Source organism: Vulpes lagopus, chromosome 2 (assembly GCF_018345385.1).
Source record: "Vulpes lagopus strain Blue_001 chromosome 2, ASM1834538v1, whole genome shotgun sequence".
Taxonomy (NCBI): domain Eukaryota; kingdom Metazoa; phylum Chordata; class Mammalia; order Carnivora; family Canidae; genus Vulpes; species Vulpes lagopus.
In genome coordinates, this window is record NC_054825.1 from 74,074,965 (window position 1) to 74,196,998 (window position 122,034).

General features: G+C 39.5%; 3 protein-coding genes and 1 non-coding gene across 9 annotated transcripts; 2 read left to right on the forward strand and 2 right to left on the reverse strand.

The window, feature by feature from the left end:
* Window positions 1–17,531: 17,531 nt before the first annotated feature.
* Window positions 17,532–83,793, reverse strand: KNL1 (kinetochore scaffold 1). Of its 3 annotated transcripts, none has more exons than XM_041735399.1 (26): window positions 83,691–83,793; window positions 76,523–76,576; window positions 74,793–74,832; window positions 73,808–73,867; window positions 67,097–67,158; window positions 59,948–60,000; window positions 59,668–59,701; window positions 57,422–57,456; window positions 53,932–53,984; window positions 48,197–53,122; window positions 45,797–45,920; window positions 45,311–45,378; window positions 44,834–44,932; window positions 34,471–34,586; window positions 32,952–33,042; window positions 32,233–32,349; window positions 31,275–31,362; window positions 28,709–28,783; window positions 28,514–28,553; window positions 27,128–27,229; window positions 26,619–26,719; window positions 22,109–22,177; window positions 21,353–21,462; window positions 20,832–20,950; window positions 20,004–20,126; window positions 17,532–19,240 (listed from the first exon to the last, which is right to left on the reverse strand). In XM_041735399.1, exons 2-26 carry the CDS (start codon window positions 76,555–76,557, stop codon window positions 19,126–19,128), a joined length of 6,855 nt encoding a protein of 2,284 aa, XP_041591333.1. In that variant the 5' UTR covers window positions 76,558–76,576; window positions 83,691–83,793; the 3' UTR covers window positions 17,532–19,125. The 3 variants fall into 3 exon arrangements, with proteins under 3 accessions (XP_041591333.1, XP_041591340.1, XP_041591347.1); XM_041735406.1 differs by having other exon boundaries at window positions 83,687–83,694; XM_041735413.1 differs by lacking the exons at window positions 17,532–19,240; window positions 20,004–20,126; window positions 20,832–20,950; ... (8 more) ...; window positions 32,952–33,042; window positions 34,471–34,586 and adding an exon at window positions 38,439–38,495.
* A 361-nt stretch (window positions 83,794–84,154) lies between these two features.
* TRNAS-GCU lies at window positions 84,155–84,236 on the forward strand. The gene has a single exon. It is a non-coding gene; the product is annotated as a tRNA-Ser (tRNA).
* A 14,018-nt stretch (window positions 84,237–98,254) lies between these two features.
* On the reverse strand, window positions 98,255–102,809 carry RPUSD2 (RNA pseudouridine synthase domain containing 2). Its single transcript, XM_041731329.1, is given in 4 exon segments — window positions 98,255–98,784; window positions 98,786–99,193; window positions 100,310–100,606; window positions 102,159–102,809. Coding segments are annotated over 4 exon segments (1,659 nt in total). The 5' UTR covers window positions 102,786–102,809; the 3' UTR covers window positions 98,255–98,457.
* Window positions 102,810–108,131: 5,322 nt separating this feature from the next.
* On the forward strand, window positions 108,132–119,271 carry CCDC32 (coiled-coil domain containing 32). 4 transcript variants are annotated; one of them, XM_041745301.1, is made up of 4 exons: window positions 108,132–108,215; window positions 110,041–110,296; window positions 115,365–115,521; window positions 118,278–119,271. In XM_041745301.1, the coding sequence occupies exons 2-4, from the start codon at window positions 110,053–110,055 to the stop codon at window positions 118,414–118,416; spliced, it is 540 nt and encodes a 179-aa protein (XP_041601235.1). In that variant the 5' UTR covers window positions 108,132–108,215; window positions 110,041–110,052; the 3' UTR covers window positions 118,417–119,271. The 4 variants fall into 4 exon arrangements, with proteins under 4 accessions (XP_041601235.1, XP_041601236.1, XP_041601237.1 ...); XM_041745302.1 differs by having other exon boundaries at window positions 108,143–108,219; XM_041745303.1 differs by having other exon boundaries at window positions 108,166–108,215; window positions 110,046–110,296.
* The last annotated feature ends 2,763 nt before the right edge of the window (window positions 119,272–122,034 follow it).

Below are 122,034 nucleotides of genomic sequence, written 5' to 3' on the forward strand. Positions count from 1 at the left end.
GGATCCTGTGTCTGGGGATCGAACCTCACATCAGGCTCCCTGCAAGGAGTCTGCTTCTTCCTCTGCCTGTGTCTCTACCTCTCTCTCTGTGTCTCTCATGAATAAATAAATAAATCTTAAAAAAAGAAAAAAGGAGGGAAAAGGTAAAAAAAGAATTAGATGTTTCCTTAGCATGATCAAGAAAAAAACATAGATACCAAACAAGCTGCCATTATCTACTTACTGGCGAAATGTTAGAAATACTTCTGTTACAACCAGGAGCTGGAGCTCCTGGATAGTTCAGTAGGAGGAGCACGTGACGTGATCTTGGGGCCATGAATCTGAGCCCCATGTTGGGTGTAGAGATTAAATAAAAAAGAAACAGGGATCCCTGGGTGGCGCAGTGGTTTGGCGCTTGCCTTTGGCCCAGGGCGCGATCCTGGAGACCTGGGATCGAATCCCACATCAGGCTCCCGGTGCATGGAGCCTGCTTCTCCCTCTGCCTATGTCTCTGCCTCTCTCTCTCTCTCTCTCTGTGACTATCATAAATAAAAAAAAAAAAAAAAAAAAAAATTAAAAAAAAAAAAGAAACAAAATTGTATACTGCCACTATTATTTACTATTGTCCAGGAAGTGTCACTGGGCATAATAAAGATAATAATAAATAATAAAAGATGTAAATGTTGGGAAAGATTTACAGATATGATTATATATTTGGATAGTTTAATATAAACTAAGTACATTAGTGTAACCATTATAAAATATAAAAATATCACTTTATTACATCTTAATAACTAATTAAACAATGTAATAGAAAAAAGATTCCATTCACAATAGCAACAAAAATGGTAAGTGTCTAGAAATATACTTTTAGAAATGTTCAGGACCTCTATGGAAAAATCTCTGAAAGTATCTTTCCAGAGGAGAAGGCTCAAAACTATCAAGTAGAAAACTCTTCAGCATCAGCGAATTCCCAGTAGAAATCCTAATGTGATTCGTGGCAGTCACCAGTGGTTGACTACCCAATAGCCATTGCTCTTTATGGTTTTTTTTTTTAATTTTTTAATTTTATTTTATTATTTATTTATGATAGGCACACAGTGTGAGAGAGAGAGAGAGAGAGAGAGGCAGAGACACAGGCAGAAGGAGAAGCAGGCTCCATGCACCGGGAGCCCGACGTGGGATTCGATCCCGGGTCTCCAGGATCGCGCCCTGGGCCAAAGGCAGGCGCTAAACCGCTGCGCCACCCAGGGATCTCTCTTTATGGTTAAGAGAATTTAGTATGTGGAAAGATGCTCATTAGTGAGATTTTGGATTACTCTGCTTTCATCTGTATTCTTTATATATTATTTGAATTTTTCATTTGAATTTATTTTGTGTTTATCATGATAATTTAAAAATTGTAACAGGTCAGCCCAGGTGGCTGCGCAGTTTAGCGCCGCCTTCAGGCCAGGGCCTGATCCTGGAGACCTGGGATCGAGTCCCACGTTGGGCTCCCTGCATGGAGCTTGCTTCTCCCTCTGTGTCTCTGTCTCTCTCTCTCTCTCCTCTCTCTCTTTGTGTGTGTGTGTGTGTGTCTCATGAATAAATAAATAAAATGTTAAAAAAAAATAAAAATAAAAATTGTAACAAAAATGGGCAGCCCCAGTGGCTCAGCAGTTTAGCGCCGCCTTCAGCCCAGGGCGTGATCCTGGAGGCCCGGAATCAAGTCCCACGTCAAGCTCCCTACATGGAGCCTGCTTCTCCCTCTGCCTGTGTCTGTGCCTCTCTCTCTCTCTCTCTGTCTCTAATAAATAAATAAATAAATAAATAAATAAATAAATAAATAGACAAACAAATAAATAATCTTTTAAAAAATTGCAACAAAAATATAAAATGCCTTGGAATAAGTCTAACAGGAAAAGTACACATCCTATATAAAGGAAATTTTAAGATATTAACGAAGGACACAAAACAGAAAAGCATACTATTGGAAGACTCAATATCTTAAAGATACCAATTGTCCATGAGTTGTTCTTTAAATTTAATATAACATGATCTTAGTAAAAACTACATTAAGAGTTTTTGGGGAGGAATGCCTGGGTGGCTCAGTGGTTGAGCCTCTGCTTTCGGCTCAGAGTATGATCCCAGTTTGGGAATCGAATCTCACATCCGGCTCCCTGTGGGGAGCCTGCTTCTCCCTCTGTCTATGTCTCTGCTTCTCTCTGTGTATCTCATGAATAAATAAAATCTTAAAAAAAGAGAGAGAGAGAGAGAGAGAGTTTTGGGGGGAACACAAACAAGCTAGTTCCTACCTTTATATGACAAAATTAAAAAACAAGAGCTAGGAAAACCCTGAAATAAGAGGGCCTGAACTGACCAGATATTAAAACATCTTATGAAACTATAATTACAGGGGCTCCTGGGTGACTCAGTTGGTTATGCGTCTGACTCTTGATCTTTGATCAGGTCATGATCTCAGGGTCATGAGATGGAGCCCTGCTCCAGCTCCAAGCTGAAGGTGGAGCCTACTTAAGATTTTCTTTCTCCCTCTCCCTCATACCCTCTCCCGCTCTCTATGTCTTTTTTTTTTTTTTTTTAGGATTTTATTTATTTATTCATCAGAGACACAGAGAGAGAGAGAGAGGCAGAGACACAGGCAGAGGGAGAAGCAGGCTCCATGCACCGGGAGCCTGACGTGGGACTCGATCCCCGGTCTCCAGGATCGCACCCTGGGCCAAAGGCAGGCGCCAAACCACTGCGCCACCCAGGGATCCCCGGCTCTCTATGTCTCAAAAAAACAAACAAACAAACAAACAAAAAAAACCCACACCTGGGATGCCTGGATGGCTCAGTGGTTTGGCGTCTGCCTTCGGCTCAGGGCATGATCCCAGGGTGCTAGGATCAAGTCCCGCATCGGGCTCTCCTCAAGGAGCCTGCTTCTCCCTCTGCCTATGTCTCTGCCTCTCTCTGTGTGTTTCATGAATAAATAAAATCTTAAAAAAAAAAACCCACAACTATAACAATTACAAAGGACTTGTACAATAAGATAGGTCACTGGAACAGAATAGTTGTATCAGTGTCTTAGTTTCCTATTGCTGTTGTAACAAATTACCAACAAATGTAGTGGTTTAAAACAACAAAAATATATTATCTTACAATTCTGGAGGTCAGAATTCATAATAGGTTTCACTGGGGTAAAAGCAAAGTTTTGGCAGAATTGTGCCCCTTCTGGAGGTCCTAGGAGAAAATCTGTCCCCATGCCAGTCTCTAGCGTCATCTGCATTCTTTGGCTTAAGGTTCCTTCCTCCCTCTTCAGAGTCAACAATCTCCTTCTCTGACTCTGACATCCTTACTTCCTCTTATAAAAACCCTTGTTATTACATTGGGCCTACCCAGCTAATCCATGATAGTCTCCCCATGTCAAAATCCTTCAAAGGTTCTGCAGAGTCCCTTCTGCACGTAAGGTGACATTCACAGGTTTCAGGATGTGGACATCTTTGTGTTTGGGGGGTGGGGTGGCTACTACTGTGCTTACTGCACTCAGATATGAATACGTAGAGAAATTTAGTATATGATTAAAAAAAAAGGCATGCCAAATCAGTGGGGGAAATAGGCTGTTTAGTAAGTAGTGCTGGGATGGCTGCATAGCCACGTAGAAAAAAATTAATTTAGATCCTTATAGTTTATGTTAGGGTAAATTTCCAATTGGTTCAAAGATATAAATGCAAAGTATTAGATCATGAAAGGTTTTTTTTTTTTTTTAAGATTTTAATTATTTATTCATGAGAGACAGAGAGGCAGATACATAGGCAGAGGGAGAAGCAGGCTCCTCACAGGGAGCCTGATGTGGGACTTGATCCCCCAACTGAGATCACGCCCTGAGCCAAAGGCTGAGGCTCAACTGCTGAGCCACCCACACGTCCCTGAAAGTTCTTTTTTTAAAAAAAGATTTTATTTATTTGAGAGAGAAAGAACGTGTGCATGAAGGGGAGTTAGGGACAGGGGGAGAGGGAGAAGCAGGCTCCTCACCAAGCAGGGAGCTTGACCCCAGGACCCTGAGATCATGACCTGAGGGGAAGGCAGACACTTAACCTACTTAGCCACCCAGGCACCCCTAAACCATGAAAGTCCTAAGAGAAATGATAGATTTGAGGAAAATCTAAGTAGAACACAAACTCAGGGATCCCTGGGTGGCGCAGCGGTTTGGCGCCTGCCTTTGGCCCGGGGCGCGATCCTGGAGACCCGGGATCGAATCCCACGTCGGGCTCCCGGTGCATGGAGCCTGCTTCTCCCTCTGCCTGTGTCTCTGCCTCTCTGTCTCTCTCTGTGTGACTATCATAAATTAAAAAAAAAAAAAAAAAAACAAACTCAAAAGCTATAAAAATTTTTGATACATTTGATTACATATTTTTAAAATTCTTTTTTTAATTTTTTAAAATTTATTTATGATAGTCACACACACACAGAGGCAGAGACATAGGCAGAGGGAGAAGCAGGCTCCATGCACCCGGATGCCCAAAGTGGGATTCGATCCAGGGTCTCCAGGATCACGCCCCGGGCCAAAGGCAGGCGCTAAACCGCTGCGCCACCCAGGGATCCCGCTAGTAGAATTTTTTTTTAAAGGTTTTTTAAAGATCCGTTTATTCACAAGAGACACAGGCAGAGACACAGGCAAAGGGAGAAGCAGGCTGCATGCAGGGAGCCCGATGTGGGACCTGATCCCGGACTTCAAGATCATGCACGCCCTGGGCCAAAGGGAGGCACTCAACCACTGAGCCACCCAGGCGTCCCTGCTGGTAGGATTAATACAACTACAATATTTATGAAAGCAATTAGGCGGTATCTGTGAAAGTAATAGATGCAACTGGGCTTTGTATCAACAGCTCCTTTTCTATATGGTTGTCCTATGGATAAACTTACAAATACGTGACATGTTGGCATGGTTTACAGTAGCAAAGGTTGATAAATGTCCTACATGCTTATCAATAGAGCTATGATACATTCATCCAGTGGATTACTATATAATTAAAAGGAAAAAATATATGTCGGAAGTTCTTTATGTACTGATCCCAACCTATCAAGATACTTAGTTAAGTGAAAAAGGCAAAATGGAGGACTGTGCGTATTAACAAGCTATTATCTGTGTAAAAAAGAGGGAGAGAAGAAATATATACTTACACACTCATACCTACTCGCACACATGGTCTCTTTTGTACATAGGATAGCTTTGGAAACATAGACAAGAAACTGGTAACAATTGGTTGTCTCCAAGAAGGGAAACGGGGTGTCTGGGAGACTGAATAAAAGGGAAAATTTTCCTTTTTTTTCTGTACTATTTGAACTTAGGTCATGTGAATGTGTACCCAGTCAGAAACTAAAAATAATAGACTTAGATTCAATTATTTAAAAAGAATACTTAATAAAACTTTTTGGAAAAATTTTAAAGGATGGGGGAACATTAAGAGCAAGAATTTGCCATAGTCTGGGAAGAAAGAAATCATATTTGATATTAAAGATAGTTGAAGAAAGGGGTGCCTGGCTGGCTGTGTTGGTAGAGCATGCCACTCTTGATCTTGAGGTTGTAAGGTTGAGCCTTATACTGGGGCTAGAGTTTCCTTAAAAAAAAAAAAAAAAAAAAAAAAAAAAGTCATAGGAAGATACCTCCCTTATGGAACAAAAGTAATTCATCAGACTTTTCTACAGCCTAGATGAAATCACTCTCAGAACTATACTACCTTTAGTTACCTGGTCTCCAAGCCAACCTTTTTTTTTTTTTTAATTTTATTTATTTATTTATGAGAGACACAGAGAGAGAGAGAGGCAGAGGGAGAAATAGGCTCCATGCAGGGAGCCCGATGCGGGACTCGATCCTGGGACTCCAGGTCCTGGGACTCCAGGTTCACACCCTGGATCAAAGGCAGGTGCCAAACCGCTGAGCTACCCAGGGATCCCCAAGCCAACCTCTTTTTATTTCCAGTTTTTTGTTTTGAAAAAAATTAAGCCTACAGAAATGTTGAAAGAACAGTGCAATTAAACACCTATGTACCTATTACCTAAATTCATTGATTATTAATATTGTGCTATATTTGTTTTCTTTCTCTTGTTTTTTTGCTCTCTCACACATATATTTATACACATAAACATGTACACTTTTATTATCATTTTTAAGTGTGGATCTTGAGCTTTTGACCCCAAGATCGAGAGTTGCATGCTTTATCAATTGAGCCAGCCAGGCACCCCACACATAAAGACTTTTAAAAAGCCATTTGAGGGGTGCCCGGGTGGCTCAGTTGATTAAGCATCTGCCTTCCCCTGAGGTCATGATCTCAAGAGTCCTGGGATTGAGCCCCACATCAGGCTCCCTGCTCATAAGGGAGTCTTCTCCCTCTCCTTCTGCCCCTCCCTCCCACTTGTGCTCTTTCCCTCTCACTCTGCTCTCTCTCTTTCTCAAATAAATAAAATAAAAAATTTAAAAGCCATTTGAAAGTAAGTTGCAGACATGTATTTTCTAATAAGGACATTCTCCTCTATAATACCATTATCACACCCAAGAAATTTAACATTGACACAAAAATATTATCTAATATATATAGTTTATATTCAGATTTCCAAGTGTCACCAAAATACATTTAATAGTTGTTAAAAAGGAAGCAACAGATTCAAAATAGTTATTTGTGCTAAGCCCCATGTCAGCAAACCAAGACTTAATACCTACCCATTCCCTGGAATGTAACCTTTAGTCAACATGGAAAACCTGGTCAACACTAGTCAGATAATCCACCAGATGGATCCCTTCCATTCCCCTCAGAAGGGCAACTTGCCTGAAAGAACGCATTCTTTACTACTAAGTTCCTTTCCCTGCCCTCTTTTGGCCTTCGAAACAACCTTCAATTCTGTGCAGTCCTCAGAGTTCCTTTCTATTGCTAGATGGGATGCTGCCTGATTTTTGAATTGTTGAATAAATTACTTCAAGTGTAAATTTAAATTTTAAGATTGAATTTTTGTTGTTTAATATGGGTTATGTTTTTATTTTTCTTTAAGATTTATTTATTTATGAGAGACACGGAAAGAGAGGCAGAGACACAGGAAGAGGAAGAAGCAGGCTCTGTGAGGGGAGCCCGAGGTGGGACTCGATTCCGGGTCCCCAGGATCACGCCCTGGGTTGAAGGCAGGCGCCAAACCGCTGGGCCACCCAGGGATCCCCTGGGTTGTGTTTTTTAAATACAGGATTCAACCAAGGATCAAGTGTTGCCTTTTGAAAGTCTCTAGTTTCCTGTAATCTAGGAGTGTTCCCCTACCTGTTTGTGTTATTTGATTTCATGACATTGACTTATTTGTTTGTTTGTTTGTTTTTAAAGATTTTATTTATTTATTCATAAGAGACACAGAGTGAGGCAGAGACATGGGCAGAGGGAGAAGCAGGCTCCATGCAAGGAGCCTGACATGAGACTTGATCCCAGGTCTCAGGGATCACGCCCTGAGCCAAAGGCAGATGCTCAACCACTGAGCCACCCAGGCGTCCCAACATTGACTTTTTTAAAAACGATTTTATTTAGGGGATCCCTGGGTGGGTCAGTGGTTTAGCGCTGCTTTCTGCACGGGGTGTGATCCTGGCATCCCGGGATCAAGTCCCATGTCGGGCTTCCTGTGTGTGAGCCTGCTTCTCTCTCTGCCTCTCTCTTTTTCTCTGTAACTCTCATGAATAAATATAATCTTAAAAAAAATTAAAGCTAAAAATTTTTTAAAAAATATTTTATTTGTTTATTTATGAGAAATACAGAGAGAGAGGCAGAGACATAGGTAGAGGGAGAAGCAGGCTCCCTGCTGGGAGCCCGATGCCAGACTTGATGTGGGACTTGATCCCAAGACCCCAGGATCCTGACCTGAGCCAAAGGCAGGCACTCAACCACTGAGCCACCCAGGTGCAGGGCATCGACATTTTTGAAGAGTCCAACCAGTGTCTAGAAAATGTCCCACAATCTGGATTTGCTTACTTATTTCCTCATGATTAGATTCAGGTTAAACTTTTATTTTATTTTTTTAAGATTTATTTATTTATTCATGAGAGACACAGAGAGAGGCAGTACATTGGCAGAGGCTCCTCACAGGGAGCCTGATGTGGGACTCGATCCCCCAACTGGGATCACGCCCTGAACCAAAGGCAGACACTCAACTGCTGAGCCACCCAGGCGTTCCCAGGTTAAACTTTTAAAAAATAAGAATACTAATATGTATCAAACAATCTAATCTCCTTACCAATCCAGTTTTCCAAGTACTCTGAAAAAATGGAAAGAGTGCTTGGGAAGCATACATGCATGATAAATAATTGAAATACATTTCTATAAGTATTTTTTCCAGTTTAAGCTAAATAGTTTTTTATGATTTTTAAAAAGATTTTATTCATTTATTTGACAGAGAGAGAGAGAGTGCACAGCAGGAGTTGCAGAGGGAGAGGGAGAAGCAGGTTTCCCGCTGAGCAAGAAGCGGTATGCAGGGCTTGATCCAGGACCCTGGGATCATTACCTGAGACAAAGGCAGATGCTTAACTGACTGAGCCACCCAGGTGCCCCTCTAATGATTCTTTAATATTCAATCAGATGTGAATTTCAGCCAATTTCACATCCAAAAATCTTCTAAGCATCCAATTTTCCCATTAAAACTAATCCCAGCTGAACCTTGGGAAACACCTATGTATTAAAAATACGTTATGTTTATATGTTCACCATTTGTTGAGTACTTACTTTGTGTAGCATTTTACTTTTTTATTTTTTTATTTTTAAAGATTTTATTTATTTATTCATGAGACAGAGAGAGAGGCAGAGATATAGGCAGAGGGAGAAGAACCTCTGCAGAGAGCCTGATGCAGAACTTGATCCCAGGACTGAGCCAAAGGCAGAAGCTAAACCACTGAGACACCCAGGTGCCTCAATGCAGCATTTTATATACATGAACTTATTTAATACTAATAGATGAGATTTGTACCACTATTATTTTACAAATGAAGAAAATAAAATTCAAAGAGGTTAGTTGCTGCCAGCAATTGCCATAGAGAAGACACTATCCAGGATGTTTATAGCAGAAACTTGTGACAGACTTAGCCACATTGGTTCATATCAGTCTTAGAAAAGGCCTCCAGAGATGAGAAAGAAAAGGAGAGAGCGTACACCTTCCTCAGAGCAGAGACATTGCAGAGGCAATAGAGTCTAAGTTCTATCAGAGGATGGTAAAAAATCTTCATTCCTATCTCAGCAAGGCCTAGCCTTGGACACACTCCCAAAACAATTTTATCCAAATACAGGAGAAATTCAGAGGAAAAGCTGAAAAACTTGATTGGATTCAGTAAACCATTTGAACCAGACAAGCTGGCACACAATCAGCTCAGACTAATTTTCTGGACACATTATCACCAGATACACTGACCAGTTGGACACTCCAATCATCCCTGATAATGAATATCCCCAAGTAACCATCTTGGGTTAGAAAGATGGGTTTGTCCTACCTCGAGAATGCTGGGAGCTCTTTACTCATTCTGCCCATTTGCAGGGTATGGGAATGGGAATGTTAGAACCCAAGTCCCTAGCAAGCAGTCTTCTCTTTAAACCAAATGTTGATTTCCCTTGCTCCCACTTGTGTGGTGGCTGGCACCAGGTAGGTCCTGCAGCCAAGTGCTAGCTCCACAGGGCTCCCTTCTGCCATATGCCAGGTGCACCCTCCATGCGCAGAACAAGTCCAGCCAGTTTGTGGACCTGTATGTACTGCATAAATGCTCAGCCAGCACCATGTCATCAGTGCCAAGGACCACACATCTCTGCAGATGAATAGGGCTGAGATGGTCAAGCAACAGGTAGGTTGAACAGTCAGTTTAAAACCTTCACAGGATGAGTGAGTCAGATGACTCCATTTTCTAGCTACCCAAGGCCATGTCTCAACAAACTTCTGACCGGGGAGAATCATGTATGTAGAGTATTTGTCATTAGTAAATAGTAAAAAACCCAACATAAATAAAATATTGATGAGTGTTTCCTTGGGAATTCAACTGGATGTAGTTACCTCATGATCGCTCTATCAGCATCCTTGGATAACATGAAAACCATACTAGTTATATAAATACTGATATAGACAGTTAACAAGTTGACAGTAACTGTTTCTGACAATTTGTGCTTTGTAACTTTCTTATTAAATCTGACATTTTAATTTTAGAATTAATTTAATTTTAGAATTTCTAGGTGTAATGCTTAAAATGACAGCCTTTTGAGCTTTCAGTTGCATAAAAGAGAATTGCATGTGCTTCTTAGTTTTACATTCTCGCTAGCAATCACAAGGTTCTGAATTCTCCATATCCCCTCCAACACTTATTTCCCATTTTATTTTATTTTTATTATTATTTTTTAATAATGTGTAAGTTTTTTTTTTTTAATTTATTTATTTATGATAGTCACAGAGAGAGAGAGAGAGAGAGGCAGAGACACAGGCAGAGGGAGAAGCAGGCTCCATGCACCGGGAGCCCGACGTGGGATTCGATCCTGTGTCTCCAGGATCGCGCCCTGGGCCAAAGGCAGGCGCTAAACCGCTGCGCCACCCAGGGATCCCTATTTTATTTTTTTAAAGTAAATCTATGCCCAACAGAAGGCTCAAATTCACAACACCAGGATCAAGAGTTGCAGGCTCCACTGAGCCAGCCAGGGGCTTCTTATTTTCCATTTTAGAAATTACCCATTCTGTGCCTGGGTGGCTTAGTTGGTTAAGTGTCTGCCTTTGACTCAGGTCATGATCCCAGGGCCTTGGGATTGAGCCCCACATTGGGCTCCCTGTCCAGTCGGGAGCCTGCTTCTCCCTCTCTCTACTCATTCTTTCTCTCAAATAAGTAAATAAGATCTTTTAAAAAAAATTCCCCATTCTATTAAGTTTAAGGTGGTATCTCATGGTGGCTTGAATTTGCATTTTCTTAATGACTAATGATACAGCATTTTTTTTTTTCACGTTCTTGTTGGCCATTTGTATATTTTCTTTGGGAAAATGTCTATTCAAGTCTTGGTTTCATTTAAAAAATTGGATTGTCGGGATCCCTGGGTGGCGCAGCGGTTTGGCACCTACCTTTGGCCCAGGGCGCGATCCTGGAGACCCGGGATCGAATCCCACATCGGGCTCCCGGTACATGGAGCCTGCTTCTCCCTCTGCCTGTGTCTCTGCGCCTCTCTCTCTCTCTCTCTGTGACTATCATAAATAAATTTAAAAAATTAAAAAAAAAATTGGATTGTCTGTTGTTAAGTTGCAGGAATTTCTTATATAATCTGGATGCTAGATCCTTATCAGATATATGATTTGCAAATAATTTCTCCCATTCTTTAGGTTGTCTTTTCACTTTTTAATTTTTTTTGAAGATTTTATTTATTTATTCATGACAGACACACACAGAGGGAGAGAGAGAGGCAGAGACACAGGCAGAGGGACAAGCAGGGTCCACGCAGGGAGCCGGATGCGGGACTCGATCCTGGGACTCCAGGTTCATGCCCTGAGCCAAAGGCAGACACCCAACCGCTGAGCCACCCAGGTGTCCCTCTTCACTGAAAAAAAAAAAAAAAAGATTTTATTTATTCATGAGACACAGAGAGAGGTAGAGACACAGGCAGAGGGAGAAGCAGGCTCCCTGCAAGGAGACTGATGTGGAACTTGATCCCGGATCCCGGGATCACGCCCTGAGCTGAAGGCATACACTCAACTGCTGAGCCACCCAGGCGTCCCCGTCTTTTCACTTTCTTAATAATATCCTTTGATGCACAAATATGTTTAATTTTGATGAAATTTGTCTATTTTTGTTGTTGTGTTTTGGCTGTCATCTCTAAAATTCCATTGCCACAAATCTGGTATCATGAAGATTTATCCTTATGCTTTCTTCTGAAAGTTTTAGCTCTTACATTTTAAGTTCTTGATCTATTTTGAGTTAATTTTTGCAGGTGGTAAAGGTAAGGGTCCAACTTCATTCTTTTGTATGTGGATATACAGTTTTCCCAGCACCATTTATTGAGGACTGTCCTTTCCCCATTGAATAGCCTTGGCACCCTTGTAGAATCATTTGGCCATATATGTGAGGGTTTATTTTTGGGCTATTCCATTATATTGGTCTTTATGACAGTACCATATTGTTCTGATTACTGTAAATTTGTATTGTTTTGAAACCAGGAGATGCGAATCCTCCCACTTGGTTATTATTTTTCAAGATTTTTTTTTTCACTATTCAGTGTCCTTTGCAATTCCATATAAAATTTAGGACCAAGTTTCCATTTTGCATCCTGCAAAAATGGTTGATGGGATTTTGATAGAGGTTGCCTGCTAGCTGTACATACTTTACATAGTATAGCCATCTTAACAACTTGTCTTTCAACCCATGCATATGGGATGTCTTTTCATTTATTTAGGTTTTTAATTTCTTCCAGCAGTGCTTTGCTGTTTCCAAGGTACAAGCATTGCACTTCTTTGGTTAAATTTATGACTAAAGGGGGATCCCTGGGTGGCTCAGCAGTTTAGCACCTGCCTTTGGTACAGGGTGTGATCCTGGAGTCCTGGGATCAGTCCCACGTTGGGTTCCCTGCATGGAGCCTGCCTCTCTCTCGGTCTTTCATGAATAAATAAATAAAATCTTCAAAAAAATTTATGACTAAATATATTTTCTTTCTTCTTGGGGGGCGGGGCAGAGAGAGAGAGAGAGAGAGAGAGAGAGAGGAAAGAGAGAGAGTAGTGGCAGATGGAGAGGGAGGGAAAGAGAGAATCTCATGCAGCCTACATTCCCAGCATGGAGCCCAACAAGGGGCTCTATCCCACCACCCTGTGATCATGACCTGAGCCAAAATCAAGAATTGGACACTTAACCCACTGAGCTATCCAGGCACCTCATAAATATATTATTCTTTTTTTGATGCTATCATAAATGGAATGTTTTTCTTAATTTCATTTGTGGGTTGTTCATTGCCAAGTATATAGAAATACTATAGATTTTTTTGAGGTTGCCTTTCCAACTTTATCGAGGTGTAGTTCATAAAATTATATATTTAGATTATAGAACATGATGATTTGGTAAATGTACACACTGTGAAAGGATTCCCAACATTGAGTTAATTAAACATGTCTATAATCTCACATATTTATTTTGGTAAGAACACTTAAGTTCTACTCTCTTAGTAAGTTTCATTATACAATACAGTATTATCAACTATAGTCACCAAAATACTATTGATTTTTGTTTTTTAATACTATTGATTTTTGAATATTGACCTTACCTCTTGAGACTTTGCTGAACTCTTATTAGTTTTTAAAAGATTTTATATATTTGATTCATGAGACAGAGAGAGAGAGAGAGAGAGAGAGAGAGAGAGGCAGAGACATAGACAGAGGGAGAAGCAGGATCCCTGTGGGGAGTCTGATGCGGGACTTGATCCTAGGACCCCAGGATCATGCCCTGAGCCAAAGGCAGATTCTTGACTGCTGAGCCACCCCGGCATCCCTGAACTATTATTAGTTCTAATAGTTTTTGGTGAATTGCTTAGGACTTTCTCTTCACTATATCATGTCATCTGAAGAGTTTGACTACTTTCTTTTCTAGTCTGTATGCCTTTCCTTTTTCTTCCTTAATTGCCCTAATCATGTATCAACAAAACTCGGAACACTTTTTATGACAAAATATTATTATGTCATAAAAAGGAATCAAGTACTGCTACACACTTTTTTTTTTTTTTTAGATTTTATTTATTCATGAGAGACAGAGAGAGAGAGGGAGAGGCAGAGACATAGAGGAAGAAGCAGGTTCCCCACAAGGAGCCTGATGGGGGACTCGATCCCAGATCCTGGGATCACGCCTTGAGTCGAATGCAGATGTTCAACTGCTGACCAGGTGTCCCCACACTATAACTTGCCTGAACCTTGAAACCTTATGCTAAATGAAACTAGCCATAAAATACTACATATCATATGGCTCCATTTACATGAAATGTCTAGAATAAGCAAATTTCTGATGATAAAAAGTAGTTACTAGTTGCTTTAGGGTGGGGTGGCTGGGACATGATGTAAAGATAGGGAGCAATACCTAAAGGCTATGGTTTTTATTTTTCACACACAAAACCCAGCATTTATTACATGTAGTGGAGGGGACTTCAATCTAGTGGTGAATGAAGCATAGGGCCTGGAGACCTCTCAGCCCCTGGCACTGAGCAACTCAAAGAACACTGCCTCCTTGTGGCCTCAGTTTTGGCATATGTGGTGCTTAGTTGTTACCCAGAAGGGGTCCTAGGACTTGCCAGTGATGATCTGGGTTAGTTAGTCTACTTGTTGTGTGATTAGGCCGACATAGATGCAGCTGTTGTCAGCTTCCTGCTGGTAATCACAATTCTTGCACACAGAATAGATGGGGTTCTCCTTGTCCTCCTTGGGATAAAGAATGTTCTTACATTTCTAGCAGAATTGACTGCCCATGAAACCCAGCTAGTAGGTCCCATATAGTTCCTTAGTGATACCTAGAAGTTTAAAAAAAATTGTGGTAAAATACACATAAAATTTGATATTTTTATCTTTAAAGATTTTATTTATTTATTTAGTAAAGATTTTACTTATTTATTCATGAGAGACACACAGAGAGAGAGAGAGGCAGAGACACAGGCAGAGGGAGAAGCAGGCTCCATGCAGGGAGCCTGACGTGGGACTTGATCCCAGGTCTCCAGGATCACATCCTGGGCCGAAGGTGCCGCTAAACCGCTGAGCCACCAGGGCTGCCCTAAAGATTTTATTTATTGACTGAGAGAGAATGTAAGTGGGGAGAGGAGCCTGTCATGGGGCTTGATTCCAGGACTCCAAGGATAATGACCTGAGCTGAGGGCAGATGCTTAACTAAGTCATGCAGGCACACCTGACAATCATTTTTTTAAGTGTACAGTTTAGTATTGTCAAGTACATCCATTATTATGCACATAAGCTCTAGATCTTGCAACAGGTAAATTCTATACCTAATAAACAACTCCCCTTTTGCAACTCCTTTTTTTTTTTTTTAAGATTTTATTTATTTATTCATGAGAGGCGACTCCTTTTATCTCTATGAATTTGACTACTCTAGGTATCTAAGTGGAATCACATAATATTTATCTTTTAGTGACTGGCTTATCATATATATACATTATAGCATGTCAGAATTTCTTTCCTCCTTAGGGCTATCTCATTGTATGTATATAATGCCACATTTTGTTTATCCATTCATCTGTTGGTAGACACTAGGATTGCTTGCACCTTTTGGTTATAAGGCAATGAATATGGGTGTACAAGTAGCTACTTTCAGGATGCCTGGGTGGCTCGGCGGTTGAGCATCTATCTGCCTTTGGCTCAGGGCGTGATCCCAGAGTCCTGGAATGGAGTCCTACATCAGGCTCCCCACAGGGAGCCTGCTTCTCCTTCTGCCTATGTCTCTGCCTCTCTGTGTCTTTCATGAATAAGTAAAATCTTAAAAAAATCAAAAAACAACAACAAAAAAACCCCCACACAAAAACAAGTAGCTGCTTTTACTTCTTTTAAGTATTATACCCAGAAATGAAATTGCTTGATCACAGAGTAATTCTATTTTTAATTTTTCGCGGAGCTACCATGCTGTTTTTCCATAGCAGCTGCACTCTTTTATTCTCCCACCAATGGTGCACAAGGGTTCCAATCTCTGCATCCTTGTCAACACTTGTAATCTTTTCGGTTACATTCATTATAATGGTTGTGAGTGGTATCTCTCTTTTTTTTTTTTTTAATTTTTATTCATTTACGATAGTCACACACACACACACACACACACACACACAGAGAGAGAGAGAGAGGCAGAGACGCAGAGGGAGAAGCAGGCTCCATACACCGGGAGCCCGACGTGGGATTCGATCCCAGGTCTCCAGGATCACGCCCTGGGCCAAAGGCAGGCGCCAAACTGCTGCGCCACACAGGGATCCCTCTCTTTTTGTTTTTGATTTGTATCTCCCTAATGTGAATGATGAGCATCTTTTTTTTTTTTTTTTTTTTGTCATTTATGTCTCTTCTTTGGAGAATTATCTACTCCAGCATCCTTTACTTTTTTTTAAGATTTCATTCTAAGTAATCTTTATACATAATGTGGGCCTCGAGCTCACAACCTCAAGAGTCGCACACTCCACTAGCTGGACCAGCCAGGAGTCCCCCTTTCCTCATTTTTTTTTTATATAAAACCTTTTTTATTTTTTATTTTATTATTATTATTTTATTTATGATAGTCACACACAGAGAGAGAGAGAGAGGCAGAGACATAGGCAGAGGGAGAAGCAGGCTCCATGCACCGGGAGCCCGACGTGGGATTCAATCCCAGGTCTCCAGGATTGCACCCTGGGCCAAAGGCAGGCGCTACACCGCTGTGCGACCCAGGGATCCCTTTCCTCATTTTTTAATTGAGTGGTTTTATTGTTGTTTTTGAACTGAAGGAGCTTTTTGTGTATTTTAGATATTAAACCCTTGTCAGATAACAAGACTTACAAATATTTTCTCCCATTCTTTTATTTATGTATTTGAGAGACAAAACATGAGTGAGGGGAGGAGTAGGAGAGGGACAAGCAGACTGCCCACTGAACATGAAGCTGAATGTGGGGATCGATCCGACAACCCTGAGCCGAAATCAAAAGTTGGTTGCTTCCCTGACTGAGCCACCAAGGTGCCCTATATTTTCCCATTCTATACATTGCCTTTACATTATGTCCTTTGATGCACAAGTCTTAAATTTTGATAAATCCAATTTATCTATTTTTACTTTTGTTGCCTGTGCTTTTTTGGTGTCATATTCCAGAATTTATCGCTAAATTCAATGTGGCAAAACTTTTCCCCTATGTTTTCTTGTAAGAGCTTAATAGTTTTAGATCTTACATTTAGTTTCTTTGATCCATTTTGAGTTAACTCTTGGATGTAGTGAAGATAAGGGTCCAACTTCATTCTTTTGTATGTGGATATCTATATTTCCCACCACCATTTGTTGAAAAGTGGATTATTTTTTGAGGTGATGAAAATGTTCTAGAATTGTGGTTACACATATCTGCAAATGTACTAAAAAATCACTTAACTGTGCACATGATGTCAATTAAATTTCAGTAAAGTTTTAAGAAAAAGAAAGTTAAAAAAAATAAACACAACATGGAATACTGGTCCTCACTCTTAGTGTTTCTGATTCAGCAGGTTTAGGGTAAAGCTGACACTAGTAGTCTAGGGACTATTAGCTCAGAGAAATGATAGTTTCCGGAGGAACTTCAAGTAGTTTTCTTTTACTATCTTTCAGAGACACAGACATAGGGAAACTATGGTCTGTGTCTGGTTCTTATTCTCAGGTCCTGACATATTTTAATCTTATCTCAGTTTTCAAATAAGTGGGTGTTTCTAGAAGGGGCTTCCTTCAAAGGTCTACTGAATACATGGTAAAAAAACCCTGAAAAACCTCTTCATAAAGAAACACTACTTAAAAAGATTTCATATAATAAAGTTATTTTAATAGTGAAAAAAACAATTTCCAAAAAATTTTATAAAAATAGCCAATCCTTTGAACAAATGCAAATAATTAGGTAAATGTAAATATTACAATTATGTAGAAACCCAGGAAGCAGAGACCATAATTACAAGCCAAATCATTCTTGGAGTTGGTCATTCCAGGTTACCAAAATGGATAAAACAAAACTACTTCTCAGGTTTGCAGAAAAGAAAGAAAACAATTCTAGTAGGAGAACTAATTTAAGTTTCTTGGGAAACAGACCATATTGTGGTGACTTTGTTTTTCAAGGAGTTCATGGAAATAAAAAACATCTACATTTTGATTTTTATGGAAAATAAATTTTATGTTGACTTTTGAAGCTTAAAACAGAACATGTGATCTTTTTTACCAATAGCTCAGAAGTAAAAGGCAATTTAAGAGCGAAGATGAGGGGGCAGCCCGGGTGGTTCAGCAGTTTAGCATGGCCTTCAGCCCAGGGCATGATCCTGGAGACCTGGGATCGAGTCCCAGGTCAGGCTCCCTGCATGGAGCCTGCTTCTCCCTCTGCCTGTGCCTCTGCCTTTCTCTCTTTCTCTCTCGATGTCTCTTATGAATAAATAAATAAAATCTTAAAAAAAAAAAAGTGAAGAATATTCATTGGACCCATAGGACTTTAACCTGATCCTAACGTATAAAGCAAAATTGTTAAGGAGTTAGTTTAAAAATGAAAATATATTTTAGTTTAGAATTAAATATAAAAGAAACAAAAATTATCATGATTAGGATTTAACTAAACTTTGGGTAAAAGTTTTTTTAACTCACATTAAATTCATTACTATTGCCAGAACTTGACAAAATTGGTGGTTCTGAATGTGATACTGCTTGAAGTACAATTATCTGATAGAAATAGACCGAGAATCTTGCTAAAGCATCCTTCAGAAAGATGGAAATTGCCCAGGCAGGAGAGTATCTCTCTATACAGCTCTATCTATTATCTCCTTACTACATCACAAACACACAAAAAAGTTAATATATTTACATATGTGTACTGGGCCATAATGAATTAACTTTCCCTACAAAATTATACTTACTAAGAAAACATTAGTAGACATCATATAATAAAAGAAGGCAAGGCCCTCAAGAAAAGATGGCAGCCGTTTGAATAGCTAAGAGCTATTGCTTTTTCTTAATAACAGTTTTGGAATGGAGAAAAAGAAGGATGAGTAGTTTGTAAACAGATATATCTCTATATATTCAGAATTTCTGATAGGCAGACGCCAGGCAACTTAAAAATCATAGCTCTATATATGAGGAAATGGCTAATGTTTTTGTCAGTGGTGACAGCTCTTCTTATACCGCTTAAGTTACTTCTTAGGGCTTTACTATAGCAGAGAGCACAACTTTAATTAGAAGAAATTTTCCCTAAGTGTTCTACTATTTAAACCTTTTGTAAAAAGATGAGCAGGTTAATATGCTATTTGAGGCCATCCATCATTCCTGACTAGAGACATTTAAAAACTAACCATACACATTAACTGTAACATCATCAGAAGGAATTTTACTAAGCTTCTTTCTATGACCTAAAGACAAAGATTAAACAGCAATGGATACTCTGACATAATATCGTTATGAAGTACACTGTTCTTGGCTGTTATAACTGTAGTCCATTGGGTCTAGTGATAGAAATGGCAGTCCTGAAGCAGATCTTGGTAAATTTGCTTGACTACATTCTTTAGGTAGTTGTTCTTCAGTGGCACTTTAGATAGAATTGCAGTGATTTCATCTTGGCTGGAAAGAACAAAAGGTTTATTAATTTTTCTGGGAATTTACTTATCTTCATTTCAGTGGAATTCATGTTTTTGGGTATGGGCTCTCAGCCTCTTAGGAAGCACAAATAGGCAATTCTAGAAAGTCTGTCCAAGTTGGAAATGAGATTCCAAAAATAAGACCTATGAGCAAATCTGTATAAACAGTGAAGTATCTTGACTTAGCTAAAAATCTAAACTGTTGGTGTTTGTTCATGGATTTGAGGTGGGTACATTCTAAATTCCTCAATCTTACAAACTGTTAGCAGTGTGTCTAAAAATTCACAAAATATATAGTAGGAATGAAATATTGTTATATCTGGTTAGAAAGACTAATTGAGAAAAGCATTATGACTGCACAGCTTTTTAAGTGATTAAGTGATTATCCTGTTTTTAAGGCCATAGAAGTTGTTTATATATGATCTGGGCTAAGTTTATATCCATTTTTTCCTTCCTCGTTCCTTGTTTTAGGTAAGAGTATTGAAAAAGTAGAGCAAGTATAAAAGAGACCAATGGTCTCCAGCATCCACTGGAGCTAGAAATAAAGGCCACTGACTTTAAAAGAATAAAATTTTCAAAATGAAGTCAGAGGGAAGCATCATTCGGCACTCACTATGGATTATCCATTACTGGTATATCCAATAATGGTATATCCATTATTTCTGATCACTTTGAGAGATCTTTCAAATGATATAACAAAGGTAAAAAGGTAGTTAGGAGCCCTATCCTGCTGGCCCTTTACTTACCCAATGTTTCCAAGGTGCTTTTGAATGGAGAAAGGTAATGGAACAGTTGGAAAATGGACTGAAAGAGGCAAAGTTATCTCAAATTTTGCAAATGCTGCAGAGCTGGAGAATAAAAGCCTCAATCTATAAAAGACAAATCCTTAATTAAACATACAAAACAAAAACAGAATGAAACAAATACATTTTCCTTTTGTACTCATATGAAACTTAGGTGGCACATTATTTCTTGTCCTTATCAAATGGAAAGAGGGTAAAACATTTCGAACAAAGTAGTATTATGGTTGTTCATTTTCACTGTCATAAAACTCATTAAAATAAATCATTTTAATAATTTTTGAGTAATTACCTACTTTTATGAATTGAACTATGTCCCTCCCTGTCATCCAAATATTCAAGCCCTAGCCTCCAGTAAGTCAGAATGTGACCTTATTTTGGAAGTAAGGTCATTGCAGACTTAATTAGTTAAGATGAGGTCCTACTGGAGTGGGATGGTACCCTAATCCAAAATGATTAGTGTCCTTACAAAAAGGGGACATTTGTATACAAACATGCACACAGGAAAAAAAATCATGTGAGGATGAAAGTAGATACTGGGATTATATATTTATAAACCAAGGTATGCCAATGACTGCCAGTAAATCACTAGACATTATGACATGGGTATGGAATAAGATTCTCTTTCACAGCCCATCAGAAAGAACCAACCCTGCAAACATCTTAATCTCAGACTTTTAGCCTCTAGAACTGTAAAACAGTAAATTGCTATTGTTTAAGCCCCTGAGTCTGTAGTACTTTGTTATGGCAGCCCTGGGGAACTAATATACTTACTCAGTATTAGTCACATTTATGTTCATTAGGTTATAATTTGGTCCCCATCTCTTTAAAAACTCAATTTCCTCTCCAAGGAGTCTACAATGGCTCACTACCAATGAGATTTCTTGAAGCATCTAGGAAAAATTGGAGGGAAAAAAAGAAATTGTGAAAACATTTCAGTTTTCAGTGGCTCTTTCATAAAGAATCCCCTAGGGATCCCTGGGTGGCGCAGCGGTTTAGCGCCTGCCTTTGGCCCAGGGCACGATCCTGGAGACCCGGGATCGAATCCCACATCAGGCTCCCGGTGCATGGAGCCTGCTTCTCCCTCTGCCTGTGTCTCTGCCTCTCTCTCTCTCTGTGACTATCGTAAATAAAAAAAAAAAATAAATAAATAAATAAAAATAAAGAATCCCCTAAAGTTAAATAATTTAATGCATTTATAGTTTCAGGATCTAGTATTAAATATATACACTTTCAGTTCTGCTTTCTGGGACAGGTAACATAACTTTCCTTCAAAATGCTCCAATCAGATTTACCTTGGGTATTTGATGCTGTGTTGTACATTTTTTCTTCCAGGATTCCTTTTCCTCAATGTACTGGAAAATAAGCTTATGAACTAAAAGGGAGGAAGGAGGAGCTTTATCCTCTGAGGAAGGAAAAAAAAAAAAATCAAAACAGGGCATTACTTACTTTCAAATAGTTTTTTTATACATAAGCTAGAAATATTATATAAACTAGGAATACTTTCCAACTATTAGATGTCTAAGTATCTTCTCCACTTTTAAGCACATAAATCAACATATATATAGTGAATATAGATATTCTTATAAAAATCCAAGCCTTTATCATATACAGAATAGAACTTGGTTAAAAGCATGGGCTTAAATATAACCTAAACCTGAGTTTAAATCCTGCCTTTCCTTACAACCTAAGTGATCCTGAACACACTTACTTTTGAGTTATCCTTAATTTGTAAAAACATGTCAAACTGTTGATATAATTTTCTTAAACTGTTGATATAATTAATACAAAAGCCTGATATAGTATAAGTACTCAGAATAGTAGTTTTTCAATTGTAGAAATAGCTATTATTAATCTTTGCTTAAAATCTAGCAATAATCCTACCCAATATTCAGAACATTATCCAAGAAATTTTATGTCTAATACACATATTTAAGGACAAATTATTATTATTGTTTATACTTAATTTCCTATGCGAAAAAGTTCTCAAGGAGCAAAATTAAATTTATAAATATTCAAAAAATTTTTAGTGGATAAATGTTTGGACTTACCATCTAACCGAGATTGAAAATTCAAGTCAACAATCTTCCTACAAGCCTTGTCCAGGAAAGGGAGATCAACTAGGAAGAACCAGAATAAAAGTAGTACTTTTTTTTTTTTTTTTTAATGATTTTATTTATTTGAGAGACAGAGTGAAAGCAATGGGGGGAGGAGTAGAGGGAGAGGGACAAGCAAATGCCACGCTGAACACAAAGCCCAACATAAGGCTCAATCTCATGATCTGAGCTGAAATCATGCTGGGTGCTTAACCAATTGAGCCACCCAGGTGCCCCAGTAGTTCTTTTTATTATTTGATTTTAAGCCACATACAACCCTGTACTTTAGAATCCTATTCTTTCTAGGTAGCAGGGTATTTTATTTGGCAGTTAAAGATGTATCCTTGAATGGTATTTTTCTTTATGTATGTTAAAGGCTCCCTGCTGAGACTATTGAACTACACTTACTGGCAAGTCTTTGAAGGCAATTTAAGGTATAGTACATTTATTATAAATATATCAAGGCCTCCTCTATTGACTTTTGTGCAAAGAGAACTATTCTCAGATACCATATAAAAAAATGACTATGATCTCTTCACACCTACATGTGAAATATATATATATATATATATATACACACATATATATTTTACTCATGACAGACACAGAGAGAGGCAGAGACACAGGCAGAGGGAGAAGCAGGCTCCCTGCAGGGAAGCCCAATGGGGGACTTGATCCCAAGACCCTGGGATCATGACCTGAGACAAAGGCAAACGCTCAACCACTAAGCCACCCAGGTGCTCCCTATCTTTTTATAAATACAGTGAAAATGATTTATGCTTTTAGCATTACAGTAATGAGTTTAAGGAAGCCAGGAGAGCTGCTTCCTCTTCCAAACTCTAGAGTTACCTTCTATCTCTTAAATTCAGATTCTTATTATTTTGTTGAATATTTTCTATGCTTCTAGTGTTAGGCACTAGGATATGATTGTGAGACAGACATGATCAATTTATATTCTCAAAAAGCTTACAGCTCAAGAAGATACACAGATTAATTACACTAATAAACATACTAAAAACTACATTCAGTGATAAGTGCTATTAAGGAAAACTGCAGGAAGCAATAAGAACATATATAATAGGAGGGCATTAGTAGAGGGAGTTGGTAAAAGGAGAGTCAGGGAAAACTTTTGTGCAAAAGTGATAACTGAGCTGAGCTCTTAAGGATTATTAACAGAAATCTATTTTAGTGAAGAGGGATGCTATGGTCTGAATGTGTCCCTCATCAAATTTATATATTGAAATCCTCATGCTCAATGTGATAGTATTAGAAGATGGACCTTTGGGAGGTATTTATTAAGGTCATGAGGGTAAAGCCCTCAAGAATGAGATTAATGCTCTTATAATAGAGACCCTAAACAGCTAGCTTGGCCTTTCAGTATGTAAGTACACAATGAAAAGTCTGCAACCTGGAAGAAGGTTCTCACCTGACCATGCTGGCAGCCTGATCTTGGGACTTCCAGCTTCCGGAAATGTAAGAAATAAATTTCAGTTGTTTAATAAGCATTCTTATGGCTTTTCTTTTTTAAAGATTTATTTATTTATTCATGAGAGACACATAGAGGGAGAGAGGCAGAGACACAGGCAGAGGGAGAAGTGGGCTCCATGCAGGGAGCCTGATGCGGGACTGGCTCCCAAGACTCCAGGACCATACCCCTGGGCTGAAGGCTGGAGTTAAACCACTAAGCCATCCAGGGATCCCTGGGGCTTTTCTTTTTTTAAGATTTTATTTATTTACTTGAGAGAGAAAGCAAGAGACAGAGCATGAACAGAGAGGATGGGGATGAGGAAGAGGGAGAAGCAGACTCTCTGCTGAGCAGGGAGCCCAACGCAGGGCTCGATCCTAGGACCCTGAGATCATGACCTATGCTGAAGCCAGACGCTTAACTGGGTGAACCAGCCAAGTGCCCCAGTTTATGGTATTTTTGTTATAGCAGTCCAAATGGACAAAGATGAGGGAAAAAGGTTCTAGGCATAAAAAAAATCATTATGAAGGTCCCATGGTAGGATGGAACATGATTGAGCATGAAAAGACCAGGATCTTTTTTTTTTTTAAGATTTTATTTATTGAGAGAGAGAGAGAGAGAGATAGCAAGCACAAGCAGGGGACATGGCAGGCAAAGGGAGCGGGAGAAGCAGACCCTCCCCCTCCAAGGAGCAGGAACCCAATGCAGGGTTGATCCCAGGACTTTGGGATCATGAACTGAGCTGAAGGCAGACGTTTAACCACCTGAACCACCCAGGCACCTCCTGACCAGGATCTTTTAAGGAAATGAAAGAGGGGGATCTGGCTGGCTCAGTTGGGAGACATGTGACTTTTGATCTCAGGGTCATGAGTTCAGGCCCCATATTAGGTGTAGAGCCTACTTAACAAAAAAAAAAAAAAAAAAAGAAAAAAAAAAAAAAAAAGAAAAGAAATAAAAAAAAGAAAAGAAATAAAAAAAAAGAAAAGAAAAAGGGAATGAAAGAAATCCACATGCCAAAGTACAGAGAATAGTTTAAAATGAGGCAGGAAAAGGAAGAAACATTCAATTCATGCAGGATGTTATAGGCCATAGCAAATGTTTTGATAATTAGTCTAAGAATATTAGGTGCATGGTCAGATTTTCAACAATCACCATTGCTGCAGGAAGGAAGATGAAGTGGAGAGGAAAAGGAAAGGATCCAGAAAGGCCTGCTGGAATGTTATTGTAGTCATTTGATTAGAGATGACTATTGATAGGAAACCATGAAATGTGGATCAGTATCATGAAATTAAAATCAAGAAGTCTTATTGATAATTAGATACGCCTGGTAAGGGATAAAGAGGTAGAGAGTGATTTCTAAGTTTTATTTTTCATTTTTTTCTTTTTAAGGTTTTATTTATTTATTCATGAGAGACACAGAGAGAGAGAGGCACAGACACAGGCAGAGGGAGAAAGCAGGCTGCATGCAGGGAGCCCGACGGGGACTTGATCCCCGGACTCCAGGATTGCACCCTGGGCCAAAGGCAGGCGCTAAACCGCTGAGCCACCCAGAGATCCCCTTATTTTTTTTTTTTTTTTTAAGATTTTTTTCCATTTATTTATTTGAGAGAGAGATCTGAAACAGGAGGAGTAGCAGAGGGAAAGGTACAAGCAGACTCCACGCTGAGCACAGAGACTTATGCAGGGCTCAATCTCATGACCCCAAGATCATGACCTGAGCCAAAACCACGAGTTGAATACTCAACCAACTGAGCCACCCAAGCGCCCCAATGATATTCTATGAGAAAGGAACTTTTGGGCAGCGCTAGTGGCACAGTGGTTTAGTGCCGCCTGCAGCCTGGGGTGTGATCCTGGAGACCCAGGATCAAGTCCCAGGTCAGGCTTCCTGCATGGAGCCTGCTTCTCCCTCTGTCTGTGTCTCTGCCTCTCTCTCTCTCTTTCTCTCTCTCTTCCTGTGTCTCTATGAATAAATAAACAAAATCTTAAAAAAAAAAAAGATTTATTTTTTTTTTTTTAATTTTTTTTTTATTTATTTATGATAGTCACAGAGAGAGAGAGAGGCAGAGACACAGGCAGAGGGAGAAGCAGGCTCCATGCACCGGGAGCTCGATGTGGGATTCGATCCCGGGTCTCCAGGATCGCACCCTGGGCCAAAGGCAGGTGCCAAACCGCTGCGCCACCCAGGGATCCCAAAAAAAAGATTTAGAAAAGAAAAAAGAAAAGGAACTTGTAAGGAGGATCATGTGTGGAGGTTGGGAGACTGTGAAGTTTGCTTGGCCATGCTGAAATTTTTTCAGAGAAATGACCTGAAGATACTACCAGGAGATTCTCAACAAAACAGCTAGGACTCTGTCATCATACAATGATTCTACCTACTTTGATAAGCCTATCGATACATACAGAACTTCCAACTAACTTTTTAGGTTAACTTAGGTACCAACAGAAAGTTAAATGTCACCAATCATTAGAGTAAATCCTCTACCACAAAACACAGATGGAATAAAGGAACTCAGAATAAATAGAGGCAAATAGCATGTTGATCCATTATTTGGATATATAAAATTTTTCTTTTTTTTTTTTTAAAAGATTTTATTCATTTATTCATGAGAGACACACACATAGAGAGGCAGAGACATAGGTAGAGGAAGAAGCAGGCTTCATGCAGGAAGCCCAATGTGGGACTTGATCCTGGGACTCCGGGATCACGCCCTGAGTCAAAGGCAGGTGCTCAACTGCTAAGCCACCCAGGCATCCCAGGACATATAAAATTTCTATCATCTTAATGTAATTCAACAAAGGTCAATTTTCACTAGTCGAATTTTTTATTCTTTATCTAATAAAATTATATTATCACAAATTAAAGTGAATGCCTCTTCTAAGATTTTCAGCAGTGCTTTTGTTATGTCAATAGTTATTATTGTATTACAATAAAGATTGCATTCTTTAATGAGTTTAGTCATACATTTTTCTGCAAAGGAATTCTCTTTTTTTGCTACTCACCTACTGTCTCTCCAAAGGTGATAGTAAGTTCTATTGTGTCATAAAGAAAGGTGAATACAGCTTGATCATCACTCCACTCAATGGCTTCCCACTCAGACAAGCTGGAGAGAAATAAACAAGACAAAAAAGTTTTTTCTGAGGTAAAAGAGGAGAGTTAACTTCTGATAGCAGGCAAACATACCGGAATCAGCGGCTGAAGTTTCTCTACTGGCTTGGGGGACAATCAATATTTTGATTCAAATACTGTGAATGTTCAAACATGTTTTTCAAAGAATTGACTCAATTTTGAATTGTGTATCAAAGAAAATCCAAGTTTAGGCAATATAAAGTGTTAAGTATTTTTAAAATTATAATTTCGTAGCTTTCCCACTTTGTATACCTTCTGCTTGATGGTACATTGACTCTGAGAATGTATTGTACTATAGGTTAAAATAGTGATAACAAATTACAAACACATGTCAACTGTGGTAATGGGATAAAACAAACTAATGATACTTGCTTTTCCTTACCTCAACTGATCCATTAGCTCTTCAGTTCTATCTGTTTGTTTTTGTACAAAGTCTATTTGAGCAAGGGTCTGCTCTTTCTGTACTTCCAGTTCTAAGAGATTTCTGCAAATCAAAGTAGGTAGTCATATAGAGATAATGCTGTTGTCAGAGAATTTGGACTCCATTAAAATAAAATGTTTATAACAAGAAGTCACATGCTCGATAGTTCCCCACTGAAGTGAATGGCATCCATTTTTATTTTCTTAGGGTCTTTCTTTTTCTTTCTTTCTCTCTCTCTCTCTCTCTTTTGGATAAGCATTAATCAGAAATGTGGGTCTAATTAGGAAAGGCTTAAATCAATGGTCTCAAAATTAGGATCCATGAAGGTATCCTTGAGGATTTGTATATTAAGATTATTAAAATTTACCTTTTATTTAGGTGATAAAATATAAACATAATGTAGATCATAAGAATGCCCATCTTAAAACTGAGACATGCCATAATTTTGCTGCCAATGTTTGGTTTTGTTTAGTTTATTAGAGCTAAATAGAACTTATACCTTTTTAGTCAATTTAACTTTATTTTTTTTTTTTAATTTTTTTATTTTTTTATTTTTTTTTATTTATGATAGTCACAGAGAGAGAGAGAGGCAGAGACACAGGCGGAAGGAGAAGCAGGCTCCATGCACCGGGAGCCCGATGTGGGATTCGATCCCGGGTCTCCAGGATCGCGCCCTGGGCCAAAGGCAGGCGCCAAACCGCTGTGCCACCCAGGGATCCCTAGTCAATTTAACTTTAGCTAAACATTATCACCTGTCAAATTAATGTCAGTTGGAATTTTATGGGTTTGTCATTATTTGTATTTGATTCCTTTTAGTCTTTTTTTTTTTTTAAAGATTTTATTTATTCATTCATGAGAGACTGAGAGAGAGAGGCAAAAACATATGCAGAGGGAGAGGCAGGCTCGCTATGGGGAGCCCAAAGAAGGACTCAATCCCAGGACCCTGGGATCACTGCCTGAACCAAAGGCAGACGCTCAACCGCTAAGCCATGCAGGTGCCCAATTCCTTTTAGTCTTATAGTTTAATAAGATCCATGACAGTAAGAAAACTATACCTCATTTTATACTTAGTAGAATATAAAAATACAATATAGAAACAGCTTAATGCTAGGTTTATTTTCTTCAAAAGGATTCTACTATTCAAGCTTGAGAAATAGTATCTTGGATTAATGCTTTGTAAATAGTAAGTGCTTAGAAAATTTTGTCAACTAAGATGGGTCAAGTTCAAGGTGGAGCAGAAGTCCTGAGTCAGTCTTAAGTCAATACTCATGTGCCAAATCGCCTCAGTTTTTGGAGGCAGGAAGTCATAAAGCCTTGTAAAGTTTAGCTTATTTTCTGAAGGCTGACCTTTGGAGCTCATCTTCTTCAGTTTTCAGCTGTTCTAGTTCTTTGGGAAAACAAAAACAAAAAAACAATTATATCAGAATGGACACATTAAAATGTTGCTACAAAAATCATCTGTTCTATTCTGTATCATTTAATCTCACCTAAATAAAGATAGGTTGTTGATTTCCCATTTATCTCCTTAATTAATTCAGTTACCTTTCTCTGCGGCTCTCATTTCAGAATCCCATTCTTCCATAGGATTGTCTTTCTCTTCATCCAAATTCTTAGTTTCTAAGTAGGCAATATGAATTAGAATAACTCAGTCAAAAATAACCAGAGATGAGAAAAAAAGATGGACCCAAATGAAGTATTAACAATATTTCACAAACACTTATCATTCCCCACCTTTCCTCACCAATAAAGCACTAAACTATAATTATAGTTTCATACAAAGACTTGCTTCTAGTGGCAAAGTGATATGGCAATATTTGATCTCCAATAGCAACTTCTCAGGGATAACTCTGAGGTGTGAATTGTTTATATGTAATTTGCATACATCAATGTTATTGTTAGGCAATCCATGGGTAAGAAGCAGGAACACATACCCATACACAAATGCATACATGCACATTTTAAAATTTTGTTTTTGAGACCTTAAAACCTCATCCTTAAAAAAACCTCTTTCCCCTTCCACATCCAAACAAGTTTAGATTTTTACCTCAAAAACCTAATTTGAGTCTATTTTTTTCTTCATCAACATAAGCCTTCCTTAATATAACCTACTGTCTTTTCTTTGTTAACCTTACCAGTCCAGTAAGTACTTAAATCATGTAAGAAAGGAAGATCTAAAAAGGACTGTAGGAAAAACTGATTGTAGAGAATGTTAAATGTCAAGCTCAGGCGTTTGGACTTAATTTTGTTCTAAATAGAAAGACAAGTTTTTCAAGGAAGTAACAATGAAAATTGTTTTTCATAATTACTTAGTCTGGCAGCAATGTGCAGGTTGGACTAGAAGGAGACAGAATAAAGTTAGGAATGTATAAAGATTAAAGACTTGAAATAGCATGTCAGAATTGATAGCCTTAATGGGAATGGGAAAGAATACAAGAGATGCTGAAGTAGTAGATATGACAGGACTTGGTAAGAGAGACTCACAGTTTTTAGCTTTTTACAGTATATAATAATAGTGATGCCTTTCATAGAGGTAAGAAACATCATAGGGAGAGCAAGTTTTCAGATTTTATTTTGGAAATGGGAGAAAACAATAAATTCCACTTTATTCACAGAGTTTAAGGTGCTTAAAGACATTTATTTTGCATAGTGGTTCAGCAGGAAGCTAGAAATGTTAAGTCTGGAACTCAGAGAGAGGAGGCTAAAGATGTCCTCACTCAGAATAATTATAAGCTACTCAAGGTGAAAATCTGTGTTTATAATACCTTTTTCTCTGCTGGTAAGCACAGCATCAGGCATGTAGTAGGTGTTCAACAAATGATGAATTTAAATGAATTTGGGAATCATTCATACAAAAACAAATGTTAAGGGCAGATGAAAGCATTAAGGGAGAGAATACAGAAATGAGTGGATGATAAAATCTTAATGCCTACACAGGAGGCTAGAGAGAAACCAATAGAAAGGCTAAAAGGAATAGTCAGAAAAAAGCATACGGTCATAGTAGTACAATATCACAGAGGTTTATTTTATTTATTCTTAAAAAGATTTTATTTATTTATTCACGAAAGACACAGAGAGAGAAAGGCAGAGACATAGATAGAGAGAGAAGCAGGCTCCATGTAGGGAGCCCCATGTGGGACTTGATCCCAGGACTCCAGGATCATGCCCTAAGCCGAAAACAGACATTCAACCGCTGAGCCACCCAGGCGTCCCTCACAGAGGTTGAAATAGATGAAAGGTTCAGAAAGAAAATTATCATCTCCGTCAAATGTTCAAAGAGGTCAAGATGGCTAAGGACTAAAAGATTCCAAATTTGATAATTATGTGGAATTTTGTGTTCAAGAAAGCAGTTTCAGGACAAAAATACTAACAATTCAGGACTATGAGAGGTCAAAGGGAAAGGAGAGATAATTTTCAAAGAAATAAATTCATCTATTTAAAAAAATAAGATTATGATCTACGTTATGAAGAGCTTTCTTTTTTTTTAAAGATTTTATTTATTTATTCATGAAAGACACACACACAGAGAGAGAGAGAGAGAGAGAGAGAGAGAGAGGCAGAGACACAGGCAGAGGGAGAAGCAGGTTCCATGCTGGGAGCCTGATACGGGACTCAATCCGGGGTCTCCAGGATCAGGCTCTGGGCCAAAGGCAGGCACCAAACCACTGAGCCACCTAGGGATTCCCCCCCCCCTTTTTAAAGATATGAAGAGCTTTTTTTTTTTTTTTTAAATTTTTATTTATTTATTCATGAGAAAGAGAGAGGCAGAGACATAGGCAGAGGGAGAAGCAGGCTCCATGCAGGAAGCCTGACTGTGGGGCTTGATCCTGGGACTCCAAGATCACCCTGGGCTGAAGACGGCGCTAAACCACTGAGCCACCCGGGCCGCCCCTATGAAGAGCTTTCTAAAGAGATTTATTTATTATCTTGGGCATCTCTTGTTGATTATGCTATGGATGACCACAGGAAAAGAGTTTTATTTTGCTCTAATTTAATGTCTCAAGTTGCTAATACCAGGCTTCAACATAAGTGATACTAGCAATCTGTACTGTAGGGAAGTATTTAGATAAATTTAAATTATCTTTTTGGAAAAGTATTCAAAATACTTTACCTATTTCAACTTCAGCGAGACAGTTCTCAATCTTCTTAAGTATGTTGTCCATCTCATCTATCCTTATCTGAAGTTTCTTCCTCTCATTCTAAACACACAATATTATATTGTCAAGTTAAATCTCTAAAACAAACTTCTAAACAAATATTTTAACATTTATAAATGGTTAAACTTGCTGACATATTGCTATATCATGAATTCGCAAACCTTAAAATGAAGGTCAAAGCTTCAACTCTGGGCTTAAAATGTTTTTAAAAAGCATACATAACATAAACTTATATTTTGTACTTTCTTTTATTCCAATATTTCCATGTATGTAAGATGTTAAACATATTACTGAAAACAAAATTCTATTTTTTTTCCCTTAAGATTTTATTTATTTAGGGATCCCTGGGTGGCGTAGCGGTTTGGCGCCTGCCTTTGGCCCAGGGCGCGATCCTGGAGACCCGGGACCGAATCCCACGTCGGGCTCCCAGTGCATGGAGCCTGCTTCTCCCTCTGCCTGTGTCTCTGCCTCTCTCTCTCTCTCTCTCTGTGTGACTATCATAAATAAATAAAAATTAAAAAAAAAAGATTTTATTTATTTATTCATGAGAGACACAGAGAAAGAGGCAAAGACATAGGCAGAGGGAGAAGCAGGCTTCATGCAGGGAGCCCGTTGTGGGACTTGATCCCAAGACTCCAGGATCACCCCTGAGCTGAAGGCAGATGCTTAAACACTGAGCCACCCAGGCATCTCGAAAATTCTATTTTTTTAAAGATTTGGTTTTAAGTAATCTCTACACCCAACATCAGCTAAACCACTGAGCCACCCGGGCTGCCCCGAGATTTCCTACTTTTAATAGATAGAACCCCACATCTTTGTGAACCATGTTCCCTAGGAAGCACTCTTCATATTCTACAACCACTATAATTTTAATAGATCTTTCTTTTTGTGCTTTTCACTGTCTCAAATTACCTGAGCTGACTGTACCAGCTTGGTATAGAGAGCCACTTTTCCTTGGTGAGTAAAAACTTTAGTCATCTTGGTAAAATGTGATTTTATTTTGTTCAGGTAAATTCCAAAGACCTTCAGCTGCAAGGGAAAAATCAAAGGTTAGAGCGTACTAAAACAAATGAGTTAAGAAAAACAAATGGTCAAGGAAGGCTGGTTCAGCTGCTCTGTGCTAAGTTTTGCCCATGGTAGACTGATTCCTAAAGCCGGGCACTTCTCATTTGCAAATTTAATTACATTTCGTAGTTTAAGAACAGAACCAAAGATCTCAACTTTAATTCTTGCTTTTAATTCATTCATTCATATTGCAAACTAGAAAGTGACAAGCTCTTAGTTAATAAAACTTTTTAAATATATTAGAGCACATATAAAATGAGTTGCTAATTATTTAACCAATTAAAGTAAATATTTTCCCCATTTAAATCTTAGTGAAAAGTAAACAAGTAGGAGGAAATTCTAAATAAACTTCAAATATATTTCATATATTAAATTGATCATTTCAGGTTTCAAAGATTATATATTTTAAGTTACTCCCATATAATTAAATAAAATCCTTTGTAACATACTATATTTGAGAAGTTAAAGAACTCGTCACTAATTACCAAGTAACAATTACTTATTTCACAATAAACAGGTTCAAAATGTCTATACTGATTCCCATTCAGAAAATGAACTAAAAATACCTCTTCATCAGAGCAGTGTCTCATTTTTTCCCACAGGTTCCTATTTATGTCAGTCAACAATTTATCCTGGTTCAATGCAGAAAGCTTTAATCTAAAATATAGAAAAGTTAATAATTAGCACAGGGTTCAGAAGTCAGCTTGGATGAGCCAACGGAGATTTACAGGCATACTTAATTTAATTCTTCCTAGTTCTTTTGTATATTAAAAAAGGGAAATTCATTCAAGAACAGTGGTCAGCCTGATTATTTCAATACTTGTAGTACAGTTTAAGAATTTTATGCATCAAAAAACTTCGCTCACAATCTTAATCAACTTGTTCCAATATGAAAACATGTTGCTATTAAAGAATCCTTAAGGCCTATCAATGCATAGTGATTTTGAATTTGTAACTGCCATTTTAAGTAAAAGTTCCCAATTCAGTCTTATCTCACCTTTACACAAAAGCATTTATAAAAGTAGCAAATTATATATTAGTTTCTTTTTATTAAGAAATTAAAAAAAAAAAGAAATTTCTATCAGGGTTAGAAGATACTAAATACAGAAATGTGTAAGTGTAAAATCAAACAGTAGAGCGCATCTAAACAGACTGCATTGCATGTGAGATCCTACATTATTCAAAATAAAACATTCTAAGACAAATTTTGAGACACTTAACTCTTTTAAACATGAAAATAAACTTTTCTGTCTTGTTCATTGATGAGCCCCAGTACATAGTACTTAGTACTGGCACATAGTAGGTGTCAATATACAGTTGAATGAAAAACCAGAATCAGACGAATCTGTAGTATTATAATTTAACAGCATCTTAAGTTTTTAGTTTTAAAACTACATAGTTCTTTAAAAATCATTTTATTTCTTTTCTGTTAGATTGGTACAAATTTAGTGGGATAGTTCTAAGTAAGTATGATATAAATATATTTTGGGTTGCAAGTCTAATTACCTGAGGAAGTTTAGATATACCTCATCTGTAAATTAGTACGCAGCATCTACATACACCAAAGCACTGAGCAATATAGTCTGAATAATACCATGTTCTTTCATATATCCAAATCAAGGGCAAATGTGATAAAATTATAAAACTAAAGGCAATCTTGATTTCAGGCACTATATTAAATTTCTAGAGGGTATTATCTTCTTTTGAAGATGTTCTTTTGTAATCAATTTATGGTATCATACCCTTATAACCATTTACTGGGGAGATATTTTTGCTATGAGTGGCATGAAAATGTTTTACACACACTATTTCTACTGCTCATTTCTACCTGCTGAGTAGGATTATTATGCCTTATTTATTGATGTTGAAATGAAAGTTAAATGATTTATATAGTTACACAGCTAGTGCTGTTGCCAGGATTGTACTTCAATCTTTTTGCCTACAAAACTGATTTTTTCCATATACCGTATCACACTGCCAACTAATGCCATGAACTTTTTCCTATGCCAGTGTTTTTCTAATTAAAACTTTACCACAAAGATTATACATCCATCCAACAAAGCACACACAAAAATACTTTCGTACTCTTCAATCTTTTGGCAAAGAGCTTCACAATCTTCTCTATAAATCTGTATCTTGGGTCGGTAAACATACTGACTTAACATCAGGTCTTCCAGAGTAGGTGGTGTGTTTACAGTAAACTGGAAAAAAAAAGAAAATCAGTTCCTCAAAACTGGTAGTTTGAAGATAAAACCATGTTTAAGAGCGGTTTCAAATTTCAAAGTGCTTATTTTATAGTTCTACAAAGAAAAATGTGATTATTCTATGAAAATGATACATTGGTAAGCTACTAGTTGGAATGTGAATACAAATGTCTGACATCAAAGTCCATTTCCCACAGATGTGTAGTGGATGTTCCACTCACATGTGATTGAACAGTAGTTTGAAAATGGTTATGTGTTGTTTTCAGAAAATCGATACCTAAAAGTTCAAACTTACCAGGAACCCTTTCATTAAAAGAAAGAAAGATGCCAGTTTCCTAAGATAATTCTTTTCTTTTCCCATTCTCTAGCTGATCCTTACTTCTATCCCAGTTTGAATTCAAACTTTTCTGACATATATAAAATAAGGCAGTAAAATTTTGGTTATTTATTTTATTTTAAAAAGATTTTATTTATTTATTCATGAGAGACAGACAGAGAGAGAGAGAGGCAGAGACACAGGCAGAGGGAGAAGCAGGCTCCATGCAGGGAGCCTGACGTGGGACTCAATCCTGGGTCTCCAGGATCAGACCCTGGGCTGAAGGTGGTGCTAAACCCCTGAGCCACCCGGGCTGCCCAAAAAATTTGGTTATTTTATTTTAATTTAATTAATTGATTAATTAATTTTAAATTTGGTTATTTTAAAAAACATTTTATACCTCTAATCCAATGACTTTTTTTTACAATTAAAAAATATTTTATTTATTTATTCATGAGAGAACCAGAGAGAGGCAGAGACACAGGCAGAGGGAGAAGTAGGTTCCTCGTGGGGAGCCTGATGTGGGACTTGATCCCAGGACTCCAGGATCACAACCTGAGCCAAAGGCAGATGCTCAATCTCTGAGCCCCACCTAGGTGCCCCCCCCCCCTTTTTTTTAAGATTTTAAGTAATCTCTACACTCAATACGGGGCTCAAACTCACAACCCCGAGACCAAGTCACATGCTCTTCTCACTGGATCAGCCAGGTACCCAAAATCCAATGACTTTTTGATGTCCTTTATACAGTACTGAAAAAGCCAAATCAGCTCCTTATATCACATTACATATAAAAACCAAACAAAAATCGCACAACTGCCCATTATTCATAGCCAGTATGGTACAGAATAAGTCATTTTACAACTCCAAGATCTGGTCTCATCTATAAATTGGGCACAATATTGACCAGTCTTTTAAGGGTAAATTTTTTTTAGGTTACCAAGTCCAGGCCTGATAAATCTAATAAACGTTAGCTTCTTCTCACTCTCTTTTATTTAATAGATTAAAAGGAAGTAACTGAAGTTTTGTTTTTTTTTTTTTAAAGATTTTATTTATTTATTCTTGAGAGAGAGAGAGAGAGAGAAGCAGAGACACAGGGAGAAGGAGGAGCAGCCTCCATGTAGGAGCCTGACACAGGACTCGATCTTGGGTCTCCAGGATCATGCCCTGGGCCGAAGGCAGATGCTAAGCTGCTGAGCCACCCAGACTGCCCCAGTAACTGTCTTTCCTCTATCCCTAACACAACTAGCAGATGTGCTAATAAAGTATATAAAAGTGATAAAAACAATTATGACTGAAGTTGACTCTCTTTCTTAAAGGCATTTTAAAAGCTAGATTTGTAAGTAAAAATCAAAGCTTATGCACTGATTTCAAAAAGAAATGGAAACATTAGAACTCAGATTGTGCTTTTTATTTATTTTTTTAAAGATTTTATTTATTTATTCATGAGAGACACAGAGGGAGGCAGGGACATAGGCAGAGAAAGAAGCAGGCTTGCTGTGGGGACCCTGATGTGGGACTCCATCCCAGGACCCTAGGATCATGTCCTGAATTGAAGGCAGATGCTCAACTGCTGAGCCACCCAGGAGTCCCATATTGTGCTTTTTTAATTTTTTTAAAGATTTTATTTATTTATGCATGAGAGAGACAGAGAGAGAGAGAGGCAGAGACACAGGCAGAGGGAGAAGCAGGCTCCATGCAGGGAGCCCAATGTGGGACTCGATCTCAGGACTCTGGGATCACGCCCTGAGCCAAAGGTAAGTGCTCAACTGCTGAGCCACCCAGGCGTCCCCATATTGTGCTTTTAAAACATGGTTTTCTCACTCAAAGACATCAAGCCTCCTAGGGAAAATGGCTAACTGCCAAATGGTTGGCAAAGAAATATTTCTTTTTATAGAAGTATTTGGACAATAAATGAAAAATAATTAGTTTACAATTACTACTTTACAACTCCTAGTGAATGACTAGATCTAGATAATAATCATCAATGACTATCTGTGCATCATCACCAGACATTATTTCCTGATGGAAGCATGACTTAAAAAACAACCTCTGAATCTGATAAAGCCTATGCCAATCAATAAAAAGTATAAAAGAACAGGTTAAAATAAAATCTGGGGGGATCCCTGGGTGGCTCAGCAGTTTAGCGCCTGCCTTCAGCCCAGGGTAGGATCCTGGAGTCCCAGGATCAAGTCCTACATCGGGCTCCCTGCATGGAGCCTGCTTCTCCCTCTGCCTGTGTCTCTGCCTCTCTGTCTCTCTCTGTGTGACTATCATGAATAAATAAATTTAAAAAAAATCTAAAAAAAAAAAAATCTTTAAAATAAATAATAAAATAACATAAAATAAAATCTGGGTGTGCACAATTGACAAAATGCATATTTTGGTAACTCTACAGAAAAACCTGGTTTCTTCATTAAAAAGAAAAAAAAGGAGAGAGAGATGGAAGGGGACTTTACAATTTAGAAGATGACTAAGAGATAGCAATCAATTAGAATATATTGACCTCATTTGGTTCTTAATGTAGTAAATGGGAAAATAATGCTTAAGACAATCAGGGAGGAGAACTGGATAGCTCAATAAATTGAGTGTCCAACTCTTGATTTCAGCTCAGGTCATGATCTCAAGGGTTGTAAGATCGAGGCCTGAGTCAACTCCACACTGGCAGTGGTGCCTGCTTTAGATTCTCTCTCTCCTCTGGGGTGCCTGGGTGGCACAGTCAGTTAAGCCTCAGACTTTTGGTTTCAGCTCAGGTCTTGAACTCAGGGTCATGAGATGGGCCCACATGGGTTTCACCTGGAGTCTGCTTAAGACTCTCTCCCCTTGTCTCCTACCCTTGCTCATGCTCTCTTTCTCTCTGGGAAAAAAAAAAAAAAAAAAGGAAAGACAATCTGGGAAATATAAATCTGACTGAATAGTCATTTTTTTAAAAAAAGATTTTATTTATTTATTCATGAGAGACACAGAGAGAGAAAGAGAGAGAGAGAGAGAGGCAGAGACACAGGCAGAGGGAGAAGCAGGCTCCATGCCAGGGGCTTGACGTGGGACTTGATCCTGGGGCTCTAGGACCAGGCCCTAGGCTGAAGGCAGCACCAAACCTCCGAGCTACCCGGGCTGCCCTGAATAGTCATTTTAAGGTATGACTGTTATATCTGGATATGTTTTTAAAGTCAGTATTCATCTTTTTATAGGGGTACACACTGAAATGCAGATAAATTGATGATGCTTGGGATTTGCTTCAAAATAACAGGGGTGAGGAGTAGGGAAACGTAGAGATAAAACAAAAGTTGATGATGTTTGAGTTGAAAAAGAGTAGGTTCCCTCTCAGACCTTCATAACCACCAGTGAAACACAGGGCCGTGCTCCCAGAGATTCATCAGGACAGCAAGTGTCAATAAGTATCAGGCTTACATACTATGGGTACATACTGGCTGCATCCGCCTATACTGTATGCAATAGCTAGGTTAATTTGCTGAACCTTGAGCCCAGGGCGATGTACACAAGCAATCTTCCTCTCTTCACATATCCATTTTGATTAAGTATCCAATTTATGCACAATCAGTTCTTGGGTATTTCAGGCCTGGCAGGGGTACCTGCAATAAATATTTCTTTGACCTGATTGAGAAGGGTAAGAGTGTAAATTATAGTACTTCTGCCCAAGGCACTCCATGGGCATGTTGATGGTCTTGGGGTACCGCAATAACACCTTTTGCTTGTGATGCCTGCTGAGCTCCTATAACTGCAAATACATATGGGTGCTGTATATGCATCTGTAAGGGGTAGTACATACTTCTCTACTTGCCTCAAGAATACTTTCCCCAGGGTTACCTAGCTGGCTTGGTAAAACATGAGACTTTTTAACATATGACTCTTGATCTCAGGGGTTGTTGAGTTCAAGCCCAACACTGGGTATAGAGCTTACTTAAAAAAAAAAAAAAAAAAAGAATAAAAAGAATATTCTCCCCAGTTCCACCCTAAGAGACTCACAGTTATCCAAGTCCTGTATCAGATGCTCATAGCTGTGAACTTCATTTTCCATGATCCATATATAATCTATCTTTGGTCTTTCCCTACTTTAGGATCTTTAAATTTCTTTCCTACGATAGCATAAACTATCTAGATGGGTTTGTTCCCAGATCTATTTCCCTAACACTGACCCTCCTGATCTCTGCAAGGCCTGAGAGCAAAGAAAAAGATTTAGACCCTTAAGTGTTAACTCCTGAGGTATTCTCTCCTTCTTCAACCCTCTCAGCAACTCTCTGTTCCTATCTATCCCTTCTGTTTCTCCCTAGTCCCCTGGTACTTTTTCTGCTTTTCCTAAGGATGTAGACTCTGGATCCACACCTAGGCAGCTTTCCACTCCCCATATAGAGCTGAAGCAAGAAAATTCTGGTGAGAAGGGGCAACTATGGTGATAAGAATAATGATGTTGGGGGACGCCTGGGTGGCCTAGTGGTTGGGCGTCTGCCCTTGGCTTGGGGCGTGATCCTGGGGTCCTGGGATCGAGTCCCACATTGGGCTCCCTGCATGGAGCCTGCTTCTCCTCTGCCTAGGTATCTGCCTCTCTCCCTCTCTGTGTCTCTCATGAACAAAAAAATAAAATGTTAAAAAAAAAAAATAATAATAATGAGGTTGGGGACCCAAAAGATGTGTCCCATTTTCCCATTTCCATCTTTGATTTACACTTCACATCTATTAATTTATTTTTTAAAAATATTTTATTTATTTATTTGAGAGAGAGAGAGAGAGAGAGAGAGAGAGAGAGAATGCTCACACAAGCAGTGAGACGAGCAGAGGAAGAGGGACAAGCAGATTCCCCACTAAGTGGGGAGCCTGACAAAGGGCTTGATCCTTGGACCTGAGATCATGGCCTGAGCTGAAGTCAGATGCTTAACCAACTGAGCCATCCAGGCTCCCCTACACTTCACATTTAGATATACAATACTCCTGGAATTGATTTTTTTCTAAACAGCCTTATTTGAGATTTAATTCACATACCATATAATTCATCCATTTAAGTATACAATTAAATAATTTTTGAACTATTTTCCTTTTTTTAAAAAATTTTTGAACTATTTTCACAGGGTTGTGCAACTATCAATCACAACCTAATTTAGAGCATTTTCATCCCCTATTAAAAAACCTTGTACTCGTTAGGTGTCACTCTTCATTCTCTTCTACCCCCATCCCAGCCCCAAGTAACTAGTAGTCAGTTCACCTTTTGGCTATTATGACCAGTATTCATGTACAACTTTTGTGTGGATGTATATATTCAATTCTCTTGGGAATATACTTAGAAGTAGAACTTCTGAATCATATAGTAGCTCTATGTTTAACCTTCTGAGGAAATGCCAAACTGTTTTCCAAAGTGGGTGTGCCATTCCCACCAGTAATGTATGAAAATCCTAATTTCCTGACATCCTTGTCAACACTTTCTATTTTTTTTTTTAAAGATTTTTATTTATTTATTCATGAGAGACACAGAAAGAGAGAGGCAGAGACACAGGCAGAGGGAGAAGCAGGCTCCATGCAGGGAGCCCTGTGTGGTACTCGATCCTGGAGTCGAGTACCTGAGCCAAAGGCAGATGTGCTTAACTACTGAGTCAGTCACCTAGGCGTCCCTATTTTCTGTCTTTTTGTTTTTGTTTTGTTTTGTTTTAATTTATGATAGTCACAGAGAGAGAGAGAGGCAGACACAGAGAGAGGGAGAAGCAGGCTCCATGCACCGGGAGCCCGATGTGGGATTCGATCCCGGGTCTCCAGGATCGCACCCTGGGCCAAAGGCAGGTGCCAAACTGCTGCGCCACCCAGGGATCCCCTATTTTCTGTCTTTTTGATTGCAGCCATTGTAGTCGGTGTGAAGTAGTAATTCGTTGTGGTTTTATTTATTATTATTTTAAAAGATTCATTTATTTTAGAGAAAGAGAGACAGAAAAAAAGAGCACACCTGACCAAAGGGAGGGATAGAGGGAGAGGGACCAAGAGAGAATCTTAAGCAGACTTCCTGCTGAGTATGGAGCCTGACTTGGTGATCAAGCCTGAGGTCATGACCTGAGCCAAAACCAAGAGTAAGTTGTTCAATGATCTGAGCCACCCAGCTGCCCCGCACTGTGGTTTTACCTTGCATTTCCTTAATGACTAATGATGCTAAACACGTTTTCCTATAATTACTGGCCATTTGTATATGTTCTTCAGAGAAATGTTTATTCAGATCCTTTTGACTATTTTAAGATTTTTTTTTTTTTTTGACAGAGAGAGACGGAGAGAGAATGCACACAAGCCAGGGGAGGGGTGGCAGGCAGAGGGAGAGGGAGAGGGAGAACCAGGCTCCCCAAGGAGCAAGGAACCCAATGTGGGGCTTGACCCCAGGACTCTGGGGTCATAACCTGAGCCAAAGGCAGATGCTCAACCAACTGAGCCACCCAAGTGCCCCCTTTGACTATTTAAGTTGGGTTGTCTTTTTATTATTGAGTTGAAAAAGTTCTTTATATATTTTGGATACAAGTCCTTTATAAAATGTATGATTTGCAAATGCTTCCTCCAATTCTGTGGGTTGTCTTTTCACTTTCTTGATGATACCATTTGTAGCACAGAAGTGTTTTGATTGTTTTTTCTGGAGAGAGTGAGTAAGCAGGGGAGAGAAAGAATAAAGAATCTTATGCAGTGGAAGCCGAACATGGGGCTCGATCTCGCAACCCTGAGATCACGAAATCAAGAATCAGATGCCCAATTGACTGAAGCACCCAGGTGCCCCATGTAACACAATTTTTAATTTTGATGAAGACCAATTTCTGTCACTTGTGTTTTTGGTGTTCTATAAAATTGATTTTTGTGTATAATATGAAATATGAGTCAAGGGTCATTTTTTTCCTATGGATATCCAATTGATACAACACTATTTATAGAAAAGACCACTGTTCTGCAGTGGCATCTTGGTCATAAACCAAATGTCCATATTTGTTTTTGTTTTTAAAGATTTTATTTATTTATTCATGAGAGAGAGAGAGAGAGAGAGAGAGAGAGAGAGAGAGAGAAAGGCACAGACACAGGCAGAGGGAGAAGCAGGCTCCGTGGAGGGAGCCTGATGCGGGATGTGAATCTGGGTCTCCAAGATCACACACCCGGGCTGAAGGCAGTGCTAAACTGCTGAGCTACCAGGGCTGCCCCAAATGTCCATATTTGTGTTGGTCCCTTTCTCCCTCCCTCCCTTCTTTGTTTCTTTTCCCACTCTCCTTCCATTTTATCTCAAAGTTTTTTTTTAAGTAAGCTCTATCCTCAATGTGGGGCTTAAACTTATGATCCTGAAACCAAGTCTCATGTTTTACTGACTTAATCAGCCAGGCATCCCTGTGAAGGTCCATTCTTTAAAAATTAGATAGAACTCATTTGGGGGATGCCTGGGTGGCTCAGTGGTTGAGCGTCTGCCTTTGGCTCAGGACGTGATCCTGGGGTCCTGGTCCCACATCAAGCTTCCCTGCAGGGAGCCTGCTTCTCCCTCTGCCTATGTCTCTGCCAATCTTCCTGTGTCTCATGAATAAATAAATAAAGTCTTAAAAAAAAAAAAACTCATTTGGTTCTAGTGACAATTTTAATGGTAAATTATAAAGTTTTCAATAATAAAAGTTTTCCAGTTTTTAATTTTGGTAATTTATATTTTGCTAAAAAATAATCTAGGTCTTAAAATTTGTTGTCAGAGTTGATTAATTAAAAAAATTCTTGGGGGGCAGCCTGGGTGGCTCAGTGTTTTAGAGCCACCTTCAGCCCAGGGTGTGATCCTGGGGACCCATGATTGAGTCCCATGTTGGGCTCCCTGCATGGAGTCTGCTTCTCCCTCTGCCTGTGTCTCTGCCTCTCTCTCTCTGTCTCTCATGAATAAATAAATAAAATCTTAAAAAAAAAATTCTTGGGACGCCTGGGTGGCTCAGCAGTTGAGCACCTGCCTTTGGCTCATGGCATGATCCCGTCGTCCTGGGATCGAGTTCAGTGTTGAGCTCCTTGCCGGGAGCCTGCTTCTCCCTCTACGTGTGTCTCTGCCTCTTTCTCTGTGTCTCTCATGAATGAACAAATAAAATCTTTTTTTTTTTAATTTTTATTTTTATTTGTGATAGTCACACAGAGAGAGAGAGAGAGAGGCAGAGATACAGGCAGAGGGAGAAGCAGGCTCCATGCACCGGGAGCCTGACATGGGACTCGATCCCGGGTCTCCAGGATCCCGCCCTGAGCCAAAGGCAGGCGCCAAACTGCTGCGCCACCCAGGGATCCCCAATAAATAAAATCTTTAAAAAAATTTCTTTAGAACTCTGAACATGTCTTCTTTCTTTTTTTTTTTTTTTTAAGATTTTATTTATTCATTCATGAGAGACACAGAGAGAGAGGCAGAGACACACACAGAGGGAGAAGCAGGCTCCCAGTGGGGAACCCGACACTGGACTCGATCCCAGGACCCCGGGATCACGACCTGAGCCGAAGACAGATGCTTAACAACAGAGCCACCCAGGTGCCCCACACGTCTTCTTTCTGAACAGTCAATATTTTAACCTTCTGTTTTTTAAATTAGGCTCTTTAAGGGTTTTCTTATATTTTTTTTTACATTTTATTTAAATATTTTATTTACCAAAAGTCTAATTTTTGCTGTATGTTCCATAAGGTTTGGTATTATATATCCTCCCTTACTTTGGTTTCTTGTTTTTTTTTTTTTTTTCCTAAGATTTTATTATTCATGAGAGACACAGAGAGAGAGAGTCAGAGAGAGAAGCAGGCTCCATGCAGGGAGCCCGATGTGGGCCTCAATCCCGGGACTCCAGGATCACGTCCTGGGTTGAAGGCAGACAGACATCCAACCACTGAGCCACCCAGGCATCCCGTTTACTTTGTTTTCTTAACATTCTTGATTAAGACTGTTATCTGATCTCAGAGTTATCTACAAGTGTATTTCTCAATTTCCAAGAAGCTAAGAATGTTTTAGTCCTTTTATTAGTTCTAATTTTATTGGATTAAGATCAGATTATATTGTCCATCAAATCTCTCATTTTTTTTCAATTAGTTAATATTTTCTTTGTGGCCAAGGGCATAACTAATTTTTGTAAATGTTCGACAGACTTAAGATATTCCTATTAAGTGACTCAAATTTTCCTATTAATCTTTTGAATTGACTTTGTGTAATTCAAATATTATGTAATCTTATTATGATTCTGAAAAATGTTTACTAAAAACTTCTGCTGGGGTACCCGGGTATCTGCCTTCTGTTCAGGTCATGATCTGGGATAGAGCCCATATTGGGCTTCCTCCTCAGTAGGGAGTCTGCTTCTCCCTCTTCCTCTGTGTGCTCTGTCTTGCTCAAACTCTCTCTCAAATAAATAAATTGCAAGGAATGAGAAAAAAATAAAATTTTACCTTATCAAAAATATATAATATTTAAAAAAAATCAATTTTCTGTTTTTAAGTAGGCTCCATGTTGAAGCCCCAACGCAAAGCTTAAACTCATAACCCTGATATCAAGAACTGAGCTGTGACCAAGAGTCATGTAGCCAACTGAGCCACCTAGGCAACCCCTCCTAAACCCAATTTTAATGCTAATCACAATGTATTTACTGTAGAAAAACTTTCTTTTCCTTTTTTAAAAATTTTTAAAGATTTATATATTTATTCATGAGAGAGACAGAGAGAGAGAGGCAGAGACACAGGCAGAGGGAGAACCAGGCTCCTTGCAGGGAGCCTGATGTGGGACTGGATCCCAGGATCATGACCTAGGCCAAAGGCAGATGCTCAACCAATGAGCCACCCAGGCATCCCTAGTAAAACTTTCTGTAGGAAAAAATGCTTCCTTAGATTCTTTTTCTATTTTTGAATAACACTTGTTTTGATACAGTTTTATAAACAAGTAAAATACATTTTAACTGAGATAACTATTTTGCCAAGAAATTGCACTTACTTTGGCTGGGAGATTGCTCTGTCGGGGTTTCTGTATCAAAATGTGGACCTGAAGAAGTATAAAGAACTCCTTTATTGTAATTTTCCCATCTTTGAGTTTCTGAGGAGAGAAAAAAGTTTGCACAATTTTCAAAGTGAGCTCATTTTACTATAACCACCCTATTTTGTTTCTAAATAGCTCATAGTATTTTGCATATATTTGTGGAAATATCCAAATATTTGTAAGCTATACACGAACAGATTTTTATCTAATATTATTTCTTAAGGTTATTCAGTAACAAAAGAATTGATAAACAACAAAACATAGATCTTCTAACTGCGATTTCTAATCCATATGATTAATTACCATGCTGGGTTCTGAACAAAAAAATCTAATTTTCTGTATAGATGAAACATATCATAATTTAAAAAAAAATTAAAAAGTGAAAACTAAAGAGGAAATATAGTTGCATTAGAAATGAGAAATAGTTTGACATACCTCCTTCAAGCTCTCTTCACAAATAGTGTCTCTGAGAAACTGTGATTCCATTTGACTATTGTGCTGTGCTAGAAGTAAGGTAAATTCAGGTAATAAACTAATCAAAAATAAACTGTAAGCTTAATTTTAATTATCATTCAGGCTTTTGTGCAGTTCATGATCTTGTAGCTAAATCTTTTTGGGAAAAGTCATTTATAGGGCAGATTATGCTACCGTTTTAAGGCCCCATTTAATATTTCTTTACTAATTATAAGCTTCTTAAGGAAATTACCCTTTATGGTCTTAAGAACATTACCCTTTATGCTCTGTCATTTCTCAATTTCTTAAATTAAGAATTAAAAATAAATTAAAATTATTTTACTTGTCAACAATGTATAACTCCCAAAAAGCTTACATAAATTTCAAATATTTCCTGAACTGAAATACATTTATTACTAGTCAAGTAAGCAGATGACTTCTATTATTTAGCTTTCATAAAGATCTTACTGCTGAAGTCCAGAGAGGTCCCATCAGCCTTTATCGAATCCAGAGAACTGCTGCAACTAGATGGGGTTCTGCTCAGGCTGTTAGCATTTTTATCTATATCCCCTTCAGCATGGTGATCAAAAATCTGAAATAATTAAGGAACATTATTAGCCTAAAGTTACGACTCTTTATACTTACAATAACTGTTTGTTGAACACTAACAAATACTACTTCAACATAAAATTTATCTATAATTTATATGAAACCCCTTAGTAACGAACTAGAATAGTAACAAGCAACTTATTAGGCCTTTATTTTTTTTTTAAAGATTTTATTTATTTATTCATAAGAGACAAAGAGAGAGAGGGGCAGATACATAGGCAGAGAGAGAATCAGGCTCCATGTAGGGAGCCCGATGTGGGACTTGATCCTGGGACTCCAGGATCATGTCCTGGGCCGAAGGCAGGCGCTCAACTGCTGAGCCACCCAGGTATTCCAACTTATTAGGCCTTTAAAGTTTCAAATAATTTTATTTTAATTTTTTAAAAAGTTTCTTTTTCTTTTTCTTTTTCTTTTTTTTTCCCGTAAAAAGTTTATTTTTCTTAGTAATCTCTACACCCAACCTGGAGTTCAAGCTCATAACCCTGACATAAGGGTTACATGCTCCTGTGACAGGGCCACTCTAGGTGCCTCTAGAATTAAAAATAATTTTATTTAAGAATATATAGAAATCAGCTTGTACATTATACAATATGAGCAAATTGTTTCTCAGATGTCTAAGTTAAAGCCAGATCCTATGAGCTGACAAATGTTGACCTACTCAATTATTCAACTACTAGCCACCAGGGTCAGGGCTACCACACTGAAATAAACCAGCACAGAATATTGGCTATTCAAGGGACTTGTGATAGAACACAAAGAAACTTATTTCCAGGATTTAGTACTTCTTTCCCCAGATGACCAAGATACTTTTGGCTGATATCAAGTAAGTGATATGCTGCTTTTACCACTTTAACCATTTGACTTTACAGCCTTAAATGCCATTTTCATCTACCTATTTACGTATTTTTTTGAGGACAATATATCCCTTATCTAAATGTTAGAATGTACTCTCCCTAGAAAAGATTTTTCTATAAATTCCTACTGATGAATTCCCAGCACCTAAACAGTACTCAGGACACAGGGGATATTCAATAGCTACTGAACAAAAAATACTCATTTTCATAAAGTCTGTTCAGTTATAAATTATTTTAAAAGATTTTATTTATTCATGAGAGAGACAGGCAGAGACACAGGCAAAGGAGAAATAGGTTCCATGCAGGGAGCCCGATGCAGGACTTCATCCTGGGACCCCAGGATCACACCCTGAGGCAAAGGCAGCCGCTCAAATGCTGAGTCACCCCAGTGTCCCAATTATAAATTTTTTTTTAAATCACTGATACTACTGTCTCAAAACTTCACAGATGAACCATTTCCTCAGGACCTCATCTTACAGAACTACTGAAATACTTTTCTAAGCTTACTTGTCTTAGTTTTTTTTTAAATATATTTTTTAAAGATTTTATTTATTTATTCATGAGAGACACAGAGGGAGAGAGAGAGAGGCACAGACACAGGCAGAGGGAGAAGCAGGCTCCATGCAGGGAGCCCGACATGGGACTCCAGGATCCCGGGTCTCCAGGATCAGGCTCTGGGCTGAAGGCAGGCGCTAAACCGCTGAACCACCTGGGCTGCCCTGTATTAGAGTTTAAACTTTGTTTTCTATGAACCTGATATTTTCTTTTTTTTTTTTTTTTTTTGAACCTGATATTTTCTAATCTTCATTTCTCCACCTGAGTTACTCAGTTTGAATGACAGCTTTTATTCTCTCCAAGTTGTCCAAATGAGTGTTCTCTTAACTTTTAAAAAGATCTATGACTTCTTCCATAAATTCGAAACCTCACTTCTTCACCTTGAGATACTGGGCTTGACCCAGGCATTTTCTCATCCACTAAAGAAATGGATTCTCAGATTTTACAAATCCTCATTAGCCAAGAAAATTCAGGCAAGCTTTTCTTTATGCACTTTACATAACAAAAAGGCTTTTTTACTCTCCAGATATTTAGATTGAAGATAACTTTTCAAGCTACATATACCCTGCCTAGAGAGTCTCCTATGCAAAACTATAATGACAAATTACACAATTTCAACATTAATTTTTGTTCTATTTCCTATTTCATTTTTTGTGATGATTTGTCACTTCAAATTGTTTTTACGTCTAGCTGTTAGTCAAGTAATTCCTTAACATTCCAAATAGGAATATTTCTCTAGACCTATAATAGGAAATGACCAATTCCTGCTCATCCAAGACTAAAATTAAAATTCAATACTCATAACTTAAAAAAAGACCCACCACATTCCTTAGTTTAAGACAGAGCTTACCTCTTGATCTTGTGTAGTATCACTACACCTAATCTCACTTTTCCTGATTTTTTTCTCATTCTGAATATCATCATCTTCTTGTACCCAGGTTCTTTTTTGGTTACTGCAGATTTCTCGTATTTTATTTTCAGATGGTGGAATCCCTTTTTGATATGTCTCAATCAAAGCCTTTTCCTCAGTTTCTATGGTAATAGAATCTGAGGAATTAATCTCACCAGGATATATAGGAAAGTTTTCCTCATTTATATACTGAGATGGACTTAAGGTCAGTTTAGTTGCAACAAATTCAATGCTTGGCTCCTTATTGAAGACTGGCTGAATTTCTAAGTGATTTAAATCAGTTGTGTCTGCTTGAATCTGCTTCAGGTCATTAATACCAGTGACACTACAATTTCTCTTGTTTGGCAATCTGGGCAAAAATATTCCCAAAGAACATCTCTTCACTTTATCTTTTACAACTGTCATGAGTGGTACAGAGTTGCTTTCAGCTCCATTATGAGAAATTTTGCTTTCTTCATCTCTATCATCTTCAACATTGCTGGGCGCTGTGTTAATGTTCTGTATTTCTGTAGCTTGCACTATACTCATATGATTGTGTGCCTTGTTTATTAATGCAAGTATTTGCTCTGGAGAAGATGGAATATGGGGAGTTTGGAAATCTAAAAATTCTTCAGTTTTTCCATTCAAATTATTCAGATTTGATCTGACACTATTAAAACTTGCAGTATTAGATGCAATTACAGTATCTGATGCTTCTCTAGAATTAGTATGAGTTTGAATAACTTGCTTAGTCAAGTCTGAATTACTGTGGAAATCTGTATTACATTTAGCTGTCTGAGTATTTTTCCTCAGCTCATTTTTACAGACTATGGTAAATTGTTTATCATTGTTGAGCATTTTGGCCTCGTTTTCACATGTGGGTACAAAGGAATTTCCTATAACAATATTTAAATTCTTATTTCCAGAATTAGATGATATTGTTTCATCTTTATTCAAAATTATCCGTCCTTGTTGAGGTAATGGAGGTACCTGGCTTGAGAGATGAGGCTGAGAAGTAACACAAACATTATCATTATCAACAACAGTCTTCTTTAAATTATGTTCTGTGGTATCAACAAAGCCCTCCATTTGATCCTTTGGGGGTTTAAAGGATACTCGATTTGAATTAGGTTTAATCATCTCTGCCAGCTCCTGACTATCTTGTAAAGTTTGATTAGCTATTAGATTCTGGGACTCCTTAATCATATCTTGATCTTTAAGCACTGTTGTAACACAGTCTAACTGTCCATTGGTATTGGTTTGAGTCACTTTTTCTTTCTTTAACAAAGAACAAGCAGAGGGAGGCAGTCCCTCAGGTTTCAAGTAATATTCATTGGCTAAATCCTTTACATAAGAAAGATCATTTTGCACTGGGCAGTTACTGGCTTTCTTATCTTTATCACCTAAGGACATGATATTCCCCTCCAAATTATCAAAACAGGAAATAGCATTTGGTAAACAGGAATAATTATCACTGGATCCACACGTAGCAGTTGCTTGACTGTTAGTAAAGTCCATGTTTCTTCTATCTGTACTATTTAACTGACAGCTTCCAATTCTGGCTTTTTCTGGTATATAGGTCTGGTCTACTGCCAATGCTTGTTTTTCAGTGATTTCTTGAACAGAGCTACCATCATTATCAAAAGAAATACCCAAGGGTTTTCCTGTAGCTATTCCAAATTTAGGGCACTCTTGATTAATTTTCTCTGTGTCTTGACAATCAATGAAAACAGTATGGGACTCGGTGACTTCCAGATCACCATGATTATCAACAAACATTACAGTTTTATCTATGGGCCTAGTAGTTATTTTACCCGGTGAGACAGTTTTACATTCTAACGCAGTCGTATGACTTCTAGTCATCTCCATGTCATCCTGCCCACATGAATACAAAACAGTTTTAGAAGCTCCTGTCAAAGGCACCAAATGGGAATCCTCTCTGTCTTCTGGGGCACCTTTATAGTTTATTTTCACTGTACAACTCTGATCCATATCATCATCATTTTTAGAAAATGCAGCAGTCTTGTCATTTTTGAGTCTAAGGCTTTTCCTTCTCTGACTTTTGTCTGATATAGTGTCATTCAGAAATTCAGGCTTTTGTACATCTTTGCCATTTTTCCAAATGGTGAATTTAGATACTTCCATGTTACCACCAGCTATAAATCCTACTGCTTTCTCTATAGGACCATTATTAGACCATTCCCTCAGTGGTGTTAGCTTATTGACGTTTGCTGCTAAATGGTCACTTTCACCATTTTCCAGAAAGGAAACACTCTCCTCAGCAGAAGCAGGTGTCATTTTTGGCTTTTCTATGCTTTTTCTTCTTTTGGATAGTTCCGAGTCAAGTTTGTCTATACTCACAGTCCTCTCCTTTGCTTGGTAGTCAATGAAAACAGTGTGAGACTTTGTCATTTCCAGTTCATTGTAATTATCTACAAACATTACAGTTTTGTCCATAGGCCTACTGGTTATTTTATCTGGTGAGACAGTTATACATTCCAAGGCAGTTGTGTGACTTTTAGTGATCTCCACGTCATCTTGCCCACATTCATACAAAACAGTTTTAGAAGTTCCTGCCAAATGGGAATCTTGTTCAAGTAATAAAGGTTTATGATTTATTCCCACTGTAAAAATCTTGGTGATATCCATATCATTCTCATCACCCTCTGAAAATACAATAGTCTTATCAACTTTTTGTCTGCCAATACTTTTTCTTCCACAAATTTTGACATCTTGCTTTTCATTCAAAAATCCAAGTTTCTGTATGCTTTTGTCCTCTATCACATCTAGGTTATCCTTAGAAACAGATATTCCTGTTTTTTCTATAAGACTTTTACAACATTTTTCAACTTTTATAGCTGTCTGTCTGTTTGCTGTTGTTAGCAGACTGTTAGTATTTTGTAGATTAGTCTTACCCAATTCTTGTATTTCAGAAGGACTAAATCCAATGACAACAGTGTGACTCTTGGTTAGATCCATATTTTGTTCCTCCTCTGAACAAATAATTGTTTTGTCATGAGAATAGTCAGGTGATGGATTGCCTACACTCTTCCTCAGTGGCTCAGGCAGTTTAGAATTCTGGCCTGGCACAGATTTCATTGTGTAACTGTTAATAGCAATATTATGGTTTTTCATGTTAGACTGTCCTAATGAAAATGACTCTGTAGTAGGAAACAAAGATTGCTCACGTGGAACAGTATTTCTATTATTTCCTAGTGCTACTTGTTTCTCAAGACTTCTATCAGAGTATACTATACTATGGCTTATTGCTAGGTCTTGATTAATATCAGCTGATTGAGGAGAATCTTTATCAACATAAGGTGCAATCTTTAAAACTTGAACTTTTTCTTTGCCCCCGGTGTCCATTGGGATGTTTTTAGATATTATGTCTGGCTGCTGGGATGGTTCAGTATGACTTTTGGTCATTTCTTGCCATTCATCTGAAGGGCTTTTGTTGTGAGAGAGAAATTTACTGGTATTCTCAGATGTTACATTGTAAGATGTAAGTGGAGCTTGACTTCCTAAGTTAGTTGTGTGACTTTCAGTCAAATCCATATCTTCACCTGTGAAGATTTCAGTCTTTTTGTCAGTCAATGAAATAGATAAAGAGTTTGCCAGGCTCTGCTGTAATCTTCCCTTAGATATATGAGGAACTGAGCTACAATTTATATTCATTTTCCCGTCCTTTGATATGGTTATGAGATTTTGGAGCATTATTTCTTTTTCAGATATTGATGTGTCTGCTTTCTGTATATTTGTCTGATCTTGTTTAAAAATCTGATTATCTATTGCAACTGTATGACTCCTTGTAATGTCCATGCTATCCTCTCCTGAATAAATAGTTTTCTCTGTAAGAAGAGAGATGGCATCTGGATTGGGATACATTTTAGAATAATTATCATTCTTCAGCAAATTCTTCTCTTTTCTCATACCCGAGAGACACGTGGTCAGTTCCATGGCATTATTACTGCTAGAATAGAAAAATGTCTTATAATCTTGAGTAGCTGGGCTGGAACATATAGATTCTGGGATTATAGTCAATGTTTTGGCATCTTGGTTAGAAGTCTGTGTGCCTGTGTGAGTTTCTGTCCCTGTAATATGACTTTTGGTAATATGTATTTCACCATTAGGGTTTAAAGGGGTTTGAAAAGGAATATTCAGTTTATTAAAGATTGTCTTCCCTCCTGGAGCTTTAGTTCCATAATCTGTCATAACCTCCATCATGACATTCTGAGTTTGATTTTCTTTATTAGATGAATTATCTGCTGAGGGTAAATTCTGTATAGTGTGGTTAGTTGTCAAGTCCATAAAATCACTGCCATAAATTGTAATATCATCACCTTTAAATTCCCTTATGCTGGCCTTACTGGATGTGGGAACCAAAGTCTGAATATTGGCTGTATGACACTGAGTGAAATTCATCCCATCATTTTGTTCTCCGAAGATTCTAGTTGTATTACTACTATTTTCATCTACCCTAAGAGATACATTCATTTGATGTACAGAAGAGGCCTTCTTTGTTTTTATGGGATGAACAGATATTTCAAAATTTTCTTTATCAGGTCCTGTAGGAAAAGCATTAGATTTTCCTGTTTTCAATCTTTTTATGAAGTCATTAAAATGTATTTTCTTTTCTGAAGAAGTGCTTTGATCCATGGAAAAATTTAATTCTTTTTTCATTCTTGAATCCTTAGTATGGAGCTTTAAGTTAGCCAGAAATGATGCAGTATCTATCTTAATGGACTTTTCACTTTTAGTACAATCTAACAGGTCTTTGGTAATCATTACGGTGTGACTTGCTGTTAGGTCCATCTGGTTTTCATCTGAAAAGATGACTGTTTGGTCATTTGCAGGTTTCATTTCATGGTTGTGTTCTGTAATTGAAATCTACAGTGAAAGCAAAATATAGGAGATCAGATCAAATGCAAAGTTTCAGAAAGGTTTTTACAACATGTACTACATCAGAGTACTTAATATAAACAATCCTCAAAGATGGTTTCATGATACACTGGTTTGTTTGAATCAGTGTGGTATGTAGCATGTAATCTGTTATTACATTTTTTTTCAAAGTCTGTAAATGCTTTTAGTGTTTTTGGATAAATTAAAAGTTTCAAGGTTAATTATACATCAACTAGAATGACTAAAAATGAAAAAGACCGAGAATATCAAATACAACTCTAATGAAAATTCTAATTACTATATTAGGTCATTCTAAGTAAAAAAAAAAAAAAAAAAAGACTTAGAGCTAAGAGCATGATGGCTAATTTATAGTACACTCTACTCTTGGAAGTTGGGTTCTCTTTGAATCTTAATGCAGTGGTTTTATTTGTAAGGAAACAGTCTAATTCCTTGCTACTCAAAGTATAGTCTGTGAAGTAATGCACTAGTATCATTAGGAGATTGCTGGAAGTATAGAATCTCAAGATGTGCCGGAGATATACTGAAAAGGAATCTATATTTTAACAAAATCCTGCATATGCCCATTATAGTTTGAGAAGTCCTGACATAATCAATATATTTCCTTATTTAAACTGGCAATAATTAAACTGTCCTTAGTTAACTGAAAAGGTAGGAAGTTTTCCAGTCTATGCTGGTTGACTTTGGTAAGTAATCCCTAAACAATGCCATAACATTATTTTTTTTGTGTGTTAACTATAAGGGAGAATAAATGAAAAGGCACATGCATGAACTCCTACCTCTCTCTGTTGCATCTGAGTCTGAATAGGAGCAGAAAGCAATGTGTTCATCCCTATTGAAAAGGAGGAAAAACTACAGTCAATAACAAAAATACATATATCACCAAGAGCCTGCTTTTTCTTTCTGTAGGTTCTTCATCATTTATGAGTATTTATTAGGTTTTATCAGTTACTGAGGCCTTCATAAGGGCTTAGGTACTAAATTTCATTAAGACTTCTAATTGTGGGATCCCTGGGTGACGCAGCGGTTTGGCGCCTGCCTTTGGCCCAGGGCAAGATCCTGGAGACCTGGGATTGAATCCCACGTCGGGCTCCCGGTGCATGGAGCCTGCTTCTCCCTCTGCCTATGTCTCTGCCTCTCTCTCTCTCTGTGTGTGTGACTATCATAAATAAATAAAAATTAAAAAAAAAAAAGACTTCTAATTGTCCCTTGGAGCACCTAAGTAGCTCAGTTGGTTAAGTCTTCAACTCTTGATTTTAGCTCAGATCCTGATCCCAGGGTTTTGAGATTGACAGGCAGCAGTCTGCTTCTCTCCCTCACCTTCCCACATCATGTGCTTCCACCCACCCCTGTCTCTCACTCTCTCAAATCAATCAATCAATCAATCAATCTTTCATTTTTTAAAATATTTTATTTGAGAGAGAAAGAACATTAGGGAGGATAAGAGCAGAGGGAGAGGGAAAGAAGCAGTCTCTGCCAAACATGGAGCCCAAGATGGAGCTCGATCCCAGGACCCTGAGATCATGACCTAAGCCAAATTCAGAAACTTAATGAACTTAGCCACCCAGGCACCCCTACATAAATCTTAAAAAATAAAAACTTATAACAGTCCCATTTTAGGGACAGAGAGATCTAGATTATTATATTCTCTATGTGACTGAAATTCTTTTCAAACGTAATTTTAAAGGGGGAATTTTAAAGGTAGAAAGTTTGGACTTCTTTCCCCCTTCACTTCTTTATTTTTACTCCCTGGGTAGTAGAGGTTACATGGTAAAGAGTACTAATTCACAAGACTGAAATGTCAGAGTCAGATTATGAAGTATCCTTTATTCTATGTTAAGGAATCTAGATATTACCATGATGAGACCATGCATTTTATAAAAAAACTCCAGAGAAGGAGAAAAAAGTAGATTCAAGAGAAGATAAACCAATTAGGAGCTGCTGTCATAGTGCACATACAAGCAAGTAAGAATCTCTTGGTAAGAGAAAATAAGAATGGAAATAGAAGATTAGACTCAGCACATTTTAGAATTGAAATATAAAGATTTAGGTAACAGAGAGACTTTGGAAATAAGGAAGGGATTGAAGATGCTATAATAAAACAGGAAATACATTTTATAATACTTAAGTTTAAAGGCAAATCTCTAGAATATTTTAAAAATGTTTTTATTTAAATTCCAGTTAGTTAACATATAGTGTAATATTACTTTCAGGTGTACAATATAGTGATTCAACACTTCCATAAAATGCCCAATTCTCATCACAAAAATCTTTAGAACATCTAAAGAGTTTATGGCAACCTCAATTGAATATGATGAAGTAATTACAGGCTTTTTGCTAAAAATCTTACTTATATATCAAGCTTCCACACTTATTCAAAAATATTTACTCAGAACCTATTATGTGTCCCAAACTCAACTATCTACACTAAGGCACAAAGAACGGACAGAATTTCTGGACTCAGAGTTCCTACTTTAATAAACGAGCCAGAAGTAAATATCTAAGATAAGATACAATGTGATAAATTCTTCAAAAAGTGAGAAATAAAAAAAAAAAAAAAAAAAAAAAAAAAAACAAAAAGTGAGAAATAAAGGGGTATTATGACATTACAGGACTGAGTGACCCCTTGGTTTTGTCAGAGAAGGCTCCATTTAAGCCAGTACAACTTAATGTGTGGTGCCAGTCTGTGAGCTGCTTGTTACCAATTCATGATGGAATAAGGAGCTTCCAGCCAATGTAAATTATGTGATATTTCCTTCATCAAGAAAGCTTTGCTAAGAAAAAAATGTCAGTTAGCTAAACAGTAGGTAACCGCCATAGATGATTTACATTCTAATGCAAGGTCTTTTTCTGTCATGGATTATAACAGTTTGTGGACTAGGTACTTTTTTTTTTTTTTTTTTAAGACTTATTTTTTTAATAAGTCTTTTTTTTAATTTTATGTATTTATGATAGTCACACAGAGAGAGAAAGAGAGAGAGAGAGAGAGGCAGAGACACAGGCAGAGGGAGAAGCAGGCTCCATGCAGGGAGCCCGACATGGGACTCGATCCCGGGTCACAAGGATCGTGCCCTGGGACAAAGGCAGGCGCTAAACTGCTGCGCCACCCAGGGATCCTGGTACTTTGTTTTTGTTTTTTATTTTGTTAAGATTTTATTTTTAAGTAATCTCTACATCCAGTGTGGGGCTCAAACTCACAACCCTGAGATCAAGAGTTGCATGCTCCACCAACTGAGCCAGTAAGGCACCCTGGATTTGGCTACATTGAATAGGAATGAAGTTAGGCTAAGTAAAAAACTAAGTTAAATGAAAATGAGAAAAAAAAAAAATAAAAAAAAAAAAATAAAATAAAATAAAATAAAAAAAAAAAGAAAATGAGAAGCTGATAGGCAACTTGGAGTAAGAAGGGCACTTCAGAGAGAAAAAAACATCATTTGTAAATGGATACAGGAAGAAAAAAATCAACATGGGGATCTGTAAATACTTCTTCATAAGCTAAAGCTTGAGCTAAAGATGTAGATATCTAAATATCTAATGGGCAAGAGATAAAATGGGAGAAGAGCTTTCAAAGTCTATGCCAAAGAGTGTTTTATCCTATAAGCAAAAAAGTGCCATTGAATAATTTTAAGTTGGGAGGTAATATCAGATTTAGAAATATGTAGAATGGATTAAAGGGATAAGAAACTAAATCCAGTAGCCCATGAGAGAATAATGAATAATGAAGACACAAACTCAAACAGTGGCAGAAGGAACGGAGAGGAGGTAACAGATTTGCAAGATATTTAGGAGAAAGAATAGCGTGAAGTCCAATGGATATGCGGAATGAGGAAAAATTTTTAAAAATGACTCAATTTCTGACTTGAATGAACGAGTGGGAATCCAAAATAGAGAAAACAAGTGGAACAGCAGGTTTAGCAGAAATAATAGCAAGTTTGTGAACTTTCATATTGAAGTTTTTATTTTTTAAAGATTTATTTATTTATTCATGAGAGACACAGACTGAGAGAGAGAGGCAGAGACACAGGCAGAGGGAGAAGAAGGCTCCTCACAGGGAGCCGGATGTGGGACTCAATCCTGGATCCTGGGATCACAACCTAAGCTGAAGGCAGGCGCCCAACCACTGAGCCACCCAGGCGTCCCTTGAAAATTTTGTGTAAAGAACAGAGCTCTCTTTACATTTTTTTCCTTAGTTCTTTTACAAATTACTTTGTATGAAATTTGGATGAAGAAAAAGTTATGTGGTAAGGAAAGTATTTTGGTCATACTCACCAGTAATCTCACAGGTTTCTTCTGGCTTCTTATTCCTAAAAATTAAAAAGTATTTTCAAAATCTATACCCCAGACAATTACCAAGAATCACAACACTTGAAAGAGCAGGGAAGGTGAAAAGTTTTTGTATGGTGACTGGCAGAAAAATACAAAGACATCTTTAAAAAGATTCCTCTAACTCTGGCAGAAAAAAATTACAAGGTAGTTAAAGGACCATTTTCAGAATGGTCTTAAGGTTTTGTTAATTTCAAGGATACTATAAAAATATACTTAGTACAGGCTTTTTTTTTTTTTAAAGAACAACCTACAAAGCAACTCATTTTCTAGAGATATAGCTTTTAAAAAAAAGTAAATAAAAGGAAACCCCAAATGTCCATCAATAGGGAGCTAATTGTTGATGCAGACATACAACAAATTATGAAAGACTGAGGTACATCTACATATAAAAATATGTAGGGATCCCTGGGTGGCACAGCAGTTTGGCGCTTGCCTTTGGCCCAGGGTGTGATCCTGGAGATCCGGGATCGAATCCCACGTCGGGCTCCCGGTGCATGGAGCCTGCTTCCCCCTCTGCCTGTGTCTCTGCCTCTCTCTCTCACTGTGTTCCTATCATAAATAAATAAAAATTAAAAAAAAAAAAAAATGTAAAGTGGGCAGCCCCGGTGGCACAGCGGTTTAGCGCCCCCTGCAGCCCAGTGCATGATCCTGGAGTCCCGGGATCAAGTCCCACGTCAGGCTCTCTGCATGGAGCCTGCTTCTCCCTCTGCCTGTGTCTCTGCCTCTCTCTCTCTCTCTCTGCATCTCTATGAATAAATAAATAAAATATTTTTAAAAATTAAAAAAATAAATAAAAATATGTAAAGTACTATAAGACATTATTTTCATTTTTGTCTTTTTAAAAATAAAAATTAAAGATAAACATGCACTTGGATATACATTTAAGTTTTTGCAAAGACAACCAAAATTACTGGGGCTTCTGTGTGGCTCAGTCAATTAAGCATTTGACTCTTGATATCAGTTCAGGTTTTAATCTCAGTCAGGGTCATGAGTCAAGTCCCATGGTGGGCTCCACACTCAGCTGGTTAACTGCGAGGAGCCTAAACTTTGAGAGTTTTCTGCATTAGTATATAAAAAGAATCTTTTCTTCCAGTTCAACAGTAGTCAATTACATGGAAAATTTTTATTTATTTAACCAGTTCGGTACTGATAGATCATTAGGATCTTTTATATCCTTTGCCATGAGTAACCGTTTATGTTCATCATTTTAAACATTTACAAGTATCTTAATGAAATAAATTCCCAGACATGAGATTACCAAGTCAAAGGGCATGTGTATTTAAAATTTTAAATGATACTGCCAACTGCCTTCTTCAATTTATATCCACTAGCAATGAGCAACTTTTACCCTATATTCTTTATTTTTTTAAAGTTCTATTTTTTTTATTTTTTTTTAATATATATATTTTTGTTGGAGTTCAATTTGCCAACATATAGCATAACACCCAGTGCTCATCCCACCAAGTGCCCCCCTCAGTGCCTGTCACCCAGTCACCCCAACCCCCTGCCCACCTCCCTTTCCACTATCCGTTGCTCGCTTCCCAGAGTTAGGTTCTCTCATGTTCTATTTTTTCATTTGAGAGACACAGAGAAGAGAGCACGAGCAGGAGGAGGGGCAGAGGGAGAGGGATAAACAAACTCCTTGCTGAAGCGAGGCTGACACACAACTTGATTCCAGGACCCTGAGATCATGACCTGAGCTTAATCGACTGACCCTCCCAGGTGCTGCTTACCTATATTTTAACTGATTAGATGAAAAGTTGTATCTCAATAATAATCTAACTTTGTATTTCTCTTATGATGAATGAAAATAAGCATCTTTCCATTTGTTCAAGAGCAACCTGTATTTATTTTTCTATATATTAACATGATAAGAAAAACTAATGAAAAAAATCTGAATATTTGGTTTCATTGTTTTGCACTAAATGTCGTACTTAAGGATTTATATGTGAAAGTAGAATTTCAACACTCTGTTAAAAGGAAAATCTGTACAAGTGTGTTAGCACACACTCATCAGATACAGCAGTATATTAAATTCGGCAAAGAATCTGTTTTCTGAATTACTCCTAAGTATTCTACAAAAGAATCACAAAAATAAAAGCAAAAAGATCATTAATTTAAAAAATACTGCATTTGATAGGAATAAACAGCTTTTCAAATATAATTTGAATCACATTTTCTCTACTTACTGTATATATAGAACATTTTCTCCCGCTTCTGTTTCTAAAAATAAAATAAAAATTAAAACTTGTTCAAGGACACACTGATAAAGCATTAGAAAAATTGCATAAGAACATTAACAACAATTAAAAAAAAAATACTAACTATCCACCTTACTTTCTGCCCCCCATCGCTCAAGCTATACTTTTTAAGCAATAAGATAAACAGTTTTATCAATTACCTGGTTAGACAGCCACACCAAAATTTTAGAGGAAACAGATTAAGCAGGGATTGCAATAACATATTTACCTGCAATTTCTGACTTTCTTACTATTTTCATATGAGACTCTGTCTGGAATACTCTAGAAAAGAAAATACAAATTACTGAAAATCTGCAATTTTTAAAAAAATATTTTATTTATTTAATCGGGGAAGGGGTAGTGCGGAGGCAGGGGAGAGCCCCATGCACCCATGCAGCTTGAGGCCAGGCTCAATCTCAGGACCCGGAGATCATGACTGACCTGAGTTAAAACCAAGAGTTGGATGCTTAACTTACTGAGTTATCCAGGTGCCCCTGAAAGACTGCAATTTTTATTTTATTTATTTACTTATTTACTTATTTACTTATTTATTTATTTATTTAAAAGATTTTATTTATTCATGAGAGACACACACACAGAGAGAGAGAGAGAGAGAGAGAGGCAGAGACACCGGCAGAGGGAGAAGCAGGCTCCATGCAGGGAGCCCGATGTGGGACTTGATCCCGGGTTTCCAGGATCAGGCCCTGGGCTGAAGGCGGTGCTAAACCACTGAGCCACCCGGGCTGCCCCCTTTTTTTAAAAAAAAAAAAGATTTAAGACTGCAATTTTTAATTAGAACCCTATGGTGTTAATTTATAGTCTGTTTTGAGATATGTAAAGAGAACCAATTTCAGCTTCCTATTTGCTACGTCATCATGTACTATTAATATTTCAAGTGCCAAAATTTATTCACATCAAAATCTGTTGCTTTTTAAAAGAACTCTGACAAAAATCATTATCCTCTCAATAACCTAAAATATTTACTTTATTCAACAAAACATTTATTAAGCACTCACTATATACTTGATGCTAAATACCAGAGTCTGATACATTATCTTTGACCTCAAGGAGTTTTCTCTGTAAGCAAGAGCTGGAGCAGTGATTATGAACATTACTTCACTGACTTTTGTTATTAACAGTTCAGATAAGGTGGCATGGACTACAGAGGAAAGGATCTCTTTTCATTGGTATGATTAAGCTTCTGGAGAAGCAGCATTTGATATCAGACTTAAAGAATCTGGCTAGTTCATTTTCATTCTAATATTAAGTATCATTCATTACTGGGAAGCTATTCTTAATAAGAAAGAAAATTTAGTTTCAAATACAAAAAAAGCAATGAACATTTACATACATATTGTGTGACAAGCATTCTATTCTTTATATACATATATTTTTAATTATTACAACAATCATCATGTTATCTTACAGATGTAGATTTTATTTATTTATTCATGAGAGACACAGAGAGGCAGAGACAAAGGCAGAGGGAGAGGCAGGCTCCATGCAAGGAGCCTGATGTGGGACGAGGTCCGGAACTCTGGGATCACGCTCTGAGCTGAAGGCAGACGCTCAACCACTGATCCCCCAGGTGTCTCTCTACAGATGTAGATACTGAAGGTCATAAAGTTTTTTTTTTTTTTAAGATTTTATTCATTTATTCATGGGAGACAGAAAAAGAGAGAGAGAGAGGCAAAGACACAGGCAGAGGGAGAAGCAGGCTCCATGCAAGGAGCCCGACGTGGAACTCGATCCCATAACTCCAGGATCACGCCCTGGGCCGAAGGCAGGTGCGCCAAACCGCTGAGCCACCCAGGGATCCCCCATGAAGTTCATAAAGGTTAAGTAATTCCCAAGGTCATATACCTAATAAGTGGCAGAGCCAAAATGCAAACTCAAATCTGTCTGACTTCAAAACCTGAGCTTATAACTACAAAGCTATACTTGACACAACTTTTCTTCAAATGATTTGCAATAGAAGACTTTTTTATTCAGTATGAGCAGGATCAGTATAGTTGTTCAATTAATTTTAAAAATCTTTAAAATAAGGAATCATGGGGCACCTGAGTGGCTCAGTGGTTGAGCATCTGCCTTTGGCTCAGGTTGTGATCCTGGCGTCCTGGGATTGACAGGATTGAGTCCCACATCCGGCTCCCTACAAGGAGCCTGCTTCTCCCTCTGCCTATATCTCTACCTCTCTCGTGTTTCTCATGAATAAATAAAATCGTTCAAATAAAATAAGGAATCACGACTGATCCACACACAACTTAAATATTTAAAAGAATTAAAACACATAAGTGGGTTTTAATTTACAAATCTTTGAATGTCAATCTGATATCTTTACTTTTGAGTGGATCTACTAGTACAACTTTAGTGTATTTAATATCCCAGAGCCATTTTAAGAAAGTTAGTAAAGTAAGTAGATTATATCCAAGGAAAGGAGAGAGTGGACTAGGTTTAAAAGCATTTGGGAAGGGTTATCAGAAGCAGTAGAAAAAGCAGTAGACTAGAAATCAGGAGACCTATAATTGTGGTTCTGTCATTACCTACATAATCTTCTCACTAAAATAGAAAGAGTTTGGGGTATTTTTACTTAATTACTTATTTAGTAGGCTCCAGCTCAGCATGGAGCTCAAGGCAGGGTTTGAACTCACAAGACTGAGATCAAGACCTAAGCGGAGATCAATCAAGAGTCAAACACTTAACCGACTGAGCCACCCCAGTGTCCCATAATTTATTATTATTTTTAAAAAATAAACTCTACCTCCAACACGGGGCTTGAACTCAGGACTCTGGGATTGAGACTGAGTGACATACTCTACTGACTGAGCCAGCCAGGCGCCCCAGGGTACTTCTAATTTTTAATGTTCCATCAACCAAAACACAAATTTAAGTAGAAAATGCTGAGTTTTCTTATATACCTATTTGTATGATATGGATAAATAGGAAAATAATCCTATCCCAGTTACCCTTATTGTTTCCAAACTTCCCTGTTGACTTCTTGGAACATGTTTATTAGCCAAGTTCATTATAAAACAAACAAAATAAACAGGATAAACAACACATCTAAGAAAAAAAAGGAAAACAGGAAGAAGCATTGTAATAACAATCAGATAGACTCAGAAAATAGAATACAGCCTAATCCCACAAATAATTAGAGTAATGAGAGGAAGAGAAAATACCAACAATGTGAAAAACACAAGAAGTCATGATAATATAATGATTAAGAATAGTCTGGGGATCCCTGGGTGGCACAGCGGTTTAGCGCCTGCCTTTGGCCCAGGGCGTGATCCTGGAGACCCGGGATCGAATCCCACATCAGGCTCCCGGTGCATGGAGCCTGCTTCTCCCTCTGCCTGTGTCTCTGCCTCTCTCTCTCTCTCTCTCTGTGACTATCATAAATAAATAAAAATTAAATAAAAATAAAAACAATAATAAAAATTGTTCCATCTTACTTATTAACATCAAAATAAATTCTAAATAAGATATATAAAAAATGAACCTATAAAAAGACCAGAAGAAAATATAGGTGCCTTAAAAACATAGGAAGACCATATAAAAAATTAAAACTTTTAACACCAGAAAATACCCATTAAACAAAATTAAAACAGGTTAAAAAACTTGCAATACAGATGAAAAAGGGCTTTTATCTATCTCTTACAGTTAATGACTTTAACAAGTTAAAAGAAAAAGACAAGTATTCACATCAATAATTGTTAGTAAGCCTTCTTATATTTTATTTTTTTTATTTTTTTAAGATTTTATTTATTCATGAGAGACACAGAGACAGGCAGAGACATAGGCAGAGCAAAAAGCAGGCTCCCTGCAGGGAGCCCAATGCGAGACTCAATCCCCAGACCCCAGGCTCATGCCCCAAGCTGAAGGCAGATGCTCAACCACTGAGCCACCCAGGCATCCCGTGAACCTTCTTATAAACCTTAATAGTTGAAACCAGAAACAGACAAGACTGCTTAACTCATGCTTTAACTAAAACCCATGTTTTCTCTTTAAAAAAAAAAAAAAAAAAAACTATTTGAAAGCACACAAGTAAATGTGCAAGCAGGGAGAGAGGCAGAGGGAGAGGGAGGCTCCATACTCAGCACAGAACCTGACATGGGGCTTGATCTCACAATACTGAGATCATGACCTGAGCTGAAATCAAGAGTCAGATAGATGTTTAACCTACTGAGCCACTCAGGCACCCCCACTATTTTTTATTGCACTTTCTTGAGGCATTGATGAAAATGTTTTGCAATGAACTCAAAATCACAAGATACCAGACCAGAAAAGCCTTGATAGCAAATAGAATGCCTAGAAAACAACACTCCACATGTCTCCTTCCCTGATTATGAGCATGGGCTGAACACATACTGATCCCTACTCATGATCACATGCTGCCTGCCTTCTTGCACATACACCCCTGAATCTCTCCCTAAAAACTCCAGGTGTCCATCTTGTGGGTACAGAGGTCAGTTGTTAAGGCTTGAGCCTCTCACCTTCCCCAGCTGCCAGGACTCAAAATAAATTTCTCCCTTTCTCTTTTCCAAAACCTTGTCTCTTCAGTAATTGGCTTCTCTTGTGAAGAGTTCATCCAAGTTTACTGGGCAGCAGTGTTGGCAAAACCAGCCAGGAGCTAAACTTTCAACTTGTCCAGTCCCCTCCAGATTCCCTACGATGGAGGAATTGGCTGCCACAATGAGCCGGGGTTCACCCATTTGTTTCTTAAGTTAGCAGTTGTGATAGATCGGTAGACTGATAGATTTGGTAACAGAATGGCCTAGAAACAATGACTAATTCAAGAATAAGGAGAACTTAAGCATCCAGATTGTGTTTTCTAAATGTTATTTCCTACTAAAAGGAATTATACTTGCTTGTTGGAAACATGGCTAATTTCAGGTCTGATCAGACAATACATGAACATGAGTATCTTGGTATACTATAAAGCAAAGCGGCTATCAAAAATTATTGGGGTTATATCAAAAGATCAGAAACTAATCTGAAGAGATTCCACTAATCAAAGAGAATAATTCAAGTATTAACAAAAATATTAACTATAACATGCTAAAACACATTAAATATGTTTTTAAGTTCATGATTTAGATATTTGGGTAAACATATTGGAAAAAAAAATCTTTATCAGTCTTAGTTTGAAAGAAACTAAGAAACCAACTCATTGTTCTTAAACTAGTAAATAAAGGGATCCCTGCCCCCAAGAATTTAATATACCTTTCCTTTATGAACCATAACTCAGAATGATATTATTATCAATTAGCAATCTCTAAGGAAATAATGGATCTAGGGTGCCCGGTTGGCTCAGTTGGTAAGTATCTGCCTTTAGCTCAGGTCATGATCACAAGGTCCTGGGATTGACCTGCATCGGGCTCCCTGCTCAGTGGATAGTCTTCTTCTCCCTCTCCCTTCTCCCCTCCTCCTGTGTGTGCTCTCTCTCTCCCATGCTCTCTCATAAATAAATAAATAAATAAATAAATAAATAAATAAATAAATAAATAAATAAATAAAATCTTAAAAAAAAAAAAAAAAGAATGGATCTAGGCAATGATCATCAGAGAGATAACTGGACATCAAGGGCTGTCTGATGAAAGTCCAGGAAGAATTTGACTTAAATTTGATGTTTTCAACAAGACCTGTGTTGGACTCTTGTTTTTGGCTCAGGTCATGATTTCAGGGTTGTAACATAGAATCTCACATCAGGCTCCCCACTCAAGTGTGGAATAGTCTTCCCTTTCCTGTCTCCCTCTGCCCCTTTTCCCACTTGCACTCTCTTTAAAGTAAATCAATAAATCTTTTAAAAGGCTCAGGTCATGATCTCAGGATCCTGAGATCAAGCCCCCAGATCAGGCAATCTGCTCAGTGGGGAGTCTGCTTCTCGTTGTTCCCCCTCTGCTGCTCCCCCTGTTTGTGCACACTATCTCTCTCAAATAAATAAATAAAATCTTTAAAAAATATAAAATGAAAAAACAATTAATTTAGGGAGAAGTAACAGTTTTGTGATGTTGAATCTTTTTATTCAACTTGTTACAATTTTTTTAGTATTCTCCAGTAATGGTTTATCCTTTATAAGTTTTGATTATTAAATGCATAGCAACAAAATATAACACAATAGGAAAAAAGACATTTATTTTCTATCTAGTTATTATTTATATATAGGAAATACAATAATTTTCATATATTACTTTTTTACCCTGCTCTTTATTGTCTGTACAGGTATTTCAATTGATATTTTTATATTTTGCTAATATACAAGCATTTAATCTACAAAAGGTATTAGATTTACCCCCATCTTTTCAATTTTTAGAACTCCACTTTCCCTATTTTTTATTTTTATTGGAGTTCAATTTGCCAACATATAGCGTAACACCCAGTGCTCATCCCGCCAAGTGCCCCCCTCAGTGCCCATCACCCAGTCACAGCAACCCCCTGCCCACCTCCCTTTCCACTACCCCTTGTTCGTTTCCTAGAGTTAGGTGTCTCTCATGTTCTGTCATCCTCACTGATATTTTCACTCATTTTCTCTCCTTTTTTTTTTTTTTTTTTAAATTTTTTTTTTTTTTTAATTTTTTATGATAGTCACAGAGAGAGAGAGAGAGAGGCAGAGACACAGGCGGAGGGAGAAGCAGGCTCCATGCACCGGGAGCCTGATGTGGGATTCGATCCCGGGTCTCCAGGATCGCGCCCTGGGCCAAAGGCAGGCGCCAAACCGCTGCGCCACCCAGGGATCCCTCATTTTCTCTCCTTTCCCTTTATTCCCTTTCGCTAATTTTTATATTCCCCAAATGAATGAAACCATATAATGTTTGTCCTTTTCCGATTGACTTATTTCACTGACTTATTTCACTTATTTCAGCATAATACCCTCCAGTTCCATCCATGTTGAAGCAAATGGTGGGTATTTGTCGTTTCTAATAGCTGAGTAAAATTCCATTGTATACATAGACCACATCTTCTTTATCCATTCATCTTTCAATGGACACCAAGGCTCCTTCCAGTTTGGCTATTGTGGACATTGCTGCTATAAACATTGGGGTGCAGGTGTTCCGGCGTTTCACTACATCTATATCTTTGGGGTAAATCCCCAGCAGTGCAATTGCTGGTTTGTACACTTTCCCTATTTTTATTAGCGCCTTCAATACAATAATAAATTAACTGTGGTAAGACATAGCTGTTTTGTTTCTGATTTTAGCAGTGATGCTTTTAATGTTTCTCAAGCATAATACTGAATAACAACCTTTTAAATAATAGTTCCTTAATGCTTATGTCATTAAAACCCAGATTATCCAAGTCAGTTAGTATCAACATACCTGGTTTGATGCACAAAAAATCATTACCTGTAACATTTTAATTATTCCTCTTTCCAACTTACTTTATGGTATCTGCAAAGCTGACTCGACGAGAGCTTTTCTTATTTCTCAAAGCATTAGATTCCTAAGGGCAGAGAATATATGGTATGATCTTTTTTCAAGATAGTTAACATACAGTATATTATTAGTTTCAGGGTAGAGTTCAGTGATTCATCAGTGGCATATAACACCCAGAGCTCATTACATCACATGCCCTCCTTAAGGTCTACCCAGTTACCCCATTTCCCCACCATCTCCCCTCCAGCAATACTCAGTTTGTTCCCTATAATTAAGAGTATCTGGGCAGCCCGGATGGCTCAGTGGTTTAGTGACGCCTTTGGCCCAGGGTGTGATCCTGGGGACCTCGGGTCAAGTCCCGTGTCAGGCTCCCTGCATGGGGCCTGCTTCTCCCTCTGCCTGTGTCTCTGCCTGTGTCTCTGCTCCCTCTGCCTGTGTCTCTCTGTGTGTGTGTTTCTCATGAATAAATAGATAAAATCTTAAAAAAAAAAAAAAAAAAGGGTATCTATGATTTGCTTCTCTCATTTTTTTTAATTTTTCCTTCCCTTCCCCCATGTTCATCTGTTCTGTTTCTTAAATTCCACATGAGTGAAATCATATAGTATTTGTCTTTCTCAGATTGACTTATTTTGCTTAGCATAATACACTCTAGTTCCATCCGCACTGTTCCAAATGGCAAGATTTCATTCTTTTTGATGGCTAAGTCATATTCCAGTGTGTGTACACCTGTGTGTGTACACAGTGTGTGTGTGTGTGTGTGTGTGTGTGAGACATCTTTTTCCATTCAACCATTGGACATCTGGGCTCTTTCCATATTTTGGCAATTGTGGACATTGCTACTATAATCTTTGGGGTGCATGTGCCCCTTCGAATCATTGTTTTTGTATCTTTTGGATAAATACCTCACAGTGCAATTGCCGAGTTATAGAGTAGTTCTATTTTTAACTTTTTGAGGAGCCTCCATACTGTTTTCAAGTAGCTGCAACAGTTTGCATTCACACTGACAGTGTAAAGGGCTCCCCTTTCTCCACATCCTTGCCAACATCTGTTGTTTCTTGAGTTGTTAATTTTAGCCATTCTGACCGGTGTGAGGTGATATCTGATTGGGGTTTTGATTTGTATTTCTCTGTTGATGAGTGATGTTGAGTATTTTTTTCATATATTTGTTAGCCATCTGGATGTCTTCTTTAGAGAAATGTCTGTTCATGTCTCCTGCCCATTTCTTGACAGGATTTTTTCTTTTTTGGGTATTAAGTTTGATAAGTTCCTTATAGATTTTGTTTATTAGTCCTTTATCTGATGTATCATTTGCAAATATCTTCTCCCATTCCATAGGTTGCTTTTTAGTTTTGTTGATTGTTTCCTTATGTGGTATGATTCTTACTGAAACTACTGTGAATTAGGTATCCAGAATACTACAAACAGAGGTCAAGTCTTATTCTGAGTTAATGAGGTATCATTAATTTTGGTATTTATCTCTCTGAAATACGCTTAACAAACATGAATATGATTTTCCATGTAAAATGGTAATAAGCATACTGACAGAAACAACATATATTTAAGGAAGCTGATTACTGTCCCTTACCTTTTCTCTCTCTTTTTAAATGAATGATTGTTTTGCTATCAAGAAGAAGAAAGACTGGGGACAAAGCAAGTGATATGTGGCCTGTTATAGTAACCTTACCATACTATTTTTAAGATTAAAAAAAAGTTAACTGTGGTAAAATACATATAACAAAATTTACCGTCCTAACCACTTTCTAAAATTTAATTTATGGGGTGCCTGGGTGGTTTAGTTGGTTAAGTGTCAAACTATTAGTTTTGGCTTAGGTCATGACCTCAGGGTCATAGACTGAGCCCTGCATTAGTTTCTGCAGAGCTCAGCGGGATTCTGCTTGAGATTCTCTCCTCCTTCTGTCCCTCCCTGCCTTTGAAATAAATAAATCTTTAAAATATTTTTAATTTTATTTTTTTAAAGATTTATTATTTATTCATTCATTCATTCATTCATTGGAGACACAGAGAGAGGGGCAGATATACAGGCAGAGTGAGAAGCAGGCTCCCAGTAGGAGCCTGATGTGGGACTCAATCCCATGGATCATACCCAGGATCATGCCCTGAGCCACAGGCAGAGGCTCAGCCTCTGAGTCACCCAGGCATCCCTTAATTTTTATTTTAAAAGTGGTCAGAACTCTTAACTTAAGATCTATTTTCTGAACAAATTTTTAACTGTATAATACAGTATTGTTAACTATAGGCATGATGTTGTGTAGCAGATTTCTAGAACTTACCCTGTATCACTTAAATTTCAGAGCTGTTAGCAACTTCCCATTTTGCCCTTCTCTATGACCCTGGCAACCCATGTTCTGCTCTCGGCTTCTATGAGTTTGACTATTTTAGATACTTTATATAAGTGGAATCATGCAGTATTTGTCTTTCTGTGACTAGCTAATTTCACTTAGCATAATACATCTTAACCATTTTTTTAAAGGTTTTATTTATTTATTCATGAGAAACACAGAGAGAGAGAGGCAGAGACACAAGCAGAGGGAGAAGCAGGCTCCCTGCAGGGAGCCTGATGTGGGACTTGATCCCAGGACCCCAGGATCACGCCCTGGGCCAAAGGCAGGCGCTAAATTGCTGAGTCACCCAGGGATCCCCATCTTAACCATTTTTAAGTGTACAGTTCAGTAGTGTTAAGTTTATATGCGCTGTGGTGAAACCTATTTCCAGAACTCTTTTCATCCTGCAAAACTGTAACTCCATATATATTACACAAATCCTCTTTCCCTACCCAATATCCTAGCACCACCATTTTATTTTCTGTCTCTATGAATTTGATTAGTGGAATTATAAAGTATTTGTCTTTTCTTTTAGTTATATTTTTATTTACTTTCTTTTTGAGAGAGAGAGTGCAAGTGCACACACAAGGGGAAAAGGAGAGAAATAATCTCAAGCTGATTCCATGCTTAGCATGGAGCCTGATGTAGGGCTCGATATCACAACTCTGAGATTATGACCTGAGTCAAAACCAAGAATCAGGCCCTTAACTGACTAAGCAACCCAGGTGCCCTGTATTTGTCTTTTTGTGACTTCTTTAATTCACCTAGCATAATGTCCTCAAGGTTTATCTTTATTGTAGTGTGTGTCAGAAATTCTTTTTTTTTTTTTTTTATTTACTTATTCATGAGAAACACAGATAGAGACGGAGGGAGGAGCAGGCTCCATCCCAATGTGGGACTCAATCCTGGGATTACACCCTGAGCCAAAGGCAGAAGCTCAACCACTAAGCCACTTAGGCATCCAAGAACTTCCTTCTTTTTAAAAGCCAAATAATATTCCATTGATACCACATTTTGTTTATCCATTCATCTGTCAATGGACACTAGTTTGCTTCTACCTTTTGGCTACTGTGAATAATGCTGCTTGACAGGGGTATATGTCTCTTCAGGACCCTGCTTTCAATTCCTTTGGGTATACACTCAGAAGTGGAATTGCTGGAGCATACAGTAACCCTATTTTAATTTTTTGAGAAACCACCATACTGTTTTCCACAGTGGCTACAACATTTTACATTTCTACCAATAGTGTACAAGCATTCTAATTATTCTACATCTTAGCCAGCACTTATTATTTCTGTGGCTTTTTTTACAGTAGACCTTTTAATAGATATGCAGTGATATCTCAGTATGGTTTTGATTAGCATTTCCCTAATGATTAGTAATGGTGGGCATCTTTTCATTATAATATGCTATTTTTATTTTCCCTCATCTTCTTTTTTTAATTTTTTTTTTTTAATTTTTATTTATTTATGATAGTCACAGAGAGATAGAGAGAGGCAGAGACACAGGCAGAGGGAGAAGCAGGCTCCATGCACCGGGAGCCCGACGTGGGATTCGATCCCGGGTCTCCAGGATCGCGCCCTGGGCCAAAGGCAGGCGCCAAACCGCTGCGCCACCCAGGGATCCCTATTTTCCCTCATCTTCTTTAACAAGAGCAAACATTTTGACTCAAAATACCAAACACAAAAAGCAAAAGACAGAGAAACAAAATCCACAGAGACTTTTACTATGTTAATTCTTAATTAATGCCTAAGCAAGTCTTACTATAAGGAATAATCATGAATGTTCATCCTTTCTGTTAACATCCTAGCCACGGGATCCCTGGGTGGCGCAGCGGTTTGGCGCCTGCCTTTGGCCCAGGGCGCGATCCTGGAGACCCGGGATCGAATCCCACATCAGGTTCCCGGTTCATGGGGCCTGCCTTCTCCCTCTGCCTGTGTCTCTGCCTCTCTCTCTCTCTCTCTCTCTCTGTGACTATCATAAATAAAAAAAAAAAAAAAAAAAAAAAAAAAAAAAAAAAAAAAAAAACCATCCTAGCCACTACAAGTGGTCTCGAGCTTAATATAACAATAATATTAACACAGTAAATGCTGAAACTAACAAACTAATGTCTTATTAAAAACAAAAAAAAGGCAAGATAAAAAGAAAAAATGAAATTTGTGTGCTATATTGGAAAAAGCACTGAGCTAGAAATTAGATTACAGCTCAATTGTGAAGTCTGCTACTAACTAGCTGTGTGGGCCTAGATAAAAATTTAACCTCTTTGGACCTCATATTTCTCATCTATAAAACTAAAGAATTGGATTTATGATTACTGGTGAGGTCCTGTTAGTTTTAAAGCTTTATGAATCTAAAAAATAAATAAATAAATAAAGCTTTATGGATCTATGAATCTGTTACTTATTCAGCATTCATTAAAATTTTAAAACACACACACACACACACACACACACACACACACATACACACACCAGGTCCTGTGCTGAGTGATGGAAAAGTAGTGGTAAAGGAAACAAATATAGTCCCTAATATATTGGGGATTAATGTCGATACAGACATTAAAACAAAAAACCTACAGAAATATAAAATTCAAGCTGTGGTGAGTGTTATGAAGGAAAACTATGTTAAAAAACAAAACAGAGGGACACCTGGGTGGGCTCAGTGGTTGCGTGTCTGCCTTTGGCTCAGGTCATGGTCCTGGGGCCCCAGGATCAAATCCCACATCAGGCTCTCCGTGGGAAGCCTGCTTCTCCCTCTGCCTATGTCTCTGCCTCTCTCTGTGTGTCTCTCATGAATAAATAAACAAAATCTAAAAAAAAAAATAAATAAACCCAACCACTAATCTAACCTAAGAATCAGGGAAGATTTCTTTGAGGAAGTATATTTGAGACCTGAAAGATTAGTTAAAAATTAGTCAGTTGCGGGGATCCCTGGTGGCGCAGCGGTTTGGCGCCTGTCTTCGGCCGAGGGCGCAGTCCTGGAGACCTGGGATCGAATCCCACATCGGGCTCCCGGTGCATGGAGCCTGCTTCTCCCTCTGCCTGTGTCTCTGCCTCTCTCTCTCTCTGTGTGTGACTATCATAAATAAATAAAAATTAAAAAAAAAAAAATTAGTCAGTTGGGTAGAGAGAAAGCAGTCTAGGCAGAATGTGTGCAGAGCCCCTAAAGCAAGAAAAAGCTTGAAGTATTTGAGAAATAAAAAGATTAGACAGACCAAAATAGAGTCAGCACTCAGAATTATATGGTCTCCAAAAATACATGCATTTCATCAATCAATAAAATGTACTGAAAGTCAACTATACCAGGCACAATGAATTGAAAAAACACATGATAAAGTTCCTACCCTCAAGGAATTCTTAATTAATAATGGTAACTAGCAAACAATTATAAAGGAAGGAAGGTATTGAAGGATGATTTTCTAAGAGAAGTGATATCAACGTTGAGTCTTAAAGGACAAATAGGAATTACCAAATAAAGAAGGCTACAGACTTATGATAAATAAACCAAGTATGATAAAATATTAATTATAGAATCTAAGTGATGACTATATAAGCATTCCTGCTACTTTTCAGAATGTTGTGAAAAACATTTTTTTTAAAGATTTTTATTTATTTATTCATGAGAGAGAGAGAGAGAGGCAGAGACACAGACAGAGGGAGAAGCAGGCTCCATGCAGGGAGCCCAATTCGGAATTCGATCCCGGGACTCCAGGATCATGCCCTGGGCCAAAAGCAGGCGCTTAAACCACTGAGCCAACCAGGGATCCCCCTGAAAAAAAATTTTTTTTTTTTTTAAGATTTTATTTATTTATTCATGATAGTCACACACAGAGAGAGAGAGAGGGGCAGAGACACAGGCAGAGGGAGAAGCAGGCTCCATATAGGGAGCCTGACGTGGGATTCGATCCCGGGTCTCCAGGATCGCGCCCTGGGCCAAAGGCAGGCGCCAAACTGCTGCACCACCCAGGGATCCCTGAAAAAAAGTTTTTAATAGAATTTTGGGAGAACAAAGAATGAAGGATTAATTATCTAAACAGAGAAGATATTACAGTAAATTCTTTCAGGCTTGATAGTTTGTGTCATGTTTGCAGAATAGTAACCAATGGTGAGATATATGTGTGAGAGTGGCAAAAAAGGCAGGAAAAGTAAACTGGAATTAAAAATCAAGAGTGCAAAAAAAAAAAAAAAAAACAAATCAAGAATGCCAGCTTACTCAAGAGTTTGGATTTTAACCCGATAGCCATAAGATGTTTACTTGTACAGATTCAACTAGAAATAATTTATGATGTTCTCTCTTCATATAGCTAATGAAGTTCCTGACTTAAAATTATCACTGAACATAGTCATCTATAAAGCATTTGTACTAGAGACTTACCTGAACTGCTTCATTCCCACCTCTGAGGTCCTGAAGAGGACTCCTTGGGGGTTTCAAAATCTAGATGAATTAGGATTATTCAAGAAAATTGGGGATTAATATTAATAACCAGCTAAAATTACATCACAGGAGAAAAGGTAGAGATGTTAAAATTTCTGTGAAAACCTCTAAAACTCCTCAAATTTATATTGTTCAGTACTATACTTTGTGGCCAGTTTAAATATCTGGAACCTATTCCCTTCTCCCTGCCCACCTTCCACAACTGTTTTGCCTATTCTCATCCCATGTGGTCTGCGTAAAGCTCTACCTCAACCCTAGGGTACAACATGTAGAGCTGGTCTAGGATAATATGCAAATGATATTCTCTCATCAATATTAGGAAGGAGGACTTGATTCATAACAAGATAGTAAAGCTAATATGATTCAATCCTGAGTCTTTTGTTTTTGTTTTATTTTGAGGAAATAGACCCTTTTTCATTTAGGACTTGAAACTGCAAGTTAAAAGAACTGGAGGTACTGTAGTACTCATGGAGAGAGAGCCCGTCTGAAAATGGAGATTACCCAGAGGAAGCAGTCAGAGTGGAAAAGTGAGAGAAAATCCTAGTATTGGTGATATTATTGGATGCCCTGGTCAGTTACATTGTGCAAAAGTCATCCCTATCTCTGGATTTTTCAGTTTCAAAACCCAATAGATTTTGTGCTTAAATCAGTTTGAGTTGAATTTTTTGTCTCACTACACTAAATATATACTTAAACTTTATTGAAGTATAAATTACATAACATACAATTCTCAAAATTGCCATGAAATTCATAAAGTACAAGTTTTAGTATATTTATAGAATTGTGTAACCAAGTACATATCTGAGTCTTTATCCAGACAGCAATAGGAGCCAGTGGGAATGGGATGGTGATGTTAGAGTTAAAATTACTGTGGCATATAGTCATCATTCAATAAAAAGTAATTATTAATTTAAGTGTTTCTTACCGAGGAATGTCGTCTTCTAACAGGTCTCTCCATATTGTCACTGAAAAAGGAAAAAAAAATTTACAGACATATTGGTAAAAGACTGAATTTTCAAGTCATCACCACAGCATCCTCTACATGCTTTTAAGTTGGCCATCACTTTCACTTAACACATGGCATCACCCTCACTTAGCAAAATTTATAAGACATTAAATTCAGGATTTAGAAGACTAGTGTTTTAAAATACATATTGCATACTATAAGAATATCTCTTGAAAAACAATCATTGTAACATAATGTATCATATTTATAGAGGTACAATTATAAGATAAATGGGTCATAAACCAAGAAACTAGCTCTGTTTTTACTACTCTGTGATTTTTTTTATTTTTTATTTTATTTTTTTTTACTCTGTGATTTTTAAATCTGGTTTTAAAAATTCAAATGCTGGGATGCCTGGGTGGCTCAGCAGTTGAGCATCCACCTTTGGTTCAGGGCAGAGGTTCTAGGATCGAGTCACATTGGCCTCCCTGCAAGGAGCCTGCTTCTCCCTCTGCCTATGTCTCTGCCTTCTCCCTATGTCTCTCATGAATAAATAAATAAAATCTTAAAAAAAAAATTCAAATGCCTATGGAGGCCAAACAGATCATCTAGTAGATGTAAGAAAAATAGGCAGTGTTCAGATGATAACAGAGAATTCCTGCTTGGTCGAACTGTCACAATCATTCAGATCAGGTTAGCTGTTGCCATAAGAATACGAGCCCAATGTTGCTACACTCAATTTTTCTTTCTCTTTCTTCTTCAAGATTTTATTTATTTATTTTAGAGAAAAATAAAGAGAGTGCAACAGAGGAAGGATCAGAGGGAGAGAGAGGATCTCAAGCAGACTCTGCAATGAGTGCAGAGTCCCACGTGGGGCTGGATCTCATGACCCAGAAATCATGACCTGAGCTGAAATCTAGTGCAGGATGCTCGAGGGCGCCTAGCTAGCTCAGTCGGTTAAGCATCTGCCTTTGGCTCAGGTCCTGATATCAGGGGGCTGGGATAGAGCCCCATATTGGGCTCCCTGCTCAGCAGGGAGTCTGCTTCTCCCTTCCCCTCTGCCATTTCCCGTTTGTACTCTCTCTCTGTGTCAAACAAATAAATCTTAAAAAAAAAAAAAAAAAAAAAGGAAATATAAGCATAGAAATTTAAAGAGTCCTCAAAGAATTACAGTGCCTCGATTTTGTTTAAACAGATTCTCTTTTAAACTATAGCATAAGGGAGTCAGTGTTTTACTTTTGGACTATAATAATTTTAGGTAACACTAATATAAAAATACTAGATTTGGATGTTCAACTGACTGAGCCACCCAGGTGCCTCTACACTCAGTTTTTCAAGAGAAAGTTTTAACAATTAATTCAAAAATTTAAAAACACTGTTTAAGGGGAAATAAAAGTCTGTCGGCTATAAACAGGCCACCAATTTGTGATGCCAATTTTAGATCAATCATTTCATGTCCCTGGGCCTCAATTTTCCTATCCTTAAACTGAAGGGATGAGAGGTGGTCTCTAAAGTCCCTCTTAGTTTTGACTCTAGATATATAAACACAAAGATATGGCAAAGAAAGCTATGACTTTGTAACATTTATTTCTTTTCCCTGGAACAGAATGGAAAAAGATTTCAGAAGTTATCAATAGGTCTTACTAGTAGGAAAAGTATCTTTCTCTGATAAAGAGTTTAACATTTTTAGCTATACTTCATGAACTTACTTCTCTTCATTAGTCTCTGAAGACATCCCATCCATTTTTGAAGAAAACCTTTTTCTGTAACAAATACACAACATTAGAACAGGTGAAAAAGAAAGAAAAGAAATTAAAAACTATGAAGAGATTAATAGCAAAGTTGTAACTTCAGGATTACTTTCTGGGGGAAGACCAGAAAAAGGGAAGAAAAAGTTATACCATGGAGCTATAAAACATGAAATGAGAAATTCTGAATTTAAAGTACTCCATTATAATTAATATTTCTGGAAAAGTCTCATATTCGATATAAAATCAGTGACTAACTCTGGGATGATTTGGGCATTAATGGTTCAAATAAAAATTTGATCTAGTTTATAGGAATTTATGGATTATATAATTCAGTCCCAAAGTGAAATCAATTAGGTATCAAAAAACAGTGGATGAAAAAAAAAAAAAAAAAAACAGTGGATGTGCATAACATACATGTTTGTTATGAAAATTCAACTATTAGCATTCAGCAAAAAAACCTTCCGACCTTCACATTTTTAAAAATGTAGCCGATTATGTTTACAAATCTACTCAGTGAGTATTTGTCTTGGAAAGAGTATGAAATAAGAGGCATAACCTGAAGTTTCCTCAATTGGTCTCACTTCCTACCTACCCGTAACTATACTAAATGTTCATTTTATGCATTAACTTTAGAACTTCACCTCTGGGTAAGAAAATTTTCTACTGTAGAATTCAAAAAACAGAAGAACTATATATCAGCAAAATCAAACTCTCACTCTTTACAGAATACATGATACTCCATATGGAAAACCCAAAAGACTCCATTTCAAAATTGCTAGAACTCATACAGGAATTCAGCAAAGTGGCAGAATATAAAATAAATGCACAGAAATCAATTGCATATCTACATACTAACAATGAGACAGAAAAAAGAGAAATTATGGAATCGATCCTGTTTACACCAAAACCATAAAGATACCTAGGAATAAACCTAACCAAAGAAGCAAAGGATATGTACTCTGAAAACTATAGAACATTCATGAAAGAAATTGAGGAAGACACAAAGATATGGAAAAACGTTCTACGCTCATGGATTCCAAGAACAAATACTGTTAAAATGTTTATGCTGCCCAGAGCAATCTATACATTCAATGGGATCCCTATCAAAATACCATCAACTTTTTTCACAGAGCAGGAACAAATAATCCTAAAATTTGTATGGAACCAGAAAAAATCCTGAATAGCCAAAGGAAAGTTGAAAATCAAAGCTGGAGGCATCACAGTTCCGGATTTGAAGCTATATTACAAAGCTGTAATCATCAAAATAGTATCGTACTGGCCGAAAAACAGACACACAGATCGATGGAACAGAATAGAGAACCCAGAAATGGACCCTCAACTCCACAGTCAACTAATCTTTGAGAAAGCAGGAAAGAATATCCATAAATGGTGTTGGGCAAATTGGATAGCCACATGCAGAAGAATGAAACGAGACCATTTTCTTACCTGATACAGAAAAATACACTCAAAATGGATGAAAGACCTAAATTTGAGACAGGAATCCATCAAAATCCTAGAGAAAAACATAGGCAGCAACCTCTTTGACCTCGGCCACAGTGACTTCTTGCTAGACACATTTCCAAAATCAAAAATAAACTACTGGGACTTCACCAATAAATCAATCATGATAAAAATAAATAAATAAAATCAGGATAAAAAGCTTTTGCATCAAAAGAAACAGTCGACAAAACCAAAAGACAACCAACAGAATGGGAGAAGATATTTGCAAAAATCTTATCAGATAAAGGGTTAGTATCCAAAATCTATAAAGAACTTATCAAACTCAACACCCCAAAACCAGATAATCCAGTCAAGAAATGGGCAGAAGATGGGACACACATGAGTGGCTCAGTGGGTTAAGCGTCTGCCTTTAGCTCAGGTCATGACCTCAGAGTCCTAGGATCCAGCCCTATGTCAGTTCCCTGCTCAGTAGGGAGTCTGCTATTCCATCTCTCTCTCCTATTCCCCCTGCTTGTGCTCTCTGGTGCACATACTCTTTCTCTCTCTCTCTCTCTCTGTAAATAAATAAATAGAATCTTAAGAGAGAGAGAGAGAGAGAGGCAGAAGATATGAACAGACATTTCTCCTAAGAAGACTTACAAGTGGCCAACAGACATGAAAAAATGCTCCGTATCACTTGGCATTAGGGAAATACAAATCAAAACTACAATGAAATACCACTTCACAACAGTTAGAATGGCTAATATTAAAACAGGAAACACCAGATGTTGGTGAGGATGTGGAGAAAGGGGAATTCTCTTACACTGCTGGTAGGAATGCAAGCTGGTACAAGCACTCTGAAAAACAGTATGGAAGTTCCTCAAAAAGTTAAAAATAGAGCTCCCCTATGACCTAGCAATTGCACTACTAGGTATTTACCCCAAAGATACAAATATAGTGACCCAAAGGGGCACCAGTACCCCAATGTTTACACCAACAATGTCCACAAGAGCCAAACTATGCAAAGTGCCCAGATGTCCAACAACAGATGAATGGATAAAGAAGATGTGTTGTATATATAAAATGGAATATTACTCAGACATCAAAAATGTACGAAATCTTACATTTGCAAATGATGTGGATAGAACTAGAGGTATTATGCTAAGTGAAATAAATCAATCAGAAAAAGACAAATAAATGATTTCACTCATATATGGAATTTAAAAAACAAAACAGAGGAAGGAGCATAAGGGAAGGGAGGGAAAAATAAAACAAAATGAAATCTCTTAGGGAGACAAACCCTAAGAGATTCTTAACCATAGGATACAAAGGTAGGTACTAGAGGTATTATGCTAAGTGAAATGTCAATCAGAGAAAAGACAAATATCGTATGATTTCACTCATACGTGGAATTTAAGAACCAAAACAGAGGAACATAAGGGAAGGGAGGGAAAAATAAAACAAAATGAATCTTTTAGGGAGACAAACTATAAGAGATTCTTTACCATAGGATACAAAGTGTGGGTTGCTGGAAGGGAAGAGCATTGAGGGGTGGGGTAGCTAGATGACAATCATTAAGGAGGGCATGTGATATAATGAGTACTGGGTATTATGTACAACTAATGAATCACTGAACTCTATCTCTGAACTAATAATACACTATATGTTAGTTAACTGAATTTAAATAAAATTTAAAAATAAAAAAATAAAATTAAAAACCCAACACCAAACATCAACTTAATGGTAAACCTCTGAAGATGTCCCACTGAGATCAAACAAGTATGGTACCTATGTCCAGTTCTGTTCATCACCAAATCTTTGTAGTTCTATTTCATATATATATCCCAAATGCATCTACTTCTCTCTTCAGTGCCTCTACCACAGCTTCAAGCTATCACTATCTCTCATGTAAACTATTGCAATATTCACCTCAGTGGTCTCTCTGCTCTCACTCTTTTTTTTTTTTTTTTTTTTTTTTTTTTTTTATGATAGTCACAGAGAGAGAGAGAGGCAGAGACACAGGCGGAGGAAGAAGCAGGCTCCATGCACCGGGAGCCCGACGTGGGACTCGATCCCGGGTCCCCAGGATCGCGCCCTGGGCCAAAGGCAGGCGCCAAACCGCTGCGCCACCCAGGGATCCCTCTGCTCTCACTCTTATTCTCCATAGTCCTTTCTCTACATAGAGAGTTATCTTCTTAAACATAAGTCACATTTAAGAGACCCCTCACTACTTAAAACCTTCAATAACTTCCCATGGTACTGAGAATGAACTCTAAGATGTGGTCTCCACTTGCCTTTCAGACTACACACTTGATCTCATGCCACTGTCTTCCTCACTATGCTAGCCACACTGGCATTTCTATTCCGGTACACACAAAGCTCTTTCCTGAGCCACTGAATTTATATTTGCTATTTTCTCTTGGCAAAAAAAAAAAAAAAAAAAAAAAAACCACTCTGCAGCACTATGTAGGTCTCTTTTGTAGCATTACCACAACTGAAATTTAAGTCTGTTATGGGGGCACCTGGGCGGCTCAGTCGGTTATACGTCTGCCTTTAGCTCAAGTCATGATATCAGGGTCCTAGGATCGAGCCCCATATATTGGGCTTCCTGCTCAGCAGGGAGTGACTGGCTCACCCTCTACCTCTGCCTCTCCTCCTGCTTGTGCTCTCACTCTCTCTCAAATAAATAAATAAAATCTTTTAAAAAAAAATGTCTGTTATGCAAATTAATTATTCCTGGTATTTCCCCAAACTACTTGTGCCCCAATGGCAAATTCTATGAGAATAAGGCTGGTGTCTCTTAAGCTCACTGTTACATTCTGAAAAACTAGCATGTGCTTTGTATATAATAGGAGCTCAATAAAAATTTGCGAATAAATAAGAAACAATTCTTTTAAATTACTTTTACTTTATAATCACTGACTTGCAGTTTTTCTCCTTTTGGGAATATTTTCAAATTCAGTGACATATTCAAAATTCTCAGATAAAAATATTAGATACTATCAAATCAGGATCACCTAAACATCTTCACTGTCTGAAATAGTCATTGAACATTATTCCTGTCTAACCTGCAGACCAGGTGGCACTTAATTATGTGATGACATTCAAAGCTTACTGAAGTCCTCTTTTTAAAAAAATCATATTTATTATATAATTGTAAGTTCAACCTTCAACAGAAATAGGGTACCCCAGATCATCATGTTAAATTTCATTTGTAAAATGCTGTTATGGTTGAACTCTTGGTCACTGCCACAGTAACTAATTGGTTCTAAAACCATGCACCTGGCACCCAAAGATGCTACAGCAGCATAGTCACAGAAGTGTTCTGGGATATTTTAAATTTTGAGGGAAATGGCAATTTTTAACAGCTGTCAGGCACTGTGTGAATTACTAGCTCAAAATAGTACCTATTTGTATCATATTCATTTAGATAACATATTATTGCAAAGCTGGATTTTTGGCAAGTACTTTTTATCAATGTGGTACTGGAAATGAGGGTGGCAGTGTCCAGTATGATTCCAAGATTTGAGAAGTTGTGTAGTGTTCAACAGGCACATATAACCAATTAGTAAATAATTGTGATTATTTAAGAATAAAATAAAAATATTATCGTTTCCTTCGATTTATGTTTTTTTTTTTTCAAATGGCTACTAGGCAATTAGGACATAAATTTATTTCAACTTAACTTTTTAAGTTGTTTGGACCTAATGACTTAATAAATGGAACTGGTAGGTATTTATTCTGACCTAAGGGACAAGAAAGTTTAGGAATTACTAGTCTAAATAATCCCGAGGTCTTTAAACTACAGCTACTGAGCCAAATGGGCCCTTAAGAGTGTGTTTTGTTGTTTTTGTTTTTAAACATTTTTTTTTTTTTTTTGTTTTTAAACATTTTGAATGGGTTGTAGGAAACAAAAGAACAAAAAGAAAACAAAAGAAAAAACAAGAACATTCAACAGAGGCAATGCTGGTGACTATACAGACTGCAAAATCTGAAATATTTACTATCAGGCTCTTCGGCTACTTCTGCATTTACACTAACAGTTTCTAGAGTTAATGTATTCCATTGTGTCCACTGATAATAGGCTCTAGACCTGTGCTATCCGATACAGCAGCTATTTAAATTTAAATTTATTTATTGAAAATATTTTAATTTATTCATAAGACAGACACAGAGAGAGAGAGAGGCAGAGACATAGGCAGAGGGAGAAGCAGGCAAACCGACTTGCAGGAAGCCTGATGTGGGGCTCAATCACCAGACTCCGGGATCATACCCTGAGCCCAAGGCAGGCGCTCAAAGGCTGAGCCAGCCAGGGGTACCAAATTTAAATTAAATGAAATAAAACTTAAAATTCAGTTCTTCAGTCACAATAGCCACATTCCGGGCTCTCAGTTATCATTTGTAACCAGTGGGTAACCATGTTGGTCAGTGCAAATATAAAACGTTACCATTATCACTGAAGGTTTCATTGGATAGCACTGTCCTACTACCAATATCTAGGGCATCTTCTGTTATGCCCTCTTATTCAGCAAACATGTCACTGACACCATCACTCCAAACATTTTTGTATCTATTTGTCATCTTGTAAACATTTCCAGCCATTCACATAGTCAAGGAGAATTACACGGCTTTGAACCCAATCTTTCCATTAGCAAAATCTTACATTGACTCAACTCCGTAATGCATCCTTCCCTTCCAGTTCCACCTCAAGTGCCCCCTCCTCCACAAAGCCTCCTTTAGTCTCCAGGGCCCAAAGCATCAAATAAGCTCTCCCTTTCTTGTGCTCCCATGGCACCTCACAGGGTCCCATAATCTTTTACATTGTCTTGTGTTAGTTATTTGTGAATATTGATACTTTTCTGTTCTGGACTGAAAACTCCTCCAGATTAGGGTCTCTGAATCATTGGCTCTCGGCTCTGGCACAAGGAACCCCATCAATACTTGAGGAATTCGACGGATCCAATTCAACTGAAGTGAAAGCTTCAATCTTAATATCTAGAGTCAGCTCTGCTCCGGTTTTCTCCGTCACCTCTCTACAAAAGTATCTCTAAAATCCCAATCGGCAATATTTTGAGTTTGCTTGTTTGTTTTTTCTTAAACTCAATATGGAGGTCAGCAGCAAGAAAAAGGAGCTTCAACAAACTCCGAACTACTAATGGAGATTTTTCCAAAACTCGTTTGTGGCTCACTTACACTGACTCTTGTCAACGTTACTGTAACTGCAGGAAAACCAATGACTGTTCAGTGCTGCTAGTACATAAACTACGCCCAGCCGAGCACTTGAAACCACTCAACACTGTCACTTCAGTTACAGCTTCGAAAAGACAGAGTCGGAAATACAAACCGCCGGAGTCCCCTAGGGTAGGGGTGCGCGCCAGACGCAGTCCTGGAGCCCTGACAGACGGCGGCGGGGCGGGGCGCCGCGGACCCGAACCCGAGCAGGCCCGAGGCGCTCAGGTGTGGTGGGAGAAACGCCAACACAGGCGGAAGGCCCTGGTAGCTATAGGGAGTGATAAAAGCCCCGCAAACGGGCGGAAACTTCTACTCTGCGCCCCTCGCTTTCGGAGGCCGCCAGGCGGACGAAGCGTCCCAACGCCCCACCGCGGAGCCTTCAGAGCGCCCAGAAAAAAACCTGAAACCCACAGCCCTGGAAGCCTGGAACGAAAGGGTCATTCTCTTTACCCACCGCAGTCCAGCTGCTTGACAAATGCTCCTCAGACTTGCTTTGGGTCCGCGCGCTCCTCAGAGAGGGCCCGCCGCCGCCCACCGGCTTCACCTCACAACACCCAGACTACCTCAGCGCAGCATTCAAATGTAACCGCCTAGCGGTTGCACATGCGCAAAGCCGCTCTACGCGTCGGCTCCGCCCCTTAGACTACGGCGCAACCCCGTTCCTGACACCTTTAATTAAACTTCCCAGTCTGTATATCAATTTTATTTCCTTGAAGGCTATCTCATTTTCTACCGAATTTTCCTTTGTCCCTCCCCACTGTCGACCCCTCACATCATGGGAGCAGCCATTTTCTTTTGATTACTCGCCGTAAAAATGATCGAATCTTTGTTTCCGTACAAAATGGCGGCCTCCATAACGTTGCGTCACATCCCCCTAGTATTACTCCCTATAGTTACCAGGAAGCAGTAGGCTTCTGGGACGAGGTGGCCGAGTGGTTAAGGCGATGGACTGCTAATCCATTGTGCTCTGCACGCGTGGGTTCGAATCCCATCCTCGTCGGTTGTGTCTTTTGCTTCAGAGGGACGTAAATTTATTTACGAATGAAAATAGTTGATTCCGGTTACGATTTACTAACTCAATTTACTCTGGCACCGTCAATTTCTGATTTGAGGTATTTGGAAGCCAGATTTTGGAGCATCCTAACGTTACAGATAAACAAGAGGGAAAGAAACATCCCGCAAAACGTGTGTGCTTGATTCAGTACCTTTTTATATGAAGTGGATAGCAGTGCATAGAATTCTACCATTATTGCCATCCTTATGTGTTCCAGTGCTGGTCCGCACCATCTTAATTAACCTAGTTTCTGAGTGAGGGACCTTAGTTATTATAAACCTTCACCCAGGGTTTTTAATTCCTTGCTATGACATACCAGGTTTTGAATGCAAAAGTTACTGTAAGGCACAATGTTCAAGATTCTCTTCCAGCCCCCAGTCGGTTGCATGCGCTCAAGAAAAGTATACACTGGGAAACATTAAAACGATGTTGGCAACATGCAGAAACTTGGCGGTATCTAGAAGCCAGAGCCTGAAGACCTGAAACATCCCCTCTTCAGAGATCATCAGGAAGATTCATTCAACTCATATTTAATCTTAATTTATCCAGTGTTTATTATCTGCAGTCACCACAGTGAATCACTTTACCTTAACTCATCATAACCCTATGGTCATGAGAGACATTTTTATTACTCCTTTTAACAGATGAGGACACAGAAAGATAAACTTGTCCTAGGTTATACAGCTTCTTCTATACAGCAGGTTTGCCGGCTTCTTGCAGTGACTACTTCTTACAGAAAGCTGACGAGATCTGTCAATGTGTCCAGTCCGTACAAATAAAAAGTGAGTGGGTCACTTTCCTAAAGGAAAATCTTCAGCTGTAGAAATTCTGAAAATACAAAGCACCGGAAGCGTCTAGAGAAAAGCAACAACAAAAACCTTGTGAGTGGAAGCTCACTTTTCTATTCTTCAGTTCTTTACCTGTTTTCACGCTTAGGTCATTAGTGGTTTCTTTCTTATGAAATTGCAGTAGTACTTGCTATGGCAGTTCCAGTTGTTTGCATTTCTATAATCTCTTCACCTGTAAGAACTGTGCTCACTTTTGACTTTTCCTAAGAGAATCAAAAGAATCAACACGCCAGATTATTTAAAAGCCCATAGTGGGTTGGGGGGGACCTTGGATTAGTGTTGATAAAATACATTTGAAATGAGGCAGGAAAAGAGTTAGAGGCGCCATCTACTGGATTTGGACGCGGTACTTCTACAGACTACTACCTTTGGAAATAACCTCTACTACTCCCTGAAATTTGTCAACAAAACACAGGCAAGAGAAACCATTCTCCATCAACACCAGGGTTCTTCTTCACAAGACCTATCCTGAACTATTTCAGGACTCAACATCTGGAAGACAACAAGAGAAAAAAATCATTGCACAGTCAAATATGCTACCAAGATATTCCAGCTTGTTCACTTCTTCAGTGCCAGGAAGTGGGTTTTCATTCTCCAAATCTAGCTTCAGGAAAACCCATTCTCTTTGGAGAATGAGGTGCTCTGGGAAGAATTGTGCGGTGTTTAATTGGTAATGGTCAGTAGTCCTTCTAGGACATAGCTATGAAGGAAGAATTTAAATCTAATGAGTTTTGTTTTGGTTTATGGGGTTTTGTTATGTTTGGTGTGCCTCCAGTTTGTTTCTTAATTGTTGCAAGAAAAACCGAGACCTTGGGCTATAAAGCTCGCAAAGATTGGTTTTGAGGGGTGCAAATGACAGAAGTGGGTTCGGTCTGTTCCTACCATTAGGAAGTATGGTCTCACTGGAGAACCATTTCTGGGAAGATAGTCATGACAAAGCCTAAAGAAGTTTAAGAGTGAATCCAGGTATTCTTTGCACCTGCAGCACCACCTGGAAACATTTTGTTTGCTCAGATCATTCCCTGAGCTGCATGCTATCACGTGAAAGCAACTCCTTTGCTACAGCTTCTGGGAATGCCTCCCTAGTTGAAAACTAAATGTTTTCATATTGAAGATTAATAGAGCAAAAACTGAAATCCAGTTTATAGTAACCTTGCTTAGGAAAGACAACATGAATAAATGCCAATAGACTAAGGGAACTGGGGAATAACACTTGCTGTATCCCCTTGCTGTGTCTTCTGCTGAGGTAGCTATGGATAGTTAGCAAACAACAACCAGTCACCTTTCCTTCTCATCACATTGTGGAGGAACAATGCTCCACATTTCTAAATTTCAAAATTTCCATTTGAAATCTTCCAGACTCTTTATCTCAGGGTTGTGGGTTTGAGCCCCTGGTTTGTGTGTAGATACTACTTAAAAATAAAATCTTAAAGAAAAGTTGAGGGGCACCTAGGTGGGTCAGTCGGTTAAACATCTTCCTTTGGCTCAGGTCATGATCTCCGGGTCTGGAGATTGAGCCCCATATTGGGCTCTCTGCTCCACGGGGAGTCTGCTTCGCCCTCTCCCTTTGCCTGCCACTCCCCCTGCCTGTGCTCTCTCTGTCAAATAAATGAAAGAAAGAAAGAGAGAGAGAGAAAGGGAGGGAGGAGGAAGGAAGGAAGGAAGGAAGGAAGGAAGGAAGGAAGGAAGGAAGGAAGGAAGGAAGGAAGGAAAAAGTTGAAATAAGTCCTGGACAGTGGTTTCTGTGTACTCACTGAAAAGATCACTGCAATAAACTCCCGTTTCAATGCCGCCAGCAGTCATTTTTGGTATAACCTAGCAAGTAACAGAGGCAGCCTTTATTTTAGCATCATAGGCTAAACAGAATTGTCTTGCAGTTCTGGAGACCAGAAGTCTGAGATCAAGGTGTCAACAGGGTTTGTCCTTCTGAGGGCTCTGAGGGTGAATCTGTTCCACAACATTTTCCTACTTTCTGGTGGTTTGCTGGCAATTCTTAGCATTCCTTGGCTTGTAAAATTCTTAACCTTTACAATTTTGCCTCTATTTTGATTCTGGAAAATTTAGCAATTAGGATTGGATATAAGGCTATTCTTTTTTTTTTCAAAAAACATTTTCTTTATTTACTCATGGGAGACACAGAGACAGACAGACGGAGGAGAAGCAGGTTCCACACAAGGAGCCCAAAGTGGGACTTGATCCTCAGAATCCAGTATCAGACCCCGAGGTAAAGGCAGATGCTTAACTGCTGAGCCACCCAGGCATCCCTAAAGTTATTCTTTTCATAATTCTTAACCTACCTTAACTTCAACATTTAGAATGTTGTAAAGTTTATAGGAAAAAGAACCAGAAAAATTGTCATTTATTATTTACTTGAATTACCGAAGTATTTTCAAAAATCTGTCTAGAGGCTTCTGGGTGGCTCATCAGTTAAGTGCCTGACTCTTGGTTGCAGCTCAGGTCAGGATCTCAGGGATCCATATCAGGCTCCGTGCTTGTGGATTCTGCTTGAGATTCCCTCTTTCCTTCTTCCTCTGCCCCTCCTGCTCATGCTGTTTCTCTCTCTCTCTCTCTCTCTGTCAAATAAATAAATAAAATATTTAAAAAATAATTTGTGTCTAGATGCCATGATATTAAGTGTTAGGAAATGCAAGGCACAGAGCTCTCCATGTCTGAAAGCATCCCAAATCTAGAATACCAAAACCATAAACTGCTCTTAGATCCCTGTTCTTTTATGACAAAGAGCAGTGTTTGGATCTGCTAAGGCATATTAAAGTGGCCACTTTCACAAATCATTATATATTGCTTATCGTTATATTCCCCCAAATACCAGACATATGGTGCTCTCTATCCCTGGTAAAAGCGATCTATGGGCTGAGCACTTGGAAGTGCTACCACCAGCTACAGGGAGGTCTAATAGACTTTAGGTGTTATGTGGTGGGTGACTGAAAGAGACTCACTATTTCAGAGATACAAAGGTTAAACAAAGAGAAGTCTTTTAACATTTTTATTAATTTTTATCTTAAAAGATATTATGCAATGATACAATCCATTATGTATATCATGTGTACAATTTAAAGGAACAGTAATAAAATCAATCCCATGTAAATGTGACCTAGTTTAAGAAACAGAACATTAAAGGCACCTTTGAAGCTTCTCATGTGGCTCTCCCTGCTGCCATCCTCCCACCAGACATAACTACTGAATTTTGTGTTGATCCTCTTTTTTTTTCTTTTAAAGTTTTTATTTATTTATTTTTTATTTTTTATTTAAGGAATCTCTACACCGCATGTGGGGCTTGAACTCATGACCCTGAGATTAAGAGTTGCATGCTCCTCCAACAGAACCAGCCAGGTGCCCCCATCCTCTTGCTTTTCTTAACCAGATATGCATGTATATATCCCTAGAAATGTGTAGTCTTACCTGTTTTTGAATTTTATATTAATGCAATCTTATTATACTTATTCCTCTGTGTCTTCTTTCATTCAACCCTATTTTATTGGTATAACTCATTCATTTTCACTGCTCCTTAATACACATTGTCTGAATATACAGTTGGGTATCCATTCTCTTATGGATGGATATTTTGGTTGTCTCCAGCTTTTTGCTATTACAAGAATCCTATTGTGAATGTTCCCATACATGTCTCCTGGGATACATGTACAAGTGCTTCTCTAGTTGTACTTCTCCCTATCATTAAATGGACAGAGTGGAATCATTAATTACGTGAATGTTCAACTTTATTCGGCAATTCTTAACAGTTTGGTGTGGTTAATGGCTGACGAAAAAATGGTGCAGATTTTTTTTAATTCATGAGAGACACAGAGAGAGGGGCAAAGACATAGGCAGAGGGAGAAGCGGGCTCCCTGTGGGGAGCCTGATGTGGGACTCAATCCCAGGATCACGACTGAGGTGAAGGCAGACACTCATCCACTGAGCCACCCAGGTGCCCCTGTTGCAGTTTTGAAAACTTGGACAAGCTTTCAAACAGAAGGAAGAGGAGAGAGTACACAGAGGATCTGGAGGGGAAGAAAACAGTCATAATCATAGCCAGTATTGCTTACCATGCACAAAGCAAGTGTTCTAAGCAAAATGAATGCCTTGGAGATGACATCTATGACTGCAGTAAACTTATCCATCTAAAACCTGGTCATGTTCTACTTCCATCTTTGGTTTTCAATCATCCTCAGTCCTGAGTACCAGTGATCCAAAGACCAAAGAGACTCAGTCCTGCTCCTCTGACTGAGCAGGCCATGAAAACCAGTGATCCAAAGACCAAAGAGACTGTGAAATGAGCCCATTTTCTCTTTGGGAGAAAAGATTGACCAACGCCAATCTAGGTCATCCATTGAGAGGTGCAGACATTCCAGGAAACCCATGGTTCCAATCCACAGTTTGAACTAAATCATGGGCAGTGGGGGGGCTCAGCAGTTTGGCGCCACCTCCAGCCCAGGGCATGATCCTGGAGACCTGGGATCCAGGGCGAGATCCTGGAGACCTGGGATGGAGTCCCATGTCCCGCTCCCTGCATGGAGCCTGCTTCTCCCTCTGCCTGTGTCTCTGCCTCTGTGTGTGTGTGTCTCTCATTAAATAAATAAATAAATAAATAAATAAATAAGAACTAAAGCCAACCTTGAAATGCAGAGCCAATCTGAAAATGCAGCTGCTTGACCAGCTGTTTCAGTCACTACATTCACCTGCTTCTGCCTCTCACACTACTCACTGGAAGGAATATAAACTGTCATAATCCTTTTGGAGGGCAGTGTGGTATTACCTATCATATATATTTTTTAAGATTTTTATTTATTTATTTGATAGAGAAAGAGCCAGAACAAGCAGGGGGAGAGGCCAAAGGAGAGAGAGAAGCAGGTTCCCTGCTGAGTAGGGAGCCTGATACGGGGTTTGATCCCACGACCCCAGGATCATGACCCAAGCTGAAGGCAAACAGTTAACCAGCTGAGCCACTCAGGTGCCCCTCAAAAACATTTAAAGCCGGGATCCCTGGGTGGCGCAGCGGTTTGGCGCTTGTCTTTGGCCCAGGGCGCGATCCTGGAGACCCGGGATCGAATCCCACATCAGGCTCCCAGTGCATGGAGCCTGCTTCTCTCTCTGCCTCTCTCTCTCTCTCTCTCTGTGACTATCATAAATAAATAAAAATTAAAAAAAAAAAACATTTAAAGCCATCAATCTCCCAATTACACTGAAAATTTGTTCTACAGAAACACTGATATGAGTGAAAACTGATATTAGGATGTTCATTACAGTTTATCATAACAAAAAACTGCCAACACGTAAATTCCACCAATAGGGGATGGATTATAGTGTAGTCACACAGGTGATACAATGAGGCTGGGTTTTTTCAAAAAGATTTTATTTATTTATTTGAGAGAGAGAGAGAGAAAGCACAAGCAGGGTGAGGGGCAGAGGGAGAAGCAGACTCTTTGCTGAGCAGGGAGCCTGATACAGGGCCCAATCCTGGGATTCTGGGATTATGACCTGAGCCAAAGGCAGATGTTTGAGCCACCCAGGCACTCCAATAATGAAGCTTTTTAAAAAAATGTCCTACAGGGGCACCTGGTTGGCTCAATCAGTTAAGTGCCTGCCTTTGGCTCAGGTCATGATCTCGGGATCCTAGAATTGAGCCCCGTATCTATCGGGCTCTCTGCTCAGCAGGGAGTCTGCTTCTCCCTCCCCCTCTCCTTCTGTTCTCTCTCTCTCTCTCTCTCTCTCTCTCTCTCTCTCTCAAATACATACATACATACATACATACATTCTTCAAAAAAATGTCCTACAGAAAAGCACATTGCAGCACTATTTGTATGGCATGATCCCACTTTTTTGCATGATCACATTTTTATTTTATAAAATACATAAACATTTATGCATCTATAGATAGAAAACAGTCGGGAAGAAAACCACTTAATTATTAGTAGTGGTTACCTCCAGAGTAGGGGTAAGGAGAGTAGGGCTATAATAATTAAATTTTTAAAAAGGGTATCATTTTGCAAGGGGAAAAACTATAGGAAAGATCAACTGGGTCAACCTGAGCTGCTTTAGGGTAATACGTTTTTCAAAGGTCTTTATAAAGATTCTAGCACCTAGCTTAGCATTTGACTGACATAGAGACCAATTACTCGACTAGTATATGCAAGATGGAAGAATACATGCATGTGCGTGGACACACAAGCACAATCTCCATTTATTAAGGCTCTGTAGATTAGTGGAATCATTGTACTCAAGAACTCTTGTTTACAATAAAGGCTCTTTGAAGTAATGCTGTTCAAGAGAAACCTTGTGCAATGATGGAAACATCCTGTGTCTGTGCTACCCAATAAGGTAGCCACTAGATAAATGGCTTTGAGTACCGGATATGTGGCTAGTGCAATGGAATAACTGCATGCTAAGTTTTATTTAATTAGTTTAAATTTATTTTTTTAATTAGTTTAAATTTAAATAGCACAGGTGGCTAGTATTAGACAATTAAGATTTGAAGATCTGTTGAAATATATGAAAAATATACACATACACAAAATTTTGCATACCATTTCAAAGGGATCCAGGAACCCTCTCGAGCCCATTCATGTGTCCTTACATCAAAAACCCTTAAGGCTTACTAAGAGAATAAGATCAACAGGACTAGAAAGAGAAAAAATACAGAACTAAAGAGCCGAGATGGAAAATGCTACCATTCAGAACCCCAGAAAGCAAGAGACAAGGTATGAATTTAGCCTCTGCTTCCTTTGTCCCCCCATCACGGAGAACATTTACTTAATGTATGTTAACTGTTTACTTGTCTTCCCCACACTGGGTTGTACACTGTAGACTATATACTCAGAGCAGGGCGCACATCTATTTTATTCACCATTTTTTTAAAAGATTTTATTTATTTATTCATGAGAGATAGAGAGAGAGAGAAGCAGAGACCCAGACAGAGCGAGAAGCAGGCTCCATGTAGGGAGCCTGATGTGGGACTCGATCCCAGGACTCCAGGATCATGCCCTGGGCCGAAGGCAGGCACTAAACCACTGAGCCACCCAGGGATCCTCTATTCACCATTATATACAAAGAACCCAGTATAAACTAGCACACAGTTGGTACTCAAATGTCTGCTGAATGACTTACCAGGCATCTGATTCTTGCCTGTCCTGGGAAACCAGAGATCCTGAGTTAAGGAGGGTCTCAGTGATAAAAGGAATTAGCTGGCTCATGAGAGACAGAGTTTTCACAAAGTTGAGTAGATACTCAAATCCATTGAAAATCTTGTCCCCCCCAGGTTGTTCCTATCCCTCATAGTTCAGAGACCTTGTTGATATACAAGCCATGCAAAGGCTTAAGTAGTCAGTGACAGTGTATGTATGTACGTATGCATGTATGTATGACAGTGTATGTATGTATGTATGTATGTATGACAGTGAGCCATACATTAAAACTTTTCTCCTTGGATGTCTCCTCTATTTCTCTACCTTTGGAATTTACCTACCTTCTTTCACATTGCCCTTCTACCTGTAATCTTTCTCCTATGTCTCTGTTGGGCAAATTCTAACTTATTCTTATGTGCCTTTTCCTCTGGAAAACCTGTGCTGTACTTCCAGCTAGAATTATGATGTATTTCCACTGTTTCCTTCGTATTTGGCACATTTCATCATGTTTATCCTGGCAGGGCCTAGTTGTTTATTTTTGTATCCCAGATTTAAATGTTTGGCATATAGTAGGGGGCCAACAATCAGTATGGACCACTAAAAGAACATAAACTCAATTGTTTTTTTCCCCACCCACACCACCACTTCTTAGTGTGTGCTGATCAAAGTCTACAGATTAGGTATTAACAAGCCTGTCTCATTCATACTGAAGAAGCCTGAAAGTAAAAAGTCAGGGTTTATGCATACTCCAAAGAAATAGGAAATACATTACAGATATGTAATAAAAGTAACAGAAAGGAGAAAGCTTCCACCTGAACAGAAGTCAAAAGGCTAACCAGGCAGAAATGCAGGGCAAAAAAACAAGCAGTAAAAACATCCTCAATATGGTAAAGGGAATTTATGAAAAGCCCACAGCTAACATCATACAATCGTGAAAGACTGAAAACTTTCCCCCTAAGCTATGAACAAGACAAAGATGCCCACTTTCACTCTGTTACTTCTATACAACACTGTAGTGGAATCACAATGAGATATCCAGAGTAACTGGACAGGAAGAGAAATAAAAAGGCACCCAATCGGAAAAGGAAGAAGTAAAATGGTCTCTAGTCTCAAATGACATGAAAAAATATATACATTCCACATGTATTTTAAGAATCCACACACAAAAAAACTATTAAGCTAATAAATTCAGCAAAATTGCAGGATAAAAAAAAATCAGTTGTAATTCTATACACTATCAATGAACAATCCAAAGACAAAATTAAGCAAACTATTATTATTTGGGGGCATTTTATTTTATTTTATTATTTTTAAAGATTTTATTTATTTATTTATTCATGAGAGACACAGAGAGAAGGCAGAGACATAGGCCGAGGGAGAAGCAGGGTCCTCGCAGGGAGCCCGATGTGAGACTTGATCCCGGAACTCCAGGATCACGCCCAAGCCAAAGGCAGATGCTCAACCGCTGAGCCACCCAGGGGTCCCTGGGCATTTTAAATAGTATCAAAAAGAATAAGATACATGGGAATAAGTTTAACCAAGCAGGTATAAGACTCGTATACTATAAATAACAAAACACTGCTGGAAGAAATTAAAGATCTAAAAAAGATGGAAAAACATTCCATTTTCATGGATTGGAAGACTTAATAATGTTCATATGGTAATACTACCTAAAAATAATTTATAGATTCAATGCAATCCCTGTCAAATTCCTATCAGCCTCATAGGCAACAAAAGCAAAAACAAATGGAACTACATCAAACTTAGAAACTTTTGTGGATCAAAGGACACAATTAACAGAACAAAATGCAACCCATGGAATGGGAAAAAATATTTGCAAATCATATATCTGATAAAGGGTTAACATCCAGAATATGTAAAGAACTATAATTCAACAACAAAAAAATAAAACCTGATTGAAAAATGCATAGGACTTGAACAGTTTTCTAAATGACATACAAAAAGCCAATAAGCAAATGAAAACATGTTCAATGTCACTAATCGTCAGGGAAATGTAAACCAAAATTACAATAAAATAACACCTCATACCCTGAAAAGAAAACTGAAAACTCCCAAAATAACAAGTGTTAGCAAAGATGTGGAGAAAATGGAACACTTGTGCATTGTTAACAGGATTGTAAACGGTGCAACTGGTATGGAAAACAGTATGGTGGTTACAAATTAAAAATAGAAGGGTGCCTGAGTGGCTCAGTCAGTTAAATGTCCAACTCTTGATTTTGGCTTAGGTTATGATCTCAGGGTCATGGGATTGAGCCCCATGTGGGGCTCTGTACTCAGCAGGGAATCTGCTTCTCTCCCTTTCTGCTCCTCCCTTTGCTCATGCACTCTCTTGTTCTTTCAAATAAATAAATCTTTTAAAAAATTAAAAATAGGGATCCCTGGGTGGCGCAGCGGTTTGGCGCCTGCCTTTGGCCCAGGGCGCGATCCTGGAGACCCGGGATCGAAACCCACATCGGGCTCCCGGTGCATGGAGCCTGCTTCTCCCTCTGCCTGTGTCTCTGCCTCTCTCTCTTTCTCTCTGTATGACTATCATAAATAAAAAAATAAAAAATAAATAAAAAAAATTAAAAATAGAAATACCATATGATTTAGCAATCCTATTTTTTTATATATATACCCGTAAGAATTGAATGCAGGGTCTTAAGATAGTCACACACCCTGTTCATAGCAGCACTATTGATGATAGCCAAGTGGTGGAAGCAGCCCAAGTGTCTATCAGCAGATGAATGGATAAACAAAATGTGGTGTTATTCGTCCTTTAAAAAAAAAAGAGATCCCATACAAGCTACAACGTGGATGAACCTTGAGGATGTTAAGCTAAGTGAAATGAGCCAATCATAAAAAGACAACTACTGTATGATTCCACTTATAGAAGATATTGTGATACTGTGATTTATAATATGTATTTGGTCTTCATTCCTGTTCTTGGCAGAGCTCCTAAGACCCTAGGGATTTCCTAAGTGATGAGAGTGATGAAGGTGTCTTTTGTTACTTCTAACACAATCCTTTCAACCACACCTGAGTTTGTTAATGAAGTGACTTTTGGAAAGCACTTAAGGATGGGCATTAATTGGCAAGGGGAATCAACTTTGTTAATAAGGGGTTGGAACTTTCAGCCCACTTACTAACTCAGGAGGGTTGTGAATAGGGAACTGGAGATTAAGTTTGTTGTTGTTGTTTTTAATATTTTTATGTATTTATTCACGAGAGACACAAAGAGAGAGGCAGAAAAACAGGCAGAGGGAAAAACAGATTTCCTATGGTGAGCCTGATGTGGGATTCAATCCCAAGGCTCTAGGATCACTACTTGAGCCACCCAGGCGCCTCCTGGAGATTAATTTAATAGCCAGTGGCCAATGGATTAATCAATCATGCCTAAGTAATGAACGACCCATAAAAATCCCAAATGGCTAGATTGAGAGTTTCTGGGTTGATGAACAAAAAGGCATTCACATGCCAGGGCATGGCATACCCCAAACTCTCCAGGGTCAGAGGCTCCTGTGCTCAGGACCCTTCAAGACTTTGCCCTATGTGTCTCTACATCTGGCTATTCATTCACTTCCTTTAATATTCTTTGTAATAAACCAATAATCTAGTAAGTAAACTGTTCTTAAATTCTGTGAGCCATTTCAGTAAATAACTGAACCCAAGGAAGGGGTTTTGGGAACCTCTGATTTATGGTTGGTCAGAAGTACAGGTGACAACTTAGACCTGTAATTGGCATTTGAAATGGGGCAGTCTTGTGGGACTGAGCCCTTAACCTGTGGGATCTGAGGCTAACTCTAGATAGACAGTGTCAGAATTGAGTTAAATTGTAGGACACTCAGCTGATGTTAGAATTGCTTGGTGTGGAGAAACTCCCCATACATTTAAGTACAGAGTATTCTGTGAAAAGTCAGTAAAGGAAAACAAAAAAAAATTTTTTTCAGGTATTTAAAACAGTCAAACACATAGAAGCAAAGAGTAGGGGGCAGAGGGAAATAGGAAATTGCTATTTAATGGGTATAAAGTTTTAGTTACATGAGATGATGAAGTTCTAGAGATCTGCTGTATAACATTGTCCCTATAGTTAACTATATGGTACTGTACACATAAAAATTTGTTAAGGGGTAGATAACATGTTAAGTGCTCTTACTGCAGTTAAAAAAAAAGAAATTAAAACTTGTGAATCAAAGGACACTATAAACAAAATATATAGACAACTTACAAAATGTGAGAAAATAGGGGTGCCTGTGTGGCTCAGCCAGTTAAGTGTCTGCCTTCAACTCAGATCATGATCACAGGGTCCTGGGATGAAGCCCTGCATTGGACTCCGTGCTCAGAGGGGAGTCGGCTTCTCCCGTTCCCTCTGCCCTTCCCCTCTCTATGTCAAATAAATAAATAAAATCTTCAAAAAATCCCAAAAAAGAAAATGGGAGAAAATATTTGCAAACATGTATCTGATAACATGTCTTATATCTAGAACATATGAAGAATTCTTGTAATTCAACAAAAGACAAACAGCCCAATTTAAAAATGGGCAAAAGACTTGAATAGACATTTCTCCAAAGATATGTAAATGGCCAGGAAGCACATGCAAAGATGCTCGAAGATACTCAATAGGGAAATGCAAACCAAAACCACAATGCAAGAACACTTCATTCCTACTAGGTTGGTTATAATCAAAACAACGGAAAGTAACAAGTATTGGTGAGGATATGGGGATACTGAAATCCTTGTACATTGCCAGGGGGAATGTATAATGGCTCAGCCACTGTGAAAACAATTTGGTGATTCCTCAAAAAGTTAAACATAGAATTATCATATGACCCAGCAGTTCCACTCCTTAGTATATACTTGGAAGAACTGAAAACGTGTATTCAAATATAAACTTATACACGAATGTTCATAACAGCACTCTTCACAATAGCAAAAAGTGGAAACAACCCAAATGCCCATCCAATGATGAATGGATATACAAATATAGTATACCCATATGGAATATCATTCAGTCATAAAAAGGAATGAAGTACTGGGGTGCCTGGGTGGCTCAGTCAGTTGGGTATCTCCCTTCGGCTCAGGTCATGATCCCAGGGTCCTGGGACAGAGCCCCACATCGGGCTCCCTGCTCAGTGGGGAGTTTGGTTCTCCCTCTGCCCCTCCTCCCACTTGTGTTCTCTTGTGCGTGTGTGCATGGTCTCTCTCAAATAAAAATCTTAAGAAAGAAAAAAAAAAGAAAAAGGAATGAAGTACTGATGCTATAAATTGGAACAAAGTACTGATATATGCTTAAAAATATGCTAAGCAAAAGAAGATAGACATAAAAGGTCACATATTGGGATGTCTGGGTGGCTCAGCGGTTAAGCGTCTGTCTTCAGCTCAGGGCGTGATCCTGGAGTCCGGGATCGAGTCCCACATTGGGCTCCTTGCATGGAGCCTGCTTTTCCCTCTGCCTGTATCTCTGCCTCTCTCTCGGTCTCTCATGAATAAATAATTTTTTTTAAAAAGTCACATATCAGGGATCCCTGGGTGGCGCAGCGGTTTAACGCCTGCCTTTGGCCCAGGGCGCGATCCTGGAGACCCGGGATCGAATCCCACGTCGGGCTCCGGTGCATGGAGCTTGCTTATGTCTCTGCCTCTCTCTCTCTCTCTCTCTTTCATAAATAAATAAAATTAAAAAAAAAAAGTCACATATCATATGATTCCATTTATATGAAAAGTCCAGAACAGGCAAATCCATGCAGACAGAAGGTAGATTAATGGTCACCAGAGCTGGGAGGATGGGGAAATGGGAGTAACTGTTTAATAGGTATGAGTTCCCTTTGGATGATGGAAATGTTTTGAAACTAGATAAGAGGCGATGCTTGCACAATTTTGTGAATACAATAGATGTCACTAAACTGTGTATCTTCATTGTACATTATATGAATTTTACCTCAATTTTTTTAAAAAAAGATAAGAAAACCAGATACACAAGGTGTTAGAAAAAGATATATTTACAAACCAATATGTTCCCTAACTCTAGCTAGAGGGAGAGGAAAGAAGGAGGTAGCAAGTATAAGCAGATCCTGTAAGAACCTCACTCCTATAGAAACCCTGAGTACTAGCCCACAAGGTCAGATCCTACTCCATGGCCCATTCCTTTTCCACTTCAAGAAGCAATTGCTCCATTGGCCATAGTCCTCAGTCTTCTTGCCAATCATCCTGTGCCCATGCAGGCATGGGTGAAAAGTACTCAAACCCTGGTCCTTTATAGCACAGAGCATGCAGGAACATCACAAGGTCCTGGGGCAAGGGGTCTTGTCGCACCAACCGGCACTCTGCACAGAGGGGGTCTATCTCTTGATTCACAACATCTGTTTCAGCTGCCTTCCCTGGTGCCAAGGTCATTGTGTCCAGATCCTGAGGGGTTGCCTCAACTTCTCCATCCATCTTCTGGGCAGATGCAGCCAAATCTTCTATGTGGTCCTTGCCCACCTCTGAGGAGGGAGCTGTAGAGTCTATGAGTCCTAGGGGGCAGATCGCCCTCACAGAGATCTAGCACATCCAGACTCTGTTTGGCTTGGTGCTCTGCCACAAGGTCCCGAAGCAGTTCCTCATCTGTCTTGGGAATGTGGCCACCTCGTCCCCGGGAGGGGCCCCAGGCAACTGAGTTGTAGATGGGGTCATTGAGGATGGGGTGGCCCAGAAACTGGAGGTGAACTCGGATCTGGTGAGTGCGGCCCGTGAGAGGCCGGCACCTCACCACACTGGAGTGGCCATTGTAGCTTAGTCTCTGGAACACTGTCTCACAGGGCTTGCCCCGAGTATCTACACGGCACACTCCTACCTTGTAAGATACCACCAAGATGGGTTCCTTGCAGGTCACTTCCTCCGTGGGGAACTCCCCCTCTACCCGGCACACATACTCCTTCTCCAGCTACAAAGGAGAGTAAAGGGAGGAAGTCAGCACAAAGCCTAAACTCATTACCCAATATAGTGATAAGAAATGCATCAGTATCAGATGGAAGAGGATTCGGGACACCTGGGTGGCTCAGTGGTTGAGCATCTGCCTTCGACTCAGGGCGTGATCCTGGAATCCCAGGATCAAGTCCCACATCAGTGTCCCTGCATGGAGCCTGCTTCTCCCTCTGCCTGGGTCTCTGCCAATCTCTCTCTCTCTCTGTGTCTCCCATGAATAAGTAAATAAAATCTTTAAAAAAAAAAAAAAAGATGGAAGAGGATTCAAACCCTAGTTCCACCATTTGCCAATTTCATGATTCTGGGTACAATACTAAGCCTCTTTAAATTCCATTAACTTGTCTAGCAAATGTTAAAATTAGAAAAGCATTTACTTCACAGGACTATTACAAGGATTCCATAAGTTAGACTCTAATGTACTTGGTACTGAGCCTGGCAGAAAGTAAACACTCACTAAATGTATCACAATCAGATCCAGAATTACAAGTGTCAAGATGATAGTACTACCATTTAACCTTCTACCTAAGCCTCTTCCAACTTCATCCAGAATCTTTCTACTAAGTAGTCTGTCCCCATAAACTTAAAAAAATTAGTCATAAAAAAACAAACAAAACCAACCAAAAAACACCTTGGTCAGCCTGTCAGCACTTTATTATTATCATTTTTCTTAAGATTGTATTTATTTTATCATAAGGGGCACAGGCAGAGGGAGAAGCATGCTCCCCACCCACAGGGAACCTGATGTGGGACTCAATCCCCAGCTCCCAGGATCATACCCTGAGCCAAAGGCAGACCCTCAATCGCTGAGCTACCCAGGGGTTCCAGCCTGTCAGCACATAAAACTTCAAAACAGCAAACTACCAAGAGAGGCAGTGTAAAGGCCATCTCTAAAGATCTTTCGAAGCATAAGAGAAAATAACCTGTCCTTGGTGTTTTCAGTGTTGACCTTCCTGAGGATAGGAAGCTTGGCCAGGTAACATGAAGGCCCACTTCAACAGAACTCAGTGACACACTTTTGATACAAAGCATTTGTGAGCCCAGGAATTTCCATGCAGGAGACAAAAGCCCAGCTCACCTGCCGGTCCCGAACTTGCTCATGAATTCTCTCTGAGACAGCCGCTGTCTTGGCAAACATGAGTACCCCCGAGGTAAGGCGGTCAAGCCGATGCAATGGGTGTAGCTCCTTGAGTTGGTGCTCCTTGCCCAGGATGAAGATGACAGTGTTGTGTCGGAAGCGGCCACAAGGATGGACAGGAATGGAAGAAGGCTTGTCTACAACCACCACATCCTCATTCTCAGCTAGCAGGCGGATAGGCTCTGCTGTGACTGGTGGCTCATGCCTGTGCACTCTGTTCCGCAAGAAGTCATTGTCCTGCAAATGACATAGGCAACTCATCAGCCCGGAGGCCAGCAACCTGTAATTAACTTCATACAACTTCCTGTTCCTTACTGATACAGAATGGTCATAGTACATCTTTAAGCAGAAAATGCAGTGTCCATATTATATTCATATTTAAAAAAATATTCATATTTTATAAAAATAGACACACAGGCAAAGAGCAGGTATTGAAAAAGTACTAGGAGGATATACACAAAAATGTTTTGGTGGTATTTCTGGGTGGTGGGATTATGGGTGTTTTTTGGTTTTATTTGTATTTTCTCTACAATAAAGTTACATTTTAAGGGTAAAGTTTTGGGTATCTGGGTAGCACAGTTGGTTAACCATAAGCCTTCAGCTCGGGTTGTGATCCCAGGGTCCTGGGATTGAGCCTCACATTGGGCTCCCTGCTCAGCAAGAATCTCCTTCTCCCTCTCCTTGTTCATGCTAAAATGGACAGGAAAAACCTCCATAAAATCATCACTTATTGTGACCTTGAACAAACAATACCAAGCCGTAAGACAGACAGCTGGTCTCTAGATTTGGATTCACCACAGGCTCACTGTATGCCACTTAACTTCTCTGAGCCTCAGCTTCCTCTTCTGTAAAACATGTGGATTAGGCCAGACCTGTAATTCTCAAAATAGGGATGTTAGAGGGAATTTAAACCACTCATTTCCCAAATGCTGAAATCATCTTGTCTCCCGTCACAACAAAGTGTTAGTCTGTCACAGTTAGTAACTCTTAACTGTGACAGAATTTTAAAGGGTCAAAGCATTGTGCTAGACAATTCTAGTTTCTATACTAACATTTCACAATTCTATCGTATTAGGCTCTGTGATAAATAAAGTATTAGTTACAAGAACACAGGCTTTGGAGGTGACATCATTGCCTTACTTGTCTTAAGTTTACCTTAGTTTTGTTTCCTCACAGGTAAAATGAGGTGGCAATACCTACCCCACAAGGCTGTCATTAGAATTTAATGTTAAGTACATAAAATGCTTACCTCTGTGCCAGCACACAGTAAGAAGACATAAATGACAAGCTCTATTATTCCTACTTGTACAGAGACCTACAATGCAACATAGCGATCAGTGCCAGTGCCACAAGGCAGTGCACAAAAGGAGCCTTAAGAATTCCAACTTCTGGGCAGCCCTGGTAGCTCAGCGGTTTAGTGCCGCCTTCAGCCTGGGGCCTGATTCTGGAGACCTGGGATCCAGTCCCATGTCGGGCTCCCTGCATGGAGCCTGCTTCTCTCTCTGCCTGTGTCTCTGCCGCTCTATTTTTCATTAATAAATAAATAAAATCTTAAAAAAAAAAAGAATTCCAACTTCTGTCCCCTGGAAACAAAGAAGCCGCCTGGATGAAGGGGATGCGTGGATTGAGTTTTGAAGCAGACACTCCTTTGGGGGGATGGGATAAGAGGAGTGGGCTAAAGTAAAAGCGAAAATGCTTCAGAATCACCTTGATTTTACTTCAGTACCTATGCCCTGTTAACTCTGAAAAGACCCCTGCCCCCTTTCCGCTTTGGGAAGGCCCCATTTACCTTGAGCATAATGCTGAGGTCCTGTACCGGCTCCTCGTTGAGATGCAGGCGCCCCGCCCGGACTGCAGCCTCATAGTAGGACAGGGGCTGGGCTCGGAATTCGGTGCTGAAGACGTGCAGCAAGCTGTGCCCCACCCAGCGGCCTTTGCAGTAGGTCTGGAAGTCAAAGTAATAAGGCCGCACTTTGCGCAGGCCGCCCTCGAAGTAGTAGCTGGTCTCTGCAAAGTGCTCATCGCCGAAGCTCACCCCTGCCCGCCGCTTCTTCGGGGGTGGCACGACGCGCTCCCTGGTGGCGTCCCGTCGCTTCTTACGCTTGCCTGGGCCGGAAGCTGCAACCGAGGCCTGTTCCTCGCTCAGTGGGGTCTGCTTCCCGTCTTCCCGGGCCGGCTCCACTCCCCAGCCCACAGGCTTCCGGCTCCCGGCGGGTAGCTCACCCCTCGCGTCGCCACTAGCGTCTCCGTTTTGTTGAGCCGGAGCCTTCAGCTCAGACGGTGCCTCGGCCCCAGTCGAGAATGTTTCCGCCATCTGACCCCTACAACCACCCCAAGTCCTGGCAGGGCCGAGGCGACGGAGGGTGAGGCTCCCCTGCAGAAGAACTGGGAGCCACCGGTGGCGGCCCAGCCACATGACAGCCGGGCCGCAGGTCCCGGGTCGCGATCCGAAGACGTCACCGGGCACCAGCCAATCAGCGAGCCCCAGAGGCGGGGACCGAGGGGAGGAGTGACGGAGGGAGTTGAATGAGCGGAGTTGAACGTGTTGAATTGTCAGTTGAGAGGCTGTGAATGAGAGTAAGGCAGTGAGTTGAATTGAGAGACTGTGAGAATGACTTATCAAAAGTGTAGATTCCAATTTATTATTTAAAAAATAAAATAAAATAGGGGATCCCTGGGTGGCGCAGCGGTTTAGCGCCTGCCTTTGGCCCAGGGCGCGATCCTGGAGACCCGGGATCGAATCCCACGTCGGGCTCCCGGTGCATGGAGCCTGCCTGTGTCTCTGCCTCTCTCTCTGTGTGTGTGTGACTATCATTAAAAAAAAAAAAAAAAAAAATTAAAATAAAATAAAATTACAAGTCTAAAAAAAAAAAAGTGTAGATTCCAGGGACTCCTGAGTGGCTCAGTGGTTGAGCGTCTGCCTTCGGCTCAGGTCTTGATCCTGGTGTCCTGGATCCTGCATGAAGCCTGCTTCTCTCTCTACTTATGCCTCTCTGTCTCTCTTTCTGTGTCTCTCCTGAGTAAATACATAAAATCTTAAAAAAAAAAAAAAAGTGTAGATTCCGTGCAGGTATGCTGAAAGTCCCTTGGATCTGGTAAAACAAAGGAGTTTTATTCAAAACAAATCATAATGAGGCTTGCTAAACTCTGACTATACTAAAAAAAAATCTTGTATACATTAAAGGGGGAATATCCTATTCATTTATTTTTAAGATTTTGCTTACTCTTGAGAGACAGAGAGAGGCAGAGACACAGGCAGAAGGAGAAGCAGGCTCCATGCCTGCAGGGAGTCAGATGTACGGATGTAGGACTTGAACCCTGGGACTCCAGGATCACACCTGGGCCAAAGGCAGACACTGAAACCGCTGAGCCACCCAGGCGTCCCTAAAGGGGGAATATCATAGTATGTAACTTGTAACTCAATAAAGCTGTTATATTTGTATCTAAACATACACACATACCCCAGAAACAATGTCTTCACACCTATCATTCCTGAGGATTAGAAAGCTCCCATTTGCCTTCCATATGCTCCTGTCCCCTTAAAAAGGGAAGTAGATGAGAAGATGTATTTGTCAGATCTCTTAAATGCAAAATACAAAACCAACTCTGATTAACTTCGTCGGAGAGGCAATTATTGAAAGGATATCAATGCTTCATAGAATACATAAGAGAGCTGGAGAACAGGCTCAGAAACAGAGCCAAATCAAGAGAAGATAAGGCCTCAGAACCAGACACATGACAAAATATGAACTTTATTTTATGACTTTGTTTATTTATTCATGAGAGACACATAAAGAGGGAGAGACATAGGCAGAGGGAGAAGCAGGTTCCCTGCAGGGAGCCCCATGCAGGACTCATTCCCAGACCCAGACCCGGACCTGGGATCACACCGTGAGTCTAAGACAGATGCTCAACGGCTGAGTCACCCAGGTGTCCTGACAAAGGATAAATTTTAAAAGAATGTTTTCCTAATGTGTCTGAAGCACAGACAAGGAATGATTTAACAGAATGTTCTAGAGAGGAAGTCCTTGTGGGATTGTATAAAGCTTTGCTACTCAAAATGCGGTTTCTGGATTAGCAACATGGAAAACACCTGGCAACTTCTTGGAACTAGAATATTCTGCCTTCTTCCCTCTTGACCTACCGAATGAGAATCTGTTTTTAAACAATATCCCAAGATGATATGTCTGCATATTAACATTTGAGAAGCCCTGGTATAGACCATGTAGACAGTTGTACTTTTTTGAATATCCAGCATCTTCTCAACACTCTTCTTTTGTGTGAGGAATTTCCCACATTATAAGACGTTGAAACCAGAAACTGGCCTTCCCAGATTCCGTTGCAGCTTGGGCATTCATCACTTGGGCTCCATTGATCAATCAGGGCCTTCAGTTCAGAGGCACACAGCAGAGGAAGCAGGTACAATGTAGAACCCATGTGTGACAACATAGCATTGGAAACATCTGATTTGGAGGGCTAACAGTAGGGGCGATTCTTGTGTCTAGTGGCCAGTCAGCAATGCCAGCTGCAGTATCTATGTTTAAAGGCATTGGGGTAGGGCAGCCCCAGTGGCTCAGCAGGTTAGCGCCGCCTTCAGCCCAGGATGTGATCCTGGAGACCTGGGATGAGTTTCATGTCAGGCTTCTTGCATGGAGCCTGTTTCTCCCTCTGCCTGTGTCTCTGCCTCTCTCTCTCTCTCTCTGTATCTCTCATGAATAAATAAATATAATCTTTAAAAAAAGGCATTGGGGTATCCCCTGAGCAGTCCCTCTGTGAGGTTTAGATACCGTTCCTGGCTATATAGACCCAGACTCTGGCCCATCTTAAGATTCTGTTAACTACTTAATATCCTTTAATCCTGTGCTGTACAATAAAGTAACCATTAGTCACATGTGGATATTTAAAATAAATTAAGTAAAATTAAAGAAAAATTAAAAGGAGTTCTTCAGTTGCACCAAACTGCATTTCAAGTGCTCAACAGCCACATGAAATTAGTGGCTCCTTATTGGACAGCTCAGGTACAGAAAATTTCTATCACCACAGAAAGTTCTATTGGACAGAGTGGCTTTCATCAATTTCTTTTACTGCTTAAACTGGTTATATGAATTCTATTGTTTGAACTTAGAACTCCCAACTAACTTCTTGTGATAAGGGTTTAAGTCTTTATTGTAAGAGGAATGGGAAATCATCAGACTTTGTGTGTGTGTGTGTGTGTGTGTGTGTGTGTGTGTGAGATATGATCTCCACTTCCAAAAGATCACCTTTGTTGCAACATGAAGGAACTGAGGAGGGAATCGCAAGTTTTAGTTCCCATTCAGTGTGGTTTGACCATGAGAGTTCTAATTCAAACATTCACATACCAAATGAATTTTGAACATTTGCCAGACATCATTTGGCTCTGGAGATAAAGAGGTAAGAAAGACATGGTTCCTGATCATTTTTTTTTTTTTTAAGATTTTATTTATTTGGGCAGCCTGGGTGGCTCAGCAGTTTAGCATCACCTTCAGCCCAGGTGTGATCCTGGAGACCGGGGATGGAGTCCCACATGGGGCTCCCTGCATGGAGCCTGCTTCTCCCTCTGCCTGTGTCTCTGAGAGACACACACACACAGAGAGAGAGAGAGGCAGAGCCATAGGCAGAGGGAGAAGCAAGCTCCATGCAGGGAGCCCGACCTGGGACTCGATCCCCCGTCTCCAGGATCACACCCTGGGCTGAAGGTGGTGCTAAACTGCTGAGTCACCCAGGCTGCCCCATGGTTCCCGATCTTAATGAAGGCCTATACTGGTCAAGCATACAAATAAAAAATATGTTTGTGCTAGGTTACACTGTGGTTAAAGCAGAGTTTGAAATAGATGGATACTGCTGCCCTCATGTGGCTTCCCTATATGAACAATCCTCAGGGAGTAGATCACCATAGCTTTGCAAGTCCAGCATCTGGTTTTTCTTTTTTCTTTCTTTCTTTTTTTTTTTTAAGATTGTATTTATTCATGAGAGACACACAGAGGCAGAGACACAGGCAGAGGGAGGAGCAGGCCCCATGCAGGGAGCCTGATATGGGACTTGATCTTGGACCCTGGGATCAGGCCCTGAGCCAAAGGCGTAGATGCTCAACCGCTGAGCCACTCAGGCATCCCAGGATCTGGTTTCAATTTATTCAGCACACACACTAATTAAACTCAGAGGACATTGGTAAATCTGTAAGAGTGCAATTTGATAATTTACAACTGTAACTTTAAGTCAGAAAATTTATTCCATTTTATATCAGCAAATACTTGTACCTACTGTTAAAGAACCCTCATCCTTGTTCAAGATATTTGAGAGGCCACATTTGAAATCAAGACTTTCTTTGGGGAGCAGATGAGAGAAAAGGGTGTAAGTGAATTGAAAGGTCATTAAGTAGCTTGATGAAGCACCCTTAACTCCATGACAATGACCTTTTCTATGAATCAGATGCTGCAAGATTCATGTCTCTAGTTCCGGTGGCAGAACTGTAGACTTGACCTCCAGCCCCCTACTTATTCTCTATGAATAAGCACTGAAAAAATCGTGGCTGTTATTTGCTCCTTTGCTTTCTAATCTTCTTGCTTTCCACTTCCTTCTGCTTGCATATGCTAAGGATGGTTAAGGATGGTTATAAATATGAACAGTGGATTTCCTGATAGTTCCCTTTTACACAGTGGTAGTTAATACCATCAGAGCCACGGTGATTGGCTTTGGACACATCCAACCGCTACAGCCTCAGTCAAGTTATATCTACTGATGGTTGGCTAATGTCTTTAGTTACATGTTTCTTTGGGAGAGAGTAACCGCCCCTGGAAATTGGGGGTGGAGTGTGGGGGAGGAAGGATTGCATCATAGAGATACCACAAGCCCCGAAAGATATCAAAAGTAACCATATTTTTTTTCAAGCGGGCTCCATGTGCAGTGTGGAGCCCAACGCAGGGCTCAAACTCACAACCCTGAGATCAAATCTGAGCTGAGATCAAGAGTTATACCCTTAACTGACAGGATCACCGAGGCGCCCCAAAAGTAATTTCCTTAAAAAAAAAAAAAAAAGTCTGACACTTCCTTACCACCCTCTCCTTCATGTGCACTGGCCACTTGTCATATCTTTTATAACTCTTTGCTGTTATTTGTAAAATTGTCTGCCTTATGGCGCACCCTCCGTTTAGCTGTAAAGAGCTCTGGGACCCCATACCAACTCTTACCTGTCTTGAATTCCTGCTTAACACAACGCCTAGAACACAGCAGGAGGGGCTCCTGCTTATTGACTAAGAGAAAGCTCATGACTTGGCTAATGGAACCTGGGTCTCCGGTAAGAGTAGCAAAAGTAGTCTCCTCCACCTGAGCCGCCGGAGTGCTCTAATTTGGGTAGCAAAGGGGTGAAATTTCAGGACAAAACACCAACCTAGAGGATAGCCAAGCAGGTGAATTTTCTCAAGGAAAAAATTAAATTCAAAGGCCTTAGCAACTGGGCTTCCCTCCCGGAGAAGGTGAGGGGCGGAGGACGCTGTCCTCGCGCCAAGACTGCTCAGGCGCTAGTGGAATCCACCTGCCCCAGGGAAGGAGGGGGCCCAGGGCACGTGACTCCACTGTCTTCCCCCCCGCCCCCACCCCCACCCCCATCCCCGCTACAAGTCCCGCCTACCTCTCTCGCTCGCTCAGCTCCTCACTTCCTTACCGGGCCGGGCTCCTGTCAACCAATCCACGCACAGAACATCGCCAGGGTGGGCGGTGGTTGGAGGACTCCGGGATCCGTCACTCGGAGACTCCGCCCCCCCAGCTTCCTAGCCTTCAGCCACGGAACTGAGCCCAGCGCTGGTGAGCAGCTGGACAGGCGGTTGCGGTAGGTGAGGAGGGGCAGGGCTGCCCAACGTTTTAGATCCCCGGCCCGGGTTCCATCCCGGGATACCACAGAGGGGCCTCGGGGCCTCAGTCATCCCGTCCAGCCAGTCCTTGAGGCCAGAGTGACTGAGGCCCGGGTCTGGACACCGGGGTTCCCTGCGCTGTTCTGGACTTCCCTAGGGAGAAGCGGGGGAGGCCCGGGGCTTCGGGGCGAGCAAAGTTGTGCTTTGGGTGGGTTCAAACGACTTCGGAAGGGGGCTGGAGGGTCGTTGTGGATCCTGGCATCAATTCATTCAGGGCCACTGTGACATATCTGTCCCTTTTTACTTCTGGGCCCTTGCGCTGGCTGGGCTCTCACTCCTAGAATTATTGAGACCTTACCCCAGGCAGCCTTCATAATCTCAAAGGTCTCTCCTGAAAGAAGGTGTCAACCCATCCTGTAAGAGTATATGAAAGCCCCAGGCAGTGTAGTATTGAATAAGAACTTGCATTTTGGACTGGCTCAGGTCTGGTTTCCAGTTAAGGAATCACCATATATCAGCCAAGTACCCTTGACTTGTTACCCTTCTGATCCTCAGTTCCTTCATCTGTAAACTGATGGAAATATCTCTTTCAGTGTTTCTAACTCTTAAAATAAGAACTTATAAAATAGGGACGCCTGGGTGGCTCAGTGGTTGAGCACCTGCCGTCCACTCGGTTGTCATCCAGGGGTCTTGGGATCGAGTCCCACATCAGACTCCCCACCAGGAGCCTGCTTCTCCCTCTGCCTATGTCTCTGCCTCTTTCTCTGTGTCTCTCATGAGTAAAGAAAATCTTAAAAAAAAAAAAAAAGAATTTATAAAATAAGAATAAGGTATAAAGCCCAGCTTCTACATGTAATGAGCACATGGGCTTTACATATGACATTACTTTCTCACAGTTTTCACCAAGAAGCAGTTTTATTATCCTCATGTATTTGGAACTCTGCAAGGCCTTTAAGTCTATGTCTTATTGAAGACAGATTTTAATTGGCTTGGACAGAATGGTTGCATTTTGGAGATCTTTGGAGAGAAGTGCAGAATTGTTGTCTCCATTGGAAATGTCTTAGAAATTGTGTATGTTAAAACATACTTAAGATTGGCCATTTAACCAGTTTTATTTTTTTTTTAAGATTTTATTTATTCATGAGAAACACAGAGAGGAGAGAGAGAGAGAGAGAGAGGCAGAGACACAGGCAGAGGGAGAAGCAGGCTCCATGTGGGGAGCCTGATGTGGGACTCAATCCCAGGTCTCCAGGATCACGCCCTGGGCTGAAGGCAGCGCTAAACCGCTGCGCCCCCCCCCCCCCGCCCCGCCCCCGGCTGCCCTTAACCAGTTTTAAATGTGCAGTTCAGTGACACTCATATGGTTGTGAGACCATCAGGATCATCCATCTCTAGAACTTCCCAAACTGAAACTCCATACCCATTAAACGATAACTCCCATTCTCTCCTCTGCCAAACCCCTGGCAACAACCATTCTAGTTTCCTACTCTATGAATTTGACTGCAGTAGGTACTTCATATAAGTGGAATCATTCGCTATTTGTCCTTTCGTGTCTTGCTTGTAGATATTTCATTTTTAAAAGAACTTTATTATGAAAACAATTTGAGTGCAGAGCCAGAAGAGGAATACAACTATGCTTTTGTAATCTTTATATCTGTAACACAGGACTCTAATAAAAGACATTTTAAATTTAGAGAAACTTCTTGAAAGCCTGTTACCTTCCTTCATTGGGTAAACAAATATCTGAGTACTGTATACTAATACTATATCTTTAAAGCCAGTCCTTACATTTCTGTTTTTCAGCTCAGATTCCAAATGAAAATGTTTGAGAGCATTGACTCTACAACCACAAGATCTGGCCCTGATCTTTGGGCTGAAATCTGCTCCTGTTTACCAAAACCTGACCAAGAAGATGGTGCCAATAATGCCTTCTCAGACTCCTTTATGGATTCATACCCTGCGGGTACAGGCCACAGGGAAGCCCCAGATTTTGCTGTTCAGCCAGCTACAAAGCCGTGGGCTCCCTTGCAGGATTCAGAAGTGTATTTAGCATCTCTAGGTAAGTTATATGGCTTTTCTTTTTATTGAATCAGAAGTTGGTGGCTTTAAGGAAACATGTTGAAGTTCTGTTACATCACCTGGTTTCTATTCTTAATTATTACTGTTTTTTTTTTTTTTTTGTCTTCACCATATTTATTGTTGGATCTACTTCTAGGTGGGTATTTCAGGTTGATTGTTGGGAAGGAGCACCCTTTTCTTTTTCTTTAAGATTTTACTTTTTTTTTTTTAAGATTTTATTTATTTATTCATGAGAGACACACAGAGAGAGACACAGGCAGAGGGAGAAGCAGGCACCATGCAGGGAGCCCAATGTGGGACTCAATCCTGGGACTCCAGGATCATGCCCTGAGCCAAAGGCAGACGCTCAACCGCTGAGCCACCCAGGCGTCCCAGGATTTTACTTTGTAATCTCTACACCCATCGTGGGGCTTGAACTCACAACCCCGAGATCAAGAGTTGCATGGTCTACTGACTGAGCTAGCCAGGTGCCCCAGGAGCACCCTTTTCCTTGTATTTTCCTTAAAACTGTCTTTGTTACCTCCTGCCTTGACTGTTTCATTTGAATTCTGCTTCATTTCTTGGCATTCTGTAGAAGCCTCCTGCCTACTATTGATAGCGCATATATTCAGAGAACCCCAAAGTGTCAGACATTATGTCATCTGAAAGAAAAGGTCATGGCCCCCGAGCTGCACATGGAATTCTGATAAAACCTTTGTATTGAAAAACTACTGTAGGGATCCCTGGGTGGCGCAGTGGTTTGGCGCCTGCCTTTGGCCCGGGGCGCGATCCTGGAGACCCGGGATCGAATCCCACGTCGGGCTCCTGGTGCATGGAGCCTGCTTCTCCCTCTGCCTGTGTCTCTGCCTCTCTCTCTTTCTCTGTGACTATCATAAATGAATTAAAAAAAAAAAACCAACAACAACAAAAAAACTACTGTACTAAAAAACTTATATTAAATTGATTGTTGGACTAGGAACTTTTTTTTTAAGATTATTTATTCATGAGAGACACAGAGAGGCAGAGACATAGGTAGAGGGAGAAGCAGACTCCTAGTAGGGAGCCCAATGTGGGACTCGATCCCAGGACCCCAGGATCACACTCTGAGCCAGAGGCAGATGCTCAACCGCTGAGCCACCCAGGTGTCCCAGAATGGGAGCATGTTGACATAAAATTCATTCTACCTCTTGTTAGTCATTTAATTTTTTTTTTAGTCATTTAACTTTTAAAATATTTCCTCAAAACATCTCTCCTGTGCCCTTAAGTGTCAGTATTTAGAGAGACTCCAAATACAGGAAAAAGATTCAGATTGTCCCATGCAAAGGGAAAGAAAAATATCAGTCTAGGGCAGTGATTGCTTTAGAATTGTGGTATCCTTTTACTAAACATCCATGAGACCCATCTATGTGTCATAAAACCAAACCTGGGAATAATTATTTGAGGAAGAAAAGAATCAGAATAGAGTTTTCATGATCGCTAACTAATACCTTGGAAGAACAAAGGGAATTTTGTTAATGATCTACTGGAGGAAAAAGATATGAGAAAAACACAAGTGGAATGATGGGTAACAAGAAACTTACAGGTGTAATGTGAAATTTGTCAAGAAGCCCCCAAAGTTAGGATAGTAATACTTGCAGCCATGGCCAAGGAGGTTGACAATTCAGTTCTGTGGCAGTCAGAACATCTGCTTAATGATGATAAGGAGAAGACACAACAACAATCTGAGAAAACTGGAGAACCAGATCCTACGCTTGTTGGTATCCTGTGCCCAGGGGTTGTTAGAAACTTTAATGGATTTGGTGGTGATTTGATTGGTGAAGATTGGTTCGGAAAGTTAAAACTCCACTGATCTTTTCTAAAATCAGCTAAGAAGATGTTTAAGGGGCACCTGGCTGGCTCAGTCAGAGCATGTAATTCTTGATCTTGGGGTTGCAAGCTTGAATCCTATGCTAAGTATAGAGATTACTTAAAATCTTTAAAATTAAAAAAAAAATATGCTTAAAATTTCATTTCTAAGGAATGAATAAGAGCCATTTCTGTGGCTGTGGCAGAGCCTGGGAGGCAATGGCAGGCAGATTTGGAGTATGCAAATTTTCTTTTTCTTTTTCTTTTTTTTTTTAAAGATTTATTCATGAGAGACACAGAGAGAGGCAGAGACACAGGCAGAGAGAGAGAGAAGCAGGCTCTCCGTAGAGAGCCCAACTCGGACCGATCCCAGGACCCCGGGATCACTACCCAAGCCAAAGGCAGATGCTCAACCACCGAGCCACCCAGGTGTCCCTGGAGTATGCAAATTTTCTGTTGCCTGTTTCTGCCTGCCCAACTTAGATCACACCCAATTAAGTACTGAGCACACAGAAAAAGGAAGACTTTTTCCAGCCCAAAAGAGTGCCTTCCACCTTTAGAACCAAGGCCAAACAGTGTAAAGATTGTTTTTATTGCTGGATAGACCTGTATCAAAAAGGGGTGGCTTAATTGGTTGAGCATCTAACTCTTGATTTTGGCTCAGGTCGTGATCGCAAGGTCATAAGACTGAGCCCCTGGTTGGGCTCTGCACTTGGTGGGGGAGTCTGCTTCAGGTTCTCTCTCTCTTTCCTTCTGCCCCCCCCCCCCATCAAATGCACACACGTGCTCTCTAATAAATAATCTTTTTTAAGTTTTTTTTTAAGGTTTTTTAAAAAATATATTTTTTAAAATTTTTATTTATTTATGATAGTCACAGAGAGAGAGAGAGAGAGGCAGAGACACAGGCAGAGGGAGAAGCAGGCTCCATGCACCGGGAGCCCGATGTGGGATTCGATCCCGGGTCTCCAGGATCGCGCCCTGGGCCAAAGGCAGGCGCCAAACCGCTGGACCACCCAGGATCCCTAAAAAATATTTTATTTATTTATTCATAGACACATAGAGAGAGAGGCAGAGACACAGAGGGAGAAGCAGGCTCCATGCAGGGAGCCCGATGTGGGACTCGATCCCGGGTCTCCAGGATCACACCCCAGGCTGCAGGCGGTGCCACCGGGGCTGCCCTAATAAATAATCTTTTTAAAAAAAGTATCCACTACAAGCAACAATTAAAAACTTAGCCAGCTCAATATGAATCCACATAATTCTCTTCATATCCTCAAGGAGGTAAAAACTCCTCAAATATTTAATACTTATCAACTACAGGCTTTTTGCATGGGTGAACTGGTGATAACTTGGAGCAACAAAAGGTAGTAGTTATTTTGATATATGAGTGCAAGCCGATGTGGCTTCTTTAGAAATGAAAGCAGGATTGCAAATCATAAAGTTTCAATTAGGTCTGGGCTTGATATTCACCCCTCTCCAAAAGGCCATCCTTTACCCATTTACTATCGTTGAAGGCAAGGCTACATTAAAGCAGAAGGCAAATGGTGATACCCTTCCTTCTCTTCTTCAGTTGTTCCACACTTACACTTAAATGCAAAGAAGAGTAATTAAACATCTATCATCAGTAAGCCATGTGCACCATTCTCACTGGGATTAGAAGATGTTTGTTTTTTAAAGTTTTTTTTAAAGATTTATTTATTCATGAGAGACAGAGAGAGAGAAAGAGAGGCAGAGACACAGGCAGAGGGAGAAAGAGGCCCCTCGCAGGGAGCCCGACATGGGACTCAACACCCTGAGCTTCCAAAGGCAGACGCTCAACCACTGAGCCACTCAGGCGTCCCAAAGATTTTATTTATTTATTCATGAGAGACATGGAGAGAGATAGAGAGGCAGAGACATACGCAGAGGGAGAAGCAGGCTCCATGCAGAGAACCCGATATAGGACTCGATCCCAGGACCGTAGGATCATGCCCTGAGCCAAAGGCAGATGCTCAACTGCTGAGCCACCCAGACGTCCCAAGATGTTTGTTTTTATTAGGTTCCAACATCCAGGCCACAAGTTGAGTAACTTTAAAAAATGTTGGGAGATTGCTTTTCTTTTTTTTTTTTTTTTTCCTTAAAGAAATAATCCAAGCTAATAAGACCCGCCTAGAGCTCTGCCCCTCCAGTCCTGCTCCCACCTACAGATCTCTAACTTCAGCTCAGTGACCACTAGTGAGATTAAGCAGGTGGATTCATCTCTTTTTTTTTAAATAATCCTTTTTTTTTTTTTTTTTTTTAATTTATGATAGTCACAGAGAGATAGAGAGAGGCAGAGACACAGGCGGAGGGAGAAGCAGGCTCCATGCACCGGGAGCCCGACGTGGGATTCGATCCCGGGTCTCCAGGATCGCGCCCTGGGCCAAAGGCAGGCGCCAAACCGCTGCGCCACCCAGGGATCCCAGATTGCTTTTCTTTAATCAAGAATTTAGGGGATCCCTGGGTGGCTCAGCAGTTTAGCGCCTGCCTTTGGCTCAGGGCGTGATCCAGAAGTCCCGGAATCGAGTCCCGCGTCGGGCTCCTGGCATGGAGCCTGCTTCTCCCTCCGCCTGTGTCTCTGCCTCTCTCTCTATCATGAATAAATAAATAAAATCTTAAAAAATAAAAAGAATTTAATTACACATAGAGATCTTAAAGGTCTCTTATTATTGAGTTCTCATTAAGCCAATTTTAATGTCTAATGAACCATTAGATCTTTCATCATTTTCTCTAATTCTTTCTCATGAGATTTGGAAACTACTTCATGTCACTGTAACAAAAAGAAAAACCATTTACTCCTCAGAGAGACTATTTTCAAAGAGGTGACACGTGTGTCAAGCCAGGGAAAACAAGTTATGCCTTTGAGAGATACCTGCTGGCTTCTGCGATTTCAAAGAAAATGTGCCATTGATTTATTTATGAGAGCCTATGGGGTTAAACATGTATTTGACATGTATATGTATTTGATGTATACATGTTTGCAAAACATGTATATGTATTTGATACAATACAGAGTTAAGACGTGGGGAAGGTAAAAGAAAAATGTATGTTCCCTCTACCTGTCCTTAAAAAAAAAAAATGAGCTCTTTTGCAGGGAGTGTGGATGTACTCATCAGTGAGAGAATTTTTAAGTTGTCATCTTGCATTTTAGATTTAGTTTCATATCATACTCACTTTCCTTGTTAAGCTTCTTCTCTTCTCTTTAGAGAAGAAACTGAGAAGAATCAAAGGTTTAAATCAGGAAGTGACTTCCAAGGACATGCTTCGAACCTTGGCCCAAGCCAAGAAGGAATGCTGGGATCGGTTCCTCCAGGAGAAGTTAGCATCAGAGTTCTTTGTGGATGGACTTGATTCTGATGAGAGGTAATTGGTTCTCAGTCCAGACAGCATTTCTCTTTCTCAAAGGAATTCGGGGAGAGTGACATTTGAGTCCAGAAATTGGTCAATATTAACATCAGCTTATCTGAGCTCAAAATAATCGTTTTTAATAAGGTTGCTCTACTTCATCTTGGTGCAGTAGATTTTGATAATTATTATTTTTGCAAAAAAGCAAATACTCTATCAATATCTTGATCACAGATTGAACAGAACTGAGGAGAAAGCACTGTCTTCATTTCTAAGTATACAGTGTGTTTGGGAAAGTAGTAGCTGATCAGCAACTAGAAGTGTGTCTTACCTGTGACTCGCCAGTGCCTTACAGAATTTCTGCCATACTGTAGGTATTCAAATCTGTATAGACTAAGTGAATGAATTTCTTAAGCATCTACTGTGTGAAGACCCTGCCCATGATATGAGGCTGGGGTGCTGGGAAGATGTAAGGAAGTTTTAGGCCCCTTCCCCGCCCTTTTTTTGTCCCCACAACTATCTGAGGAAAGATGACAAATATATATAAGGACACACCTAACAAAAGAAAGCAGTATAAGAAAAAATCTGGGTGAGTGGAAGTGATAAAACATGCTTTGGGAGTTGAGGGACCATTGAACTCCCTGTGGGCTCTGGTGTTTGTGTCAAAGAAGGCAGGACTCGAACCGTATGTGTAGGTGGGATGGATACAGAGAGGAAGAGGAGAGGAGAGGGGGAGAGGGCCTTCTGCCACAAAGAGCGGGATGGTGCTCGACACCTGGGAAAGTGACTCTGCTGCTTACTGGTTGTTCTTGAGGAAGTAACCTGGGTGTGCCTTAGTTCCCTCGTGTGTAAAGCAGGAATAGGAGCTCTTCCCTCTTTGGGTTGTTGTGAGGGTTAAATAAGTTACTGTGTGTGAAGAGCTTAGAACAGACCTGGCACCTGGTAAGTACTATGTAACTGTTAGCTATTCATATTAGTCCTAAGGGAATCTTAAAGTTCGGTAAGAAATCATTCAAAATAAAAAAATTAGTGAGGGAAGTAAAAGCCTGAATTCTAACCAAAGGTCCTAGGGAAACATCACCTAAGTTTGCAACATATCATTAACATTGATTTTAGGAGTCCCATGATGTAAGATAAAGATATGGCTGCTGAAATCAGGGACAGTAGGTGAATAAAGCTTAATAGTTACATTTTACTTCTTAATTTGCAAAGCATTTTCACTTACATTAGCTTAAATATTGCATCAGCATGTCCCCTAGATTCTTCAGAAATCGGTGTGGCATCTAAGGGCAGCCTAACTGCCTACCTTCTGAGGCCTCAGCAAATAATACACTGTTTTCTCTTTTCTGTCTCTAAAGACGCAACCCAGTTGAACCTTAAATCACCCCAAACACAAAAGACTTGAAGATGCCCACCTTCCCAACCCACCAGTAATTTGGTATTCTCTTCTCTCTCCCGTTGAATGTTTGCCTCCTTTCCAATACTGTGAAGAAAAGAACATTTTGTCCTGCATAATTCTCAAGTAGGAATTCTTTTTCTTTTGAAACCAGATCAGCACCAAGGCACGAGTTACTGTTTCTGTGTTTTTATCAATACCTAAAATGATGTGAGGTTTCCTTTTCTATAGAAGCAAGTTGAAACAATTCTAGGAAAAGTGTGCTAGATGAAGATGAAATGCACCTGGAGTACCTTAGGCCTCTGAGCTGTGCACACTTGTTCCCCTGAGCTGCCATCTATGGGAACGCTTCTATAAGCATTATTACAAGTACACCAGAAACAGTAGATATGCATTTATTTGCAGATTTCAAAGTTTCTGTTTTAAACAGAAGCCATTTTGTAGTGGAATTGTGTGATTCTTCATGTATGTGAAGGCCAGGTAGGTGACCCTCCTCCTGGCATACTTTTGGCAGAGGAGTAATGGGCTGAGAAATCCTACTGTCTACAACACAATTCCCCCAGTTTTGGGTGTCTAAAATCTGCTGGTGACGACTACTTCTTGGCTTAAGACTTTGGGCTATTGAAAAGCACAGAGTAAGGTTTACATTACTTGTTGTCATTTATAGTTTACTATGAACATCTCATAAGCTTTAGAGTGGTAGGTCTTGGGTACTTAAGGAAGATAGGAGGGGGCACTTTCCCCCACCACACAGATCCAAACCAAAAAAGAGCCCTCTGGCGTAGTGAGTATTTCTTCATGGGAGAAATTGCTGTGCAGATGTTTCCATCTTGGGGACTTGCTATAGGATGAAGTAAACAAACAAAAAACCCTCCAAAAAATGATGCTTAGTGTAACTAAGTGTTGTAAGTATAATCTAGTCTCAGATTGCCTCAGGTATAGGAGATTTCAAGATGCTCACTAATAATTTGCTATATTAAAAATAAATAAATAAATAAATAATAATTTGCTATATATTTGAATGTTTCCTCCCTTGGACAATTTCCTCTCTAGTTTTGAGGGGAAAAAAAAAAAAAACAGAACTGAGGCATAAGCTCTTCAGTTATTCTCACCAAGCCTTCAGAGGCTGTGCATTTGAAGGAGGCCTGGTGCTGCTTATAGCCAGAGTGCCCACTAGGGGGTAAATTATGCTGCTGAGCTGCCAGGATGCACAGCTGTCCGAGAAGTATCGTCATTCTCCCCCGTTAGCAGTGGAAAAACAATTGTAGGAAGAAACTGGTGGTGGGCGGGAAGGCAGCATTTGAGTAACTGAGATAATCATTAAGTAATTAATCAGCCGGGTCTGATGCAGCCACCCTTTCCTCCTGCTCTCTCCTAGCACCTTGGAACATTTCAAGAGGTGGCTCCAGCCAGATAAAGTAGCCATCAGTACAGAGGAGGTCCAGTATCTGATTCCTCCAGAATCCCAGGTTGAAAAGCCAGCAGCCGGGGACAAGCCAGCGGCAACGGAACAATAAATTACACACACACACACACACACACACACACACGCTGAGCAGCTGTCTTGGGTCCAGAGGGAACAGCGGAGAGCTCGTCAGAGCAACAAGGAGAAATCTAGGGAGGAGGGGAAGCCCACCCTCCCACTCAACAAAGCAAACAGCTGTGGGCCCCCTGAGGACTTGCTTGGGGCTGGCATGTGTGACTGTTGTGGATAAAGTGACTGACCCAGTGCATGCTGGATCAAGATACTGCTTTCCTCTGCATCTCACAGCTTGCCTGAGCTCTGTTGCTGCAGGTGAGAAGTCCGCAAAGAATCTTGTGAAGCAGCAAGTACAAAAGTATTTGCAGAAACTGTGGGTACCCTTGTGTATAATATATAAGCTAAGTGAGCCATATTTTTTCTTGCCTCTTCTGGATGTTCCTGCCTGGGTTCCCTGCATTCCCTTGGTTAATTGTCAGGGGTGAGTGGGGCCAAGGAGAAGAGAATCAAATCTGCCTCCTTGGATCCACACCCCATGTGGGGCTTCTCTAAGTTTGTAATAAATATAGGGCCTTTAGGGAAAGAGGCTGCACTTTTCCTTTGTCTGATTTGTTCCTCATGGAGAAAATGGACAAAAGTATGAAAACTTGGGTGTTTGTGTGTATATATATATTTTTGGCTTCATGCATGGCTTCTCCCCTAACTTCCTCTTGCACTTAAAAAGAGCCAGGCTTCAAATTAGACTTGTAAATATAGTGTTGCTATTTGACACCACTCCTGAATAGTTCCAAGCTTGCTTGTGGCAGCTTTCCTGGCGGAGCCTGTGCTTCCCTCCTTTATCATGTTCTTGTTCAGTAAATGTTGTTCATATAAAACTTTTCTCATCATAATAGCAGTGCGTGTTGTGCTCTTGGCCTGCTTTCCCCCTCAGAGAGATGCTCCCAGGCACTATAGAGGTAAAGACAAGTGCGTGACAATGTAGGAGAGCTGATTCCTTTGCCAGCCTTCTATTTTTAACATGCACGCTGTGACAAGCCAGGCCTCGGTGCTCTTAGGGTAGGATTCTGTGGCCAGGATTCTGTGGCTGTGGCTCTATGGAGCTTCTTGCTGGGTAATAGGTTTCAAATCCCTAATGATGAACAGGGTGACCATAAAAATCTGCAGAGAACATGTGCTCCTATCTAAATCAAGTATTTGCCTTGTCTGAAAGGATAGGAATCAACCAGATAATTCTATATACTTGCTAAATTATACAAAGGGAGGTAATTTCCAGACATACTTTCCTTTTTTAAATTGATTAATGGTGTTAGCTTTATTCCTCCTGCTTTTTAACAGTAAGGTAGCTTTGACAGAGAGTGACCCTCTGTGTTCCCTAAATACTTTGAGGAAGCCAGACACTGACAATCATCTGGGCCTGGACTGAGCTTGCTAGTTGCCATCCCTGCCTAGGTTCAGGTGCTAGACCACACTTCCTACAAGGTCCTCTGATGGCTTTCAGGTGGATGGATAGTTTTTTTTTTTTTTTTTTTAAAGACTGAGTTTTCTTCTTGGTGCATGATAAACAAAAATGATTCTTTCTCGGGATCCCTGGGTGGCGCAGCGGTTTGGCGCCTGCCTTTGGCCCAGGGCGCAATCCTGGAGACCCGGGATCGAGTCCCACTTCGGGCTCCCGGTGCATGGAGCCTGCTTCTCCCTCTGCCTGTGTCTCTGCCTCTCTCTCTCTGTATGACTATCATAAATAAATAATAAAAAAAAAATTTAAAAAAAAATGATTCTTTCTCAGTAACAACTTAAGAAATAAAGCAGTAAGGTCCCAAACACTCTCCTAAAGAGCAGCTGATCATCCGACAGAGAATGTATCCATACCAGAAAAGTGATTGTAATTCAGGCAAGATTCTAGCTTTGCCTATTCCCTACCTTCCATTTTCTACTAAGAAACAGAAATTTTAGTGTGAGGAGGTGGCAAATTGAGTTAGCGGAATCAAAAAGGAACTTTTGGACTGGAAGGCTTTTAGCCCCATGTGAAAACCTGGGTAAAGTATGGGACAAAGATCCTGGATTTTCGGCTGCCTGCTCACGTAACTCTTTAATAGAGGCTGATTGCAAGAAGTGAGTCCAGTGAGTTGCAATTTTGATTCCTGAATTGGTTTAGAGATGACAATCTAAGTGATGGCCTTTTTTTTTTTTTTTTTGAGTAGGCTCCATGCCCAGCATGGGGCTTGAACTCACGGCCCTGAAATCAAGACCTGAGCTGAAATAAAGAGTTGGATGCTTAATGAACTGAGCCACCTAGGTGCCCCAGTGATGGCTCTTAAAAAAAGGTAAAGCACCATTTACCAAAAACAAATTTGATATTAGCTCCCAAAGCTAACTTATTAATATGAACTTAGCTATTGAAATGGTACTATATTTGAATCTAAGAGTGTTGGGTGCTATCTTTATCTATCTTGTGGCTTACTGTGTGATCACAAATCAAATGACCTCTTTGTGTTCCAGTTCCCTTTTAGAAATTCAACTAACCAGAGGAAAAATTGTATTGGCCAGAATGCTGATTTATTTCCTTTGACCCTGGAAATTCCCAAGGAACTCCAGTTAGCACTTCCTCAAATCAGTAAAATGTGAGTTGAGAGGGCACTTTTTGTTACCCCAAGTGAAACAGAAAGAGCAAATGGAGCAATATTTAATGCTAACCCTTAGAGCCAAGTAAGGACAGTTACCAATAGGGCAAAGCAGAAATGATTTGGCATACCCAAAGAAGGTTGGGTTAGAGCCAGGGAGATAAGTGAAGTGACTGTGACCACCACTGTTCTCTCCTGGCACATGGTGCTCATCACCCAGGGCTTGGTAAGATCAATGCTGGAATGGCACACGCTTGCGTCCAGTACCTGTTCCAGAAATAGGCTCTGGATGTAGGCACAGAAAGTAAACAAACATCCCACCAGCTGTTGCTGAGATGTATCCCTCTCAGGCAGGCCTACCCACCAAGACTATTGCTGGAAGAGGGAAACCACCCTGGAGCCACTCCCTGGCCCTGCCTTGGGATGACTCCCCAAGGTTGAGAAAAGCTCCAGGCACATGAAGAAAGACTATTTTCCTGAACATTCCAAACCATCCCAACCAGCTTTGGCCGTACTTGAGTTACAAGATTCAAGACAGGATGCTGCCAGAGCAATCTTAGATTTGCAGGAGAGCTGTTTACTTGAACCCAGAAATGGGTTGTTTAAGGCACAGATTCATTCACCTTGCCAATATTTATTGAGGCCCTGCATGGTGCATGGTGGTGAATAAAGCAAAACCACATCTTCCCACATGGACTGATGGAGGGAGAGATAGGGCCTAGCTAATTAGTGCTGTAATCCCTAGTGCTGCAGAGTCAAGGCATTACAAAGGGTGCTTTACAGCATATGGGGAGGAGCTATGAGAGCCCTAGGCCAGTCAGGGTGGGAGGTAGGAGAAAGGTTCTGTTAGGGAAGCTGGATCCAGGAAAAATGAGTAGCAGTCAGACTGAGAATAGAGGGAGAAAAACATGGGGGCATAGCAAAGTCCCAGAAGAGGAAAACAGCACATACACAGGCCTAAAGGCAAAAGAAAGTTTGGAGACAGGAAAGTAGTTCCGTGTCGTTGGAGCATAAAGAACAGAGGAAACAGAGGAGGA

Bases quoted from the DNA above. Each gene is read 5' to 3' on its own strand.
- CCDC32 (XM_041745301.1), top strand. From the start codon at position 110,053: ATGAAAATGTTTGAGAGCATTGACTCTACAACCACAAGATCTGGCCCT. The intron at 110,297-115,364 runs GTAAGTTATATG...TCTTCTCTTTAG, and splicing joins AGTGTATTTAGCATCTCTAG to AGAAGAAACTGAGAAGAATC. The intron at 115,522-118,277 runs GTAATTGGTTCT...GCTCTCTCCTAG, and splicing joins GGACTTGATTCTGATGAGAG to CACCTTGGAACATTTCAAGA.
- KNL1 (XM_041735399.1), bottom strand. From the start codon at position 76,557: ATGGATGGGATGTCTTCAGAGACTAATGAAGAGAA. The intron at 74,833-76,522 runs GTAAGTTCATGA...TTCCTTTTTCAG, and splicing joins TCAGAGACTAATGAAGAGAA to TGACAATATGGAGAGACCTG. The intron at 45,379-45,796 runs GTAAGATCTTTA...CCTTACTTCTAG, and splicing joins GACCTCTCTGGACTTCAGCA to CACAGCACAATAGTCAAATG.